The sequence below is a fragment of the Phycodurus eques genome, chromosome 7 (assembly GCF_024500275.1).
Source record: "Phycodurus eques isolate BA_2022a chromosome 7, UOR_Pequ_1.1, whole genome shotgun sequence".
In the NCBI taxonomy this organism is placed as follows: domain Eukaryota; kingdom Metazoa; phylum Chordata; class Actinopteri; order Syngnathiformes; family Syngnathidae; genus Phycodurus; species Phycodurus eques.
Window position 1 is genome coordinate 7916953 of NC_084531.1, and position 138619 is coordinate 8055571.

The window sequence follows — 138619 nt, forward strand, 5'->3', positions numbered from 1 at the left end:
ACGTAGCAATGCTTTAGGTTTATGGATCTGTATTTTATTTTTACTTTTTTGTAAATTTTTTATCATGATAATACTGATCACCATATTAATTATAGTAACAGTAACTGTGTGTGTGTAATCGTAATTGTGAAACACAGATTCATGTCTAACTGTACGAAAGGAATAGAACTGCCCTTTCAGTTTAAAATGAGGTACTGTGAATCAAATCTACATACCAGATAATCCTGTTGACATTTACCGACTAGCTGTAGAAGTGCTATCGATATACAGTACAGTAGGTCCTCTTAACGTTTTTACGTAGACCAGTCTCAATCATGTGTGTCCAATCCTGGTCGTGGAAATCTAGGTTTCTCTATAGAAAAATCTCCACATTGCCCAGATGTCCAGCAGTACAGTTCAAATTACATTTAATGTTGAATGTTTTCAGAACCAAATTAGGTGAAGTACCATCACTGAATTTGGGTCTGATAATTGCATTGTGTGCTGCCTGCCCAGCTGTCCAGCAATTTGCACACAGGATTTGTTCACCATCACTTGACTCTAGCCATGTCAAAAGCAATTGCTGCAAAGCATTAATTAGGCAAGACTAGACTCATAAAAGTCACAGTCACGTTCTTTGCTCAGAGATTCACTAAATGAGAATCCATCAGCATATGAGCCAGTTGTATTAACAGTATTAGCTGTTAGAATGACATATTAATATAATCCAGATATGTGGGTGTATTTAATGGTTGAACACACACAACCTATTAAATACTTTTAATCCTGTAATCCCCAAAACAACCTTGCGTCTTCAGAAATTCAGCATCTGATTACTCAACAATACTAATCAGAAATAGCGTTCATTATTTGAATGTTCAACAATGAACTTGTGGAATCATCTTTTAGTAGTCTGTAGCGATAAATGTGACTGACCACATTTACTGGCCATAAACCCAAAGGCCACAAGATTAGGTACAACTGCACAATCAACAAATGTGTCTTTCACATGCAAAACCTGTAGTGAATCTTGAAAAATGTTGAGAGTGCACCATATTTTGTGAGTGATTAGGGTACACAGACTGAGACCGCAATACATATATTGTAGGTTGTCCCTATGATAATAATAATAATAATAATAATAATAATAATAGGCGGCACGGTGTTTGACTGGTTAGAGCGTCTGCCTCACAGTTCTGAGGACCGGGGTTCAATTCTGTCCTCGCCTGTGTGGTGTTTGCATGTTCTCCCCGTGCCTGCATGGGTTTTCTCCGGGCACTCCGGTTTCCTCCCACATCCCAAAAACCTGCATGGTAGGTTAATTGAAGTCTCTAAATTGCCCCTAGGTGTGAATGCGAGTGCGAATGGTTGTTTGTTTCTATGTCAACCAGTTCAGGGTGTAGCCCGCCTCCCTCCCGAAGATAGCTGGGATAGGCTCCAGCATACCCGCGACCCTAGTGAGGATAATCAGTAGAAAATGGATAATAATTGTAAAAAAAATCTATATGTATTGATTATTTTCTTTTGACAATGGCAATTAATATTTGAGACAAATAAAATATTTACATTTGTATCAAAACAATGTGTATCTAAAAGAAAATGAAGAAAAAAACGCTCCAAACACAACGAGGTCATTCGTCAGATGAACCAAGCGTAACAATGTGGCGCTAATAAGCACCATAAAAGCCACTCGACAAAGACTTGAAGGCATTCTCAGCAGACACAATCATTAACATTCATCAGAAGCTCGATGTTCTGTTTCTACTTCAGAGTGACTGAGCTCATCTAAAGTAACGACCGATTTTCCTCCTACGTTGCCAAAGTGACAAGTGTCATTGTGTAAAAAAAAAAAAAAAAAAAAAAAAACATTGAATATTTTACATTCAAATCACAAAGGTGCTCACCGTCCAAACAATGAGCTTTGACACTGGTGAAGAAGAATCAAGCAGAGACTGTGAAAATATGTCAACAACAATGCGAAAACACATCTAAAAACAAAAGAATAAATAAAAAACTTGTGGGACTTCGGCCAAATTTGAACAACAGGGGAGTGAAAGGTTTTTTATCACACAAGAGACAAACGTGTTTAAAAAAAATAAACAATAGAAGTGCCCTTTCGTCAGTGAAATGTCAAGTAAAATGTTATTTTTTTCGAAATCAACAATTGAGCTATCTGCTGTTAAAAGGAAAATAAATGTTCTTGATTTTATCAAAATATTGCTGGAATTAAAAAAAAAAGAGATTGACTAAGGAACTTGAAAAAGATAGCAATACAGTTTAATAATACAGACAATATATGTATGAAACACATTTACAGTAAGTATACTATTGGTTCCACAATCAGTGCTTATCACATTAAATAGACCACCCCCTGATGTAAGGTTTAGGTCACAGCTGCCCTAAATTAACACTCTTGGTGATGACCAAAATCTTTTTTTCTTATGTTGGTGTAGTGGTTAATTTACTGTATGAAACATCATACCATGATTATCATGACCAAATGATCATGATTATTAGAACTATAATATTATCAAAATAAATGTATATTAACAAAAACAAAATCACAGCACTTTTTGACATTCAAAATAATAAAGAGCAACCAATCTATCTGAATTGAAAAATGTTGTTTATGGAATCTTTTAATAAAGGTGTACCATACCCAACTGAACCAACTGTACAGTTTGTTGGTAACAAGGCTTGCAATTTAAAGTTAGACTGTGACAAAGACAGCAACCTATTAATTTATGCAACACATAACCATGCCTTGCGGTGCCTGTGCTGTAAAGAGAGTCATAAAGACAGTGATGTGTCTCGGCAAGGCACTTCACCAATAGCAATAAGAAAATGTAATGTGACAATTGATAGTGCTGCTGTAATGTATTAAATGCAACCAACCGTGAAAGTTGTACCGGGTATGCAAATTGGAGTTGCAGAAAAGAAATGTTTTCTCATAAAGTACTACCCCACACCTTTATAGTTAACAGAATCGAATAAAAATCGCTTAAAGTAATTGATGGGCTACAGCATCCGCAAGGAATGGTGAGACAAAAAAAATAGAGAATGTGATTGTAAATTATGTCTGAAGTGACTTTCTGAACCAAAGCACACTGTCTCACATTCCATGTCTTCTTCGCGGATCAACAATCAGGCTAGAAAAAAAAATCACAAAAGGCATAGATGATGAGAACAGTCTCCTTTACAGCTGTATTCTATTTGATATACTTACTGAGTGATGTTCATGAATGCCTTCAAAATGCTTGATATTCATTTTAAAGAATAATTTGGATCATTTTCAATTCTAAATGTTGAGTGTTCAAAATGACTGCAATAGTTTTCCAGTTACATTTTATATCGAACAATATAGAATCTTTTTAGGGACAGACTTTTAGCCTAACCAAAGACAAACTACGATGATAATGATGACATCGTGTGGTCCCATGATGCCAATCTGTGATTAGCAGTAAGGAAACTAAAACAACCAATGTAACCTATGATCCCAGCTACTTCCAAAATCTTGTATCAGACACCACAGGAGGATCTATACCTAAAGATAATCGAGCCGATTTTGAACCTTATTCCCCCTTCTGACCAAATTCGGCAAAGCCTGATTATCTGATGCCCCTTAAGATCATCTTGAAAGATTCTTCTGTCGTATGGATTGGGTTACTTGTTATTTTTACCCACCTTTGTGTTGGATCGCCCAAATAAACAATTCTTGCTCTGACATACAAAACTAAAGTTTGAAGTGAATTATCATTAAAAAATTGCGAAACTCAGAACATTTATGAGGAACCTGAAGGCAAACACCCAAACATGCCAGTCTAGGGCAGGGGGTGGGTAATTCATTTGCTATAGAGGCCATATCAGAAACTGGAAAGGTCTTTATTTAAAGCTGCAACTTGAATTGTTTTGATACTTCACTTGCTACTTGTGTTGTGCAGACATGTTACAGTCATTCATTTTCCGTACCGCTTCTCCTCACTAGGGTCGCGTGCGTGCTGGAGCCTATCCCAGCGAACTCTGTGGGAGAGGCGGTGTACAACCTGAACTGGTCCCCAGCCAATTGCAAGGCACAAATAAACAAACAACCATTCACACTCACATTCACACCTACGGGCAATTTAGAGTCTTCAATTAACCTCCCATGCATGTTTTTGGGATGCGAGACATACTTTGGCCAGATCTGGACTAGGGCAAATGGAGTGCTCTCTCTTTATGAAGGACTCCAAACACAGACTGCTGGTAAACATGTCATGGGGGGCTATTGAAATTATACATTACATGTGTTCAATGAATGTATTGATGATTGTTTTTCTATCACCTCCGCACTCCCGTTGAGTCACCATTTTCTTTAAGTCTAAACTCTGACCACTATCCATCAGTGTGTGTTGCCTGTGTCCCTGCATTATTTTAACGAATGCATCCGTATGAGTAATTGCTGACATTTAATTACACAAACAGACAAAGACCTTTAAAACAATCTGCCACTAAGCATATGATTCATGTTCTGCAGAATGACTTGGACTTAACTATTTTCCACATATTCATTATATCAGCAAAATCGTTTTTCATTTTGTATTTTCTTGGGTGTCTATTTTGTGTTTGTCAACTGGATTACACACAAGTACAAAAATAATTTCCACAAAATGTTGTGATGAGGGTGCATGGATGTTTGGGCGAACTGATAACATTTTTTGGTGCAGATGTGAATCGTTCCAATTCATTGCAAGATGCGGGTCATTCTCAATGTTTTTGTTCAGATTTTCCCTTTCTTATGATCAACTATAATGGGAATTGTATGATTTACTATATTAGTATATTGATTATTTTGTTGATTAGATTTATTCATTCCTTTTATGTTGTCCCAACCTGAAGGTTCGCAATTTATGGACAAGTTTGTCATTTTTTAAACAGCCCCAGATTTTACACTAAGTACATTTGTGAGGAAATTAAAATAGCATCATTATTTCAGTATGTATACTTTTTGTAGACATTTTTTGTTTGTTTGGTTGGTTGGTTGGTTGGCAGTGGTGTGCTGTGAAAATGTTTTTATGTTAAATAAATGACCTGACTCAGACTAGGTTGAGAAACACTTCAAACGTGACATCACAAAAGATGACTTTAGACTTTAAATGTTTTTTGAGATCATGAAAGTATGATCAAATTCGAACTTTTATGGCATTCAGCTTTGACATTGCCTCTACCTAATATGCATAATTGTGGTTACATTGTCTTTAGTTATTAGGAGTATACAAGTATTACATATTGTAGATGCATTGTAGGTTTCCTCCCACATCCCAAAAACATGCGTGGTAGATTAATTGACAACTCTAAATTGCCCGTAGGTGTGCATGTGAGTGTGAATGGTTGTTTGTTTCTATGTGCCCTGCGATTGGCTGGCGATCGGTTCAGGGTGTACCCCGCCTCCTGCCCGAAGATAGCTGGAATAGGCTCCAGCACGCCCGCGAGCCTAGTGAGGAGAAGCAGTACAGAAAATGGATGGATGGCTATTACATGCAGGCATATGCAACATATTGGTACCCATGAAGATATGTATTGAAGTTATGATCTCTCTCTCTCTCTCTCTCTCTCTCTCTCTCTCTCTCTGTATTCTCTTTCCTCACACAAAAAGGGTTCCTGGCAGCATAAAACCAAGTATACAGATAGTGCAGTAGGTCGCGACTCGGTGTGCTAACCTACACTGTGGACATCAGAAGTAAAAGTGCGCATGAATCTGCAGGTCTAGTCGAATAGCCCGTCACACCGGGGCGTGCAAAAACACACACGCACGCACACACTACTGTACGCGTGCAACTTTGTTTGCAGCCGCCCGGCAGCTCCACATGAGCTCATGAAGCAGAATAAAGTCCGCGCTTTCACCGCCGGGACTTTACGGCGGCTGTTTCCATGAGCCGAAAGTCACTTATCTTTATCAACTCGAACCGCAAGCAACGCAAAACAAAACAACAACAAAAATCACCGCATTATTATTTTTTTTCTCCTCTTAAAAACTGTAGCACACAATTTCCCCGCGGGATAGCCAAAGAAATTATATGCAAATGCAGTAATAATTTAAAAAGCAAAAGGTTTTCTTGCCTTGAAATCCGAAGAGGAAAACGACCCCGGGAATCCATACGGTGTGTATCCACAAGTGAGCCATGATGTCCACTGGTCCGGTCCGAAAGCCTTGCGCTCAGCCTGAAGATGTTCCGTCTTCAGAGGGTAATTTCCAGCAGAGAGAGAGAGAGAGAGAGAGAGAGAGAGAGAGACAGAGAGAGAGAAAAGCGCTGCAACCGATGCCGACAGCAGCAGAGACGGAAAGCCCAACTGGCCGCAGACTGTCACTTCTTCCTCTGGTGCCTTCACACGCGCTGAGATATTTGCGACCTCTACCGGAACACGGCTCTCTGGATTTCGTGCTGGTGCGCGTGCTCGTGCTCGTGCTCGTGCTCGTGCTCGTGCTCGTGCTGGTGCCGACTGGTCACTATAATGACGCTCATCAAGCAATCATATCAACAGATCGCAGATATATGTGTAAAGTCTTGGCCAAAGGTCTTTTGAAGATGTACTAACCACATGCGTCCACTGCACTGGTCTAATATAATACAGTTATGAATAAATCATGACTTGCTCTCATGTTATTCATTTTAAGGCGCTATAGAAAATAACCAATTCTGTGGCAACATTCTGGCTTGGCTGTGTGGGGGATATTTTTTAGTTGGTCTCTTTTGGTAGGTGGAGTTTGCTGGTAATTATGGATGCACTTGGCCAGTCCCCAAGAGTAGTCGACACATTTCCCATTCATTCTCCATCTATTGCCCACACGGCATCCACCTTGACAATATTAGTCCATTAGTTTATTCTGAGTAGTCTACGTACTCAAGTCCTATACATTTTATCTATTCATTTTTTTGGGGGGGTGATGTTGCCAATTTAGTAGTTATACTGCATCTAGTGACTTTTATGAGCCCTTTTATGAAATTTTTCAACAAAAAAAAAGCACCTTCCACTCAGGGGAATGACAATCTGAAGTTCCAGGGTCTGCTGAGAATATTGTTACAGCAGATTATTGATTTGATTCATTACAGGTATATGCATTTGCTTTTTCCTGTAGGTCAAGTGTATGGATTCAATCATGAGACGCTTGCGGCAAAACTTCCTTAAAAAGCTATTATTTCAAATGTAATGTTACATTAAATATGTAATGTCAGTCTTTGGTGTTAAACATGAGACAATATTATTGCTTTCTCTGCTAGTCTGTAAATCATTTACATGAAGACTGAAACAGATGCAAAGAAATAAAAAGTTGGAATGATAGCTATTGGGAGGTAAATTCCTTAATATGCAATACTTTTCACTGATGATTGTTCGTAATGAGGAATTCTATTGTGGGCAGATGGCAAATTTAATCCATTTGTAGAAGAATGTTTCCTCATTAGCGCGTGCCACTAATAATTTTGCAAGAAACAATGAGGCACATGTAAATATTGGAGGAAATTGACATGATGAAAGGAATAAAGAAAAGCTGTCAATCTATATATATATATATATATATATATATATATATATATATATATTTTAGCGGATGCGCAATTGTGTTCAGACAAAGTCCTCCCCATTGCTTACCTTCATTAAAGAGAAACATTGTCATTCGTTTAACAGACTGGAGCACATTTCAGTCTTATACCGAACACCAATGTTCAAAGCTCCTGATTGCTACGTGTCTTGATTCATTATTAATTTTGATCTTACTGTGTTTCAGTCCACCAGCAGAAACGTGCATATCAGTGTGAAGCCTCAAAGAAGGTGAATATCAACATGGGTCAGTGAATATACTGTATGAATAGAAGAATAGTGAGACGGTCGAACGATTCTAAAATAATACTACAAGCTCCTGCTGGGATGGGTAATCACTAGTTCACAAAACAAAATAAGAAACTAATAACAAAAATACAGTACTGTTATCATATTTTTGTAATAATTACTGTTAGGTAAGCTTTCTACTAGCCTCAATTGTCCATAGTAGCCCCATTCTGTGTCCATAGCCTGTTGCTCCCCTTTTTCAAGACCATGGACAGGGGCAGTGAATTATTCCCTGATGCTCCCAGTGAGAGCATGTAAAGATATCAAGGGTCTGCGGTGGCTCAGTCTGTCAGGACTTCACTTTGGACCGAAGGGTAGAATCTTTGAATCCTGCTATAGAGAGATTCCTTCGAAGACCAGTCTCAGTTTCAATATACCAAATGTTTACCAAATGTGTTAGACCACCATCTAATGTAAGGTTAATGCCACAGGTGCCCTAAAGTAACAACACTGGTAAGTCCTCAAATATTTTATTTGTGGGTTTTTTGTCATGGTTCAGGCACCAGAATGTCTCTGAAATGACATTTTTAATGCTAAAATAGAGCCTACATAGGTATTAAGATTCTCCAGGAATTAAAAAATTTGGTGTTTTACAAAAGTTGGACAAATAGCAAAGCCTATTAATTGCATTTATTAAGATGTCAAATTGTAGTTTTTTTTTTATTTTTTAATTTTTTTTAATTTTTTTTTTACTTGTGGTCCTGAACATAAATACTCTTAGCAGTTTCAATAGTTGAATGCTGTGCACAGTTATTTCTGACTTGACTAATTTCTGCACAGTGGAGCCAGCCAAATTTATGCATGAAAAGGTGGATTCCTTTAAAATTCCTCATTCCTGCTCAAAATTGTAGAACAATGAGAATTCTGCCGTTAAGAGTCTAAATTAGAGCACTTCATGATGCTAGATGGTCGCTTCTCATTTTTATCACAACTAGTCAAATAAGTAATTGTAAAAGAACGAAAAAAATGTTTTGTTTTTCTGCCACACTTCTATATGGCGTGAAATCATTCAAGCATAATCTAATGTATGATGTGTGTTGTACGAGTGCACGCGACCACCAATGTAGACAGGGTTTAAATGTAATTTACCTTGAATGATAATCATTACATAATGAAATAAAAACATGGTTACCTAATTTGGATTTGTAAACATATTACCTCCTCCCATGGAATCTGTAAATGTTTACATTTACTCAACGAAAGATGAACGTCATTTGGAGTCACCCATGGAGGTCACAAATACCATTAAATACCAATAAATCAAACTTCTAGAGAGTGAGAGGGGAACTTGAGACCTCTCTAACTACTACTCCCTCTGCAAACAGCTGTGCCAGTCAAGCTCAGGAACGCAATTATGTTGATGCTTGTTTTGATTGAGAATATCGGGATCAAGTGCTGAGGTCACTTTCCTCCAATAATATCATACATGTCGTGATCTCACAACAAGACTCTTAGCCCCAGTAAAGCGAGCAAACTAAATTGTGTGATGAGCACTTCCTCAAAGAGGTACTCATAAATATATGTAACCTCTGTCTGTCTGTCTGTCTGTCTGTCCTGCAAGGACTTTGGCCATAAACCAGCACCATTTGTACACAGCCTTGAGATAACGTTGTTCAGATTTTGGTGCATATTACATTGATCGTTTAGTTCCTTCATCTTATGTTCCCTCAGAAAAATGGATCATAGATAAAAGTTTCAGAGGTAAGATGGTACTGTTACTCTGCTAAGGAGTCTTGCAGCTCTAGTGTTTGCCATTGCACTCTGTCCTGAATAAAGATTTCTCTGTCTATTTCTAGTGGCTCCATCCCAAAGGTTTCTGTCCCACCCGACCCACAGCTGATTAGCTTAGACTCCACTGAGAGAGTTTGATTTATGACTGTTTTTCTCATGCTTATGCTCTTAGCACAAACACAGTAACTATCACCTGTAAATACCTACGAATCATTCCCGAATTAATGTGTCTTGATGATAAAAAAATAAAAATAAATCCCTGAAGTGAGCCAAATGACATGATGTCCCAAGTACTACCGTCCCAGTGAAACACTTTGATGTCTTTTATTGGGTCTATTTACCACATCCAGTTCTTGAGGATTTATAACTTAACCCAGGTTACTTAGATCTTGGCACATCATTCATACCTATGGGCAATTTAGAATTTTCGATGAACCCTGAAAGCAATGTTTTGGGGATGTGCGAGGAATCTGGCATACCAGTGAGCAAGGGAGAACATACAAACTCCACAAAGAGATCTGTCAGAGACAATCAGAACCTGGATCCTCTGGTTGTAAGGCAGACCTCTATCTAACACACTGTGTTGCTGCCTTCAAATTAAAGATAATACTTTAGGATCGGGGTACTCAAATACCAAATAAAATATTTTTTTCAACGATTTAAAGGCCATTCCAGCCACATGTGACGATACTGTAATATTAAAAACAAAATGTCCTTTACATTCGAAATAACAAAAATACCAACTAAATTAAAATGTCCTTTCCATTTTGACGTAGATTAAAATAAATAGCTGAATAAAACAAAACATGACCCCTGTCATGAATCCAAAACAAACATATCTGGAGGGTGTTAAGAACATTTGTCTTTGTAAATATAAACACATAAAACATAACAAAGAAGGAAATACTCATTGGGGTTTCACACTTAGACTAAGGTCTGAGAGAAAAAAAATAACCAAATACTGATTGATAAGTGTACCTGTTCATTTACACAGTTAACATAACACTTCCTGTCTTCTTCTTTTCCTTTCGGCTTGTCCCTTTAGGGGTCGCCACAGCGCGTCATCCTTTTCCATGTAAGCCTATATCTTGCATCCTCCTCTCGAACACCAACTGCCCTCATGTCTTCCCTCATGACATCCATCAACCTTCTCTTTGGTCTTCCTCTAGCTCTCTTGCCTGGCAGCTCCATCCTCATCATCCTTCTACCAATATACTCACTATCTCTCCTCTGGACGTGTCCAAACCATCGAAGTCTGCTCTCTCTAACTTTGTCTTCAAAACATCGAACCTTGGCTGTCCCTCTGATGAGCTCATTTCAAATTTTATCTTCATTTCCACCACCTCCAGCTCTGCTTCCTGTTGTCTCTTCAGTGCCATTGTCTCTAATCTGTACATCATGGCTGGCCTCACCACTGTCTTATAAACTTTGCCCTTCATCCTAGCAGAGACTCTTCTGTCACATAACACACCTGACACCTTCCTCCACCCGTTCCAACCTGCTTAGACCTGTTTCTTCACTTCCTGACCACACTCACCATTGCTCTGGACAGTTGACCCAAAGTATTTAAAGTCCTCCACCCTTGCTATCTCTTCTCCCTGTAGCCTCACTCTTCCCGCACCACCCCTCTCATTCATGCACATATATTCTGTCTTACTTCGGCTAATTTTCATTCCTCTGCTTTCCAGTGCATGTCTCCATCTTTCTAACTGTTCCTTCACCTGCTCCCTGCTTTCACTGCAGATCACAATGTCATCTGCAAACATCATGGTCCACGGGGATTCCAGTCTAACCTCATCTGTAAGCCTATCACCACTGCAAACAGGAAGGGGCTCAGGGCTGATCCGTGACGCAGTCCCACCTCCACTTTAGATTCATCTGTCACACGTGCATCACATCTCACCGCTGTTCTGCTGCCCTCGTACTTGTCCTGTATTATTCTAACATACTTCTCTGCCACTCCAGACTTCCGCCTGCAGTACCACAGTTCCTCTCTGGGTACTCTGTCATAGGCTTTCTCTAGATCTACAAAGACACAATGTAGCACCTTCTGACCTTCTCTGTACTTTTCCATCAACATCCTCAAGGCAAATAATGCATCTGTGGTACTCTTTCTAGGCATGAAACCATACAGTTGCTCGCAAATACTCACTTCTGTCCTGAGTCTAGCCTCCACTACTCTTTCCCATAACTTCATTGTGTGGCTCATCAACTTTATTCCTCTATAGTTCCCACAGCTCTTCCCATCACCCTTGTTCTTAAAAATGGGCACCAGCACACTTTTCCTCCATTCCTCAGGCATCTTCTCACGCGCTAAAATTCTGTTGAACAAGCTGGTCAAAAACTCCACAGGCACCTCTCCTAGATGCTTCCACACCTCCACAGGAATGTCATCAGGACCAACTGCCTTTCCATTTTTCATCCTCTTTAATGCCTTTCTAACTTCCCCCTTACTAATCATTGCCACTTCCTGGTCCACCACACTTGCCTCTTCTACTCTCCCTTCTCTCTCATTTTCCTCATTCATCAACTCCTCGAAGTATTCCTTCAATCTAGCTAGCACACTGCTGGCACCAGTCAACATATTTCCATCTCTATCCTTAATCAGCCTAACCTGCTGCACATCCTTCCCATCTCTATCCCTCTGTCTGGCCAACCTGTATAGATCCTTTTCTCCTTCTTTAGTGTCCAACCTGCCATACATGTCATCATATGCCTCTTGTTTGGCCTTTGCCACCTCTACCTTTGCCCTGTGTCGCATCTCAATGTATTCCTTTCGCCTCTCCTTGGTCCTCTCAGTGTCCCACTTCTTCTTAGCTAACCTTTTTCCTTGTATGATTTCCTGTACTGTGTTCCACCACCAAGTCTCCTTCTCTCCTTTCCTCCCAGAAGATACACCAGATACTCTCCTGCCTGCCTCTCTGATCACCTTGGCTGCAGTGGCCCAGTCTTCTGGAAGCTCCTCCTGTCCACCGAGAGCCTGTCCCACCTATTCCCGAAAAGTTGCACAACACTCGTCCTGTCTCAGCTTCCACTACATGGTTCTCTTCTCTGCCTTTGTCTTCACATGGTCCTCTCCTCTGCCTCTCTCTTCCTAATCTTCCTCCCCACCACCAGAGTCATCGTACACACCACCATTCTATGCTGTTTAGCCACACTCTCCCCTACCACTACCTTACAGTCGGTAACCTCCTTCAGATTACATCGTCTGCACAAAATGTAATCCACCTGCGTGCTTCTACCTCCGCTCTTGTAGGTCACCCTATGTTCCTTCCTCTTCTGGAAAAAAGTGTTCACTACAGCCATTTGCATCCTTTTTGCAAAGTCTACCACCATCTGTCCCTCCAAGTTCCTTTCCTGGATGCCGTACTTACCCATCACTTCTTCATCATCCCTATTTCCTTCACCAACATGTCCATTACAATCTGCACCATCACGACTCTCTCTCTGTCTGGGATGCTCAGAACTACTTTGCTCCTTCCAGAATTTCTCTTTCACCTCTCGGTCACATCCTACCTGTGGGGCATAGCCACTAATCACATTATACATAACACCCTCAAATTTCAAGTTTCAACCTCATCACTCAATCTGATACTCTTTTCATCTCCAAGACATTCTTAGCCAACTCTTCTTTTAAAATAACCCCAACTCCATTTCTCTTCCCATCTACACCATGGAAAAATAATTTAAACCCTGCCCCTAAACTTCTAGCCTTACTGCCTTTCCACCTGGTCTCCTGGACACACAATATATCAACCTTTCTCCTAATCATCATGTCAATCAACTCCCGAGATTTTCCTGTCATAGTCCCAACATTCAAAGTCCCCACATTCAGTTCTAGGCTCTGTGCTTTCCTCTTCTCTTTCCACCTCTTCTTCTTCGACTTCGACCCACAGTAGCTGAATTTCCAACGGCGCCCTGCAGGTTGACAGCGCCGGTGGCGGACGTTGTTAACCCGAGCCACGACCAATCCGGTATGGAATTCTTTGGATGAACGCTCATATTTGTTTGGCAAAGTTTTAAACCGGATGCCCTTCCTGACGTAACCCTCTGCATTTATCCGGGCTTGGGACTGGCCTACAGTTTGCACTGGCTTGTGACCCCCATAGGGCTGCATTAAACATAACACTTCCTGTATTGTGCTCTTATTGTGAAAGATAAAGCGCAGCACTTCCAGTAGCGGACGTAGGCTTGGCAATTGATGCACGGTAACGTTTCACAAATCAGCATGACGTAAAATGCTCTAATAATACATTCTGGTACAAGAAATGCCTAATGTTAACAAGGCACTCAAATTATATGTGTGTTGCTATTCACTTTCATTGACACACACAGCCGAAGAAAATTTGAAATCCGGATGGAGTTGCATCCTCCATTTCCAACTACCGTAACATCAATGGCCATGCATAAGTCATGTAAACTGAACTGCACGAACAACAAATATACAAATAGGTCTGAATTGTTTTTGTGAAAATGCCCACTGATTAGTTGCGTGCAATAAGAACAGCCCATCTGGCCATTTTAAAAGTTGCTTATTTTGCATTTCTTCAGCAGTCTCACAGCTGTACCAATTAAAGTGTCTGCTGAATGTTGATGGGTTTTATTGTCAATACCAGAAAAAAAGTGTGACACATTATCACATAACATGGGTGAGACGGACTCGAAAGAGGCACGAGGGACTTTCACTCTCTTGTTGACAAATGTAGGCTGTGCTAATTAGAGTATAATTGCTCTCAGACGCTCTCACAACTGCACGAATTGTTTCACAAATTGTTTTACGACTGTCACCCACTTTCAGTCAGTTAGAGCACGCGGATCGGTACCGGGCCGTGCGGCATTTGTTACTGGGCCGGAGAGAAAGAATGACCAGCTTATATAATTTCTGTTGTATTGCAATTCAAATGTCAATGTGTTTTATTTGAGAAAATTGACCGAATCTTCTCCGCCGCACCAGCTACGCGTCTCAATTGACACGTCGAGACTCAAATGCTTCCGTTTCCGGTTCAAGCGGGCTGGCTAACAGCGGCAGAGCTCAAAGAACAAAATCATTTCATACTCTAATTCAATTCATTACGTTTACTGAAAAGATTTGTTCTTTCGAACGAAACGTTCGCGAACGAAACAACACTACATCAGGAGTCTTACTTAAAATACGAGTTTATTGCAACAGTTAACTCTCACGCACCAAGTGTGCTCTGCTAGTCTGTAAATCATTTACATGAAGACTGAAAAGGTTGCAGCTCGACACAGGCAGAACTACTTTTACGGAGTTAAAAGTCTACGCTCATTGAGGAGCTACGGAACTGCAGTTTGGTCTGGCTGCATACAACAACTCCCACTCCTGCATCGCGCCCACAGTGAACGTGCCACGAACGACGAAGGAGGAAGCAGAAGTGAGGCAAGCGTGTGTGTATGTATGTGTGTGTGTGTGTGTATATATATATATATATATATATATATACATACACACATACACATATATATATATATATATATACATACACACACACACACACACACACACACACACACACACACACACACACACACACACACACACACACACACACACACACACACACACACACACACACACACACACACACACACACACACACACACACACACACACACACGGCGGAACGGTGGGCGACTGGTTAGAGCGTTAGCCTCACAGTTCTGAGGACCCCGGTTCAATCCCCGGCCCCGCCTGTGTGGAGTTTGCATGTTCTCCTCGTGCCTGCATGGGTTTTCTCCGGACACTCCAGTTTCCTCTCAAACACATGCATGACTCGAAGACTCTAAATTGCCCGTAGGTGTGAGTGTGAATGGTTGTTTGTTTGTGTGTGCCCTGCGATTGGCTGGCAACCAGTTCAGGGTGTACCCCGCCTCCTGCCCGATGATAGCTGGGATAGGTTCCAGCACGCCCGCGACCCTCGTGAGGAGAAGCGGCTCAGAAAATGGATGGATATATATATGCCACCACAGCCGGTCCGTGAGAAAAATGTCGACTCCTAACCGGTTCGCCGTGCAAAGAAGGTTGGGGAACACTGACTTGTGAAGAAGAAGAAGAAGAAGATATAGTACTGTACTGAAAAAATATTACACATCTTAAATGACATTTGAAACATTTGTTTGTTTGTGCTGTATAGCTATTTAGTGTAATTGTAAAGTCTTACTGCAGTGGGCAGGAATGACCTTTAAGTAAAGTATCAACACCTCTGCCATGTGAAACATCCCTGGCTGCTGGCTGTTTCATTAAATAGCCATTAATGGTTCCTGTTAGTAAACATCACATACAGTAATCCCACTTGCTGTTCAACATTTACTTAGTATAATCAACATGAAGAAACATGTTTGGGTAAACCAGGGTACATTTCTCTGTGTCTGTAACTACAGTTTCCCACTGGTTATACAGCAATGAAGTCACAGATGGTGTAATGGTTCAGTCACCTATCGTGCAGGTAGCGTGGGTTTGGTTTCCACTCAGTCATTTTGTGAATGTGAGTGTAAATGGTTGTATGCTTCTTGCTGTGTCTATTGATTAACTGGTGACTTTTTGATAGAAGTCAGCTGGATATAGGCTCCACCTTCATGTAACCCTGTGAACAGATGGATGGGTTATACAGCATTTACATATTACCTTTGGGAGTTATAAAGTTTAGAACACAATGCCTCTACAAACCCCAGGCTTTGACGAGTCATCATGAGTGATTGATCCTGTTTATTTTGTCTAAATCCTGCAAGACTTTGAGCTTGCCAGGAACTCATCCTGCTTCTCTGAGCAGGGATTCCGTTTATACTGTTCAGATGAAAGCAGAGTGGTGCTACTGATTTCAACTCAATCCAGTGCAAAAAGTATAACCAAAATGATACCTAAAGGAAGAAGAAATTAGACATTTCATATATTCAAAACCACATGACTAAACCCTTTGGTGCTGGTAATCAGAAGTTGTACCTTTATTATGTGTTTGTAATTATCTACTTTCATTGTATATACAGTTTATTGAAATTGACATTTGAGTAGAAATGCACTGAAAGTTATCTTTAATATTATGCCCTTCTTAGGGATTTAAATACAAAAAAATAATAATAATTGTACTAACTGTCTAACTAACTACTAACTGTCACGATGCGAGTAAGATCGGACCCAAGAGCAGAGGCGGAGGGAGTAGATTTAGAATGGTTTATTGCAGGTTGACACAGGGTAAGGATATCCAAGGCGGAGTGGTGGACCGGCAGGACAAGGAGCGAGCAGGAAGCGGGAACGTAATTAGGTGGAGTGGCTTGGCGGCGCGGCTGGAGCAGGCAGCGAGGCGAGGAAGGCACGGGAGGAACGCTGGAGATGGGAAAGAACACAATCGAGCGAGTACAGTAGCGGGTTGTAGGATAGTAACTATCAAAAACCTGGAAGTATGAGAGTCGGCCGGTGAGTCACAGACAAGTGTTAATACTCAGGCGAAGGCTGCAGGACTTGACAGGCTTTAAATGCAGGGAGTAATCAGTGCTGCTTGAAGACAGGTGCGTGTTCACACTTACATTCACACCTACGGGCAATTTAGAGTCTTCAATTAACCTTCCATGCATGTTTTTTGTCCGTGGGAGGAAACCAGAGTGCCTGGAGAAAACCCACCCCGGCACAGAGAGAACAACAACAGACTCCACACAGGCGGGGCCGGGGATTGAACCCGGGTCCTCAGAACTGTGAGGCTGACGCTCTAACCAGTCATCCACCGTGCCGCCAAACATCATACAGTACAGTAAGTTCCTAAACGTAAACAAGCACACCATTCTCAGTACACTGCTGATTGTGGTCCATGAAAGCAACTGTGTGTGTGTGTGTGTATGCGCGTGCATGCGTGTGTGTGTGTGCCCCTTTGTGCGTGCGTGTACGTAAACGTGAAATTGAGTGAGCAGTTTTTACTAACGAAAATAACAAAAATAGTGTGGCGACAGTGAAATCGTGCATTTCTTTGCACTTTTATGGTACTGCACCGTCACTCTGCATTGTCGAATCAACAATCACTTCCCAATCGCTTTCTTCTATTCGTTGGAAAAAAGGGTGGTCTTGGTTAAATGCTACTGCACACTTCAACTGCTATTTGTTTGAGTCACCAGCTAAAAATTACTGTTTGGTTGGAGACATTGATGATACAAAAATACCGTAATTTCTCATGTATAATGTGCACCCATGTATAATACGCACCCCCAAAGTTGACCTACAAATTCTGGAAAACCCTTCTATTTATAATGCATTTTTTCAATGCCTGAGTTTGCTTCTACCCATATGATCAAAACATGAAGTATTATCTGTATTTTTTTTCCAAAGAATTATTCTGAAGTTGAGCACTTTATTTGAACACGTAATCCTTTTTTTAAATTTACTTGCTCTTATTTTGAAATTCACAGCCCTACTTTTACTTAGTAAATTAGAAAAGACACAGTGGTGCTCATATGTTTGATTACCCAGGCAAAATTTGTTAGATGGGTACAAGTCCTTAAAGAAAACATGTAGGACCAGGCAAAACACATTTAATTTTATTTTAATGGTTTTCAAATTAAACGGTCAAGCATTTCAGAAAAGCATTATCATTAAACAAAAAATAACCATATAGAAATTAATGATGGTTGTTGTTCAGTCATCAGTCATATTTAAAAAAACATTTCACCAATTCTGCCAGGGTATGTAAACTTATGAGCACAACTGTACATATATGCAGTCATACGTACCTCTGTCATATTGGAATGAAAGTGTAGGCTACACTTTCTTTATCACCACTAGGTGGCGGTGGCATTTTGGAATGAAAGTGTACAGCTTTTTCATAACCACTAGATGGCGACATACTTTTATAAAATTCATTCATTTATTCATTCATCTTCCGTACTGTTTATCCTCACAAGGGTTGCGGGGGGTTGCTGGAGCCAATGTGTAAGTTTTTTCCATTCGCCCCTATACCCATGTATAATGCGCACTACTGGCTTTTGACAATTTTTTTGGGGAAAAAATGCACATTATACACGAGAAATTATGGTAACTATTGTTGGAAGTAACTGTAGTCTAATTAGTTTCCTGGAAAAAGTAACAAGTTACTTTGCTCGTTACTTAAAATTGCTGATTTTTGAAGTAACGCGTTCATCACTGGATCTCTCACACTAATATGCTGCGGCACAGTGGTTGGGAATTTTAGTTCATGCAACCAAGCTGTTTTTTTTCTTTCCCTCCTGAAAAGCTATTTTCTCCCTACAGCCCCACTCTTCAAGCTAACTTACCTCATTTAGTCCTACACTTCCCTTTCCATCATTCTTAAATCACAAAGGACACCAGTCAAGCAACCCAGATAAACTGCAGTCAATAAGAGACAAAGCCTTGTCTGGTAGAGCGCCTGCTCCTTTCCTCCCATTACTTTGTCCTAGAGTGTTTGCAAAGATCTGTTGTGCTGTTACAGCCAGCAGAGCTAGATTTACTTCAGAACACTGGTCTTTTGAACAAGACACCAGCATCTTCTGTACTCCCTAACACGTTTACTTGACCAATGATTATTCTTCAGTCAAGTTGAATACATCCAAGTTTCAAAAAAAGAGAGAGGGCGTAACATTTAAAGTGGGAACAGAGGCTTGATGGAGGCTGTCGACTTCGTGTGCTTTTAAACTGTCATACAAGTGTAAATCTAAGTTGTACATTAAAACTAAATGATAAATTGCGTACTCACCATTACCATTCACTATTGTGTGTAAGTAGGAAATGGGGTGATGGTTTGAGATGTTGACTTATTCTTACTTTTAACATTTTGGGCTATATTCTCCTGTATGCTTAAGTCAGAAAAAGCACGGAGCACCACGTTTATTCCTCCGATTCTGCCGTCCACTTAAGTCTTCACGCATCTTCTGGTCATGTGGAGTAACCCCCTCTCATATCTGGCCTTTCTTGTATTTTTCCCAAGACTTAAGCGGGTTTCCTCTTGCGTGCTCTAGAAGCTGTAGTAAGTCTAGCACCCAAGGAAGGTGAAACATTATATTGAAACATCATATTTTGCTACGCTCACGTGCTCCGAGCTTCCGACGGCTGCTGCTGGCGGCTTACTTGACACGCTGGCGGGCACCTGGCCCATCGCCAACTGCTCAGCAGCTGTGATGTGTCCTGACCAAATTACACCTATCGACGGCGGAATGTAAACATATCATGCCATATTAATTAATTCATTTTCATGCACGTGCTACGAGCGCCATTTTCGTTTCAAACATGCTGCAAGGAGGCTTGACAGTTTGCCTGAAAGCGCCGCTTACAACAACTGCAGTCACCTTGATGGCGTGATGGTATGTTAGATATGGAATCATTTTGTTTCTATTTGTTCTATGTCATTGTCGTTTAAGTGACCCCCCCCCCCCCCCCCCCCCCAAACATGTCCACTTATGAGCACAGTATCATGATTCAATTACATATGTTGTACAATATGTAATATAGAGATTAGAGAACACAAAAACACAAGCCCACTAGCCTGTTAGACGAGTGGTGCTTGCGTCTCACAGGCAACCATTAACTTACATTTCCTCTATGAGGGTTAAGTCCACATTTAAAGTGTGACATAGTCTTCGAGTGGATTTTCACGTCTCAGAAAATATCCACATTCCGGGAATTCTACCCTCCTGTAGACTTCAATGAGTCACGCCTCTCAAGCCATTACGCACAAGCTGGCCGGGTACGAGGGGTGTGTCAGGTCATTATGGCAGAATCAGTGTAGCTTGAAAACGACGCATAAAATACTGACTCACGCACCAAGGAGGGAATATGGCCCATTGTGAGGAAGTAATGTAAATTTCCTGGTTTATGTTTTTTCTACAACATATTTGGTGGTTTCCAAATTGTACAACCTTTTAGGCATTTAATAATATTTGATTATGTTATATATATATCTCATCCAATCTACCAGTTGGTTGTAGTGTACCTTTCTGTCATATTGCAACATTCTTTCTCATCCCACTGACTCACCCAAGCTTGTTGACCTTGCATTTTTGCATAATATTTCATAGCTTTGCCTTTGCTGACTTTGTGTTTTGTTTTTTCTGGTGCTGTATAAACATCATTGGCGCCATGCTTGAGATATCTTTTTTTGCCTAAGATGGCCACCACCTCCCACAATTCAAACAAAAGCTGCGCTGCATTGTGGGAGGTGGTGGCCATTTAGGGCTAGCAGTAACCACAGTGAACGTAAACTACTGTATAAAATACTGTACCGGAAAAGGTGAAGATACTGCAGAGTGATTTGCTAGCGAATCCACTGTTATTTCCTCATTAGAAATTGTGTTTTCACTTATTTCAAAATTGCACAATATTTATTTTTAACCATACTATGATAAAAATAAGCCAGATATAATGTCGTTCTGTGGCTTTTAACAAATGAATAACATTTCCATTCATTTCAATGGGAAATATTATGTCAATTGCAAACGTTTCCGTTTGAGAATGGGGCCATGGAACAATTTGTAACCTGAAGCTCCGCTTTATGTAAGTTGACAAATATTTAGAAAGATTTAACCAGCTGTCCTGACTAAAATTCACAAGCAAAAAAACAATGGAAATACAGGATTTAGCTGTACTTTGCAAAGGATATGCACATTCTAAACTTCCATCCATCTATTTTCAACACCGCTTATCCTGGTTAGGGTCGCGGGGCGCTAGAGCTTTTCCCAGCTGACTTTGGGCGAAAGGCAGACTACACCCTGAACTGGTCGCCAGTCAGTCAACTTTTTTTGAAAAATAAGTCATTAACAAAAGCACAGATTTTCAATTTCCCTCATTCAGATTCTCTCTTTCACAGCTGCCTGTCTGTGAGGTCTCTCTGTTCCACTTTGTTTTTCCAAACAGAACAGTGATAATTAGATTCTGTCAAGTGATTTGTCTGCAGACTGACATGCGCACATATACACAGACACACATTGGGTTGGACATCTTTCACCTACTTTGCAGTTGCGTAAGTACTGAATAAACTGAAGCGGGGACTCAAACATTGATTAACTCCTCCTTTCTGCCTGGTTCGACCCCAATGGTTATCACCAACTCCTCATAAGAACGTGTCAGAGGTTACCAAATCTATCTGAAGCTGAAGCTTTAGCACCCCATGCTGAAATAAACAGACAGAACTCTACACAAGAATATCAACACACAACAGAAATATGTTTACCACACTTTTTGTTGCTCACTTCAATTAAATTTGATTAATGCATTTAATATTATTTACATGAAACATTATCGCTAAATATATGGTTATCAATCCCTCTATATTATGTGTGGCTACAGTCACAGGTGAGCTGGAGCCTGTCTCAGCAGATTTTGGGTGAGAGGGTGTACGCATCGTGCCAGCCAATTGCATTATATGCTTATACAGTATGTGTTAAAATTTTCATTAAAGGCCTTATAAATTTCATGTTCATCAGGCACAAATGAACTAAGTTCAGTTCACGTTGGCCCAAAATATGAACTAGTTTATGAACTTTCATTCATTGAAGTAGTTCAGGTCCAACACTGACTTAATTTGAGGGCCCCAAATCAAAAAGAGTGACTGTGAACAGTGAAGCACACGCAATCCCCTGTAAAGAGCATGGATTTTCCCTTGTGGTGGTAGGACTTGGTCAAACAGCTACCATATTACACTTGTCTGTTACTGTGCCAGCCTGTGTTGTTTGTGCAGCATGCAGCAGAGCCGGACACATGGCCCGTTATATAACAGTGAGGTGAAAATTCAGAATACCTCACTCATAGACACATTATCCCAAAAAAAAAAATCACACAACAAAAGACTTGGTTTTGTAATTTCACTTGATAAGAGAGCCGGGGTTCTATAGCGCCAACTATTTGTATTCAAGCAATTAAAAAGTCAATTTTCAAAAATATGTTTCCTTAAAACTGCCAATTTTAGAGTGCATAGAAGACACGTTTAGCCTCAAGTTTCAAGAATGTACACTGTTCTTTGAGCCATCAATTCATTGCTTGCATTATTAACTCCAAATAAATTAATAATATATTTATACACATGGCAATTAAAATATAGTGTGTTACTTGTTTTTGTTTTTTAACCTGTCCTATTCAGTTGCATGGCCAGCAGAATGGTTGATCTGTATGGTTTTTCTGGAACCATTTTAACATGGGTTTGAATAGGATCATTGAAAATACATAGTTAATTTGAGGTAAGTTTTTCATTTTTTTTTTATCGTAGCTATACACCCTAAAAGTGAGATAGGAAGGCTGTTCCAACATTTTAAATCATCACAATTTTTTTTCCCAGTAAAGTTATGTGATTTAGATTATTTAACTCTGTTTTGATGAGATATTAATGCCTAGATATTTTATATTCCCTGTTGGAATAGGAAAGTTTTGATTTTGGTCCGCAGGATTCTACAGTATGAGTTAGTCGTTAGGGAGTATTGTTGATTTTGACCAATTGGTAGCATATTCTGATAATTGCAAAAATGTCTTAATGAGGTTAAACACTGTTTGAAGTGATGACTTGGGTGTGTAAATGAAGGATATCAACATGGTTTCAGTAATAGTTTTATTGTGGCTGTGTTCACATGGCTTCTAATTAGGCCTTTATCTTTTATCTCCGTCACCGTTCAGAAAAATAGTGGTTTTAGTATAGATCAGAAATGTTTATAAAACTCAATGGAAAATCCATCATTGCCTGAAGCTCTACCTGTTGACATATCATTTAAGGCCTCAAGCAATTCTGCGAGGGTTAATGGGGGGGAAAAAAACCTCTAAAAACTCTTTACTTTCTGAAGTTAATTGAGGGATGTTTAGGTTATTGATAAAAGTTTTGTCATTTTTATTCGGCTTATTGTGGGACGAATATTAGCTGCTGTAGTAGTTGCAGAATAGATGATTAATATCCTGTGGTGATTGAGTAAGTTTGCCATTTGAATCTTGAATGGTCGTAATTCGTATTTTTTCTTTGTTAGATTGAAGTTGGTTTGGGAGAAATTTTCCCGATTTATTATTGTGCTCAAAATTAGTGTATCTTAGCAGTTGTAGAAACTCTGTTCTTTTTGATACTATGCAATCAAGTTGTTGTTTAGCTTTATAAAGTTGGTTCCTAAGTAGGTCCGTTGGATTTATTGCATATTCTTCTGTATGTTATATGGATTTAATCTCCAATTAATTCTCTAACTTTTTGTTACGATGTTTTTATTAAGCAGATTTGGTATTTGTACTTTACAAGTTCCAACTATAAATTAAACACCTGCTCAGTTTTATATTCAAGCAAAACAGAATCGCATGCAAATAAAAACAAATATTAAAAAAAATAAAAAATAAAAAATAAAACAAACAAAAACAACCCCTATCCAGCTGCTCGGCTGTCCTGGTAAGTCATTTACAATAAATACACCCGAAGTATATTTTACATATAACAGGTGAAGATAGTCAGAGAGTGGTTGCCATATTTGTTAAACTCAGAGAGTCTATCAGAGAGAATGAATCGTATTCTTTCCAGGTGGAGTGTGTTCGTAAGGTCCTTAAGCCAGAGTCTTTGAGATGAAGTGTCTCTTTTCTTGCAGTGTATCAGAAGTAATTTTTTTGCAGTCACAATACAGTAAGATATGAAACTTCATTGTCCATTATTCAGATTTACCATATCATCAAATACCCCCAGAATAATTGACAAAGGATCAGGTTTCAGCTGTTGATGAAGGATTTCAGACATTGTCTCAAAGGTTTCTGTCCAGTATCTGTGAACCTTCGGGTACAAAATAAACCTATGACTGAGTGTGTCCTCTGACAGAGGGTTGGTGAGACCTCATGGTAGATGCTTTGTAATATAGCTTTAGAAAAATTAAGACGATGTAGTACCCTAATTTGAAAATTAAGCAGTGCCTAGCATTGTGAGAGCATTTGTGAAGATTCTCCAACCCTTCTTCCCATTGTGTATTCATGATAGTCATGCCCAATTCCTCCTCCCATCTCGATTTTATTAGCACAGATTTAACTGGATCAATTAACATCAATTTGGCGTAAATACGAGTGATTACTTGCTCTGAGTTTGGGTTAAATTTAAGGCATTCAACAAGATGGGATGGAGCAAAAGACTCACAGTTATGTAGATGTCTTCTCACATTGTTCCTTATCTGTAAATATCTAAAAAAATAAATAAAATAAATAAATAAAAAATCACAGCCTGGAAGTTTGTATGTATCTTGGATCTGTCTAAATGAGGCAAAGACACCATCGAGATACAGATCACTATTCACTCCCGAAGCACCCCGCACAGTACTCCCCAATGGACACAGTCAAACGCCTTCTCCAAGTCCACAAAACACGAACTCCCATGCCCCCTCAAGGACCATGCCGAGGGTGTAGAGCTGGTCCACTGTTCCACGGCCCGGACGAAAACCACACTGCTCCTCCTAAATCCGAGATTCGACTTCCAGACGGACCCTCACCTGAATAGACCTTACCAGGGAGGCTGAGGAGTGTGATCCCCCTGTAGTTGGAACACACACTCCCTTTTTAAAAGGGGGACCACCACACCAGTCTGCCAATCCAGAGGTGTGAGGTGGGGCGGGGAGTGAGCATTTGGTAATTGGTGGGTAAGAGGATGCCTTAAAGAAGGGAAAAGGAAGTACCATAGAGAAAGATCAGTAAAAAGAAAACAAGGGCAATGTCCTATGTCAGTGAGTGGAGGGTGCAATAGGATGTGCGTGATCCCTTTTTCCCCCCCCCTAAACAAATTATTACATGGTTTTGTACACAATATACCAAATATTAGAGCAAACTTGGAAGGAATACTCATCTATTATAAGAGCCAAGGGGTGACTTTGGAATCGCGAAACAGTTGACTGTCTACGTATATTTTGTCCACAAGTTTTCCTTGTTGCTGGTAATTCTTCATTGGATGGTACAAGACTTTGCGGTGCATGCTTATTTCGTGTGGAAACTGGTCATTCATTCCCATCAGCTCCCGTTGTTTCGACTTTACAAAGACTTTATGCTGGAAGTGTTTGAATTTTGCGATGATTGGATGGGGATGATTCCCTGCTCGCGGTCCTCCCAGTCTGTGTACTCAGTGGAAGGTAATGTTGGGGAGTGTCTCCTTCGGGATTTTCAGCGCTGTCGACATTAAGTTTTTTTTTTACTTGAGCCTCTCTGTTATCAGGTGTATTCTCGGAAATCCCAGAAAAGATTAGTTTATCCCGCATGCTTCTTGACTGTAAGTCCAGCATTGCTTCTTTGATTTTGTTGTTTTCTTTCTTGAGAACTTCTACCTCCGTTGTCATCGCTTTCATTGCTGAATTAAGTTCATCATTGTCTTCCTTCAGCTCTTTGACTTGCTGGTGCATAAACTCCAAACTGGTTTTGGTTCTGGTTTTCCTTAATCTCCTGGTGTAATAAATTGAGAAGTGATAGCTTCTTGTCAGTGGAGGAGAGGACTTGAATATGGGCGTCGGGTGAGCTGGGTAGTAGATCTGTGCTCGTGGATGAGTTAGCCTTCCGTCTTTTCAGCGGGTTCCCATGGTCGTCATTGTGAGATCCGCTATCTTGCATGACGAAGCAATCGAAAGTTCCGTCGATGAAATCTTCGAGTGGCTCCACAATAGTTTCTTGGGGTTAGCAGAGATTGGGAAAAAGTAATAATAATAATCAGCCCCGCAAAAAGGTGGGAAAAAAGTGGATGAGGAGGAAATTAAGTCTCGGTTGCTAATCTGATTTTGCAGCATCGCGTCCAAATTTCGTCTGGGAAATCTCACAGTCTCTCCGGTGTCAGAGCATGTCGGACCTGTCCCTCCCTATATTATAATATAGTATGTTACAGAGGCGTGCAGTGGGCACCTTCAGAGACTTCTTTGCTGGCCTAACCCTTATCAAAAGCACTGACCTGCATTTACAACTTACATAAAAATTGTATTAATTTATTTCCAACAGTCTCTTATATTCATTTCATAGCCTGTATCTTGAATGAGGATCCTTCAGTCATTTAAGGGTTATTTTTATTTTTTTTGTCCAATCAGATTTCAGCTTCTGTGTGTGTTGACATATGAATGTAATCTTCCCAGGGCCATGAGACCCAAGATTGGTGGCCATTGCCCAATATACACAAAATTAATGTCAGGTTCTTTTTCTTACCAGTATGAACCAATCCCATTTCAGATTCAATAAGCAACGGTAGCTAGCCGGCTTCCGTTGATGTTAGAATTTTCCCGTCCTCTGATTGGTTTAGAGCTACTCGAGTATATTTTCCCTACATTATGTAATGCCCTACATAACCCAGCGGCTGAGCAAGATAACTTCATAAATTCATTTTCAAGGCGGGCCTTTCAAGACAAACTTTCACAATAAGTCTAATAATGCTTGTGGCTGGGTGGCATGTTTCATCCCAGTAAAGGATTTATTCGGCACTACAACAACGTAGCTGACTCGGACCTACCCAATGCAGCTAGCAAAAGAGGATGGAGTTTGTATAAAAAGACAGTTTTTAGGTTTTTGACATATTATTATATACAGTAAATAATGATACGGCTGTAGTGTAGAGATTTGGTGTCAGAACTACAGGAGCACTTTTGCCTGCTAAAACAGCACATTTGACTTGAGTAAGCCTGGGCTGCTCTCGGCTGAAGGACGGTCCTTTGTCACCTCCTCGCTTGGTGTTGTGTCGGTGTGCAGGTCCCAATAACTGAGACACTTCAGTGAAAGTGAGCTGTTTAATAAACACAGGTGCACATGTCATTTAGCCTGTGGCTCACACTACAGTACATGACAGACATTTAAGCACATACTTTCTGGTGAGCCGTTTCTCCTTACTCGGGTCGCGGGTGTGCTGGAGCCTATCCCAGTTATCGTGCAGGAGGTGGGGTACACTCTGAACTGGTTGCCAGCCAATCGCAGGGCACATACAAACAATCAACCATTCGCACTCACATTCACACCTACGGGCAATTTAGAGTTGTCAATTAACCTACCATGCATGTTTTTTGGATGTGGGAGGAAACCAGAGTGCCCATAGAAAAACCATGCAGGCACGGGGAGGACATGCCAACTCCACACAGGCGGGGCCGGGGATTGAACCCCAGTCCTCAGAACTGTGAGGCAGATGCTCTAACCAGTCGTCCACCGTGCCACCTCATTAAAACACAAGTTTAAAATACCATCTCAAAACAAAATGTGGTACTATGCCTGTGATTAATTCAAAAGTGTGATTAATCAGATTAAACAAATTGATCGCCCTAATCTTAAATCATATGTACATCTATAATATACAGTACATGATTGTGTGTGTACTGTGCATTTGTGTGTGCATTCGTCTATGGTGTAGTAAAGGTTTTAAGTAATCTGACGATGTGGCCAAACATTGCCTAGGAAAGGGTAGGACTAAAATGTATCATAACCATTTTATTTTATTTATTTTAACCATTTTTGAGAAATTTTTACCTCTCGTAACATACACATTAAATATTGAGTACCAAATTTTATTAAATACAGGAAGAAGATCAACTAGTGTGCCTTTTTTCTTTTCTTAGCCAAGAAAAGCCGAAAAAGCACCACTGAAAAATACATTTCTGGTGCATTATTCATGGGGACAGAAACACAATAGGATTTAAAGAGAGCTCATTATTACCATCACTGAGTTCAATCTAATGTGAAGTGCAATTCAGCTCATGCTCTGAAGGTAACCCTGCAGTGACACCCCCATAACGGGGCCGTTTTCCATCGTCATAGTCTAAAAGGATTATGAATGCAACTGCTTTCAATGAAAATCATATTATCTGTCACAAGAAGGAAGACACATCAGCTTCCTGATAACATTACTGATGTCTTGATACATACTCAAATCACTACTTTGTTAGATATCCAGACGACACTAAAACATATGGACTATTTTTATTATTTTAACAAAAAAAATAATCTTACAATTTATATTTGTTATAAAGCTGACAAATAAGGAAAACCATGTGCAGTTCTTTATATAACTTCAAAACTGAAATAAAGTTTTAGCTATACAAATGACCAGATGCTCAGAATATTTTCCCAGGTCACATCACACGTTTCTGTGTCCCAGTAAAGTTCACCATTTATGCCTATGGCCTTGACCATTTTATCATGGTGTAGATGGGAAGAGAAATGGAGTAGGGGTTATTTTAAAGGAAGAGTCAGCTAAGAAGCGGCACGGGGGCCGACTGGTTAGAGCGTCAGCCTCACAGTTCTGAGGACCCGGGTTCAATCCCCAGCCCTGCCGGTGTGGAGTTTGGATGTTCTCCCCATGCCTGCGTGGGTTTTCTCTGGGCACTCCGGTTTCCTCCCACATCCCAAAAACATGCATTAATTGGAGACTCTAAATTGCCCGTAGGTGTGAATGTGAATGTGACTGCGAATGGTTGTTTGTTTGTATGTGCCCTGCAATTGGCTGGCAACCAGTTCAGGGTGTACCCCGCCTACTGCCCGATGACAGCTGGGATAGGCTCCAGCACACCCGTGACCCTAGTGAGGAGAAGCGGCTCAGAAAATGGATGGATGGCGTTAGCTAAGAATGTCTTGGAGGGGAAAAGAGTATCAGATCGAGTGATGAGGCTGAAACTTTAAATTGAGGGTGTTATGTGTAATGTGATCAGCGGCTATGCGCCACAGGTAGGATGTGACCTAGAGGTGAAAGAGAAATTCTGGAAGGAGCTAGACGAAGTAGTTCTGAGCATCCCAGACAGAGAGAGAGTCGTGATTGGTGCAGATTGTAATGGACATGTTGGTGAAGGAAATAGGGGTGATGAAGAAGTAATGGGTAAGTACGGCATCCAGGAAAGGAACTTGGAGGGACAGATGGAAATGGCTGTAGTGAATGCTTTTTTCCCCAGAAGAGGCAGGAACAGACGGGTGATCAACAAGAGCGGAGGTAGAAGCACCAGGTGGATTACATTTTGTGCAGACGACGTAATCTGAAGGAGGTTACTGACTGTAAGGTAGTGGTAGGGGAGAGTGTAGCTAGACAGCATAGGATGGTGGTGTGTAAGATAACTCTGGTGGTGGAGAGGAAGATTAAGAAGACAAAGGCAGAGCAGAGAACCATGTGGTGGAAGCTGAGAAAGGAAGAGTGTTGTGCGGCTTTTCGGGAAGAGCTGATACAGGCTCTTGATGGACAGAAGGAGCTTCCAGAGAGAGACAGTTAAGCGAGTACTTGGTGTATCTTCTAGCAGGAAAGGAGGGAAGGAGACATGGTGGTGGGACTTCAAACTACAGGAACTCATACAAGGAAAGAGGTTAGCTAAGAAGAAATGGGACAATGCGAGGACCGAGGAGAGGTGAAAGGAATACATTGAGATGCGACGTAGGGCAAAGGTAGAGGTGGCAAATGCCAAACAAGAGGCATATGTTGACATTTATGGCAGGTTGGACACTAAAGAAGGAGAAAAGGATATATAAAGGTTGGCCAGACAGAGGGATAGAGATGGGAAGGATGTGCAGCAGGTTAGGGTGATTAAGGATAGAGATGGAAATGTGTTGACTGGTGCCAGCAGTGTGCTGGATAGATGGAAAGAATACTTTGAGGAGTTGTTGAATGAGAAAAATGGGAGAGAAGGAAGAGTAGAGGAGCCAAGTGTGGTGGACCAGGAAGTGGCAATGATTAGTAAGGCATTAAAGATGATGAAAAATGGAAAGGCAGTTGGTCCTGATGACATTCCTGTGGAGGTATGGAAACATCTAGGAGAGGTGGCTGTGGAGTTTTTGACCAGCTTTGTCAACAGAATTCTAGCAAGTGAAAAGATGCCTGAGGAATGGAGGAAAAGTGTGCTGGTGCCCATTTTTAAGAACAAGGGTGATATGCAGAGCTGTGGGAATTATAGAGGAATAAAGTTGATGAGTCACATGATGAAGTTATGGGAAAGAGTAGTGGAGGCTAGACTCAGGACTGAAGTGAGTATTTGCGAGCAACAATATGGTTTCATGCATAGAAAGAGTAACACAGATTATTTGCCCTGAGGTTGTTGATGGAAAATTACAGAGAAGGTAAGAAGGAGCTACATTGTGCCTTTGTGGATCTAGAGAACGCGTATGACAGAATACCCAGAGAGGAACTGTGGTACTGCGTGTGGAAGTCTAGAGCGGCAGAAGTATGTTAGGATAATACAGGACATGTACAAGGGCAGCAGAACAGTGGTGAGGTGTGCTGTCGGTGTGACAGATGAATTTAAAGTGGAGGTGGGACTGCATCATTGATCAGCCCTGAGCCCCTTCATGTTTGCAGTGGTGATGAATAGGCTGACAGATGAGGTTAGACTGGAATCCCCATGGACCATGATGTTTGCAGATGACATTGTGATCTGCAGTGAAAGCAGGGAGCAGGTGAATGAACAGTTAGAAAGATGGAGACATGCACTGGAAAGCAGAGGAATGAAAACTAGCCGAAGTAAGACAGAATATATGTGCATGAATGAGAGGGGTGGTGCGGGAAGAGTGAGGCTACAGGGAGAGGAGATAGCAAGGGTGGAGGACTTTAAATACTTGGGGTCAACTGTCCAGAGCAATGGTGAGTGTGGTCAGGAAGTGAAGAAACAGGTCCAAGCAGGTTAGAACGGATGGAGGAAGGTGTCAGGTGTGCTATGTGACAAAAGAGTCTCTGCTAGGATGAAGGGCAAAGTTTATAAGACAGTGGTGAGGCCAGCCATGATGTACGGATTAGAGAGTGGCACTGAAGAGACAACAGGAAGCAGAGCTGGAGGTGGCGGAAATGAAGATGTTGAGGTTCTCTCTAGCAGTAACCAGGTTGAATAGGATAAGAAATGTCCTCATCAGAGGGACAGCCAAGGTTAGATGTTTTGGTGACAAAGTTAGAGAGAGCAGACCTCTATGGTTTGGACACATCCAGAGGAGAGATAGTGAGTATATTGGTACAAGGGTGATGAGGATAGGACCTGCCAGGCAAGAGAGCTAGAGGAAGACCAAAGAGAAGGTTGATGGATACTGTGAAGGCAGACATGAGTGCAGCTGGAGTTAGAGAGGATGATGCAGGAGCTTATATGGAAAAGGATTACACGCTGTGGCGACCCCTAACGGGACAAGCTGAAAGAAGAAGATTTGTAACCGCCTTTCGAGGCCCTCAAGAACACTGTGCATCAATAAAACAACAGTAAAAACAGAATTCTGCAGAAGACGTCAAGAAAATAAAAATACAGGGAAGTGCAATTACAGTGAATTTGCTATCTTGAACAGATGGGGTTTGAGTTTGGATTTGAAGGTGGTGAAAGAGACTGGCTTGAGCAGTTTTGGTGGCCAGTTCTTGTGGTCATGAGTTCCAGAGCCTTCAGCCGCTCTGCTCCCCATGGTGTGGTGCTGGGAAGGGAGGTAGAACAATAAGGTGAATGGAGGAGGAGGAGGCTCTGTGGGCGTGGACTGGAGTGGCAATGTTGAGAAGGTCAAACAAGTACAGAGGCGCAAGGTTGTGAATGACCTTGAAGGGGTAATGGAGGAGCTCGAATTGAATTCTAAATTTGACTGGGAGCCAGTGATGTTGCTGAAGGATGGCGGTGATGGGATGGAAAGAGAGTTCTGGACCAGCTAGAGCTTATGTTAAATTGTACAGTTCTTTAACCTCAGTAAATGTTTTTTTTTTAACATGGCTTCTCTTGCCTACTTTTTACTGCTTCCTCTCACATAGCTGAGCCACATTTGTTTTGAGGGAGGAAGCAGCTGAGACCCTCAGTATGGCTTGAAGATGATTGTCACTAACTGGACCTGTACTTGGACCTATTGAAGTTCAAGGTGGAGAAGAGCTTTTTTCACAAGTATGTGGTCCCAAAAAGGCACATGGTCCGCTTGAACATTCGGGAAAGCTCAGGGAAGCTGGGGGCAATTCTCTCAAAAACTGCCCAAGCATGTCTGCTTTTCCACTCACCTCCCTGTACTTGGCTTTGAGGTCAGAGTTGCAGTGCAGGTCAATGAGCTCCATTTGAAGCACAGGACATCTCGCACATCAAAGGAGAAGGGGTCCGCAAAAATTTGAAATGTGGCTTTGTGCATCTTGAAGTCTGCAAATCTGTGATCAAATTCTTCAACATACTTCTTACCACTGAATGGTGTGCCTGCATCCATGAGTGCCTTGCAAGCTGGGAAATGGCAAAAGTTTGCCTGAAGAGGTGGGCTTTCCAAAACAAGTTTTGTGGAGAATGCTCTCACGTTGTCATCAGCAGCACTGACAAGTTGCCCCTGGCCTTGTCACTTCTTGTTCAGTACATTAAGCTCATGTGTGATATCAACAAGAAAAGCTGAGTCCATGAGCCATTTCGGATCACTAAGCACAGGAACAGCCACCCCACAGTTCTCCATAAAATCTTTCACTTCTGCTCTCAACTCATAAAATCTCTTCAAGGCCCTGCCCCTGCTGAGCCAACGTACCTCGGTGAAGTAGAGTACATCCCCGTATTCTGACTCCATTTCATCTAAAAAAGCACGGAAAGTTCGGTGCTTTAAACCCTTGGATCTGATTTGGTTGATGCATTTCACAACAACAGACATCACATTGTCAAACTTCAGGCATTTGCTGCAAAGCTAATAATGCAGTGCAGAGCAATGGACTCCTCAACACCCTCCTCCTGTGCCACCAGTCCATTTTTCCTACCTATCATTGATGGCGCTCCATCAGTTGTTATTCCAACAAACCTCTTCCATGGCAAACCGGCATTCTCAATGGCATCACAGAGCTGGTGAAATATCTCCTAAGCAGGGGTCTGGCCATGCATTGGAATTACTGTGAGCAACTCCTCTGTCACTTCAAAATTGTGATTGTGAGCTGGGCAGTGTCTGTGATGTCTGTGGTCTCATCAAGAGCGACTGAGTATCCCCTAAAATATTTGGCTTTCTCACACGGTTGATCATAAATGTTACATGACAGGTCAGAAATGTGCTCTGCCACGGTGTTGGCAGAATGACTGATGTTGCTAAATTGACCTTTTCTTGCTGACTCTACTTGGAGCCTCCAATAGGCAGTTTTTGACAAATTCACCTGTGAATGGCTTTCCTGCCTTAGAAATCATCTCACTGACCATGCAGCATGCTTCGACTGCTGCATTATTCTCTTTGGTTGCTTTCTTGAAGAACTCTTGTTGCCTCAGTAGACTTTAAGATTTGCAATCTGGTTGGCTCTCTCATCTCCCTGGTATTTTGCATAATCCTCAGCATGTCTAGTTGTGTAATGACGTTTCAAATTGTATTCGTTGTGAACTGCAACTTTCTCTGTGCAAATTAGACACGTCGGGGTGCCCCTGTGCTCAACAAAGAAATATTGCATCTCCCACTTTTCCTGAAATTGTCTGTGCATCATCATCAACCTCTCTCTTCACTGCAGGCTTTGAAAAAAAACCCCAAAAAAACAAAGGTTTGGGGCTGTGGAATATATTTTAATTCACTTGGCGTGTCGTGTTTATCCGATGCATGGAGAACGGTGCAGCCCTATAATGTCACACTGGGCAGCAACTTAAAATACTTTTTTGGGACATTTTGTGAACACAGGGCGCTGGGACGAATGTCCGCTTTTGCCTCGCCAGGCACAGAAGAAAAATCTCCATGGCAACGCTGCTGTAACTTTCACTCATTGAAAAATGTTTCTCTGCTTGCATCAAGCCCGATCGATGTCACGCCCCCGAGAGCCATATACCCCACCGTGATTGGTAGGTTCGTCAGCGCCGCACACAACACTATAAAAGTGCCATTCATATAAAACTCGAGGACCGCACTAACATTAAACTTTGAAATTAAGGTGGGGGCCACAAAATATCGTCTTACGGGCCGCAAATGGCCTGCCAGTTTGAGACCACTGCTTTACAGGTACTTTTTCTACCCTTTAAATAGCAGCTGCAATTCAGCATGTTCAGTGTGTGAAAAAAAAGACACTTCCTGAAACAATGAAAATATTCCTACAATCATTGTCTTCATGAATGTGAAATAAAAAACATTGTGAGAAAATCTCTCCACTGTGAACTGGCTAATTAAAGTTCTAATTGTGATTCAGTTAGGATCTTTTTTCCTATAATTTCCCACCAAAAAAAAAAAACAAAAAAAAACATATGCTTTCCAATGAGGAATATTTGCAAATTTGTGTTGGACTGAAAAAGCTGGGTATCACAGTTTATCTTCACTACTCATCTTTAATTCATGGCCAGGGTAAATTATTTCACCGTGTGTGATATATGTCTTGTTTTTGTGTGTTAATTTTCTACACAACTGACCATCAGCATGGGGAAATATGTCACAGACAGCTCAAATTGAACTCATACACATTTGTCTTATTTTAATTCAGGACCTTCAGCAACTAAAAGAATATTTTCAATCACTACAGTATGCATTTGTACCTAAAGACGCATTTTTCCATTTCTCAACCAATGAGTTGGGACAAAAACTGGCATATTCCAAATTAAATGGAAAGATGGATTTTCCCTCTGATAGATTTCAATTACAGTACATTTAAAAAGGAGCCCGAAATGTGAAAAGGCAAATCCAACACCGTGTGATTAATATCTGTTTTCATGACATGAGGTGCATTATCTTTTTACCATGGTGAATATAGAAACATAGTGCAATTATAAGGATTTGTATGGTTAAAATGTGAATTTTCTCCATTGGAAACGTTATGCTATTGTAAACATCTCAAACTACATTATGTTGTTTGGCCAAATATTGTGTTCTTGTTGATAATGAAAGGTTTATAGGGCTACAACAAATGTACTAAGAATCTAGTTTCATTGTGATATTGTAATGTCATTGAGTGGAGCAATTTTCTACTCCAGATATGATGCTATAGACCATGCAGCTACTTTTTTTTACCTGACAGTTAGATGAACAGATTTGCTGTTAGATATGTCCCATGATAACATTTGTCCACCTGAAGCGGAGACAATTTCAACTTTTTAACATAGCAAGATTATCATCTCATTCTTGACACTGTGTATCTTAAAAAATACCCTAACCCTGAAATAAAACGTTAACACATAACTCAAGTGGCTGCCAGAACTGCCCTAACATGTAATGCCGCTTCAGACTACGCCTCACCCGTTCATTTTGCTTTGAAGTCTCACAACACATTAAAGATGAGACAATTACAATTTATTTCTTCGTCAAAACAGGGTGTATCGATTAAAATCAGTTCCATGTGAAAATAGAAAACCGAGGCAGAGCCATTCTGATCATACATGCGTATGGCTCAAAGTTTAGTTTTTAAATTTATTTTATTGTTCTTTAATGTTTTTTCTTAGTCATATATGATACCAAACTACTACTGCATGTCCGCCTGTGCAGCTATGCCACGCTGCAGTGTTCCCCCTTAAAAAAGTAATAAATACATAAACAACCATTATTTTTTTGTTTTGCTTTAGGTGTGACCATTATGTGCATTTGTCCTCTTTCTGTTAGTGTTATGGATAGTTGTCATTTCTAAGCGCTAGAGAACTGCATCTTTTTGCACAATTGTCAAAAAAAGAAAAAAGAAAAAATGTACCGGCATTACCAGATAACTAGCAACCCTTTACTGCTCAGTGACTCTTTTTTTTTTGTCAATGTCTTTCTGTCTCCAAAGTGTTCTGTAAATTGACTGTCTGTTGTTGTACTAGAACGGCTCCAACTACCGGGAGACAAATTCCTTGTGTGTTTTTGGACATACTTGGCAAATAAAGATGATTCTGATTCATAATGCTAAGGTATCCATCCAGTACTTTGTGGACAGCTGTCTCAGGAAGTGACTGCTGCATGGGGCCACAATGCATCTGCCATGTACAAACCCCAATTCCAATGAAGTTGGGACGTTGTATAAAATGTAAATAAAAACAATAGTGATTTGCAAATGATTGTCAACCTATATTCAAATATACTACAAAGACAAGATATTTAATGATCGAACTGATCAACTTTACTTTTTTTCCCCCCCCCCCACCCATTTTGAATTTGATGCATGCAACACGCTCCAAAAAAAGCAAAGACCGGGTCATGTTTACCACTGTGTTACATCACCTTTCCTTTTAACAACACTCAATAAGCGTTTGGGAAATGAGGACACTAATTGTTGACGCTTTGCAGGTGCAATTTTTTCACATTCTTACTTGATGTCCAACTTCACAACAGTCTGGGGTCTCTGTTGTCATCTTTTTGACACAAGTCAAATACAAGTGCCTCTACCGTTATTGGTCAAATTTGTGAAAATGACTCTTAGCATAGCGGCTGCATAAACTGTTCACAGCTGTATTAATTGAAACACTAGCATGCCGTCCGCCACCAGAATTTTTCACATAAGTGATTTCAATTCAATTGGCAGAAAATTACAATGTTGCCACAGGTAATTAAGTTGTGTTACTGAAGGAAAAAAACAAGCATGCTGCAGAGGTTGGAACATTTATACTGCGTAGCATTTTCTCTGGTCAAGAAATGTTCTCTTCACTCTCTGCTGATTTAAGCCACAATCAGTGCTTCTTATGTATTTAATGTTCAGCATTATACGAGGTTCTGGCTCAGAAAAAAAGATATCCCAAGGTCAGCTGTTTTGAAAAAGCAGGCAAAGCATATACTGAATATATGGTAAACAATGATAAAAAATTGTTTTGTTGTCTCTTTTTTCTATTCCAGGATTTAAGTAACAATGTGTCGTAAATGAGACAACCACTATGACTCATGTATTCTGTATGTCTCATTTAAAAATAAATAACACTTCATCTATGTACTTGAAACATTTCTTAGAATAATACATACAGTCGCGCTTCCTGACAAGCTGATCAAAATATTTTTTTCTTCACCTTAAAAGGTGTGATAGTTTCGGCTACAGATAGCATTTGTTGTCCTCGCCGCAACTGTCTCAGCAGTGAATCGATCTCAAAGCAACATGTTCTACCGCTCCATTAACACACTTTCACAAATCCTATTTAGAACTGATGCACTTACAGTCTGAGGCACATCATTACTTACTGCTGACATTTAATTAGAAAGGAAGGCATGAAAGAAAAAAAAGTATGGAGAGTAACACTTACTGAGTAAGACTCATTAATTTTTTCAGCTTTAGAATCCCCCCTTTTTGATTATTATTGGCTTTTTTTCTGCTCGGTCACAATTTGTTGGCTGCTATGTCTTGGTTTATTGCCAAAGTGTCTGTGTTCTAACTCAATTTGTTAGATGATATTTCAGGACGTTATAGGAGATGTTGCAGTAAAGATTGATTGTCAAGGGGCAATGTTCGTATGGACACTTGGCATACTGTTTATATCTTTATGATATATCATAAATCCAATGCGGGCTGCCCGGTGGACCTCTGGTTGCTTGATTCCGTCTGGAGCGGGAGTCATGGGAAGAAAGACAAACTGACTGACCTACCTTGTACTCAGGTGTAGGAGAGCAATGTAGTTCAGCGAGCCGTTTGTTTCTTTTGGCGGACCGGGTTAAGGCCGCCCGGACGTCTTTCCACATGACCTGGACCCTTCTGAGGGGATCCTTAACTGCAGGAATCACCACTACCTGCTCCTGTTCCTTAAATAAAGGAGGTTGGAAACCGTAGAAGGCCATGAACGGGGACATACCGGTAGCGGAGCTGGTGTGGGAGTTGTGGGTTTACTCAATCCACGGGAGGAATGAGCTCCAGCAGGAGGGATTGCGTGCGGCAACAAAACGGAGGGCCGATTCCAGGGACTGATTCGCCTGCTCAGTCTGGACGTTGGTCTGTGGATGGTATCTTGAGGACAAGCTGGCTGCTGCGCCCACAGTTTTACAGAATTCCTTCCAGACCAGGGATGAGAACTGAGGACCTCTGTCATAGACGGGTGAGTAAATTCAAGAAAGGGCATTTGTTTTGCTGTTTCGGGAACCAGGACGGAAGGAGAGACTGAAATTAAACCTGCTCAAGAAGAGGGCCCAATAACAATGACATTTGCCCCTCTTCTAAATTTTTTTTATTTTGTTTTAACACATTTTAATTACGTGCAACCAATATACATGTTCAAATTAAGTAAATTCAAAAGGACTCTTTTTATCAGTCTCCAGCCGGTTGTTGGAGTGTAATTGCATCGGAGACCCTGGGGATGCCGAAGGAGACGACAGGGACGGTGGACGAATCCCCCGAACATGTAGTGCGTGGCTGCGACTGCACATAAGAGTCCTTTGAATTTACTTAATTTGAACATGTACATCGGTCGCACATGATGACGTGTTGAAATTACAATTTACCCCTCTTCTCCTAAAAAAAATTAATGATTTTCCTCCGCGCCGGTTCTTCTGCCTGTTTTGGCCACACTGTGGTGGTGGGCAGCTGTCCTCCGCTTCACATCCATCTTTATGTCTGACCACTTCTTTTTTAGTTCAGCATGCGTGCACTGTTCTGACTCAACAGCATTTACAGCCGCACACACGCTGTCCCAGTCACTCTTTCGTGAGTTGTTAACCCCAGAGAACAGCATGCCAAAGAGGACTTTCTTGCTCACCTCCACTTCATTGAGCAACTTCACATTCAGAAAAATATTTTTCTTCATTACCTTGCTCATTGTCCTTTTTTCCTGATCTTGCAGAGATCGGGATCTCAGGTGAAAGGATCATTTAAATATGATTTGCATATTTAAATGTCGGTGGGGACAGGGAGGAGTCAGCTACTCCAACATGTGCACTCATTTCCAAGTTGATTGGAATGTACGAAGGAAATGTGCTTGGATTCGTGCGTACGCACAGATTCTTACATCTGGATATTTTTGTGCGTACGACATTTTCTGTATTTGTGTGTACGTCATGTTTTAGTGGGAAATCTTTGCACATAGGCCCAGGAGCTTTAGTTAGTCCAAAAGGCATGAGCAAATGCTCATAATGTCCCATAGGTGTGTTGAATGCTATGTTCTATTCGTCCCCCTCCCTTATCCTAACTAAATGATACGCATTTCTTAAGTCCAGTTTGGTGAAGATGAGAGGAAGTTGGTACTTGTTTCTCACAGTCATTTTGTTGAGACCACGGTAATCAATTACAGGGTCGCAGGGTCGTGTCGTCCTTGTCTACAAAGAAAAATCTCACTCCCACAGGGGATGAAGATGGACGAATGATCCCGGTTGCCAGTGACTTTTCCACATACTCCTTCATAGCCTTGTGTTCTGGCCCTGAAAGAGAGAACAACCTCCGTCGCAGAGGTGTGGTCCCAGGCAGCAAGTCAATTGCACAGTCATAAGGTCTGTGGGGTGGAAGGGATTTTGCTTTGATCTTGGAAAAAACTTTAATGTCATGGTAACAGGTGGGTACTTGAGACAAGTCCAGATCCTCAGATGAAGTCCATGGAATTTCATGAAGAACATATTCTTTAATTCTTCAAATACAGACATTGGAATCTCTTGATCAGTAGAGCATAGTGTTACTTTCGGAAGAACATGGGCAAGGTCTTCGTTAATGAGATTTAGACTCACTGCTCCCATTCTTTTGTTACTGGCACCAGCAACTTTGAGTTGACATCTGCTCACAGAATGACCCAACTGCCCGCAAGAGAAGCACTGCCCTTCCTTCAGCCGATGATGTTCCTCGGGGGTAAGATGGGTCCTGCCCAGTTGCATGGGTTTGTTCGTGGGGGTGCTAGCTGATGGAATGAGGCTGGCAACAAGTGATTTGCCTTGGCTTGGCTGGTCAATGAGGCTCGTTCTCCAAGTGCACGGTGACACATTCTTCTGACCTCTGTCCAGCTTGCAAGCCAAAAGCCTTTTATCAATCTTTATGGCGAGAGCGATGAGAGTGTCCAAGTCAGCGGGCAGGTTTAGTGGGATCAAAGGATCTTTGACACTGGGAGATAGTCCTTTAGTCCTTGAAATAATGAGTCTAGTAGTGCCATGTTGTTCCACTTACTTTCAGCTGCTAGAATGCAAAACTCGATCGCATAATTTGACACCCTGCGCTTGCCTTGTTGTAAAGTGACAAGAGAGCGTGCCGCCTCACGATCTGGTGTTGAGTGGTGGAAAACCTGCTCCAATGTCTGGACAAAAATGCCCAAGAATGACAAGCGGCAGAATTGCGGCTCCATTCAGCAGTACCCCATGCCTCTGCATGACCAGTCAGGTGGGAAATGACTAAAGCGATCTTAGCCCGCTCGGTGGGGAAGGCAGTCACCTGCAGCTCAAAGTGCCATTCTCACTGGATGATAAATGTCTTAATGTCCGGTCGGGAGAACTGTGGGCAAACTGCTGCGGAGGCGACAGGTGGCGATGTGGTGACTGGTTCACATGGAAGAAGTGGTACCGTGGCCGCATCAGGCGCTGTGACTGCCGATTCCTTCTTCTGTACAGCATTCATTTAAACTTCAAACTCTGTGACCACCTGTCTCATCATCGTGGCCTGACGCTCAGACAATTCTTTTAGATGCAAGTGAAACGCAGCAAGCTGCTCATCCAGCTTCGCGCGGCATTGGCCCTGCACTTGAAGAGCATTACGCACCGGGTCTGAGTCTGCTTGGTCCATGTAATGGCCAGTTCGTGCTTTAATGAACGGAACAAAGGACCAGACCCAAATGCATGACTCCAATACACAAAGGACAGTTCCAAAAGAGTAGTTTAATAAACAGGCAAGGTTGGTACATGTGTGGGAAGTCAGCGAAGGCAACAGTATCCAAAAAGCGTGAGGCAAAAAGCAAACTCGGTAATCAGAAACTGGGTCGAGGCTTACTGTGAGTCAGGAACGTGGAACCAGGAATGCTGGAACATGACGACAAGGTACAACAAACTGGCAACCAAATTGAATGAGACACAAGGTTAAATGCTTGGGGTAATTAGGGTAAATGAGGCGCAGGTGGGGAAGATGCTCTCAGGAGCAGATGTGCACAAGGCAGGGGGACGCTAACAACCTCAACACACTCATGACACTGACCTGCTGGCTAGACATAATAACTAGGTGCATTATATTAGATGATGAGTCTGAAGCACATTTATTAGAACATGGTTGTTGTTGTTTTTTTGCTTGTTAGCCAATTTAATAGGAATTATAAATATAATTAATAACTATTTCTTCTTTGATTGTATTTTATAACTAGTTTTTGTTAGCTATTTGCTACTACTGCTTGCTACTAAATGTTTTTGTGGAACAAATTAAAATGAGTATAGTCACTGTGATTTCAACATGGCAAGCAGTGTCTTGAAGTAAATTAATATATTAAGATGAGCTAATATGTTTTTCATTAGCGCAACGTTTCAATTAATTTGGGATGTTAAGTAAAATGTAAAAAAAGACAGCATACAATGATTTGCTAATCATTTTCAACCTATATTCACTTGAATGCACCACAAGATAGACGAGATATCTAATGTTCAATGCAGACATACTCGAAGTTGACCATAATTGAATACACTCAAGACAGATTTGGAGGCACCAATAATGAGAGGTTGGTGGATTTGTGTTTAAGAGGAAAGGCAAACCTTTTTCAATTTCAGTCATACAGGGAGATAATGTATGTTCCTGTTTTTTAATCCTGTCACATTTCACTTAATTCCCTTATCCCTTCAGATTTCATACCCTGTCAGAAGAATCATTGGTTCATTCATTCTTCTCTTTGTCCAATCATCTTTCTGCCCAGGCACTCTGAGCTGATTAGCCTCAGGATTCTTTGTTTGAAATATAAATTCAGTATTATCTCTGTATAACATTGTAAAAAACCGAGAATTCTCCTTCTTTAAATGTATTTGTGCATCATGGCTCCTCTCCGACTGACAATCCATGATCAAAATCATTGTGGATTCAGTGCTGAAAACAAAATAAAACTTGCTTTTATACTGTTGTTTGCTTTCTCTTTGTCGTTATTCATGAATCATCCAGTTTAATCTGTATTTACACCTTCATAGTTTACATAATCTGGAATTAACATGTATTTGACTTTTTTTTTCTTCCAAGGATGCATCATGCCTTTAAGCACAAGCATTGTTTTATGAATCTTCCCTTTAAAAACGCATCTCCAGATCCAACACTGGAATAAAATCCTGAGTCGAATGAACCTTAGATGAACTACATATATCTACCCTAATTCCATAACAAAACAGTTGATGGCACTTTGCCTCCATCACTACACAGTTGCATGTTAGTGTGTGGAGTTTCTTTTGCAAGAGGGTCACAGGCCACATTGTCAACATAAAATAAATCACACTATGGTATCACAAGCTAAATGTCCAAATAGGTTGCTATGATGTCATCTCCTGTCTTACTCACAGCCGTTTCAGCATCTCTTACCATAAATCATTAATATATTGATATACTGTAATACCAATTTGTAGTCCAAAAATCCACCTCTAACCAAGCCTCCTTAAACTTCATACACTGATTCCACAGCCATATTTCTTCCGGATGCCTTCCTCCTGTCTCCACCACTCCGAAAGATGCACTGGACCTCTAAGAATGCGGACAGATATATCCATCCATTTTCTGAGCCGCTTATCCTCACAAGGGTCGCGGGAGTGCCGGAGCCTATCACAGCTATCATCGGGCAGGAGGCGGGGTACAACCTGAACTGGCTGCCAGCCAATCGCAGGGCACACATAAACAAACAACCATTCACACTCACATTCACACCTAGGGGCAATTTTAGAGACTTCAATTAACCTGCAATGCATGTTTTTGGGATGTGGGAGGAAACCAGAATGCCCGGAAAAAACCCACGCTGGTACGGGGAGAACATGCAAACTCCACACAGGCGGTGCCGGGGATTGAACCCCAGTCCTCAGAACTGTGAGGTAGATGCACTAACCAGTCACCACCATGTAGCCAGACCAGTTATATGTTCAAGTTATATATGTTACATGGTTTCAGAAGTATAGCAACGTTTGTATCAAATACATATATTTCATTTGATAAAGAGTTATGTCACCACATGAATATTCTTGTTTCCCTCAAGAGTTAGACAAATAACTAAAAATGCACGGTGATAGACACAGCATATTTGTTATGTATTTACTATATTTATACAGTATATTTATCATTAAAGTTGTTTGACAAAACAATATATAATATATATAAATATAACTGTGAATGTGGCTGTGTTGTGTGGATGAGAGTCAGCACACACCTGCTACCATTTAAAATGCCTCTGATTAAACCCAAATTAATTTCAGATGTTCTAGTAGGTCATTGCTAATTTTTTTTTGTTTCTTTCTAGCAGAGTCCTGAAGGTTTTGTGCTAACGCAAATTGCTATTTGGAGCGCTTCATCCAGAAATTCCCTCCAACTTGACTAAGGGCCCAATTCTAGCTGAAGAAAAGCAGCTCGAAAGCATAACGTTGCCACCACCATTCTTCACTGTGGGTATGGTGTAGTTTTGGTTATGTGCAGTGTTGTTGTCGTGCCTTTTAGAATTAAGGCCAAAAAGTTTAAACATGTTTTCATCGGACCGTAACACATTTTTTGATTTTGAAATGCCGCGCATGTCTCCAATCTCCTGTTAAAATATCCATAAATACAAACCCCAGTGACGACAGGAGCTGGATCTAAACTCGGATGGCTTTGGTGATTAGTTGTAGTTTCACTGTTCTACCAAAAGGTTTTGTGTGTACACATGGTCGGAGCTGTGTGTAAATTTACGCACGTCCCCACGCATCAGTCCAACTTCATAAATCCCATTCTTTCCATGGGAATGTTCGTACGCAAGCTTCATGCACACATTTGGACGTACACACGCCTTATACAACAAATGAGGGGCCAGGTGCTTAAAAAAAGGACATATGGACCCACTGTAGGATATGGGTCGATGTGACTTAGATTTTGATGTATGATAATGAACAGTCTACAGACATTACATCCTCAACCCACAAAACTTAAAAATAACATTCACCTTGTTCTTTATTTTACTTTCTAGTCATCGAAACCAACACACATAATTCAATAATAATGGCTTTACCACATTACTCATCTGAACAGAAAAAGCTCCAAAAGTAACAAAAGGCTGCATAGATTGTGATAGAGGATGTCCTTATTATGTCTTCAAGACTTCGAGCTTCTGCAAATTAACATTCAACTGTAGCTGCTCATGAGAAAAAGAAGAAAACTCTCAAGGTCCCTAAAGGCAAATATGAAATGGTTGAAGCAAAATGAGCGTATCATATATTGATGTGGTGGTGTGACTCCATTTGGGAGAAAAGATCATCTTGATCAAGATACCAATATATTCTTAAACAAAGTGATTTAAAGCAGCAGATGAGATCTCTGAAATAGATGTTGTTTTGTAGCTAGTGGTGAAGTGCAGAAACGCTATCTACGATCCAACATGACTGACTAGTTTCTACATACAGTACTGTATGTAGTACAACTGGTAGATAAGTATGGATATCTGTTTGCTTTAAGTATTGTATTGAGTAAACCCAAATTCGGAAAAGTTATGTCATATTTCAATAGGTTAAGTGAAAACTAACATGATCTGTCATTTTAATCTATATTTCAAGCATTTTTGGATCTCTGGTGAGTCTGGTGGATTGTTTTGACAAGAAAAATCAATTGCAATCATTATTTCACTTTCCCTGTAAAAGCCAACCATTACCGTCTAATTCTTTTTTTCGTTTTTGTAATCTTTCTCATTACAGTCTTTTTTCACTTTATGCCATTTTTGCATTTTCTAATCACCCTTTGTTTTACTTTCCCTGTCCGTCAGTCTTTGTAGTCTGTCTTCACATTCTCTTTTATCCGTTCTTCTCTTTATTTTCTGTCCAATCTTTCTTCCACTTCTTCTATCACTGTTCATCAGGTCTGGAACCACATTTCCACATCTCTATTTATTCACAATGACCATTTGGTCGCCAAATGCCACACCTTTGTCAAATAAATACGGTTGCTCAAAAATCAATTGCAATGCCCTCCTCATCTTTTATGCATGTATTTCTCCATTCATTCACACCCTACTTATTGTCCAACTGATAAGGAAAATAGATTCAGCTTCTTTGAAAAATGTTGTGGGGAGAGCAGATAAATCTATCTGTGATAAATGCAATTGAGTTTGAAAAGTATCTCAAAGGGGAAATATTGCTGTTGTATTTGACTCTTGATTGAGCACTGGTGAATAGAGCGAAACACCATTATGGTAAGTGGTCTTCTCAGGATATATATTAAAAATACATTTAATGTTGACTAAAATATTTATATAAACTAAAATAAACAACCAAATTATAAATTCCAAAGGCAGCGATGTGTGTAGAACGATAGGGTGGATTAAAGATCTACTGACGATGGGCGTTTTGACTAATATTATAGAAAAGATGGAAGATCAAATCTGGATTACGTTGTTTGTCACCGCCCCAAAGGTTGGCTCCTTGATGGAAAATGTGATAGAAATGACTAAGACTAAAGGCCCTACTCATAGATATGTAGAGATAAATTTGACACATCCATTATGTGCTGCGTGCCGATGGCAACACTGAGCTAGAAATGTCAAAGTCGGTACCACATTCCATGTGTGTATACGGCAAGTAAACCAAAAGACCAAGGATGTGATGCATATGGTTGCGTAAAACGCCACACAATTACGACAAGGGAACTGGGAGTCCCTTTCACATGTAAAAATATATTTCGTGTGTGTGTGTGTGTGTGTGTGTGTGTATGTGTGTGTGTATTGATAGCATACACTTTGGTGTTGACAAAAAAAATAACCCTCATGAAAATCAGGGGAGAAATTACTAAATTATGACTTAATTTCATTGTTCCATGCATTGGCTTCTATGGGAGTGATGACCTATACAACATGGCCGTCACCGAGGAATGTCGGTTCGCCAGACTGATACAGCGCACTGGCGTGTCTAGTGTTCACATACACTATATTGTCAAAAGTATTCGCTCACCTGCCTTGACTCACATATGATTTTAAGTTATATCCCATCCTAAATCCATATGGTATGCATATTCTTCCAGGAGAATATTTTGTGAGCTCACACACTGATGTGGATGAGAAGGCCTGGCTCACTGTCTACTCAAAATCAACCCAAAGGTGTTCTATTAGGTAGCGGGCCAGACTCTGTGCAGGCCATTTAAATTCATCCATACCAAATTCATTCATCCATGTCTTTATGGACCTTGCTTTATGCACTGGAGCACAGACATTCTCTTGGTATGCTGAAGCATTCAGAGTTCCTTTCACTGGAGTTCAGGGACTAATATTTTGGACATTTCCAACTTTGTGGGAACAGTTTGGAGATGCCTCTTCCTGTGCAATAGTGCACAAATCAAGGTTCATAAAGACATGGATGAAAGAGTTTAATGTGGATGAACTTGACTGGTGTGCACAATCCTGACCTCAACCCTAAAAAAATGAATTAGAGCGGCGACTGAGATCCAGGCCTTCTCATACAACAGCAGTGTGTAACCTCACAAATGCACTTCTGGAAAAATGGTCATAAATTCCCATAAACACCCTCCTAAATCTTGCGGAAAACCTTTCCAGCGGAGTTATTGAAGCTGTTACAGTATAACTGCAGAAGGTGGACTGATGTCATATTAAAAACTATGGATTAAGAATGGGATGTCACTTAAATTCATACCTGAGTCAACGCAGGTGAGTGACTACTTTTGGCTATATAGGGTACTGTATTAGGCTCCAGCACGCCCGTGACCCTAGTGAGGAGAAGCGGCTCAGAAAATGGATGGATGGATGGATGGGTACTCTATATGGCCCTACTGGTCAATGTTTAGTGAAAGCATTCTACCAGTCAAAAACCTTAACATATTTTTCTCACCGCATATGACCAATCACAATCACAAAAAGTCAAAAACCGTGACAGCAAAAAATGTCAGGAAAAGCCAACTAAAACATCTAAAATTTATTTATTTTATAATCGATAGTATTTAAATGACGCCATGTATGTGCTGACTCCTATTTAGAATGAGTATAAATGTGGTTGGATGATTCTAAATACAGCCCCTAACCCAGTTATTAGAGGGTGTACACACTCATTCAAGCACATTATCTCATTTAAACAATTTTTTTCTACTTCAATTTGAATCAATTAAATTTGACTTTATTTTAATTGAGTTGTACTAGATATAGGTCAACTTAATGGTGGATCTTTTTTTAAAAAGTATTTAGCTTGGTCTCATTTTTTTTATATCACAAAAACAGGGGTTTTAACAGGGGTGTTTTGACATTTCACACACACACACAAACGCACACGCACACATACTTAAACATGTTTTCACTCTCACAGTCACAGAACAGATCTCTATTTACATCCTAAGCAGGTGCTGTGTGATGTGTTTCATTGGTGAATTACCATATAAATAAGTGCCACTGCTTATCAAGCTTTATTTAAGATGGGAGAACAGTGATAGTGATGACAAAAAAAAAAAAACGATTGTAGGAGACTAAGAACAGTAGTCTCGTTGCAGAGGGTGAGGTTTTGTAATCCCCTTTGCTTTTGCACTCAGTTTATAAATCTCCATTCAGGGATGCATAGAAAATGACACCACACTTTTCAAACTATGCAGGAGGACCTTATTACAAAAACTCTGGATATGCAGGTTTGCATATGGTGCTTAAGTATGGCTACACATCTTTTAATTCTTAAAATAATCAATCAGGGACTAGAGCCCTAAGCAATCTGTGATTCTTAATTCCTGAAAAGATCGATTAAGAATTCATTGTGCCTAATTACATGCTTCCAACGTCACGGGGTGGGAAAAATACAGCTTTGTTGCAAAGCTGGAAAAAGTAATTCTTTAATTCTGCTTGTCTACAAATAGTTGGGTCTCCAGCAGGGACGGCCCGAGCCAATGTGGCGCACTCGGCGAGATTTTATTCGGCCCTGAATTGGTCGCCAGCCAATTGCATGGCACATACAAACAAACAACCATTCGCACTCACATTCACACCCACGGGCAATTTAGAGCATTCAATTAACCTACCCTGCATGTCTCAGGAATGTGGGAGGAAACTGGAGTACCCGTAGAAAACCCACCCAGGCACGGGGAGAACATGCAAACTCCACACAGGGGGGGCTGGGATTAGAAACCCTGTCCTCAGAACTGTGAGGCAGATGTGCTAACCAGTCGCCCACTGTGCCACCTTGAATTACTTTACTTTTAACATTATCCAATTTAAAAGTAAAGTAATATTACTAAAATTTAAAATATAAAAATGAAAAACTCAATTGATCCTTATATTCATGTTATCATATTTAACTGTCACATATTTTACTGGTTCATGTTGTACTGTTTATTTATTTATTTAATGAAACTATTACTTTAGGTGGATTCACGGTGGAGGACTGGATAGACCATCTGCCTCACAATTGTGAGGACCTGGGTTCAATCCCTGGCGCTGCCTGTGTGGGGTTTGCATGTTCTCCCTGTGCTTGCGTTGGTTTTCACCGGGCACTCCGGTTTCCTCCCACATCCCAAAAACATGCATGGTAGGTTAATTGGCAACTCTAAATTGCCCATAGGTATGAATGTGCGTGTGAATGGTTTTTTGTTTGTTTGTGCCCTGCGATTGGCTGGCAACCAGTTCTGGGTGTACCCCGCCTCCTGCCCGATGATAGCTGGGATAGGCTCGCCCACGACCCTAGTGAGGAGAAGCGGCTCAGAATATGGATGGATGGATGGATATTACTTTACGTAGTGTGTGAAAGAATGACCTCTTGGTCTTGGGCAATTCCACTACCAGAGCATGCCCAACAGGGCGTTAACTGTTAAAAGATAATAAGCGCTAACTACACATAAGCAACAATGGCGTGTGTCACTTCGACTTAATAAATAATAATTAAGACCTTTAATATTATGTTGTCACTTGTCATATTTTACTGTACTAAAGCTGCATGTTGCACATATAACTACAGAAGGAGAAAGCTACAAAGTGTTGGTTGTTCAGTGCTTTGGTCAAAGTAGCAAGTCTTTTCAAGTCAATTGGTTCAAGTCCAAGTGAAGTCACGAGTCATTGGTCTTCAAGTCCAAGTCCAGTTGAAAGTCTTGTAACATATTGTCAAGTCGAGTCTGAAGTCATCAAATTCATAACTTGAGTCTGACTGGAGTCCAAGTCATGTGACTCGAGTCCACACCTCTGGATGAGGTACAGTTTACAACACCTAGGAAATATTTTATTTACCTCTGCGTTTAATGATGTTGGCTCATTAGAATGAAAACACATGCAGGCACAAACACATGCACGCACGCACAGACACACACACACACACACACACACAAAAAGATGAAAGTCATCTGAAGTTGCGAGAGGAGAATGGAAACTCAACTGCTTCCCATTAACTGTCGAATTAAGGAGTTATCAATCCCCTCTTATCTAATCCTTAAGTGTCTTTCTAGATTCCACATTTTGATTAGGCAATCAGAAATCTGGAGCGTAAGAAAGTAACTTGGTGAAGAGGGAACAACATGTTGGCTCATCAAAATATTAGCAAAAGAGATTTTCTTTTTGGCGGCATGGTGGGCGACTGTTTAGCATATCTGCCTCACAGTTCTGAGGACCGGGGTTAAAATCCCGGCCCCGCCTGTGTGGTGTTTCCATGTTCTCCCCGTGTCTGTGTGGGTTTTCTCCGGGCAACCCGGTTTCCTACCGCATCCCAAAAACATGCATGGTAGGTCGATTGAAGACTCTAAATTGCCCATACGTGTGAATGTGTGCGCGAATGGTTGTTTGTTTATGTGTGCCCAGCACAAAAGATCCGTTCACCAAATTGTTCAGTTCATTCAGTTCATGACTCAGCCCTGAGGTTCACATTCACTCTGGAACATGCTCTCTTACCAAGGGATGTTAGGTTCACAGACCACAGTACACAGTCATTCATGAGAGAAGTGGTATACATTCAGTAAAATTACTGTACGGTGAATGTGTTTGTTTTATATTGCGTACAGGTAGTTTACCAAATATTGTAAACTATGAAAGGCCGAGGTTTTTAAAATGAACTGCTCAGCTTAATTAGCAACTAACTGTCTCTCTCAGGTAGCTCTTTTGTCATGCTGGATCCTGCTCAATCTTCTCCCATTCATCTGTTGCGGTCGGCGTTTTCCTCCAGCATTGGCTTCTTTCCGGTTTCGATCATGGCACTGCTGTGAACATCCGTGTGGCTCCTTGTGCTAGGCTTCCTTCCACAAAGGTTTTGGTAAAGGGCATCTTCCCCATCCCGACTGCGTTCACCCAGGCTTGTCTGCAAAAATTTCCCAAAAATGAGAATACAAATGAATGGAATGGCCACTTCAACCTGAGTACAACGCAGCAAGAGTTTTGAAAATTGGATGATGGGTTCTGGAGAAATTGAGCTTTTTGTGGGGGAAAAACAACCTTTTGAGGAACGCTTTTGTGTGATATCCTTCCATCCATTTTCTAAGCTGCTTCTCCTCACAAGGGTCGCGGGCGTGCTGGAGCCTATTCTAGCTATCATCGGGCAGGAGGCGGGGTACACCCTGAACTGGTTGCCAGCCAATCGCAGGGCACATACAAACAAACAACCATTAGCACTCACGTTCACACCTACGGGAAATTTAGAGTCTCCAATTCATGCATGTTTTTGGGATGTGGGAGGAAACCGGAGTGCCTGGAGAAAACCCACGCAGGCACGGGGAGAACATGCAAACTCCACACAGGCGGGGCCGGGGATTGAACCCCAGTCCTCAGAACTGTGAGGCAGACGCTCTAACCAGTCTCCCATCGTGCTACACTTTTGTGTGATATCGCCAATCAAAAGGAAAAAAAAAAAAGTCAAACTTAAATTAGAGTAAAACAGTATTAATTATTTCTAAACATATCAGCATAAATTCACACACTAATGTAATTGGCCATGCTACATTTGATTTTGAACTTATTTCTTATTAAGATGCTCATTTATAGGCCCTAATTAGCGTAAATTAACAAAAATGTTTTTTTCAAGGGATGGTCTGTATTTATTTGAGAATAAAAAATGTATAAACTAAGCTATACAAATTTGGATATTAATATATGAACTCATAATATACTTTTAAAAATATAAACATTTGAAAAAGTCAGGATTGGTTGTTAAAGCTACAGAAATAGAAGAGTGATTTATGTGATTTGATATTCCAAGATGGCGCATACCCGAGTGGTCGCCTCTGTTACATGCTCTCTAGTATTTTCTCTGTTTTTGTGTTTTTCATTCATCTTTGGAGACATTACACGACTCACTTACACAAAGGAAGACTTACATTAGGGAGTCTACCCCGGACTTTCTTTCACCAACTTTCGTAAATCCGTTCAGTTTTTTCTCTGAGTTTTTCACCGGTGGGGCGGACGTGGCGTACGGCGCATGGAGGCGAAGGCGACGAAGGGGGAAGCGCGCCGGTATCCAAGTGAAACTCCGTAAGAAAGGATGTCAAATGGCGCTCCCGTCGATCTACCTCACGAATCTAAGCTCCCTACCCAATAAAATGGACGAACTTCATCTTCTGGTAAACACCAGTAAGGACTTCGGACGTTCCGCCGCCCTGTGCTTCACGGAGACATGGCTTTGTGAACGCATCCCCGATGGCGCCGTAATGCTTCCGGGCTTCCTACTACACTGGGTAGACCGCGTCACAGAGTAATCAGGGAAAACAAAAGGTGGCGAGATATGCCTCTAGATCAACGAAAAATGGTGTACCGACGCCACAGAGCTCAGCACACACTGCAGCCCGGACTTGGAGTCGCTGTTTTTGAACTGTAAGTCATTCTACTCGTCACATGAGTTGGCATCTTTCATCCTGGCCGGTGTTTACATTTCTCCATAAGCTAACACGTACGCCGCACTGCTAACACTCGCTGAACAAGTAAACGAAATTGAAAAAAAGCACCCAGACTCACCACTCATTTCTGAGAGCTATTATTTTGCCGAGAGGCCTGAAATCAGGTCATTCGAATTTCTAGAGCTTTTCTACGTCACTCGTGAAGCTCTCCGCCTAGCTCTCCGCTCCCGAGCCAGCGCTGTCAAAATGAAAAACACGTGTGCTTTCACAAGTGGGTCTTCTACACAGAGGCAACCAATCAGAGGAAAATGGCGGTCTTAGCCAAATATGGACATAGCAGATACAAAACTTGGTCGAACAGAAGCAGCTGTCAGAGGGGCCTTTTCTGGACACTCTTATGACAAAACCAAGGTTTTTTTTTTAAAGGAAATGGAGATCTAAATAGCCAAAATATGGGACTTTTTAGCTGCTGCCCCTGTGACCCGACCTCGAATAAACCGAAGTAAATGAATGGCTGGATGGACCGATGGAACTATACAGTGTTCACCATTCATTTTTGATACAACTTGTTGTCATGGGTATATGTACGGTATATTTGTTTATTCCAAATTCCTTAATGATTTACGAATTATTAAAATAAGAGAGATAAAAATCATATATCTGGAGATCAACACAAAGAAAACCAGAGAAACTTGTAATTTACAGTAACTGTACTGATGAATGAAAACACAATAGGCAGCTACAAGGTAATATGCAAAAAATATGTAAATGTAGAATGCTTCCTGCCAAGGGGAAAGCTAAATCTGCATGCAGATCGAGCCAACAACTTTGACCTTCCTGAACAGTCTGAGTGTTTGAATGGTGCTTGGGTCTAACAGAGCAGTCAAGTGTTGTCTACTCTAAATCACAACAAGTGAAATCGCTGCACCCTTTTAACAGTGACAATCAGTGCAAGTTCTCTATTAACGACCACTACCCACAATCATCAGTGCCATAAAATGTAAAGTGAGGTATTTTGTTATTGATGATGGTAGTAATTTTAACATTACTTATTGTATAATCACAGATGGAGGTGTTCAACATGTCAGCTCTTAGTAACAAGCATATGGCATTTTTATTTTATTTATTTTTTTAATTTAAACAAAATTCAATCCAAATCTCACAAGTGATATCTAAACATAGCGCTACAAACAGCAATAAAAGAAGACTCCAGGCTTATAATAAATAAGTCTATATGGCAGTCAGACTATCTGTTCTTTTATGGTTATCCATTGATACTTATCCTATTATACAAACCATAGGAGGCAAATCATTACAACACTTTACATTGTAATTGCCCTAATAAAACATGATACCTTAATAACACTTTAATCACCTTTTGGGATTGTGAAGAGCCTTCGATATTGGCTCCCAAACAAATCAGTGCTTGAAGCCTATCATTTCTAAGGAGAGGCAAACACCTTTTAATTTTCCTGCATCAGTTGGGAAATCTACTCAGTAGTGAAACACTTCCCCACAAAGATATTGAAAAGAACACGGGACAAATACATTTATGCGTAGGCACTCTGAGGTATTCCCTATCCTGAGTAATTACCAGTCATTCCAGTATTTGAATTTAAACCACTGCCAAGAGTATGGATTTTTAAGAAACTCACTTTGTGAAAAGAAAATTAGAAACATTATGAATATTTTAGTAATGAATTAATTGGGCGGCACGGTGACCGACTGGTTAGAGCTTCAGCCTCACAGTTCTGAGGACCCGGGTTCAATCCCTGGCCCCGCCTGTGTGGAGTTTGCATGTTCTCCCCGTGCCTGTATGGGTTTTCTCCGGGCACTCCGGTTTCCTCCCACATCCCAAAAACATGCATTAATTGGAGACTCTAAATTGCCCGTAGGCATGACTGTGAGTGCGAATGGTTGTTTGTTTGTATGTGCACTGCGATTGGCTGGCAACCAGTTCAGGGTGTACCCCGCCTACTGCCCGATGACAGCTGGGATAGGCTCCAGCACGCCCGCGACCCTAGTGAGGAGAAGCGGCTCAGAAAATGGATGGATGAATTAATTGATGACATGTTGAAGTGTCATTGTCTTAAAATGATTTCAGTTAGTTACAGATTTTGCCATACTGTTCATTATCATTCCTCTATGGTAGAACGTTCTATTGTTTTTTCATCACTCGAGCTCTCGGTAGCTTCCAATTTGCCATGCTATGTTAATACTCAATACAGCCGACTTGGATCATATATTTCCAAATGTTTTTCCAAATATTTACAAGAAAATAGGGCAGAAAATAAAGAAGCATGATACTTGACTTGAATTGTATCTTTGAAAATAGTTTAACAGTATTTAACACATTTTTAATAAACATTTGAAATAAAAAAATTTCATTGTTAGATACAACAAATGAGTACCAATTACGATAGCAGGTAATATTATGTCATCATCATGTCCTGACCTACCCCTTTAAATTGCTGGACAGGCACGACACTCTTAGTATTCAGTGGATACTCCATGGCTCCGACACATGATTCCCACATCAGGCTAATCCCTTCTTCTTGCAGAAAGTCTTACGATTTTAAGAGAAAACCCATCCTAAGATTTATTTCCAAGTTTCCTTTGTTGTTTTGTCCAGACGATGATTTGTCCAGCTTTGTAACTGCAGATGGCAGAAACAAACATTGTCCAGCACATTCTGAACATTCTACTTTGCCCACTGAAGTATTTGAAGGAAGAAGGACGATGGCAAACCATGCTACTGTATTTCTTACTGTGTTACTAGCCATTGCCATGTCACAGAATCGCATGCTGATGATAGACATAAAAAAAAGAATATCTTAACAGTACCATGCCATCAAAATCCCTTTTCTGTCTATAGTTTTATGCATAATATAGGTCAGAATAGGTTTAAGGTTTAAGTTTGACATCTATCGAAGGAATGTAAAAGGAAATAAACGGCATCAGGCTTGCAAAATGGGTGGATTACAAATAGCCGTCGTTATGACATGGTTTTGTCAATTAATATTCATGTACTGTACCTGCCCACTGCTGGTGCTCTTTTCCCAACCCACCCACCTCTTAGATACTTAAATACTTACAGTATGGGACCATTCATTCATCCATTTTCCATACTGGTAATCGTCACTAATGTCGAGGGCATGCTGGCGCCTATATCAACTAAATCTGGATGAAAGGCAGAATACACCGGTCGCCAGCACCATCTTCTGATTTGGTCGAGTTTTCTTGGGAAGCGGTCCCCAATCTTATCGTATGTCCACCGCAGACCAGTTACACATTAAGGCATACAGTATATTGACAGACTCTCATAGTAAGACCGAGATGCAGAAGAAGCCTCCTGCCTTGTCGGCAGACCCTTGCGCGCTCACGAGTGGGGCCGTTTGAGGGGCAGTTTCTTGTGCAGCACACACTCGTGGCTGAGATCAACTAAACTGCAAAAGGAACTAATCAGTTTATGAAGTAATTCCATTCAGTGCAATTTAGCACTTGCTATTTTGGATCTTGGGAAATCAGGCCCATTGTGTCTAGTGTAGGGAATGATTTCCCAATAAAGAATTTATGATGACATAAAAAGATGCACATATTGAAGTTGAAAGAAAAAGAAGAAGAATGTTGGGGGTTCCCTAGTCAATCCAAACATTGACTTCTGTCACCAATGATTTTATCACATAGTCATCATGCTGAAATAACAGAAAAATTCTGCTTATAAAGGAAAAGAAGAGGTAATCTGCTGTTTGCCTTTACCTTTGTGGAATATTGTCAAAATGTGCACTCCCTTCCTCATCTACAGTCATGAAGGGCTAGGTAACGATGCAAAAAATAAGACTGCAAATCCAAGCAGACAGCTTCCTCTGCAGAAAGGCTCAACAGGGAGGTCAGATTTATGTTCATGCATTTGTAAACATGTTTGTGTGTACATACTGGGTGGATTACTGTCACTCTGAAAGCATGCACAGAGAACAGCAAGCTGAGGTTGACTCCCTGTCACTGAGAAACGCAAGACCAACATGCCAGTCCTGAAATCTCATTTATCACTCTTCTTGAAGACTGATGTTTCACACGTTTTATGTATCATGCACTCGTGTGTTCATTCTGCATATATATCACTTTCTCTCCAACACAAGTGCTTAATGGATGAGATACAGTAGAGACTGGTGGCTGCTAGTTTTTCACTTGCTTGTATGCTGTTAGAAAAAGTGTACTGTAGAGTCCAATAATTTTCCTAAATGTACAAGCTACACTGAAAAACCCTGTAATCACTGCCTTTAATGGTATCTACCAAAGTTATATACACTAAAAATGTACATTATGGTTGTGCATTGAGCACATTGTGCACTAATGCATTTTATATAATCCGATACAATTCAATTTGTTGATTATAGATTGCGGTCATTTAAAGTTTTTTGGGATTGGGCGTGCTGGTAAACATCACCAAAAATGATTCAACATTTCTGATGTGAGGAGATGTGCCAATATTGGGACCGATGCCATGGGTAGATTTGATGAGTGCTATATATCCATTGATGATAATTACTGAATTGTCCCAGTTTAGCTCGTACAATGGCAATTAATTTTTTTTCAAGGTCAAGTGATTGTTTAGATGGAGACTTGAACATTGTGGGCAAAGGAGTGAAATTTTAGACCATGACTTCACATTACTAACCAAGGGGGGACAGGCACAGGACGAAGAAGAGGTGGCCGAGAATTCAACCTTGTGGGGCACCTTAGGGGAAGATTTCGATGGGTGATTTACATAATTGACTGAGATAAATTGATGTTCCAGAAAGAGTAACGTGAGATGGACCTGAAATTGTGTGCAGTTGAGGATTTGGCAAGTTTGAGAGCTAGGGGGATGATGTGAATGGCATTGTACTGTATACTGTATATTGTCAATTTTAGTTTTGGATTAATGAGAGGGAAGTTGGTGCCTTAGTCTGTTGAGAATGACTGGGAGAGAGTGTGGTTTTGGTTGACCTGGGGGGGCTTCTAATGGTCAGTGAAGGAGGGGTAGGGGGGGAAGAGAGATGTTATAAATTAAGTGAAATGGTGCAGATGAGGTCCATGTGACCAACGTGACCAGCGTTATGGCTGTAAAAATTGACGTGTACATCTTGAATTGTTAAAATTAAAGCAGTTGCGCATTTAAACAGAGTCTGTGGTTGTTGTCTGTGGAGTTCCTGTGGATGTTACAATTGCTAAGGAGGATGGTTGAGGGTGAGAAAGGTAAATGGTGGGTCAAAACGTTTGGTGATGTTTTGGAGCAGTAGACAACTGCCACAATAAACTGTGTGTATCCAGATTAAATACAAAACATTCAAATGAAAAGACAGGTGGAATGATGATGTTGACGATGATGATGTTGATGTAATCCAAGAGTAGTGTGCATTTGCAAACTATAGTTTGGCCTTTTTATGTTTTGGAGTAATGGCTTCTTCCTGACAGTGTCCTTGCAGCTCATGTTGGTACAGTACTTATTAAACTGTGGATAAGGACACGATTATCAGCTTCAGCTAGCATCTTCACAGGGTCTTATGCTTTTGTTCTTGTGTTGATGTGCACATTTCGGACCAAAGCACGTTCATCTCTGGGACACAAAACCTGACTCCTTCCTCAGCGTTATGAGGGCTATACAGTCCCTTGGTGTTTATACATGTGTATAATTGTTTGAACAGATGAACACGGTACCTGCAGGCATCTGGATATTGCACCCAAGGATGAACCAGATTTGTGCAAGTACACAATTCTCTTCCCAATAACTTGGTTGATTTCTTTTGACTTCCCTTGATGTTCTACAAAGAGTGTTTCAGCTGTTCCTAGTTCAAATACATCCACAGGTGTGTCACTAACGAAGTCAAATGCTGGAGAAGCTTCCAAACAAATGACATTATCATCTGGGTTTTCCCAAATTGTTTAAAGGCATAGTAATCTTACTATATATCACCTTCTGACTTTGATAAAATTATTATATAATCTGATTATTCTGGCATTTAGCAAATATAAATCATTTTGGTAATCTTAATTGACCTAAAACAGAAAACGTCTAATATGATTGCATGACTGAGTGAGAAATAAAGTCAGTATTTTTATACAGTGTATGTAAACATCTGGTTTCAACTGGTTTCAGCTTTACTTTCGAACACCTATTGGCCTACTGACGTGTCAGCCGACAACTGTTGCTCGTCTCATATGAAAATTAATTGTTCATCTTTAGTATAGAGCTACACAGAACAGGTTTTGTCCTGACGGAGAAGTGGCCGACAAACATTCAAACAAAGTATTCTCCATTTTGTGATGTGGGTGTAGTTGTTAGTGGTGTAGAACTGGTAAAGTGTCGAATATTGTCACTCTCATGTTTGAAAATTAAAATGTAAACAAATTTTATTAATTAAATAACAAAACGCAAGAAACAATTCTCTCACCTCTTTTTTCTGAACTTACATTTTTAAATGCCTTGGTTTATTGGACTTTTTTTCGAAAACCACAAATTAAGCCGTATTTTCTGTGAAACGTAACCAAGAGTGGATTGGATAGAAGGGTTAATACAACTCGAGATTGACTCATCTTTAAAATTAATATTAATGTTAAAAACTCTTGCAAATAATAAATTGTCATTGGTTTATTATCATGTTTCATATGACGAAGAGCAACTTTCTAATATTAATCACTGAGGAATACAAACTATTTAAATTAATTCATGATAAGGACAAATCTGCGTATGTCACGCACTAAGGCAAGGAATTAATCACAAATCCAGATTTAAAATGTGATTCATATACATATTAAATAATTCAGGATTGCATATTTGAAACTTATTCTGAAATACAGTATACAGTATACATTACTTCAATGTTAACCAGTTCGAGAGTATGAATCAGCAGTAGCCAAATAAAGCTGTTGTTTGTGAAGATCATTCACAGTATGTGGTAGCCATATTACATTTGTTTTCTTTGTGTTATGCGGACCAACAAGAATGGGCATCATTGAATTCATGCTGACACAGAATCTTAAAATATTGCAAAATTGAGAGTAAAATAAGGACAAACTTAATTTGGTGATCTTAAAAAAATATAATATATTTCTCTCCCTCCATTTGCAACTGCACATATTTAAAGCTGACCATTCGTTGCTTTGGAAACTTGCGCTGGATGGATGGTTTCCTCAGAAAAAGTCACTGTCTGTGATGTATTTTAAAACACCTGCCTCGTATGAGGATCGAACTCACAACCTTCAGATAATGAGACTGACACAGTGCCTACTGTGCCAACGAGACAGACAGATACAGCCAGGTATGTTATATGTTGCCGACATATGTTGCGGAAACGCCCAAGTCCAATGTACGAACCAAAATCTGACTGAGACCAGAGGATTGTCCTGTTGTTCCCTGTCTCACTGTAATTTGAGGTCGGCTATGTTATATGAGTTGGAAAAAGTAATTCTCATTTGTTCTTGCAAAGAGTCAAACCTGAGGTATTTGCTCAACTATCTTGGGACAAACAAGAGAAGGTTACTTGGGGAAGAGAATTGCCCTTGAAACAGGACTCCGTCAGGAATGCTGACAACACGTTGCTTTGGTAACTTGCGCTGGATGTTTGGTTTCCTCAGAAAAAGTCACTGTCTGTGATGTATTTTAAAACAACTGCCTGGTATGAGAATCAGACTCACCACCTTAAGATTATGAGACTGACGCACTGCCTACTGTGCCAACGAGACTGAATGATGTATTCTGATATGCAATGAATTTCCCTAAATATGTGGTGGTAAACGGTAACCAGCAGATTTGACAGTACAGAAAATGATTTCTAGTTTATTGTCGGGACCAGGAAAGTTCAAGGAGTTGGTTGACCTAAGTTCACTCAGCAAGAGTCACTGTTTGAATTGTTTTCAAAGACGTACTTCGTGTGATGCTTGATTTCACAGCCTTCAGACAATGACACTTGTGCACCTGTTTCTGAGAAAAAAAATCATTCTCATCTGCTCTTGCAAAGCAACAAATACAAAGGACTCACAATGACGGCTTAGGTGGCAACCATAGAAGCCTACTGGGGGCAGAGAAATGCCCTTGTTACGGTCCTTGGTCACGATTGTTGACTCTTCGTTGCGTTTGCAACCTCTGCTTGATGAATGGTTTCCTCAGAAAAAGTCACTGTCTGCGGTCTATTTTAAAATAACTGCCTCGTATGAGGATCGAACTCACGACCTTCAGATTATGAGACTGACGCACTGCCTACTGTGCCAACGAGGCTGAACGATGCAGTCAGATATGTTATGAATTTCCCTACATAGGTGGTGGTAACCGGTAACCAGCAGAAATGATAGTACAGAAAAATATTTATCTTCTATTGTCAGGAACAGTCAAGTCCAAGGAGTTGGTGGACATAAATCCACTCACCAAGAGTCACTGTTTGACTTGTTTTTAAAACACGTACCTCGTGTGATGCTTGATTTAACAGCCTTCAGACAATGACACTTGTGCACCTGTTTCTGGGAAAAAAATCATTGTCATCTGCTCTTGCATCGCGACAAATACAAAGGACTCAGAATGAACCCTTCGGTGGCAACCAAAGGAGCCTACTGGGGGCAGAGAAATGCCCTTGTTTCAGTCCCTGGTCAGGATTGTTGACCATTCGTTGCTTTGGCAACTTGCGCTTGATGAATGGTTTCCTCAGAAAAAGTCACTGTCTGCGGTTTATTTTAAAACGACTGCCTCGTATGAGGCTTGAACTCACGACCTTCAGATTATGAGACTGACGCACTGCCTACTGTGCCAACGAGGCTGAATGATGCAGTCAGATATGTTATAAATTTCCCTACATAGGTGGTGGTAACCGGTAACCAGCAGAAATGATAGTACAGAAAAATATTTCAATTCTATTGTCGGGAACAGTCAAGTCCGAGGAGTTGGTTGACCTAAGTTCACTCAGCAAGAGTCACTGTTTGAATTGTTTTCAAAGACGTACTTCGTGTGATGCTTGATTTCACAGCCTTCAGACAATGACACTTGTGCACCTGTTTCTTAGAAAAAAAACATTCTCATCTGCTCTTGCATTGGGAAAAATACAAAGGACTCAGAATGACCCCTGAGGTAGCAACGATAGGAGCCTACTGGGGCCAGAGAAATGCCCTTGATTCGGTCCCTGGTCAGGATTGTTGACCATTCGTTGCTTTGGAAACTAGCGTTGGATGTATGGTTTCCTCAGAAAAAGTCACTGTCTGTGATGTATTTTAAAAGACCTGCCTCGTATGAGGATCGAACTCACGACCTTCAGATTATGAGACTGACGCACTGCCTACTGTGCCAACGAGGCTGAATGATACAGTCAGATATGTTATAAATTTCCCTATATATGTGGTGGTAACAACCATCAGAATTGATTGTAGAGAAAATTATTTCTAGTCTATTGTCGGGAACAGTCAAGTCCAAGGAGTTGGTTGACCTAAGTTCACTCAGCAAGAGTCACTGTTTGAATTGTTTTCAAAGACGTACTTCGTGTGATGCTTGATTTCACAGCCTTCAGACAATGACACTTGTGCACCTGTTTCTTCGAAAAAAATCATTCTCATCTGCTCTTGCATCGCGACAAATACAAAGGACTCAGAATGAACCCTTCGGTGGCAACCAAAGGAGCCTACTGGGGGCAGAGAAATGCCCTTGTTTCAGTCCCTGGTCAGGATTGTTGACCATTCGTTGCTTTGGCAACTTGCGCTTGATGAATGGTTTCCTCAGAAAAAGTCACTGTTTGCGGTTTATTTTAAAACGACTGCCTTGTATGAGGATTGAACTCACGACCTTCAGATTATGAGACTGATGCACTGCCTACTGTGCCAACGAGGCTGAATGATGTAGTCAGATATGTTATAAATGTCCCTACATAGGTGGTGGTAACCGGTAACCAGCAGAAATGATAGTACAGAAAAATATTTCAATTCTATTGTCGGGAACAGTCAAGTCCGAGGAGTTGGTTGACCTAAGTTCACTCAGCAAGAGTCACTGTTTGAATTGTTTTCAAAGACGTACTTCGTGTGATGCTTGATTTCACAGCCTTCAGACAATGACACTTGTGCACCTGTTTCTTAGAAAAAAAACATTCTCATCTGCTCTTGCATCGGGAAAAATACAAAGGACTCAGAATGCCCCTTGAGGTAGCAACTATAGGAGCCTAATGGGGCCAGAGAAATGCCCTTGATTCGGTCCCTGGTCAGGATTGTTGACCATTCGTTGCTTTGGAAACTAGCGTTGGATGTTAGGTTTCCTCAGAAAAAGTCACTGTCTGTAATGTATTTTAAAACACCTGCCTCGTATGAGGATCGAACTCACGACCTTCAGATTATGAGACTGACGCACTGCCTACTGTGCCAACGAGGCTGAATGATGCAGTCAGATATGTTATAAATTTCCCTACATAGGTGGTGGTAACCGGTAACCAGCAGAAACGAATGTACAGAAAAATATTTCAATTCTATTGTCGGGAACAGTCAAGTCCGAGGAGTTGGTTGACCTAAGTTCACTCAGCAAGAGTCACTGTTTGAATTGTTTTCAAAGACGTACTTCGTGTGATGCTTGATTTCACAGCCTTCAGACAATGACACTTGTGCACCTGTTTCTTAGAAAAAAAACATTCTCATCTGCTCTTGCATCGGGAAAAATACAAAGGATTCAGAATGACCCCTGAGGTAGCAACGATAGGCGCCTACTGGGGCCAGAGAAATGCCCTTGATTCGGTCCCTGGTCAGGATTGTTGACCATTCGTTGCTTTGGAAACTAGCGTTGGATGTGTGGTTTCCTCAGAAAAAGTCACTGTCTGTGATGTATTTTAAAACACCTGCCTCGTATGAGGGTTGAACTCACGACCTTCAGATTATGAGACTGACGCACTGCCGACTGTGCCAACGAGGCTGAGTGATCCAGTCAGATATGTTATAAATTTCCCTACATAGGTGCTGGTAACCGGGAACCAGCAGAATTGATCGTACAGAAAATTATTTCGAGTCTCTTGTCGGGAACAGTCAAGTCCAATGAGTTGGTTGACCTAAGTACACTCAGCAAGAGTTACTGTTTGAATTGTTTTTAAAAGACGTACCTCATGTGATGCTTGATTTAACAGCCTTCAGACAATGACACTTGTGCACCTGTTTCTGAGAAAAAAAATCATTCTCATCTGCTCTTGCAAAGCAACAAATACAAAGGACTCACAATGACGCCTTAGGTGGCAACCATAGAGGCCTACTGGGGGCAGAGAAATGCCCTTGTTACGGTCCTTGGTCACAATTGTTGACTCTTCGTTGCGTTTGCAACTTGTGCTTGATGAATGGTTTCCTCAGAAAAAGTCACTGTCTGCGGTCTATTTTAAAACAACTGCCTCGTATGAGGATCGAACTCACGACCTTCAGATTATGAGAATGACGCACTGCCTACTGTGCCAACGAGGCTGAATGATGCAGTCAGATATGTTATAAATTTCCCTACATAGGTGGTGGTAACCGGTAACAAGCAGAAATGATAGTACAGAAAAATATTTCTCTTCTATTGTCAGGAACAGTCAAGTCCAAGGAGTTGGTTGACCTAAATCCACTCACCAAGAGTCACTGTTTGACTTGTTTTTAAAACACGTACCTCGTGTGATGCTTGATTTAACAGCCTTCAGACAATGACACTTGTGCACCTGTTTCTGAGAAAAAAATCATTCTCATCTGCTCTTGCATCGCGACAAATACAAAGGACTCAGAACGAACCCTTCGGTGGCAACCAAAGGAGCCTACTGGGGGCAGAGTAATGCCCTTGTTTCAGTCCCTGGTCAGGATTGTTGACCATTCGTTGCTTTGGCAACTTGCGCTTGATGAATGGTTTCCTCAGAAAAAGTCACTGTCTGCGGTTTATTTTAAAACGACTGCCTCGTATGAGGATTGAACTCACGACCTTCAGATTATGAGACTGACGCACTGCCTACTGTGCCAACGAGGATGAATGATGCAGTCAGATATGTTATAAATTTCCCTACATAGGTGGTGGTAACCGGTAACCAGCAGAATTGATCGTACAGAAAATTATTTCGAGTCTCTTGTCGGGAACAGTCAAGTCCAATGAGTTGGTTGACCTAAGTTCACTCAGCAAGAGTCAATGTTTGAATTGTTTTTAAAAGACGTACCTCATGTGACACTTGTGCACCTGTTTCTTAGAAAAAAAACATTCTCATCTGCTCTTGCATAGGGAAAAATACAAAGGACTCAGAATGCCCCTTGAGGTAGCAACTATAGGAGCCTACTGGGGCCAGAGAAATGCCCTTGATTCGGTCCCTGGTCAGGATTGTTGACCATTCGTTGCTTTGGAAACTACCGTTGGATGTTAGGTTTCCTCAGAAAAAGTCACTGTCTGTGATGTATTTTAAAACACCTGCCTCGTATGAGGATTGAACTCACGACCTTCAGATTATGAGACTGACGCACTGCCTACTGTGCCAACGAGGCTGAATGATACAGTCAGATATGCAACGATAGGAGCCTACTGGGGCCAGAGAAATGCCCTTGATTCGGTCCCTGGTCAGGATTGTTGACCATTTCGTTGCTTTGGAAACTACCGTTGGATGTTAGGTTTCCTCAGAAAAAGTCACTGTCTGTGATGTATTTTAAAACACCTGCCTCCTATGAGGATTGAACTCACGACCTTCAGATTATGAGACTGACGCACTGCCTACTGTGCCAACGAGGCTGAATGATGCAGTCAGATATGTTATAAATTTCCCTACATAGGTGGTGGTAACCGGTAACCAGCAGAAACGATAGTACAGAAAAATATTTCAATTCTATTGTCGGGAACAGTCAAGTCCGAGGAGTTGGTTGACCTAAGTTCACTCAGCAAGAGTCACTGTTTGAATTGTTTTCAAATACGTACTTCGTGTGATGCTTGATTTCACAGCCTTCAGACAATGACACTTGTGCACCTGTTTCTTAGAAAAAAAACATTCTCATCTGCTCTTGCATCGGGAAAAATACAAAGGACTCAGAATGACCCCTGAGGTAGCAACGATAGGAGCCTACTGGGGCCAGAGAAATGCCCTTGATTCGGTCCCTGGTCAGGATTGTTGACCATTCGTTGCTTTGGAAACTAGCGTTGGATGTATGGTTTCCTCAGAAAAAGTCACTGTCTGTGATGTATTTTAAAACACCTGCCTCGTATGAGGATCGAACTCACGACCTTCAGATTATGAGACTGACGCACTGCCTACTGTGCCAACGAGGCTGAATGATACAGTCAGATATGTTATAAATTTCCCTATATATGTGGTGGTAACAACCATCAGAATTGATTGTAGAGAAAATTATTTCTAGTCTATTGTCGGGAACAGTCAAGTCCAAGGAGTTGGTTGACCTAAGTTCACTCAGCAAGAGTCACTGTTTGAATTGTTTTTTAAAGACGTACCTCGTGTGATACTTGATTTCACAGCCTTCAGACAATGACACTTGTGCACCTGTTTCTAAGAAAAAAATCATTCTCATCTGCTCGTGCATTGAGACAAATACAAAGGACTGAGAATGACACCTTAGGTAGCAACAATAGGAGCCGACTGGTGGCAGAGAAATGCCCTTGATTCGGTCCCTGGTCAGTAATGTTGACCATTCATTGCTTTGGCAACTTGCGCTGGATGTCGGGTTCCCCAGAAAAAGTCATTGTCTGTGAAGTATTTTAAAACACCTGCCTCGTATGAGGATCGAACTCACGACCTTCAGATTATGAGACTGACGCACTGCCTACTGTGCCGATGAGGCTGAGTGATGCAGTCATATATGTAATAAATTTCCCTACATAGGTGGTGGTAACCGGTAACCAGCAGAATTGATCGTCCAGAAGATTATTTCGAGTCTCTTGTCGGGAACAGTCAAGTCCAATGAGTTGGTTGACCTAAGTTCACTCAGCAAGAGACAATGTTTGAATTGTTTTTAAAAGACGTACCTCATGTGATGCTTGATTTCACAGCCTTCAGATTATGACACTTGTGCACCTGTTTCTGAGAAAAAAAATCATTCTCATCTGCTCTTGCAAAGCAACAAATACAATGGACTCACAATGACGCTTTAGGTGGCAACCATAGAAGCTTACTGGGGGTAGAGTAATGCCCTTGATACGGTTCTTGGTAACGATTGTTGACTATTCGTTGCTTTGGCAACTTGCGCTTGATGAATGGTTTCCTCAGAAAAAGTCACTGTCTGCGGTGTATTTTAAAACAACTGCCTCGTATGAGGATTGAACTCACGACCTTCAGATTATGAGACTGACGCACTGCCTACTGTGCCAACGAGGCTGAATGATGCAGTCAGATATGTTATAAAATTCCCTACATAGGTGGTGGTAACCGGGAACCAGCAGAAATGATAGTACAGAAAAATATTTCGATTCTATTGTCGGGAACACTCAAGTCCAAGGAGTTGGTTGACCTAAGTTCACTCACCAAGAGTCACTGTTTGAATTGTTTTTAAAAGACGTACCTCGTGTGATGCTTGATTTCACAGCCTTCAGACAATGACACTTGTGCACCTGTTTCTGAGAAAAAAAATCATTCTCATCTGCTCTTGCATCGGGAAAAATACAAAGGACTCAGAATGCCCCTTGAGGTAGCAACTATAGGAGCCTACTGGGGCCAGAGAAATGCCCTTGATTCGGTCCCTGGTCAGGATTGTTGACCATTCGTTGCTTTGGAAACTAGCGTTGGATGTTTGGTTTCCTCAGAAAAAGTCACTGTCTGTAATGTATTTTAAAACACCTGCCTCGTATGAGGATCGAACTCACGACCTTCAGATTATGAGACTGACGCACTGCCTACTGTGCCAACGAGGCTGAATGATGCAGTCAGATATGTTATAAATTTCCCTACATAGGTGGTGGTAACCGGTAACCAGCAGAAACGAATGTACAGAAAAATATTTCAATTCTATTGTCGGGAACAGTCAAGTCCGAGGAGTTGGTTGACCTAAGTTCACTCAGCAAGAGTCACTGTTTGAATTGTTTTCAAAGACGTACTTCGTGTGATGCTTGATTTCACAGCCTTCAGACAATGACACTTGTGCACCTGTTTCTTAGAAAAAAAACATTCTCATCTGCTCTTGCATCGGGAAAAATACAAAGGACTCAGAATGACCCCTGAGGTAGCAACGATAGGCGCCTACTGGGGCCAGAGAAATGCCCTTGATTCGGTCCCTGGTCAGGATTGTTGACCATTCGTTGCTTTGGAAACTAGCGTTGGATGTGTGGTTTCCTCAGAAAAAGTCACTGTCTGTGATGTATTTTAAAACACCTGCCTCGTATGAGGGTTGAACTCACGACCTTCAGATTATGAGACTGACGCACTGCCGACTGTGCCAACGAGGCTGAGTGATCCAGTCAGATATGTTATAAATTTCCCTACATAGGTGCTGGTAACCGGGAACCAGCAGAATTGATCGTACAGAAAATTATTTCGAGTCTCTTGTCGGGAACAGTCAAGTCCAATGAGTTGGTTGACCTAAGTACACTCAGCAAGAGTTACTGTTTGAATTGTTTTTAAAAGACGTACCTCATGTGATGCTTGATTTAACAGCCTTCAGACAATGACACTTGTGCACCTGTTTCTGAGAAAAAAAATCATTCTCATCTGCTCTTGCAAAGCAACAAATACAAAGGACTCACATTGACGCCTTAGGTGGCAACCATCGATGCCTACTGGGGTCAGAGAAATGCCCTTGATATGGTCCTTGGTCACGATTGTTGACTCTTCGTTGCGTTTGCAACTTGTGCTTGATGAATGGTTTCCTCAGAAAAAGTCACTGTCTGCGGTGTATTTTAAAACAACTGCCTCGTAAGAGGATCGAACTCACGACCTTCAGATTATGAGACTGACGCACTGCCTACTGTGCCAACGAGGCTGAGTGATCCAGTCAGATATGTTATAAATTTCCCTACATAGGTGGTGGTAACCGGGAACCAGCAGAATTGATCGTACAGAAAATTATTTCGAGTCTCTTGTCGGGAACAGTCAAGTCCAATGAGTTGGTTGACCTAAGTTCACTCAGCAAGAGTTACTGTTTGAATTGTTTTTAAAAGACGTACCTCATGTGATGCTTGATTTAACAGCCTTCAGACAATGACACTTGTGCACCTGTTTCTTCGAAAAAAATCATTGTCATCTGCTCTTGCATCGCGACAAATACAAAGGACTCAGAATGAACCCTTCGGTGGCAACCAAAGGAGCCTACTGGGGGTAGAGAAATGCCCTTGTTTCAGTCCCTGGTCAGGATTGTTGACCAATCGTTGCTTTGGCAACTTGCGCTTGATGAATGGTTTCCTCAGAAAAAGTCACTGTCTGCGGTTTATTTTAAAACGACTGCCTCGTATGAGGCTTGAACTCACGACCTTCAGATTATGAGACTGACGCACTGCCTACTGTGCCAACGAGGCTGAATAATGCAGTCAGATATGTTATAAATTTCCCTACATAGGTGGTGGTAACCGGTAACCAGCAGAAATGATAGTACAGAAAAATATTTCAATTCTATTGTCGGGAACAGTCAAGTCCGAGGAGTTGGTTGACCTAAGTTCACTCAGCAAGAGTCACTGTTTGAATTGTTTTCAAAGACGTACTTCGTGTGATGCTTGATTTCACATCCTGCAGACAATGACACTTGTGCACCTGTTTCTGAGAAAAAAAATCATTCTCATCTGCTCTTGCAAAGCAACAAATACAAAGGACTCACAATGACGCCTTAGGTGGCAACCATAGAGGCCTACTGGGGGCAGAGAAATGCCCTTGTTACGGTCCCTGGTCACGATTGTTGACTCTTCGTTGCGTTTGCAACTTGTGCTTGATGAATGGTTTCCTCAGAAAAAGTCACTGTCTGCGGTCTATTTTAAAACAACTGCCTCGTATGAGGATCGAACTCACGACCTTCGGATTATGAGACTGACGCACTGCCTACTGTGCCAACGAGGCTGAATGATGCAGTCAGATATGTTATAAATTTCCCTACATAGGTGGTGGTAACCGGTAACCAGCAGAAATGATAGTCCAGAAAAATATTTCTCTTCTATTGTCAGGAACAGTCAAGTCCAAGGAGTTGGTTGACCTAAATCCACTCACCAAGAGTCACTGTTTGACTTGTTTTTAAAACACGTACCTCGTGTGATGCTTGATTTAACAGCCTTCAGACAATGACACTTGTGCACCTGTTTCTTCGAAAAAAATCATTGTCATCTGCTCTTGCATCGCGACAAATACAAAGGACTCAGAATGAACCCTTCGGTGGCAACCAAAGGAGCCTACTGGGGGTAGAGAAATGCCCTTGTTTCAGTCCCTGGTCAGGATTGTTGACCAATCGTTGCTTTGGCAACTTGCGCTTGATGAATGGTTTCCTCAGAAAAAGTCACTGTCTGCGGTTTATTTTAAAACGACTGCCTCGTATGAGGCTTGAACTCACGACCTTCAGATTATGAGACTGACGCACTGCCTACTGTGCCAACGAGGCTGAATAATGCAGTCAGATATGTTATAAATTTCCCTACATAGGTGGTGGTAACCGGTAACCAGCAGAAATGATAGTACAGAAAAATATTTCAATTCTATTGTCGGGAACAGTCAAGTCCGAGGAGTTGGTTGACCTAAGTTCACTCAGCAAGAGTCACTGTTTGAATTGTTTTCAAAGACGTACTTCGTGTGATGCTTGATTTCACATCCTGCAGACAATGACACTTGTGCACCTGTTTCTGAGAAAAAAAATCATTCTCATCTGCTCTTGCAAAGCAACAAATACAAAGGACTCACAATGACGCCTTAGGTGGCAACCATAGAGGCCTACTGGGGGCAGAGAAATGCCCTTGTTACGGTCCCTGGTCACGATTGTTGACTCTTCGTTGCGTTTGCAACTTGTGCTTGATGAATGGTTTCCTCAGAAAAAGTCACTGTCTGCGGTCTATTTTAAAACAACTGCCTCGTATGAGGATCGAACTCACGACCTTCGGATTATGAGACTGACGCACTGCCTACTGTGCCAACGAGGCTGAATGATGCAGTCAGATATGTTATAAATTTCCCTACATAGGTGGTGGTAACCGGTAACCAGCAGAAATGATAGTCCAGAAAAATATTTCTCTTCTATTGTCAGGAACAGTCAAGTCCAAGGAGTTGGTTGACCTAAATCCACTCACCAAGAGTCACTGTTTGACTTGTTTTTAAAACACGTACCTCGTGTGATGCTTGATTTAACAGCCTTCAGACAATGACACTTGTGCACCTGTTTCTGGGAAAAACATCATTCTCATCTGCTCTTGCATCGCGACAAATACAAAGGACTCAGACTGATCCCTTCGGTGGCAACCAAATGAGCCTACTGGGGGCAGAGTAATGCCCTTGTTTCAGTCCCTGGTCAGGATTGTTGACCATTCGTTGCTTTGGCAACTTGCGCTTGATGAATGGTTTCCTCAGAAAAAGTCACTGTCTGCGGTTTATTTTAAAACGACTGCCTCGTATGAGGATTGAACTCACGACCTTCAGATTATGAGACTGACGCACTGCCTACTGTGCCAACGAGGCTGAATGATGCAGTCAGATATGTTATAAATTTCCCTACATAGGTGGTGGTAACCGGTAACCAGCAGAATTGATCGTACAGAAAATTATTTCGAGTCTCTTGTCGGGAACAGTCAAGTCCAAGGAGTTGGTTGACCTAAATCCACTCACCAAGAGTCACTGTTTGACTTGTTTTTAAAACACGTACCTCGTGTGATGCTTGATTTAACAGCCTTCAGACAATGACACTTGTGCACCTGTTTCTGGGAAAAAATCATTGTCATCTGCTCTTGCATCGCGACAAATACAAAGGACTCAGAATGAACCCTTCGGTGGCAACCAAAGGAGCCTACTGGGGGCAGAGAAATGCCCTTGTTTCAGTCCCTGGTCAGGATTGTTGACCATTCGTTGCTTTGGCAACTTGCGCTTGATGAATGGTTTCCTCAGAAAAAGTCACTGTCTGCGGTTTATTTTAAAACGACTGCCTCGTATGAGGCTTGAACTCACGACCTTCAGATTATGAGACTGACAACCTGCCTACTGTGCCAACGAGGCTGAATGATGCAGTCAGATATGTTATAAATTTCCCTACATAGGTGGTGGTAACCGGTAACCAGCAGAAATGATAGTACAGAAAAATATTTCAATTCTATTGTCGGGAACAGTCAAGTCCGAGGAGTTGGTTGACCTAAGTTCACTCAGCAAGAGTCACTGTTTGAATTGTTTTAAAAGACGTACTTCGTGTGATGCTTGATTTCACAGCCTTCAGACAATGACACTTGTGCACCTGTTTCTTAGAAAAAAAACATTCTCATCTGCTCTTGCATCGGGAAAAATACAAAGGACTCAGAATGCCCCTTGAGGTAGCAACTATAGGAGCCTACTGGGGCCAGAGAAATGCCCTTGATTCGGTCCCTGGTCAGGATTGTTGACCATTCGTTGCTTTGGAAACTAGCGTTGGATGTTAGGTTTCCTCAGAAAAAGTCACTGTCTGTAATGTATTTTAAAACACCTGCCTCGTATGAGGATCGAACTCACGACCTTCAGATTATGAGACTGACGCACTGCCTACTGTGCCAACGAGGCTGAATGATGCAGTCAGATATGTTATAAATTTCCCTACATAGGTGGTGGTAACCGGTAACCAGCAGAAACGAATGTACAGAAAAATATTTCAATTCTATTGTCGGGAACAGTCAAGTCCGAGGAGTTGGTTGACCTAAGTTTACTCAGCAAGAGTCACTGTTTGAATTGTTTTCAAAGACGTACTTCGTGTGATGCTTGATTTCACAGCCTTCAGACAATGACACTTGTGCACCTGTTTCTGAGAAAAAAAATCATTCTCATCTGCTCTTGCAAAGCAACAAATACAAAGGACTCACAATGACGCCTTAGGTGGCAACCATCGAAGCCTACTGGGGGCAGAGAAATGCCCTTGTTACGGTCCTTGGTCACGATTGTTGACTCTTCGTTGCGTTTGCAACCTCTGCTTGATGAATGGTTTCCTCAGAAAAAGTCACTGTCTGCGGTGTATTTTAAAACAACTACCTCGTATGAGGATCGAACTCACGACCTTCAGATTATGAGACTGACGCACTGCCTACTGTGCCAACGAGGCTGCATGATGCAGTCAGATATGTTATAAATTTCCCTACATAGGTGGTGGTAACCGGTAACCAGCAGAAATGATAGTACAGAAAAATATTTATCTTCTATTGTCAGGAACAGTCAAGTCCAAGGAGTTGGTTGACCTAAATCCACTCACCAAGAGTCACTGTTTGACTTGTTTTTAAAACACGTACCTCGTGTGATGCTTGATTTAACAGCCTTCAGACAATGACACTTGTGCACCTGTTTCTGGGAAAAACATCATTCTCATCTGCTCTTGCATCGCGACAAATACAAAGGACTCAGAATGAACCCTTCGGTGGCAACCAAAGGAGCCTACTGGGGGTAGAGAAATGCCCTTGTTTCAGTCCCTGGTCAGGATTGTTGACCATTCGTTGCTTTGGCAACTTGCGCTTGATGAATGGTTTCCTCAGAAAAAGTCACTGTCTGCGGTTTATTTTAAAACGACTGCCTCGTATGAGGCTTGAACTCATGACCTTCAGATTATGAGACTGACGCACTGCCTACTGTGCCAACGAGGCTGAATGATACAGTCAGATATGTTATAAATTTCCCTACATAGGTGGTGGTAACCGGTAACCAGCAGAAATGATAGTACAGAAAAATATTTCAATTCTATTGTCGGGAACAGTCAAGTCCAATGAGTTGGTTGACCTAAGTTCACTCAGCAAGAGTTACTGTTTGAATTGTTTTTAAAAGACGTACCTCATGTGATGCTTGATTTAACAGCCTTCAGACAATGACACTTGTGCACCTGTTTCTGAGAAAAAAAATCATTCTCATCTGCTCTTGCAAAGCAACAAATACAAAGGACTCACAATGACGCCTTAGGTGGCAACCATAGAAGCCTACTGGGGGCAGAGAAATGCCCTTGTTACGGTCCCTGGTCACGATTGTTGACTCTTCGTTGCGTTTGCAACTTGTGCTTGATGAATGGTTTCCTCAGAAAAAGTCACTGTCTGCGGTCTATTTTAAAACAACTGCCTCGTATGAGGATCGAACTCACGACCTTCAGATTATGAGACTGACGCACTGCCTACTGTGCCAACGAGGCTGAAGGATGCAGTCAGATATGTTATAAATTTCCCTACATAGTTGGTGGTAACCGGTAACCAGCAGAAATGATAGTACAGAAAAATATTTATCTTCTATTGTCAGGAACAGTCAAGTCCAAAGAGTTGGTTGACCTAAATCCACTCACCAAGAGTCACTGTTTGACTTGTTTTTAAAACACGTACCTCGTGTGATGCTTGATTTAACAGCCTTCAGACAATGACACTTGTGCACCTGTTTCTTCGAAAAAAATCATTGTCATCTGCTCTTGCATCGCGACAAATACAAAGGACTCAGAATGAACCCTTCGGTGGCAACCAAAGGAGCCTACTGGGGGCAGAGAAATGCCCTTGTTTCAGTCCCTGGTCAGGATTGTTGACCAATCGTTGCTTTGGCAACTTGCGCTTGATGAATGGTTTCCTCAGAAAAAGTCACTGTCTGCGGTTTATTTTAAAACGACTGCCTCGTATGAGGCTTGAACTCACGACCTTCAGATTATGAGACTGACGCACTGCCTACTGTGCCAATGAGGCTAAATAATGCAGTCAGATATGTTATAAATTTCCCTACATAGGTGGTGGTAACCGGTAACCAGCAGAAATGATAGTACAGAAAAATATTTCAATTCTATTGTCGGGAACAGTCAAGTCCAATGAGTTGGTTGACCTAAGTTCACTCAGCAAGAGTTACTGTTTGAATTGTTTTTAAAAGACGTACCTCATGTGATGCTTGATTTAACAGCCTTCAGACAATGACACTTGTGCACCTGTTTCTGAGAAAAAAAATCATTCTCATCTGCTCTTGCAAAGCAACAAATACAAAGGACTCACAATGACGCCTTAGGTGGCAACCATAGAAGCCTACTGGGGGCAGAGAAATGCCCTTGTTACGGTCCCTGGTCACGATTGTTGACTCTTCGTTGCGTTTGCAACTTGTGCTTGATGAATGGTTTCCTCAGAAAAAGTCACTGTCTGCGGTCTATTTTAAAACAACTGCCTCGTATGAGGATCGAACTCACGACCTTCAGATTATGAGACTGACGCACTGCCTACTGTGCCAACGAGGCTGAATGATGCAGTCAGATATGTTATAAATTTCCCTACATAGTTGGTGGTAACCGGTAACCAGCAGAAATGATAGTACAGAAAAATATTTATCTTCTATTGTCAGGAACAGTCAAGTCCAAAGAGTTGGTTGACCTAAATCCACTCACCAAGAGTCACTGTTTGACTTGTTTTTAAAACACGTACCTCGTGTGATGCTTGATTTAACAGCCTTCAGACAATGACACTTGTGCACCTGTTTCTTCGAAAAAAATCATTGTCATCTGCTCTTGCATCGCGACAAATACAAAGGACTCAGAATGAACCCTTCGGTGGCAACCAAAGGAGCCTACTGGGGGCAGAGAAATGCCCTTGTTTCAGTCCCTGGTCAGGATTGTTGACCAATCGTTGCTTTGGCAACTTGCGCTTGATGAATGGTTTCCTCAGAAAAAGTCACTGTCTGCGGTTTATTTTAAAACGACTGCCTCGTATGAGGCTTGAACTCACGACCTTCAGATTATGAGACTGACGCACTGCCTACTGTGCCAATGAGGCTAAATAATGCAGTCAGATATGTTATAAATTTCCCTACATAGGTGGTGGTAACCGGTAACCAGCAGAAATGATAGTACAGAAAAATATTTCAATTCTATTGTCGGGAACAGTCAAGTCCGAGGAGTTGGTTGACCTAAGTTCACTCAGCAAGAGTCACTGTTTGAATTGTTTTCAAAGACGTACTTCGTGTGATGCTTGATTTCACATCCTTCAGACAATGACACTTGTGCACCTGTTTCTTAGAAAAAAAACATTCTCATCTGCTCTTGCATCGCGACAAATACAAAGGACTCAGAATGAACCCTTCGGTGGCAACCAAAGGAGCCGACTGAGGGCAGAGTAATTCCCTTGTTTCAGTCCCTGGTCAGGATTGTTGACCATTCGTTGCTTGGGCAACTTGCGCTTCATGAATGGTTTCCTCAGAAAAAGTCACTGTCTGCGTTTTTTTTTAAAACGACTGCCTCGTATGAGGATTGAACTCACGACCTTCAGATTATGAGACTGACGCACTGCCTACTGTGCCAACGAGGCTGAATGATGCAGTCAGATATGTTATAAATTTCCCTACATAGGTGGTGGTAACCGGTAACCAGCAGAAATGATAGTACAGAAAAATATTTCAATTCTATTGTCGGGAACAGTCAAGTCCGAGGAGTTGGTTGACCTAAGTTCACTCAGCAAGAGTCACTGTTTGAATTGTTTTCAACGACGTACTTCGTGTGATGCTTGATTTCACAGCCTTCAGACAATGACACTTGTGCACCTGTTTCTTCGAAAAAAATCATTCTCATCTGCTCTTGCATCGCGACAAATACAAAGGACTCAGAATGCCCCTTGAGGTAGCAACTATAGGAGCCTACTGGGGCCAGAGAAATGCCCTTGATTCGGTCCCTGGTCAGGATTGTTGACCATTCGTTGCTTTGGAAACTAGCGTTGGATGTTAGGTTTCCTCAGAAAAAGTCACTGTCTGTAATGTATTTTAAAACACCTGCCTCGTATGAGGATCGAACTCACGACCTTCAGATTATGAGACTGACGCACTGCCTACTGTGCCAACGAGGCTGAATGATGCAGTCAGATATGTTATAAATTTCCCTACATAGGTGGTGGTAACCGGTAACCAGCAGAAACGATAGTACAGAAAAATATTTCAATTCTATTGTCGGGAACAGTCAAGTCCGAGGAGTTGGTTGACCTAAGTTCACTCAGCAAGTGTCACTGTTTGAATTGTTTTCAAAGACGTACTTCGTGTGATGCTTGATTTCACAGCCTTCAGACAATGACACTTGTGCACCTGTTTCTTAGAAAAAAAACATTCTCATCTGCTCTTGCATCGGGAAAAATACAAAGGACTCAGAATGCCCCTTGAGGTAGCAACTATAGGAGCCTACTGGGTCCAGAGAAATGCCCTTGATTCGGTCCCTGGTCAGGATTGTTGACCATTCGTTGCTTTGGAAACTAGCGTTGGATGTTACGTTTCCTCAGAAAAAGTCACTGTCTGTAATGTATTTTAAAACACCTGCCTCGTATGAGGATCGAACTCACGACCTTCAGATTATGAGACTGACGCACTGTCTACTGTGCCAACGAGGCTGAATGATGCAGTCAGATATGTTATAAATTTCCCTACATAGGTGGTGGTAACCGGTAACAAGCAGAATTGATCGTACAGAAAATTATTTCGAGTCTCTTGTCGGGAACAGTCAAGTCCAATGAGTTGGTTGACCTAAGTTCACTCAGCAAGAGTTACTGTTTGAATTGTTTTTAAAAGACGTACCTCATGTGATGCTTGATTTAACAGCCTTCAGACAATGACACTTGTGCACCTGTTTCTGAGAAAAAAAATCATTCTCATCTGCTCTTGCAAAGCAACAAATACAAAGGACTCAAAATGACGCCTTAGGTGGCAACCATAGAAGCCTACTGGGGGCAGAGAAATGCCCTTGTTACGGTCCCTGGTCACGATTGTTGACTCTTCGTTGCGTTTGCAACTTGTGCTTGATGAATGGTTTCCTCAGAAAAAGTCACTGTCTGCGGTCTATTTTAAAACAACTGCCTCGTATGAGGATCGAACTCACGACCTTCAGATTATGAGACTGACGCACTGCCTACTGTGCCAACGAGGCTGAATGATGCAGTCAGATATGTTATAAATTTCCATACATAGTTGGTGGTAACCGGTAACCAGCAGAAATGATAGTACAGAAAAATATTTATCTTCTATTGTCAGGAACAGTCAAGTCCAAAGAGTTGGTTGACCTAAATCCACTCACCAAGAGTCACTGTTTGACTTGTTTTTAAAACACGTACCTCGTGTGATGCTTGATTTAACAGCCTTCAGACAATGACACTTGTGCACCTGTTTCTTCGAAAAAAATCATTGTCATCTGCTCTTGCATCGCGACAAATACAAAGGACTCAGAATGAACCCTTCGGTGGCAACCAAAGGAGCCTACTGAGGGCAGAGTAATTCCCTTGTTTCAGTCCCTGGTCAGGATTGTTGACCATTCGTTGCTTGGGCAACTTGCGCTTCATGAATGGTTTCCTCAGAAAAAGTCACTGTCTGCGGTTTATTTTAAAACGACTGCCTCGTATGAGGATTGAACTCACGACCTTCAGATTATGAGACTGACGCACTGCCTACTGTGCCAACGAGGCTGAATGACGCAGTCAGATATGTTATAAATTTCCCTACATAGGTGGTGGTAACCGGTAACCAGCAGAAATGATAGTACAGAAAAATATTTCAATTCTATTGTCGGGAACAGTCAAGTCCGAGGAGTTGGTTGACCTAAGTTCACTCAGCAAGAGTCACTGTTTGAATTGTTTTCAAAGACGTACTTCGTGTGATGCTTGATTTCACAGCCTTCAGACAATGACACTTGTGCACCTGTTTCTTCGAAAAAAATCATTCTCATCTGCTCTTGCATCGCGACAAATACAAAGGACTCAGAATGCCCCTTGAGGTAGCAACTATAGGAGCCTACTGGGGCCAGAGAAATGCCCTTGATTCGGTCCCTGGTCAGGATTGTTGACCATTCGTTGCTTTGGAAACTAGCGTTGGATGTTAGGTTTCCTCAGAAAAAGTCACTGTCTGTAATGTATTTTAAAACACCTGCCTCGTATGAGGATCGAACTCACGACCTTCAGATTATGAGACTGACGCACTGCCTACTGTGCCAACGAGGCTGAATGATGCAGTCAGATATGTTATAAATTTCCCTACATAGGTGGTGGTAACCGGTAACCAGCAGAAACGATAGTACAGAAAAATATTTCAATTCTATTGTCGGGAACAGTCAAGTCCGAGGAGTTGGTTGACCTAAGTTCACTCAGCAAGTGTCACTGTTTGAATTGTTTTCAAAGACGTACTTCGTGTGATGCTTGATTTCACAGCCTTCAGACAATGACACTTGTGCACCTGTTTCTTAGAAAAAAAACATTCTCATCTGCTCTTGCATCGGGAAAAATACAAAGGACTCAGAATGCCCCTTGAGGTAGCAACTATAGGAGCCTACTGGGTCCAGAGAAATGCCCTTGATTCGGTCCCTGGTCAGGATTGTTGACCATTCGTTGCTTTGGAAACTAGCGTTGGATGTTACGTTTCCTCAGAAAAAGTCACTGTCTGTAATGTATTTTAAAACACCTGCCTCGTATGAGGATCGAACTCACGACCTTCAGATTATGAGACTGACGCACTGCCTACTGTGCCAACGAGGCTGAATGATGCAGTCAGATATGTTATAAATTTCCCTACATAGGTGGTGGTAACCGGTAACCAGCAGAATTGATCGTACAGAAAATTATTTCGAGTCTCTTGTCGGGAACAGTCAAGTCCAATGAGTTGGTTGACCTAAGTTCACTCAGCAAGAGTTACTGTTTGAATTGTTTTTAAAAGACGTACCTCATGTGATGCTTGATTTAACACCCTTCAGACAATGACACTTGTGCGCCTGTTTCTGAGAAAAAAAATCATTCTCATCTGCTCTTGCAAAGCAACAAATACAAAGGACTCAAACTGACGCCTTAGGTGGCAACCATAGAAGCCTACTGGGGGCAGAGAAATGCCCTTGTTACGGTCCCTGGTCACGATTGTTGACTCTTCGTTGCGTTTGCAACTTGTGCTTGATGAATGGTTTCCTCAGAAAAAGTCACTGTCTGCGGTCTATTTTAAAACAACTGCCTCGTATGAGGATCGAACTCACGACCTTCAGATTATGAGACTGACGCACTGCCTACTGTGCCAACGAGGCTGAATGATGCAGTCAGATATGTTATAAATTTCCCTACATAGTTGGTGGTAACCGGTAACCAGCAGAAATGATAGTACAGAAAAATATTTATCTTCTATTGTCAGGAACAGTCAAGTCCAAAGAGTTGGTTGACCTAAATCCACTCACCAAGAGTCACTGTTTGACTTGTTTTTAAAACACGTACCTCGTGTGATGCTTGATTTAACAGCCTTCAGACAATGACACTTGTGCACCTGTTTCTTCGAAAAAAATCATTGTCATCTGCTCTTGCATCGCGACAAATACAAAGGACTCAGAATGAACCCTTCGGTGGCAACCAAAGGAGCCTACTGAGGGCAGAGTAATTCCCTTGTTTCAGTCCCTGGTCAGGATTGTTGACCATTCGTTGCTTGGGCAACTTGCGCTTCATGAATGGTTTCCTCAGAAAAAGTCACTGTCTGCGGTTTATTTTTAAACGACTGCCTCGTATGAGGATTGAACTCACGACCTTCAGATTATGAGACTGACGCACTGCCTACTGTGCCAACGAGGCTGAATGATGCAGTCAGATATGTTATAAATTTCCCTACATAGGTGGTGGTAACCGGTAACCAGCAGAAATGATAGTACAGAAAAATATTTCAATTCTATTGTCGGGAACAGTCAAGTCCGAGGAGTTGGTTGACCTAAGTTCACTCAGCAAGAGTCACTGTTTGAATTGTTTTCAAAGACGTACTTCGTGTGATGCTTGATTTCACAGCCTTCAGACAATGACACTTGTGCACCTGTTTCTTCGAAAAAAATCATTCTCATCTGCTCTTGCATCGCGACAAATACAAAGGACTCAGAATGCCCCTTGAGGTAGCAACTATAGGAGCCTACTGGGGCCAGAGAAATGCCCTTGATTCGGTCCCTGGTCAGGATTGTTGACCATTCGTTGCTTTGGAAACTAGCGTTGGATGTTAGGTTTCCTCAGAAAAAGTCACTGTCTGTAATGTATTTTAAAACACCTGCCTCGTATGAGGATCGAACTCACGACCTTCAGATTATGAGACTGACGCACTGCCTACTGTGCCAACGAGGCTGAATGATGCAGTCAGATATGTTATGAATTTCCCTACATAGGTGGTGGTAACCGGTAACCAGCAGAAACGATAGTACAGAAAAATATTTCAATTCTATTGTCGGGAACAGTCAAGTCCGAGGAGTTGGTTGACCTAAGTTCACTCAGCAAGTGTCACTGTTTGAATTGTTTTCAAAGACGTACTTCGTGTGATGCTTGAATTCACAGCCTTCAGACAATGACACTTGTGCACCTGTTTCTTAGAAAAAAAACATTCTCATCTGCTCTTGCATCGGGAAAAATACAAAGGACTCAGAATGCCCCTTGAGGTAGCAACTATAGGAGCCTACTGGGGCCAGAGAAATGCCCTTGATTCGGTCCCTGGTCAGGATTGTTGACCATTCGTTGCTTTGGAAACTAGCGTTGGATGTTACGTTTCCTCAGAAAAAGTCACTGTCTGTAATGTATTTTAAAACACCTGCCTCGTATGAGGATCGAACTCACGACCTTCAGATTATGAGACTGACGCACTGCCTACTGTGCCAACGAGGCTGAATGATGCAGTCAGATATGTTATAAATTTCCCTACATAGGTGGTGGTAACCGGTAACCAGCAGAATTGATCGTACAGAAAATTATTTCGAGTCTCTTGTCGGGAACAGTCAAGTCCAATGAGTTGGTTGACCTAAGTTCACTCAGCAAGAGTTACTGTTTGAATTGTTTTTAAAAGACGTACCTCATGTGATGCTTGATTTAACAGCCTTCAGACAATGACACTTGTGCACCTGTTTCTGAGAAAAAAAATCATTCTCATCTGCTCTTGCAAAGCAACAAATACAAAGGACTCACAATGACGCCTTAGGTGGCAACCATAGAAGCCTACTGGGGGCAGAGAAATGCCCTTGTTACGGTCCCTGGTCACGATTGTTGACTCTTCGTTGCGTTTGCAACTTGTGCTTGATGAATGGTTTCCTCAGAAAAAGTCACTGTCTGCGGTCTATTTTAAAACAACTGCCTCGTATGAGGATCGAACTCACGACCTTCAGATTATGAGACTGACGCACTGCCTACTGTGCCAACGAGGCTGAATGATGCAGTCAGATATGTTATAAATTTCCCTACATAGTTGGTGGTAACCGGTAACCAGCAGAAATGATAGTCCAGAAAAATATTTCTCTTCTATTGTCAGGAACAGTCAAGTCCAAGGAGTTGGTTGACCTAAATCCACTCAGCAAGAGTTACTGTTTGAATTGTTTTTAAAAGACGTACCTCATGTGATGCTTGATTTAACACCCTTCAGACAATGACACTTGTGCACCTGTTTCTGAGAAAAAAAATCATTCTCATCTGCTCTTGCAAAGCAACAAATACAAAGGACTCAAAATGACGCCTTAGGTGGCAACCATAGAAGCCTACTGGGGGCAGAGAAATGCCCTTGTTACGGTCCCTGGTCACGATTGTTGACTCTTCGTTGCGTTTGCAACTTGTGCTTGATGAATGGTTTCCTCAGAAAAAGTCACTGTCTGCGGTCTATTTTAAAACAACTGCCTCGTATGAGGATCGAACTCACGACCTTCAGATTATGAGACTGACGCACTGCCTACTGTGCCAATGAGGCTGAATGATGCAGTCAGATATGTTATAAATTTCCCTACATAGTTGGTGGTAACCGGTAACCAGCAGAAATGATAGTACAGAAAAATATTTATCTTCTATTGTCAGGAACAGTCAAGTCCAAAGAGTTGGTTGACCTAAATCCACTCACCAAGAGTCACTGTTTGACTTGTTTTTAAAACACGTACCTCGTGTGATGCTTGATTTAACAGCCTTCAGACAATGACACTTGTGCACCTGTTTCTTCGAAAAAAATCATTGTCATCTGCTTTTGCATCGCGACAAATACAAAGGACTCAGAATGAACCCTTCGGTGGCAACCAAAGGAGCCTACTGGGGGCAGAGAAATGCCCTTGTTTCAGTCCCTGGTCAGGATTGTTGACCAATCGTTGCTTTGGCAACTTGCGCTTGATGAATGGTTTCCTCAGAAAAAGTCACTGTCTGCGGTTTATTTTAAAACGATTGTCTCGTATGAGGCTTGAACTCACGACCTTCAGATTATGAGACTGACGCACTGCCTACTGTGCCAATGAGGCTGAATAATGCAGTCAGATATGTTATAAATTTCCCTACATAGGTGGTGGTAACCGGTAACCAGCAGAAATGATAGTACAGAAAAATATTTCAATTCTATTGTCGGGAACAGTCAAGTCCGAGGAGTTGGTTGACCTAAGTTCACTCAGCAAGAGTCACTGTTTGAATTGTTTTCAAAGACGTACTTCGTGTGATGCTTGATTTCACATCCTTCAGACAATGACACTTGTGCACCTGTTTCTTAGAAAAAAAACATTCTCATCTGCTCTTGCATCGCGACAAATACAAAGGACTCAGAATGAACCCTTCGGTGGCAACCAAAGGAGCCTACTGAGGGCAGAGTAATTCCCTTGTTTCAGTCTCTGGTCAGGATTGTTGACCATTCGTTGCTTGGGCAACTTGCGCTTCATGAATGGTTTCCTCAGAAAAAGTCACTGTCTGCGGTTTATTTTAAAACGACTGCCTCGTATGAGGATTGAACTCACGACCTTCAGATTATGAGACTGACGCACTGCCTACTGTGCCAACGAGGCTGAATGATGCAGTCAGATATGTTATAAATTTCCCTACATAGGTGGTGGTAACCGGTAACCAGCAGAAATGATAGTACAGAAAAATATTTCAATTCTATTGTCGGGAACAGTCAAGTCCGAGGAGTTGGTTGACCTAAGTTCACTCAGCAAGAGTCACTGTTTGAATTGTTTTCAAAGACGTACTTCGTGTGATGCTTGATTTCACAGCCTTCAGACAATGACACTTGTGCACCTGTTTCTTCGAAAAAAATCATTCTCATCTGCTCTTGCATCGCGACAAATACAAAGGACTCAGAATGCCCCTTGAGGTAGCAACTATAGGAGCCTACTGGGGCCAGAGAAATGCCCTTGATTCGGTCCCTGGTCAGGATTGTTGACCATTCGTTGCTTTGGAAACTAGCGTTGGATGTTACGTTTCCTCAGAAAAAGTCACTGTCTGTAATGTATTTTAAAACACCTGCCTCGTATGAGGATCGAACTCACGACCTTCAGATTATGAGACTGACGCACTGCCTACTGTGCCAACGAGGCTGAATGATGCAGTCAGATATGTTATAAATTTCCCTACATAGGTGGTGGTAACCGGTAACCAGCAGAATTGATCGTACAGAAAATTATTTCGAGTCTCTTGTCGGGAACAGTCAAGTCCAATGAGTTGGTTGACCTAAGTTCACTCAGCAAGAGTTACTGTTTGAATTGTTTTTAAAAGACGTACCTCATGTGATGCTTGATTTAACAGCCTTCAGACAATGACACTTGTGCACCTGTTTCTGAGAAAAAAAATCATTCTCATCTGCTCTTGCAAAGCAACAAATACAAAGGACTCACAATGACGCCTTAGGTGGCAACCATAGAAGCCTACTGGGGGCAGAGAAATGCCCTTGTTACGGTCCCTGGTCACGATTGTTGACTCTTCGTTGCGTTTGCAACTTGTGCTTGATGAATGGTTTCCTCAGAAAAAGTCACTGTCTGCGGTCTATTTTAAAACAACTGCCTCGTATGAGGATCGAACTCACGACCTTCAGATTATGAGACTGACGCACTTCCTACTGTGCCAACGAGGCTGAATGATGCAGTCAGATATGTTATAAATTTCCCTACATAGTTGGTGGTAACCGGTAACCAGCAGAAATGATAGTCCAGAAAAATATTTCTCTTCTATTGTCAGGAACAGTCAAGTCCAAGGAGTTGGTTGACCTAAATCCACTCACCAAGAGTCACTGTTTGACTTGTTTTTAAAACACGTACCTCGTGTGATGCTTGATTTAACAGCCTTCAGACAATGACACTTGTGCACCTGTTTCTGAGAAAAAAATCATTCTCATCTGCTCTTGCATCGCGACAAATACAAAGGACTCAGAATGAACCCTTCGGTGGCAACCAAAGGAGCCTACTGGGGGCAGAGTAATGCCCTTGTTTCAGTCCCTGGTCAGGATTGTTGACCATTCGTTGCTTTGGCAACTTGCGCTTGATGAATGGTTTCCTCAGAAAAAGTCACTGTCTGCGGTTTATTTTAAAACGACTGCCTCGTATGAGGATTGAACTCACGACCTTCAGATTATGAGACTGACGCACTGCCTACTGTGCCAACGAGGCTGAATGATGCAGTCAGATATGTTATAAATTTCCCTACATAGGTGGTGGTAACTGGTAACCAGCAGAATTGATCGTACAGAAAATTATTTCGAGTCTCTTGTCGGGAACAGTCAAGTCCAATGAGTTGGTTGACCTAAGTTCACTCAGCAAGAGTTACTGTTTGAATTGTTTTTAAAAGACGTACCTCATGTGATGCTTGATTTAACAGCCTTCAGACAATGACACTTGTGCACCTGTTTCTGAGAAAAAAAATCATTCTCATCTGCTCTTGCAAAGCAACAAATACAAAGGACTCACAATGACGCCTTAAGTGGCAACCATAGAGGCCTACTGGGGGCAGAGAAATGCCCTTGTTACGGTCCCTGGTCACGATTGTTGACTCTTCGTTGCGTTTGCAACTTGTGCTTGATGAATGGTTTCCTCAGAAAAAGTCACTGTCTGCGGTCTATTTTAAAACAACTGCCTCGTATGAGGATCGAACTCACGACCTTCAGATTATGAGACTGACGCACTGCCTACTGTGCCAACGAGGCTGAATGATGCAGTCAGATATGTTATAAATTTCCCTACATAGGTGGTGGTAACCGGTAACCAGCAGAAATGATAGTCCAGAAAAATATTTCTCTTCTATTGTCAGGAACAGTCAAGTCCAAGGAGTTGGTTGACCTAAATCCACTCACCAAGAGTCACTGTTTGACTTGTTTTTAAAACACGTACCTCGTGTGATGCTTGATTTAACAGCCTTCAGACAATGACACTTGTGCACCTGTTTCTGGGAAAAACATCATTCTCATCTGCTCTTGCATCGCGACAAATACAAAGGACTCAGACTGATCCCTTCGGTGGCAACCAAATGAGCCTACTGGGGGAAGAGTAATGCCCTTGTTTCAGTCCCTGCTCAGGATTGTTGACCATTCGTTGCTTTGGCAACTTGCGCTTGATGAATGGTTTCCTCAGAAAAAGTCACTGTCTGCGGTTTATTTTAAAACGACTGCCTCGTATGAGGATTGAACTCACGACCTTCAGATTATGAGACTGACGCACTGCCTACTGTGCCAACGAGGCTGAATGATGCAGTCAGATATGTTATAAATTTCCCTACATAGGTGGTGGTAACAGGTAACCAGCAGAATTGATCGTACAGAAAATTATTTCGAGTCTCTTGTCGGGAACAGTCAAGTCCAATGAGTTGGTTGACCTAAGTTCACTCAGCAAGAGTTACTGTTTGAATTGTTTTTAAAAGACGTACCTCATGTGATGCTTGATTTAACAGCCTTCAGACAATGACACTTGTGCACCTGTTTCTGAGAAAAAAAATCATTCTCATCTGCTCTTGCAAAGCAACAAATACAAAGGACTCACAATGACGCCTTAGGTGGCAACCATAGAAGCCTACTGGGGGCAGAGAAATGCCCTTGTTACGGTCCCTGGTCACGATTGTTGACTCTTCGTTGCGTTTGCAACTTGTGCTTGATGAATGGTTTCCTCAGAAAAAGTCACTGTCTGCGGTCTATTTTAAAACAGCAGCCTCGTATGAGGATCGAACTCACGACCTTCAGATTATGAGACTGACGCACTGCCTACTGTGCCAACGAGGCTGAATGATGCAGTCAGATATGTTATAAATTTCCCTACATAGTTGGTGGTAACCGGTAACCAGCAGAAATGATAGTACAGAAAAATATTTATCTTCTATTGTCAGGAACAGTCAAGTCCAAGGAGTTGGTTGACCTAAATCCACTCACCAAGAGTCACTGTTTGACTTGTTTTTAAAACACGTACCTCGTGTGATGCTTGATTTAACAGCCTTCAGACAATGACACTTGTGCACCTGTTTCTGGGAAAAAAATCATTGTCATCTGCTCTTGCATGGCGACAAATACAAAGGACTCAGAATGAACCCTTCGGTGGCAACCAAAGGAGCCTACTGGGGGCAGAGAAATGCCCTTGTTTCAGTCCCTGGTCAGGATTGTTGACCATTCGTTGCTTTGGCAACTTGCGCTTGATGAATGGTTTCCTCAGAAAAAGTCACTGTCTGCGGTTTATTTTAAAACGACTGCCTCGTATGAGGCTTGAACTCACGACCTTCAGATTATGAGACTGACGCACTGCCTACTGTGCCAACGAGGCTGAATGATGCAGTCAGATATGTTATAAATTTCCCTACATAGGTGGTGGTAACCGGTAACCAGCAGAAATGATAGTACAGAAAAATATTTCAATTCTATTGTCGGGAACAGTCAAGTCCGAGGAGTTGGTTGACCTAAGTTCACTCAGCAAGAGTCACTGTTTGAATTGTTTTCAAAGACGTACTTCGTGTGATGCTTGATTTCACAGCCTTCAGACAATGACACTTGTGCACCTGTTTCTTAGAAAAAAAACATTCTCATCTGCTCTTGCATCGCGACAAATACAAAGGACTCAGAATGAACCCTTCGGTGGCAACCAAAGGAGCCTACTGAGGGCAGAGTAATTCCCTTGTTTCAGTCCCTGGTCAGGATTGTTGACCATTCGTTGCTTGGGCAACTTGCGCTTCATGAATGGTTTCCTCAGAAAAGGTCACTGTCTGTGATGTATTTTAAAACACCTGCCTCGTATGAGGATCGAACTCATGACCTTCAGATTATGAGACTGACGCACTGCCTACTGTGCCAACGAGGCAGAACGATATAGTAAGTTATGTTATAAATTTCCCTAGATAGGTGGTGGTAACCGGTAACCAGCAGAAATGATAGTACAGAAAAATATTTCTCTTCTATTGTCAGGAACAGTCAAGTCCAAGGAGTTGGTTGACCTAAATCCACTCACCAAGAGTCACTGTTTGACTTGTTTTTAAAACACGTACCTCGTGTGATGCTTGATTTCACAGCCTTCAGACAATGATACTTGAGCACCTGTTTCTGAGAAAAAAATCATTCTCATCTGCTCTTGCATAGGGAAAAATACAAAGGACTCAGAATGACCCCTGAGGTAGCAACTATAGGAGCCTACTGGGGCCAGAGAAATGCCCTTGATTCGGTCCCTGGTCAGGATTGTTGACCATTCGTTGCTTTGGAAACTAGCGTTGGATGTATGGTTTCCTCAGAAAAAGTCACTGTCTGTGATGTATTTTAAAACAACTGCCTCGTATGAGGGTTGAACTCACGACCTTCAGATTATGAGACTGACGCACTGCCTACTGTGCCAACGAGGCTGAGTGATCCAGTCAGATATGTTATAAATTTGCCTACATAGGTGGTGGTAACCGGGAACCAGCAGAATTGATCGTACAGAAAATTATTTCGAGTCTCTTGTCGGGAACAGTCAAGTCCAATGAGTTGGTTGACCTAAGTTCACTCAGCAAGAGTTACTGTTTGAATTGTTTTTAAAAGACGTACCTCATGTGATGCTTGATTTAACAGCCTTCAGACAAGGACACTTGTGCACCTGTTTCTGAGGAAAAAACATCATTCTCATCTGCTCTTGCAAAGCAACAAATACAAAGGACTCACAATGACGCCTTAGGTGGCAACCATAGAAGCCTACTGGGGGCAGAGAAATGCCCTTGTTACGGTCCTTGGTCACGATTGTTGACTCTTCGTTGCGTTTGCAACCTCTGCTTGATGAATGGTTTCCTCAGAAAAAGTCACTGTCTGCGGTGTATTTTAAAACAACTGCCTCGTATGAGGATCGAACTCACGACCTTCAGATTATGAGACTGACGCACTGCCTACTGTGCCAACGAGGCTGCATGATGCAGTCAGATATGTTATAAATTTCCCTACATAGGTGGTGGTAACCGGTAACCAGCAGAAATGATAGTACAGAAAAATATTTATCTTCTATTGTCAGGAACAGTCAAGTCCAAGGAGTTGGTTGACCTAAATCCACTCACCAAGAGTCACTGTTTGACTTGTTTTTAAAACACGTACCTCGTGTGATGCTTGATTTAACAGCCTTCAGACAATGACACTTGTGCACCTGTTTCTGAGAAAAAAAATCATTTTCATCTGCTCTTGCAAAGCAACAAATACAAAGGACTCACAATGACGCCTTAGGTGGCAACCATAGAAGCCTACTGGGGGCAGAGAAATGCCCTTGATTCGGTCCTTGGTCACGATTGTTGACTTTCGTTGCTTTTGCAACTTGTGCTTGATGAATGGTTTCCTCAGAAAAAGTCACTGTCTGCGGTGTATTTTAAAACAACTGCCTCGTATGAGGATCGAACTCACGACCTTCAGATTATGAGACTGACGCACTGCCTACTCTGCCAACGAGGCTGAGTGATCCAGTCAGATATGTTATAAATTTCCCTACATAGGTGGTGGTAACCGGGAACCAGCAGAATTGATCGTACAGAAAATTATTTCGAGTCTCTTGTCGGGAACAGTCAAGTCCAATGAGTTGGTTGACCTAAGTTCACTCGGCAAGAGTTACTGTTTGAATTGTTTTTAAAAGACGTACCTCATGTGATGCTTGATTTAACAGCCTTCAGACAATGACACTTGTGCACCTGTTTCTGAGAAAAAAAATCATTCTCATCTGCTCTTGCAAAGCAACAAATACAAAGGACTCACAATGACGCCTTAGGTGGCAACCATCGAAGCCTACTGGGGGCAGAGAAATGCCCTTGTTACGGTCCTTGGTCACGATTGTTGACTCTTCGTTGCGTTTGCAACCTCTGCTTGATGAATGGTTTCCTCAGAAAAAGTCACTGTCTGCGGTGTATTTTAAAACAACTGCCTCGTATGAGGATCGAACTCACGACCTTCAGATTATGAGACTGACGCACTGCCTACTGTGCCAACGAGGCTGCATGATGCAGTCAGATATGTTATAAATTTCCCTACATAGGTGGTGGTAACCGGTAACCAGCAGAAATGATAGTACAGAAAAATATTTATCTTCTATTGTCAGGAACAGTCAAGTCCAAGGAGTTGGTTGACCTAAATCCACTCACCAAGAGTCACTGTTTGACTTGTTTTTAAAACACGTACCTCGTGTGATGCTTGATTTAACAGCCTTCAGACAATGACACTTGTGCACCTGTTTCTGGGAAAAACATCATTCTCATCTGCTCTTGCATCGCGACAAATACAAAGGACTCAGAATGAACCCTTCGGTGGCAACCAAAGGAGCCTACTGGGGGTAGAGAAATGCCCTTGTTTCAGTCCCTGGTCAGGATTGTTGACCATTCGTTGCTTTGGCAACTTGCGCTTGATGAATGGTTTCCTCAGAAAAAGTCACTGTCTGCGGTTTATTTTAAAACGACTGCCTCGTATGAGGTTTGAACTCATGACCTTCAGATTATGAGACTGACGCACTGCCTACTGTGCCAACGAGGCTGAATGATGCAGTCAGATATGTTATAAATTTCCCTACATAGGTGGTGGTAACCGGTAACCAGCAGAAATGATAGTACAGAAAAATATTTCAATTCTATTGTCGGGAACAGTCAAGTCCGAGGAGTTGGTTGACCTAAGTTCACTCAGCAAGAGTCACTATTTGAATTGTTTTCAAAGACGTACTTCGTGTGATGCTTGATTTCACAGCCTTCAGACAATGACACTTGTGCACCTGTTTCTTAGAAAAAAAACATTCTCATCTGCTCTTGCATCGCGACAAATACAAAGGACTCAGAATGAACCCTTCGGTGGCAACCAAAGGAGCCTACTGAGGGCAGAGTAATTCCCTTGTTTCAGTCCCTGGTCAGGATTGTTGACCATTTGTTGCTTTGGCAACTTGCGCTTGATGAATGGTTTCCTCAGAAAAAGTCACTGTCTGCGGTTTATTTTAAAACGACTGCCTCGTATGAGGATCGAACTCACGACCTTCAGATTATGAGACTGACGCACTGCCTACTGTGCCAACGAGGCTGAATGATGCAGTCAGATATGTTATAAATTTCCCTACATAGGTGGTGGTAACCGGTAACCAGCAGAAATGATAGTACAGAAAAATATTTCAATTCTATTGTCGGGAACAGTCAAGTCCGAGGAGTTGGTTGACCTAAGTTCACTCAGCAAGAGTCACTGTTTGAATTGTTTTCAAAGACGTACTTCGTGTGATGCTTGATTTCACAGCCTTCAGACAATGACACTTGTGCACCTGTTTCTTCGAAAAAAATCATTCTCATCTGCTCTTGCATCGCGACAAATACAAAGGACTCAGAATGAACCCTTCAGTGGCAACCAAAGGAGCCTACTGGGGGCAGAGAAATGCCCTTGTTTCAGTCCCTGGTCCGGATTGTTGACCATTCGTTGCTTTGGCAACTTGCGCTTGATGAATGGTTTCCTCAGAAAAAGTCACTGTCTGCGGTTTATTTTAAAACGACTGCCTCGTATGAGGATTGAACTCACGACCTTCAGATTATGAGACTGACGCACTGCCTACTGTGCCAACGAGGCTGAGTGATGCAGTCAGATATGTTATAAATTTCCCTACATAGGTGGTGGTAACCGGTAACCAGCAGAATTGATCGTACAGAAAATTTTTTCGAGTCTCTTGTCGGGAACAGTCAAGTCCAATGAGTTGGTTGACCTAAGTTCACTCAGCAAGAGTTACTGTTTGAATTGTTTTTAAAAGACGTACCTCATGTGATGCTTGATTTAACAGCCTTCAGACAATGACACTTGTGCACCTGTTTCTGAGAAAAAAAATCATTCTCATCTGCTCTTGCATCGCGACAAATACAAAGGACTCACAATGACGCCTTAGGTGGCAACCATAGAGGCCTACTGGGGGCAGAGAAATGCCCTTGTTACGGTCCCTGGTCACGATTGTTGACTCTTCGTTGCGTTTGCAACTTGTGCTTGATGAATGGTTTCCTCAGAAAAAGTCACTATCTGCGGTCTATTTTAAAACAACTGCCTCGTATGAGGATCGAACTCACGACCTTCAGATTATGAGACTGACGCACTGCCTACTGTGCCAACGAGGCTGAATGATGCAGTCAGATATGTTATAAATTTCCCTACATAGGTGGTGGTAACCGGTAACCAGCAGAAATGATAGTACAGAAAAATATTTCTTTTCTATTGTCAGGAACAGTCAAGTCCAAGGAGTTGGTTGACCTAAATCCACTCACCAAGAGTCACTGTTTGACTTGTTTTTAAAACATGTACCTCGTGTGATGCTTGATTTAACAGCCTTCAGACAATGACACTTGTGCACCTGTTTCTTAGAAAAAAAACATTCTCATCTGCTCTTGCATCGGGAAAAATACAAAGGACTCAGAATGCCCCTTGAGGTAGCAACTATAGGAGCCTACTGGGGCCAGAGAAATGCCCTTGATTCGGTCCCTGGTCAGGATTGTTGACCATTCGTTGCTTTGGAAACTAGCGTTGGATGTTACGTTTCCTCAGAAAAAGTCACTGTCTGTAATGTATTTTAAAACACCTGCCTCGTATGAGGATCGAACTCACGACCTTCAGATTATGAGACTGACGCACTGCCTACTGTGCCAACGAGGCTGAATGATGCAGTCAGATATGTTATAAATTTCCCTACATAGGTGGTGGTAACCGGTAACCAGCAGAATTGATCGTACAGAAAATTATTTCGAGTCTCTTGTCGGGAACAGTCAAGTCCAATGAGTTGGTTGACCTAAGTTCACTCAGCAAGAGTTACTGTTTGAATTGTTTTTAAAAGACGTACCTCATGTGATGCTTGATTTAACAGCCTTCAGACAATGACACTTGTGCACCTGTTTCTGAGAAAAAAAATCATTCTCATCTGCTCTTGCAAAGCAACAAATACAAAGGACTCACAATGACGCCTTAGGTGGCAACCATAGAAGCCTACTGGGGGCAGAGAAATGCCCTTGTTACGGTCCCTGGTCACGATTGTTGACTCTTCGTTGCGTTTGCAACTTGTGCTTGATGAATGGTTTCCTCAGAAAAAGTCACTGTCTGCGGTCTATTTTAAAACAACTGCCTCGTATGAGGATCGAACTCACGACCTTCAGATTATGAGACTGACGCACTGCCTACTGTGCCAACGAGGCTGAATGATGCAGTCAGATATGTTATAAATTTCCCTACATAGTTGGTGGTAACCGGTAACCAGCAGAAATGATAGTCCAGAAAAATATTTCTCTTCTATTGTCAGGAACAGTCAAGTCCAAGGAGTTGGTTGACCTAAATCCACTCAGCAAGAGTTACTGTTTGAATTGTTTTTAAAAGACGTACCTCATGTGATGCTTGATTTAACACCCTTCAGACAATGACACTTGTGCACCTGTTTCTGAGAAAAAAAATCATTCTCATCTGCTCTTGCAAAGCAACAAATACAAAGGACTCAAAATGACGCCTTAGGTGGCAACCATAGAAGCCTACTGGGGGCAGAGAAATGCCCTTGTTACGGTCCCTGGTCACGATTGTTGACTCTTCGTTGCGTTTGCAACTTGTGCTTGATGAATGGTTTCCTCAGAAAAAGTCACTGTCTGCGGTCTATTTTAAAACAACTGCCTCGTATGAGGATCGAACTCACGACCTTCAGATTATGAGACTGACGCACTGCCTACTGTGCCAACGAGGCTGAATGATGCAGTCAGATATGTTATAAATTTCCCTACATAGTTGGTGGTAACCAGCAGAAATGATAGTACAGAAAAATATTTATCTTCTATTGTCAGGAACAGTCAAGTCCAAAGAGTTGGTTGACCTAAATCCACTCACCAAGAGTCACTGTTTGACTTGTTTTTAAAACACGTACCTCGTGTGATGCTTGATTTAACAGCCTTCAGACAATGACACTTGTGCACCTGTTTCTTCGAAAAAAATCATTGTCATCTGCTCTTGCATCGCGACAAATACAAAGGACTCAGAATGAACCCTTCGGTGGCAACCAAAGGAGCCTACTGGGGGCAGAGAAATGCCCTTGTTTCAGTCCCAGGTCAGGATTGTTGACCAATCGTTGCTTTGGCAACTTGCGCTTGATGAATGGTTTCCTGAGAAAAAGTCACTGTCTGCGGTTTATTTTAAAACGACTGCCTCGTATGAGGCTTGAACTCACGACCTTCAGATTATGAGACTGACGCACTGCCTACTGTGCCAATGAGGCTGAATAATGCAGTCAGATATGTTATAAATTTCCCTACATAGGTGGTGGTAACCGGTAACCAGCAGAAATGATAGTACAGAAAAATATTTCAATTCTATTGTCGGGAACAGTCAAGTCCGAGGAGTTGGTTGACCTAAGTTCACTCAGCAAGAGTCACTGTTTGAATTGTTTTCAAAGACGTACTTCGTGTGATGCTTGATTTCACATCCTTCAGACAATGACACTTGTGCACCTGTTTCTTAGAAAAAAAACATTCTCATCTGCTCTTGCATCGCGACAAATACAAAGGACTCAGAATGAACCCTTCGGTGGCAACCAAAGGAGCCTACTGAGGGCAGAGTAATTCCCTTGTTTCAGTCCCTGGTCAGGATTGTTGACCATTCGTTGCTTGGGCAACTTGCGCTTCATGAATGGTTTCCTCAGAAAAAGTCACTGTCTGCGGTTTATTTTAAAACAACTGCCTCGTATGAGGATTGAACTCACGACCTTCAGATTATGAGACTGACGCACTGCCTACTGTGCCAACGAGGCTGAATGATGCAGTCAGATATGTTATAAATTTCCCTACATAGGTGGTGGTAACCGGTAACCAGCAGAAATGATAGTACAGAAAAATATTTCAATTCTATTGTCGGGAACAGTCAAGTCCGAGGAGTTGGTTGACCTAAGTTCACTCAGCAAGAGTCACTGTTTGAATTGTTTTCAAAGACGTACTTCGTGTGATGCTTGATTTCACAGCCTTCAGACAATGACACTTGTGCACCTGTTTCTTCGAAAAAAATCATTCTCATCTGCTCTTGCATCGCGACAAATACAAAGGACTCAGAATGCCCCTTGAGGTAGCAACTATAGGAGCCTACTGGGGCCAGAGAAATGCCCTTGATTCGGTCCCTGGTCAGGATTGTTGACCATTCGTTGCTTTGGAAACTAGCGTTGGATGTTAGGTTTCCTCAGAAAAAGTCACTGTCTGTAATGTATTTTAAAACAACTGCCTCGTATGAGGATCGAACTCACGACCTTCAGATTATGAGACTGACGCACTGCCTACTGTGCCAACGAGGCTGAATGATGCAGTCAGATATGTTATAAATTTCCCTACATAGGTGGTGGTAACCGGTAACCAGCAGAAACGATAGTACAGAAAAATATTTCAATTCTATTGTCGGGAACAGTCAAGTCCGAGGAGTTGGTTGACCTAAGTTCACTCAGCAAGTGTCACTGTTTGAATTGTTTTCAAAGACGTACTTCGTGTGATGCTTGATTTCACAGCCTTCAGACAATGACACTTGTGCACCTGTTTCTTAGAAAAAAAACATTCTCATCTGCTCTTGCATCGGGAAAAATACAAAGGACTCAGAATGCCCCTTGAGGTAGCAACTATAGGAGCCTACTGGGGCCAGAGAAATGCCCTTGATTCGGTCCCTGGTCAGGATTGTTGACCATTCGTTGCTTTGGAAACTAGCGTTGGATGTTACGTTTCCTCAGAAAAAGTCACTGTCTGTAATGTATTTTAAAACACCTGCCTCGTATGAGGATCGAACTCACGACCTTCAGATTATGAGACTGACGCACTGCCTACTGTGCCAACGAGGCTGAATGATGCAGTCAGATATGTTATAAATTTCCCTACATAGGTGGTGGTAACCGGTAACCAGCAGAATTGATCGTACAGAAAATTATTTCGAGTCTCTTGTCGGGAACAGTCAAGTCCAATGAGTTGGTTGACCTAAGTTCACTCAGCAAGAGTTACTGTTTGAATTGTTTTTAAAAGACGTACCTCATGTGATGCTTGAGTTAACAGCCTTCAGACAATGACACTTGTGCACCTGTTTCTGAGAAAAAAAATCATTCTCATCTGCTCTTGCAAAGCAACAAATACAAAGGACTCACAATGACGCCTTAGGTGGCAACCATAGAAGCCTACTGGGGGCAGAGAAATGCCCTTGTTACGGTCCCTGGTCACGATTGTTGACTCTTCGTTGCGTTTGCAACTTGTGCTTGATGAATGGTTTCCTCAGAAAAAGTCACTGTCTGCGGTCTATTTTAAAACAACTGCCTCGTATGAGGATCGAACTCACGACCTTCAGATTATGAGACTGACGCACTGCCTACTGTGCCAACGAGGCTGAATGATGCAGTCAGATATGTTATAAATTTCCCTACATAGTTGGTGGTAACCGGTAACCAGCAGAAATGATAGTCCAGAAAAATATTTCTCTTCTATTGTCAGGAACAGTCAAGTCCAAGGAGTTGGTTGACCTAAATCCACTCACCAAGAGTCACTGTTTGACTTGTTTTTAAAACACGTACCTCGTGTGATGCTTGATTTAACAGCCTTCAGACAATGACACTTGTGCACCTGTTTCTGAGAAAAAAATCATTCTCATCTGCTCTTGCATCGCGACAAATACAAAGGACTCAGAATGAACCCTTCGGTGGCAACCAAAGGAGCCTACTGGGGGCAGAGTAATGCCCTTGTTTCAGTCCCTGGTCAGGATTGTTGACCATTCGTTGCTTTGGCAACTTGCGCTTGATGAATGGTTTCCTCAGAAAAAGTCACTGTCTGCGGTTTATTTTAAAACGACTGCCTCGTATGAGGATTGAACTCACGACCTTCAGATTATGAGACTGACGCACTGCCTACTGTGCCAACGAGGCTGAATGATGCAGTCAGATATGTTATAAATTTCCCTACATAGGTGGTGGTAACTGGTAACCAGCAGAATTGATCGTACAGAAAATTATTTCGAGTCTCTTGTCGGGAACAGTCAAGTCCAATGAGTTGGTTGACCTAAGTTCACTCAGCAAGAGTTACTGTTTGAATTGTTTTTAAAAGACGTACCTCATGTGATGCTTGATTTAACAGCCTTCAGACAATGACACTTGTGCACCTGTTTCTGAGAAAAAAAATCATTCTCATCTGCTCTTGCAAAGCAACAAATACAAAGGACTCACAATGACGCCTTAGGTGGCAACCATAGAGGCCTACTGGGGGCAGAGAAATGCCCTTGTTACGGTCCCTGGTCACGATTGTTGACTCTTCGTTGCGTTTGCAACTTGTGCTTGATGAATGGTTTCCTCAGAAAAAGTCACTGTCTGCGGTCTATTTTAAAACAACTGCCTCGTATGAGGATCGAACTCACGACCTTCAGATTATGAGACTGACGCACTGCCTACTGTGCCAACGAGGCTGAATGATGCAGTCAGATATGTTATAAATTTCCCTACATAGGTGGTGGTAACCGGTAACCAGCAGAAATGATAGTCCAGAAAAATATTTCTCTTCTATTGTCAGGAACAGTCAAGTCCAAGGAGTTGGTTGACCTAAATCCACTCACCAAGAGTCACTGTTTGACTTGTTTTTAAAACACGTACCTCGTGTGATGCTTGATTTAACAGCCTTCAGACAATGACACTTGTGCACCTGTTTCTGGGAAAAACATCATTCTCATCTGCTCTTGCATCGCGACAAATACAAAGGACTCAGACTGATCCCTTCGGTGGCAACCAAATGAGCCTACTGGGGGAAGAGTAATGCCCTTGTTTCAGTCCCTGCTCAGGATTGTTGACCATTCGTTGCTTTGGCAACTTGCGCTTGATGAATGGTTTCCTCAGAAAAAGTCACTGTCTGCGGTTTATTTTAAAACGACTGCCTCGTATGAGGATTGAACTCACAACCTTCAGATTATGAGACTGACGCACTGCCTACTGTGCCAACGAGGCTGAATGATGCAGTCAGATATGTTATAAATTTCCTTACATAGGTGGTGGTAACAGGTAACCAGCAGAATTGATCGTACAGAAAATTATTTCGAGTCTCTTGTCGGGAACAGTCAAGTCCAATGAGTTGGTTGACCTAAGTTCACTCAGCAAGAGTTACTGTTTGAATTGTTTTTAAAAGACGTACCTCATGTGATGCTTGATTTAACAGCCTTCAGACAATGACACTTGTGCACCTGTTTCTTAGAAAAAAAACATTCTCATCTGCTCTTGCATCGCGACAAATACAAAGGACTCAGAATGAACCCTTCGGTGGCAACCAAAGGAGCCTACTGAGGGCAGAGTAATTCCCTTGTTTCAGTCCCTGGTCAGGATTGTTGACCATTCGTTGCTTGGGCAACTTGCGCTTTATGAATGGTTTCCTCAGAAAAAGTCACTGTCTGTGATGTATTTTAAAACACCTGCCTCGTATGAGGATCGAACTCATGACCTTCAGATTATGAGACTGACGCACTGCCTACTGTGCCAACGAGGCAGAACGATATAGTAAGTTATGTTATAAATTTCCCTAGATAGGTGGTGGTAACCGGTAACCAGCAGAAATGATAGTACAGAAAAATATTTCTCTTCTATTGTCAGGAACAGTCAAGTCCAAGGAGTTGGTTGACCTAAATCCACTCACCAAGAGTCACTGTTTGACTTGTTTTTAAAACATGTACCTCGTGTGTTGCTTGATTTCACAGCCTTCAGACAATGATACTTGAGCACCTGTTTCTGAGAAAAAAATCATTCTCATCTGCTCTTGCATAGGGAAAAATACAAAGGACTCAGAATGACCCCTGAGGTAGCAACTATAGGAGCCTACTGGGGCCAGAGAAATGCCCTTGATTCGGTCCCTGGTCAGGATTGTTGACCATTCGTTGCTTTGGAAACTAGCGTTGGATGGATGGTTTCCTCAGAAAAAGTCACTGTCTGTGATGTATTTTAAAACAACTGCCTCGTATGAGGGTTGAACTCACGACCTTCAGATTATGAGACTGACGCACTGCCTACTGTGCCAACGAGGCTGAGTGATCCAGTCAGATATGTTATAAATTTGCCTACATAGGTGGTGGTAACCGGGAACCAGCAGAATTGATCGTACAGAAAATTATTTCGAGTCTCTTGTCGGGAACAGTCAAGTCCAATGAGTTGGTTGACCTAAGTTCACTCAGCAAGAGTTACTGTTTGAATTGTTTTTAAAAGACGTACCTCATGTGATGCTTGATTTAACAGCCTTCAGACAAGGACACTTGTGCACCTGTTTCTGAGGAAAAAACATCATTCTCATCTGCTCTTGCAAAGCAACAAATACAAAGGACTCACAATGACGCCTTAGGTGGCAACCATAGAAGCCTACTGGGGGCAGAGAAATGCCCTTGTTACGGTCCTTGGTCACGATTGTTGACTCTTCGTTGCGTTTGCAACCTCTGCTTGATGAATGGTTTCCTCAGAAAAAGTCACTGTCTGCGGTGTATTTTAAAACAACTGCCTCATATGAGGATCGAACTCACGACCTTCAGATTATGAGACTGACGCACTGCCTACTGTGCCAACGAGGCTGCATGATGCAGTCAGATATGTTATAAATTTCCCTACATAGGTGGTGGTAACCGGTAACCAGCAGAAATGATAGTACAGAAAAATATTTATCTTCTATTGTCAGGAACAGTCAAGTCCAAGGAGTTGGTTGACCTAAATCCACTCACCAAGAGTCACTGTTTGACTTGTTTTTAAAACACGTACCTCGTGTGATGCTTGATTTAACAGCCTTCAGACAATGACACTTGTGCACCTGTTTCTGAGAAAAAAAATCATTTTCATCTGCTCTTGCAAAGCAACAAATACAAAGGACTCACAATGACGCCTTAGGTGGCAACCATAGAAGCCTACTGGGGGTAGAGAAATGCCCTTGATTCGGTCCTTGGTCACGATTGTTGACTTTCGTTGCTTTTGCAACTTGTGCTTGATGAATGGTTTCCTCAGAAAAAGTCACTGTCTGCGGTGTATTTTAAAACAACTGCCTCGTATGAGGATCGAACTCACGACCTTCAGATTATGAGACTGACGCACTGCCTACTCTGCCAACGAGGCTGAGTGATCCAGTCAGATATGTTATAAATTTCCCTACATAGGTGGTGGTAACCGGGAACCAGCAGAATTGATCGTACAGAAAATTATTTCGAGTCTCTTGTCGGGAACAGTCAAGTCCAATGAGTTGGTTGACCTAAGTTCACTCGGCAAGAGTTACTGTTTGAATTGTTTTTAAAAGACGTACCTCATGTGATGCTTGATTTAACAGCCTTCAGACAATGACACTTGTGCACCTGTTTCTGAGAAAAAAAATCATTCTCATCTGCTCTTGCAAAGCAACAAATACAAAGGACTCACAATGACGCCTTAGGTGGCAACCATCGAAGCCTACTGGGGGCAGAGAAATGCCCTTGTTACGGTCCTTGGTCACGATTGTTGACTCTTCGTTGCGTTTCCAACCTCTGCTTGATGAATGGTTTCCTCAGAAAAAGTCACTGTCTGCGGTGTATTTTAAAACAACTGCCTCGTATGAGGATCGAACTCACGACCTTCAGATTATGAGACTGACGCACTGCCTACTGTGCCAACGAGGCTGCATGATGCAGTCAGATATGTTATAAATTTCCCTACATAGGTGGTGGTAACCGGTAACCAGCAGAAATGATAGTACAGAAAAATATTTATCTTCTATTGTCAGGAACAGTCAAGTCCAAGGAGTTGGTTGACCTAAATCCACTCACCAAGAGTCACTGTTTGACTTGTTTTTAAAACACGTACCTCGTGTGATGCTTGATTTAACAGCCTTCAGACAATGACACTTGTGCACCTGTTTCTGGGAAAAACATCATTCTCATCTGCTCTTGCATCGCGACAAATACAAAGGACTCAGAATGAACCCTTCGGTGGCAACCAAAGGAGCCTACTGGGGGTAGAGAAATGCCCTTGTTTCAGTCCCTGGTCAGGATTGTTGACCATTCGTTGCTTTGGCAACTTGCGCTTGATGAATGGTTTCCTCAGAAAAAGTCACTGTCTGCGGTTTATTTTAAAACGACTGCCTCGTATGAGGCTTGAACTCATGACCTTCAGATTATGAGACTGACGCACTGCCTACTGTGCCAACGAGGCTGAATGATGCAGTCAGATATGTTATAAATTTCCCTACATAGGTGGTGGTAACCGGTAACCAGCAGAAATGATAGTACAGAAAAATATTTCAATTCTATTGTCGGGAACAGTCAAGTCCGAGGAGTTGGTTGACCTAAGTTCACTCAGCAAGAGTCACTATTTGAATTGTTTTCAAAGACGTACTTCGTGTGATGCTTGATTTCACAGCCTTCAGACAATGACACTTGTGCACCTGTTTCTTAGAAAAAAAACATTCTCATCTGCTCTTGCATCGCGACAAATACAAAGGACTCAGAATGAACCCTTCGGTGGCAACCAAAGGAGCCTACTGGGGGCAGAGAAATGCCCTTGATTCGGTCCTTGGTCACGATTGTTGACTTTCGTTGCTTTGGCAACTTGCGCTTGATGAATGGTTTCCTCAGAAAAAGTCACTGTCTGCGGTTTATTTTAAAACGACTGCCTCGTATGAGGATCGAACTCACGACCTTCAGATTATGAGACTGACGCACTGCCTACTGTGCCAACGAGGCTGAATGATGCAGTCAGATATGTTATAAATTTCCCTACATAGGTGGTGGTAACCGGTAACCAGCAGAAATGATAGTACAGAAAAATATTTCAATTCTATTGTCGGGAACAGTCAAGTCCGAGGAGTTGGTTGACCTAAGTTCACTCAGCAAGAGTCACTGTTTGAATTGTTTTCAAAGACGTACTTCGTGTGATGCTTGATTTCACAGCCTTCAGACAATGACACTTGTGCACCTGTTTCTTCGAAAAAAATCATTCTCATCTGCTCTTGCATCGCGACAAATACAAAGGACTCAGAATGAACCCTTCAGTGGCAACCAAAGGAGCCTACTGGGGGCAGAGAAATGCCCTTGTTTCAGTCCCTGGTCCGGATTGTTGACCATTCGTTGCTTTGGCAACTTGCGCTTGATGAATGGTTTCCTCAGAAAAAGTCACTGTCTGCGGTTTATTTTAAAACGACTGCCTCGTATGAGGATTGAACTCACGACCTTCAGATTATGAGACTGACGCACTGCCTACTGTGCCAACGAGGCTGAGTGATGCAGTCAGATATGTTATAAATTTCCCTACATAGGTGGTGGTAACCGGTAACCAGCAGAAATGATAGTACAGAAAAATATTTCTCTTCTATTGTCGGGAACAGTCAAGTCCAAGGAGTTGGTTGACCTAAGTTCACTCAGCAAGAGTCACTGTTTGAATTGTTTTTGAAAGACGTACCTCGTGTGATGCTTGATTTCACAGCCTTCAGACAATGACACTTGTGCACCTGTTTCTAAGAAAAAAAATCATTCTCATCTGCTCTTGCAAAACAACAAATACAAAGGACTCACAATGACGCCTTCGGTGGCAACCATAGACGCGTAATGGGGGCAGAGAAATGCCCTCGATTCGGTCCCTGGTCAGGATTGTTGACCATTCGTTGCTTTGGAATCTAGCGTTGGATGTTAGGTTTCCTCAGAAAAAGTCACTGTCTGTGATGTATTTTAAAACACCTGCCTCGTATGAGGATCGAACTCACGACCTTCAGATTATGAGACTGACGCACTGCCTACTGTGCCAACGAGGCTGAGGGATCCAGTCAGATATGTTATAAATTTCCCTACATAGGTGGTCTAACCGGGAACCAGCAGAATTGATCGTACAGAAAATTATTTCGAGTCTCTTGTCGGGAACAGTCAAGTCCAATGAGTTGGTTGACCTAAGTTCACTCAGCAAGAGTTACTGTTTGAATTGTTTTTAAAAGACATACCTCATGTGATGCTTGATTTAACAGCCTTCAGACAATGACAATTGTGCACCTGTTTCTGAGAAACAAAATCATTCTCATCTGCTCTTGCAAAGCAACAAATACAATGGACTCACAATGACGCCTTAGGTGGCAACCATAGAAGCCAACTGGGGGCAGAGAAATGCCCTTGATTCGGTCCTTGGTCACGATTGTTGACTTTCGTTGCTTTTGCAACTTGTGCTTGATGAATGGTTTCCTCAGAAAAAGTCACTGTCTGCGGTGTATTTTAAAACAACTGCCTCGTATGAGGATCAAACTCACAACCTTCAGATTATGAGACTGACGCATTGCCTACTGTGCCAACGAGGCTGAATGATGCAGTCCGATATGTTATAAATTTCCCTACATAGGTGGTGGTAACCGGTAACCAGCAGAAATGATAGTACAGAAAAATATTTCAATTCTATTGTCGGGAACAGTCAAGTCCGAGGAGTTGGTTGACCTAAGTTCACTCAGCAAGAGTCACTGTTTGAATTGTTTTCAAAGACGTACTTCGTGTGATGCTTGATTTCACAGCCTTCAGACAATGACACTTGTGCACCTGTTTCTTAGAAAAAAAACATTCTCATCTGCTCTTGCATCGGGAAAAATACAAACGACTCAGAATGACCCTTGAGGTAGCAACTATAGGAGCCTACTGGGGCCAGAGAAATGCCCTTGATTCGGTCCCTGGTCAGGATTGTTGACCATTCGTTGCTTTGGAAACTTGCGCTGGATGTATGGTTTCCTCAGAAAAAGTCACTGTCTGTGATGTATTTTAAAACACCTGCCTCGTATGAGGATCGAACTCACGACTTTCAGATCATGAGACTAACGCACTGCCTACTGTGCCAACGAGGCTGAGTGATGCAGTCAGATATGTTATAAATTTCCCCACATAGGTGGTGGTAACCGGTAACCAGCAGAATTGATCGTCCAGAAAAATATTTATATTCGATTGTCGGGAACAGTCAAGTCCAATGAGTTGGTTGACCTAAGTTCACTCAGCAAGAGTCACTGTTTGAATTGTTTTTAAAGGACGTACCTCGTGTGATGCTTTGATTTCACAGCCTTCAGACAATGACACTTGTGCACCTGTTTCTTAGAAAAAAATCATTCCCATCTGGTCTTGCATTGCGACAAATACAAAGGACTCAGACTGACCCCTGAGGTAGCAACCATAGGAGCCTCCTGGGGGTAGAGAAATGCCCTTGATTCGGTCCCTGGTCAGGATTGTTGACCATTCGTTGCTTTGGAAACTTGCGCTGGGTGTCTGGTTTCCTCAGAAAAAGTCACTGTCTGTGATGTATTTTAAAATACCTGCGTCGTATGAGGATTGAACTCACGACCTTCAGATTATGAGACTGACGCACTGCCTACTGTGCCAACGAGGCTGAATGATACAGTCTGATATGTTATAAATTTCCCTATATATGTGGTGGTAACACCCAGCAGAATTGATAGTACAGAAAATTATTTCTAGTCTATTGTCGGGAACAGTCAAGTCCAAGGAGTTGGTTGGCCTAAGTTCACTCAGCAAGAGTCACTGTTTGAATTGTTTTTAAAAGACGTACCTCGTGTGATGCTTGATTTCACAGCCTTCAGACAATGACACTTGTGCACCTGTTTCTTAGAAAAAAATCATTCTCATCTGCTCTTGCATAGCGTCAAATACAAAGGACTCAGAATGACCCCTGAGGTAGCAACCAAAGGAGCCTACTGGGGTTAGAGAAATGCCCTTGTTTGGGTCCTTGGTCAGGATTGTTGACCATTCGTTGCTTTGGAAACTTGCGCTGGGTGTCTGGTTTCCTCAGAAAAAGTCACTGTCTGTGATGTATTTTAAAACACCGGCCTCGTATGAGGATCAAACTCACAACCTTCAGATTATGAGACTGACGCACTGCCTACTGTGCCAACGAGGCTGAGTGATCCAGTCAGATATGTTGTAAATTTCCCTACATAGGTGGTGGTAACCGGTAACCAGCAGAATTGATAGTACTGAAAATTATTTCTCTTCTATTGTCGGGAACAGTCAAGTCCAAGGAGTTGGGTGACCTAAATTCACTCAGCAAGAGTCACTGTTTGAATTGTTTTTCAAAGACGTACCTCATGTGATGCTTGATTTCACAGCCTTCAGACTATGACAATTGTGCACATGTTTCTTAGAATAAAAATCACTCATCTGCTCTTGCACAGCAACAAATACAAAGGACTCACAATGACGCTTTTGGTGGCAACCATAGAAGCCTACTGGGGGCAGAGAAATGCCCTTGATACGGTCCTTTGTCACAATCGTTGACCATTCGTTGCTTTGGCAACTTGCGCTTGATGAATGGTTTCCTCAGAAAAAGTCACTGTCTGCCATGTATTTTAAAACGCCTGCCTCGTATGAGGATAGAACTCAAGACCTTCAGTTTATGAGACTGACGCACTGCAAACTGTGCCAACGAGGCTGAGTGATGCAGTCAAACACCTTATAAATTTCCCTTCATAGGTGGTGGTAACCAGTAACCAGCAGAATTGATAGTACAGAAAATTATTTCTCGTCTGTTGTCGGGAACAGTCAAATCCAAGGAGTTGGTTGACCTAAGTTCACTCACCAAGAGTCACTGTTTGAATTGTTTTTCAAAGACGTACCTTGTGTGATGCTTGATTTCACAGCCTTCAGACTATGACACTTGTGCACCTGTTTCTTAAAAAAAAAATCATTCTCATCTGCTCTTGCAAAGCAACAAATGCATAGGACTCACAATGACGCCTTAGGTGGCAACCATAGAAGCCTACTGGGGGCAGAGAAATGCCCTTGATACAGTCCTTGGTCACGATTGTTGACCATTCGCTGCTTTGGCAACTTGCGCTTGATGGATGGTTTCCTCAGAAAAAGTCACTGTCTGCGGTGTATTTTAAAACACCTGCCTCATATGAGGATCGAACTCACAACCTTCAGATTATGAGACTGACGCACTGCCTACTGTGCCAACGAGGCTGAGTGATGCGTTGACCTAAATTCACTCAACAAGAGTCACTGTTTGAGTTGTTTTTAAAAGACGTACCTCATGTGCCCCCAGTAGGCTTCTGTCGTTTCTGCCTGAGGCATCATTGTGAATCCTTTGTATTTGACACTTTCCAAGAGCAGATGAGAATGATTTTTTCTAAGAATCAGGTGCACAAGTGTCATAGTCTGAAGGTTGTGAAATCAAGCATCACACGAGGTACGTCTTTTTTTGAAAAAAAAACTCAAATAGTGACTCTTTCTGAGTGAACTTTACATCCAGCACAAGTTGACAAAGCAATTAATGTCCTGTCCTGTGACAACAACAAGGACCATTCTCTGGTCCCAATAGAATTTAATGGTTCGTACAAAGATAGGTCAACCAACTCTTTAGACTTGACTGTTCCCGCCAATAAACTAGAAATAATTTTTTGTACTATTAATTCTGAATGCTGGGATGTTACCGCAACTTATGTAGCCAAATTTATCACATTCCTGACTGCACATTACAGCCTCGTTGGCACAGTTGGCAGTTTTTCATTCTCATCATCTGAATGTTGTGATTTCATAGATTATTTTCTTCATATAATGGCAGGTCGAAAAACTCCTTCAACTATACTGACAAGAAATAATTTTCTGTTCTCATTTCTGACTACCAGGATTTTACCGCAACGTGTCAGCAAATTTATCACATATTTTACCAATGAATGGTTAACAACCCTGACCAATGGCAATTCTCTGCTCTTCGTCAGCTTCTGTGGTTTGTAACATGACATGTTAACAAATGCCTCAAGTTTTGACTCTTTGCAAAAGCGGACGAGAATAATTTTGTCCAATACAGTATCACATACTTGAACTCAGCTTTCAGTGTGTGTGTGAACAATAAGGACAATCCTCTGGCCGCCACTCTATCAGATGTTTTTCATCCATCCATCCATTTTCTGAGTCACTTATCCTCACTCGGGTCGCGGGCGTGCTGGAGCCTATCCCAGCTGTCATCGGGCAGGAGGCGGGGTACACCCTGAACTGGTTACCAGCCAATCGCAGGGCACATACAAACAGACAACCATTCGCACTCACAGTCACACCTACGCGCAATTTAGAGTCTCCAATTTATGCATGTTTTTTGGGATGTGGGAGGAAACCGGAGTGCCCGGAGAAAACCCACGCAGGCACGGGGAGAACATGCAAACTCCACACAGTCGGGGCCGGGGATTGAATCAGGGTCCTCAGAACTGTGAGGCTAACGCTCTCACCAGTCGGCCACCGTGCCGCCTCTTTTTTGGCAACATTTAAAAAAAAAAACAAAAAAAAAAAAACTACTATCCATAGTGCCTCTGACTCCCACAAATGTATCACTTGCAGCATGGGTACAAATCCCCAACAGTATTACGTTAATGACCGTTGGAACCTGTTCCCCCTACCGGCCGCGAATAGCTCTCCTTGACTATTTCAAGTTAATGTGTTCCACTGACACTGGTAAGAAGGTTTTATTAATGACTACTTATGTAACACCCATTGTGAAACAAAGAAGCAACAAATCACGATTGCCAGAGAATCAATGAAATACCTCAAGGTTGTCACATATTCATCTATCAATCCATTTTCTGAGCCGCTTCTCCTCACTCGGTTCGCGGGCGTGCTGGAGCCTATCCCACCTATCATCGGGCAGGAGGCGGGGTACACCATGAACTGGTTGCCAGCCAAGCGCAGGGCACATACAAACAAACAACCATTCACACTCACATTCACACCTACGGGCAATTTAGAATCTTCAATTAACCTACCATGCATGTTTTTGGGATGTGGAAGGAAACCGGAGTGCCCGGAGAAAACCCACGCAGATGTCTCCATCCACTTGTGTCTTGTCCAGATGTTCTTCGTTGTCTCATTAGTTAGTGTGTATTTAGTTCTTTCTTTCCTTTCACTCATTTTCTGTTCATTGTCGTTTGAGCTGTCACCTTTTGTTGGTCAGGTCATCTGTCATCTGTGATGGTGGTGAGTTTGTCCCCCTTGTTTTTTGTGCTCTTTCTCACTTTTTATTTTTTTTTATTTTTTGTCCTCTTCAGCTGTTAAGTCAAGCAGAAAGGAAGATCTGTATCCCTTTTATACCAGAATAGTTTTAGTCTGTCACAGTGGAATTTTAAAGCTGCCGCTGTGGTTTTCGTAGTATTATAATGGATATTTATTGCAAATTAGAGTCGATCAGTCGAACAGAACAAGGTTTCTAGAGGGGAGTGAGAAAAGAACACAACAAAAGACAAAGCACTAACTCTAAACAAGATGAGGAACGTAAATCATTATATATCTAGAAAAATGGCAGATTAGATATGAGTGTTGTATGGGGCAGTCGTGCCAGGACAACATAGGACACGACAAGGACAGGAAAGGAAGCATGCAGGACAAGGGTAGTGAACATAAACAACTGTACAACTGAAGTGTGGTTGGAGTGGCTGTGTAAATTATAAACATCTATCGGACCAGAGTGTGAGTAAGGGCATACCCAAGCAATTCGCATATTCGTGAGTTATTTGTCTCAGTAAGTGAGTGGCCCCACACCCAGTGAAAAGGTCCCAGGACACATGCAGGTGAATTGTTACCGTTTCACATGCATAATGACTGCCAGACGTGTCCTGTAATTGCTGTACCTGGACCACGGAGGCTGAGGACCCCAACCCAATCCATCGATAGGCGGGGTCGGGCCCAGGAGGCAACCTTTGAGCAGCCTGGCGGACAGGACACGTCCCACACCGAGGGACCCAGGGCAGTCCCCCGGCCCTACCGAGACGCCACGACCCGGAGGAGGCCACAGGGAGCTAATGGCACCTCCCCAGCCAACCCCCCCAACCACCCCCAGCTTTCGATACTGTAGATTACAATGACAACCACTTGCCCCCCCACCCCCTACCACCCCGCCCCCTGCTTTTGATATGGTAGATCATAATATACTGCTGAACAGGTTGGAAACGTGGGTAGGACTAAATGGAACAGTCCTTAAATGGTCCAGGTCCCACCTGGAGGAAATTAGTTATTTTGTAACCATTGGAAGTGTTCAATCTCATCGAATGGCAATGACCTATGGGGTCCCTCAAGGGTCAGTTCTGGGACCCCTCCTGTTCAGCCTGCATATGCTACCCTTGGGTCAAATTCTTCAGAACTTTAATTTTGACTATCATAGCTATGCAGATGACACACAGTTATATCTAGCATTCTTCAGATGACTACAGTTCAATTGATGTGTTGTGTCATTGTCTAAAACAGATAAATATCAACAACTTTTCTTCAATTAAACCACAACAAAACCGAGATAATTGTTTATGGAAATTAAGAAAAGAGAATTGCTGTTAGTAAATACCTGGAGTCACTCTTTTTAAAAACCAAAGACCAAGTCCGAAACCTTGGTGTTCTGATAGATTCCGACCTGACTTTCAACAGTCATATCAAATCAATTATTAAAACTGCCTTCTACCATCTGAAGAACATATCCAGAGTGAAGGCTTGCATGTGTCAAGCAGACCAGGAGAAGCTCATCCATGCTTTTATCGCAAGTAGACTTGACGATTGTAATGGTCTTCTGACTGGACTCCCCAAAAAGAGCATTAAACAGATGCAACTCATTCAGAATGCTGCAGCTCGGGTTCTGACCAGAACAAAGATGTCAGAGCATATTACTCCAATTCTAAAGGCTTTCCACTGGCTTCCAGTAAGCTTTAGAATAGATTTTAAAGTTCTGCTACTTGTCTATCAATCACTAAACGGTTTAGGTCCTGAATACATGAATGAAATGCTAATGGCATATAAACCCAGTAGGGCTCTGAGATTGACAGACTTGGGTCAGTCCAAAGCAAACATGGTGAAACAGCATTTAGCTATCTATTATGCTGCACACAAATGGAATAACTTGCCAACAGAAGTGATGTCAGCCCCAAGTGTGAATGTTTTTAAGTCCAGGTTAAAAACTCTTCTTTTCAGAGCATTTCCACTTTTAAATGATATTTCTTGCACTGTACGCTGTTTTAATTGTATTTTAATTTTTATTTTTTTTCTCTTTGTTTTAAATGTTAATCAGCATTTTTTTTCTTTGTTTTAAAATGCTTTTAATCATGTAAAGCACATTGAATTACTTTTTGTATGAAATGCGCTATATAAATAAATTTGCTTTGCTTTGCTTCACTCCACCACATGGAACCCCTCTGTGAAAGTACCATTGGGTCCAGTACCCCATACACCCGAGTAAAAATCATAACTTCTTGCCTGGCACTTTTACTGCACAAAGGGACAGAGGGCCCCCTCCAATCTGACCCGACGAGCATTTATCAAGAGTCACAAATACCTTTTGCATCAATTAAGCCGATTTTTCTAAAAATGGAATTGTATTTTTTTCATTGTATCTATTTAGTAATAATTTCTCTTATAATTGGTTGATTGATTGAATTATTTAATAAATACATTGAAATATACATTGTATTGAACAATATTTTGTTTATTTTAAATAAATAATTGTGCTTTTAAATTAATTTAGCTTAATTTAAAAAAATGACATTTTAAAACTAGACGACATTTTATTTGCAAAATAAATCATTTTAAGTTTTCATGCATCATTACTTTTTTACTTTACTTGTTTATTTTTTATTTATTTTAGTTAATTGATTTATTGTAAATAAAATTCAACAATATTTTTAAAGAACAATATTTTATTATTAGAGTAAGTACTTTTTTGATACATGAACTATTTCTTTTGACCTCATCTACAAATGACCTGGCCCATCTGTTCATTTTAAAAATCCAATGTAGCCCTTGAGCACAAAAGGTTTGCTTCCCCCCATGCAGTCTAATTGGATATCATTTTGACTTCCAAATGAGACATGGATGGGACACGTCATGCATATCCCATCACTGCTCCTGCACAAAATGTCTTTTTGTTGGCTGAGTACAAATCAAAACTTATTTTTTTGTTTTAATATACTGTCTATTCACATACATCTATAGACAGTGTTGCATTTTGGTCTACAAATCAATGACACAAATGTCCATCCATTTTCTGAACCACTAGGGTCACAGGCGTGCTGGAGCCTATCCCAGCTGTCATCGGGCAGGAGGCGGGGTACACCCTGAACTGGTTGCCAGCCAATCGCAGGGCAGTCATGCCTACGGGCAATTTAGAGTCTCCAATTAATGCATGTTTTTGGGATGTGGGAGGAAACCGGAGTGCCCGGAGAAAACCCACACAGGTACGGGGAGAACATGCAAACTCCACACAGGTGGGGACGGGGACAGGGATTGAACCCTGCACCTCAGAACTGTGAGGCTGACGCTCTAACCAGTCGGCCACCGTGCCACCATGACACAAATGTGTACCGGTAAAAATAAAAATGAATATTTACTTTACTATTGTAGCGTATATGGGGGTTAATTTTTTTTTTATTCATTTGGAAAAAGATACGGAGGAAGGTAAATGCCTGTTTTCACTTCCAGGTTAGTCCGATTTATGCTTTAACGTGAAAATCAAACTCATTTGTCTCGTAAAGGGGTACCACGTCACTTTTTAGATGTATAAAACTTCAGGACAAAGTGACGACAAACCTTTTTTCAGTCTCGTAATTTGAAGGTTGCTCCATGAATTAAATAAGAGTTCTCGATAACCAGAGGTCTTTTGTCGAACCCAAACAAACACAAATGATACAGGTAGTGAAGTTTTCTAGAAAATGTTATGAGATCTAACATGGGAATCTACAAGGGAACATTGCAGGAAAGAAAACACAAAGGACAGACAAACATTGGCAAAGGAGACTGACTTGTGATATGAGGGTGGAATGCACGTGTAGTGACAATGCATAGAGCTGGGGTTCCTGTTCTCATTAATTTAAACCCAAATATGCACTAATCTGTATTTCTGGTAGACCGCAAGTTGGACTTATGTGCGTGGAACACAATTTAGGCAGGCTGGTCGAGCTGTTTGGCCAGTGCGGTCCGCATGGGGGAACAAGTGGATTTGGCTGGAAAGGAGGAAGGAAAAAAAGAAGAACAGAAAAAAAAGGTTGTACCCTGCTGCTTGACCAAAGTCAGCTGTGATAGAGTCCTGTGCACCTGTAACCCCTGTGAGGAGAAGCGGTTCAGAGAATGAATGGATGGATAAACTTCAATGGCTGTTTCAGAAAAGTAGCAAGTCTTTTTTTAGGCAGGAGACGGGACTTGTTGATAGGGTCAGAGGTGTACGGTACCAAACCAGCTGTGAATTAGATAGGTGTGCAAACACATGTTGGTGTGTGCTTTTTTTTTTCCACACAATGTCGGAGTTTAGTATAGCTAGTCAGGCCATTTGATTTCTTTGCAACTTTTGGGTAGTAAAAGTGAGGTTCTCACAAATCCTAACTGCTATCAAAGAAAGATCGTTTAGAGAGAAAGATTTGGCATCACACAATAGTCAGGGGCAATGTGTGTGTGTGTTTGTGAAAACATTGAGGGCAAGGGTCCAAAGGTCTTCCGAAAGAATTACTAGTTTGAAATATATGATATAAATAATAAATGCAACCTCCAAGCACCTCGGTGTCCTTGAGTTCAGTCTGATATTTACTAGACAATACATTTTAGACTGAACATGGAAATAGAGAATACATTATTTATTGCTTCCTTGACCACCCAGGCCATCTTGACCATAGTGAGCTCCAACCAATTCTGTTTTGTCCAGGTCACTTTGTTCACAGGTCACATGTATGGTTCACATCATTATCTACATACTACAAGTAAATTGACTCATAACAGCAATTGCTCTAATTGCTACATTTCAATGCAAATGTAAGGGTGGAATCAGCAGATGTATACAATATATACTTATAGACTTGACTCTATCCATGCTGTCATGTGTTTACAACAAATCAACTGGAAAACAAAAAAATCTGAACATGCGGAAGCAGAGGAGTTGAATGCAAATTCAACAACAAAACAAAAACACACTGTTGTTCACTGCTTTGAAAAATCAATACATAAATCAATGTGGGTAATCACAAACTTTTCTCTGTATGAGGCTGGATATCAGTTCTTGCCACCCCAATGAGGAATCTCAATTACATTTTCAAAGTGTTGACAGAAAGATGTAAAACGATGTAATTTACATTTATATCAGAGTGCAGGTGTTTCATCACTCTACTGTCGAAATAATAAAAAAGACAGACTGGATACAAACATTTTTTTTTTTTTTTTTAATTGTGATTCCTGATTTGACTACAGAAGTAGTCTCGTGAATGTGTAATTGCATTGGTTGAGTCATTGTGTATAATTTAACTCCCCAGTAACATGAACAGGCACCTGTTAAATTTTTCATTTTTGGACATCTGGCCCATTCAGTACTGTACACACTAACCAACTAGAACAATATGTACACCTATGCAATGATGTCTTGCATCCAACATCAGTTGTTTAGATTTTTTTTTTGTCCCATGATTGGCTGCGAAGCTATTCAGCATGTACCACGTCGCTTGCCTTAAATCAGCCAGGATAGGCTACAGGGGCCTCATTTATCACAGAGTGCATATAACAGGTTTTAAATGTGTTTAACTGAAATTTAGAATGTGCACATGCACAAGAAAATCCGTATTTATCAAATGTGCGGAGACCTGTCGCCCAAACACCAGTACACAATGTGTCTTAATAAATCCCACCTGTTCTATAATGCCAAGCTCGTGCACATGGAGCCTCATTTTCATTGAGAAATGTAACGCAGCTGTAGTTTCACTTTATGGGTTATAGGAACAAACCAAGAAATACTGTTTGGAACAATTAATACATGCGTCACCAACAATGGGGAAAAATGACATGGGATGGGAATGTATGCTAATTTTTTCCCAATACATTTTTCTTGCATTGTACCTAAGTACATTGTCCAGATGTACCAAAGTGCTCCAGCTCTTGCATTTGTAAAATTTGAGTGATTAACATTTAGGGCGCAATTTAGACTAATCTACCAAGGGACACATTATTATCCTAAGTTCAAAACTGAATCATAATTATGATAACAACCATAAGGGCAAAATGAATCTGCACCGATAATTAAACCTGCTGACAGCACAAAATGTTCTCTCCCTAGAAAACCTTCCTTTGAGAGATTAAAAGTATAGTTATACAGTTTAGTGTGTCATCTTCTTGAAACTGCTTCTGCTTTCTTTCTGAATATATTTGGAGGGAATAATGCATTAAAATGTACAACTGTTATTGTGCTGTTTGTAAATGTTACCTTGCTTTTACACTTCTGATGGAAATACAATTGTGCTTTGTTTTCTTTGTTGTTCAATAACATCTTACAGTAATGTGCTGCCCTGTACTGTAAGCAGTAGGACAGATACAGCTGCAAATTAAGTGCAAAATACATGTAAATATAATATTTCGCAGCAGGGCTGTGCATTGGCCAAGGGAGACTGCATTCAGTTTGGATTAGGATCTGACAAAGGTGGAGAGGTACAGGAATTTACTGTTGCCAGTAAAAGTGACTATAGATAGCATCAATTGAAGCATTTATCCAGGGACATAGCACCATATTATGGTCCACCATACGGAAATTTCATGGCGGGCTCCTCCGAAAAAGGGGGTGGGACAATCATTTACTTCCAGAAATAATTATGTCTCGACGGGAAGGGGTACCGGGCTGTCAGAGAGTCAGGAGCAGTTCTGTTCAATGTCCCTGCATCCACCTGTCAGTCTATTCAGCTATACATTTTCTACCCTTTATCCACAGCGTCGGTGCAGTAGTCTCACAAGGGAAGACCAGAATACCCTGTTTCCGGCCCACTAGCATCTAGGGGGGCTCAGAAAGAGATTACCGAGTTCCTCCAGGATAACTGAGTCATCTCTGAGTCCCTACCGGATGACTGAGCTCCTCACCCACTCTCAACGGGTGCGACCAGCCACCCTACAAAGGAAGTTAATTTCAGCCGTCTGTATTTGCAATCTTGTCCTTTTGGTCACTGCCCAAATCTTGTGACCGTAAAAGAGGGACAGAACATACAGTCGATCTATCACTACATTAAGAGCGTTTCCATTTGGTACAGTTGGCTCCCTCAACGCCCACACTACTGGTCATGTGTTCCATGCTAGGGTTCAAAAACACATTTTATCTCTTACAGCCGCTGTTCAACCAATAGCAAGACATTCCTTGTCCTCCCACCAGATTCCTAATGGAACTCTCTCTTTGTTAATCATCCTCCATGAACCGGGAAAGACTGCAAACAAATACAAATACAGAATTTCCCTTTTTGTCAATTCTACTGAGTAACATTCTAAATTTTAGTTTTACTGATAGGACAGTGGCTCAAGTACTGTAAGTCTAAGTCTGTCAATGACAGAAATATTTTGTAAAAGACTACCAATGGTTTTATATGTCCAACAATTTTCACAGATATGATTTTATTAATAGTTCAGCACCCTCTTTTTATTTTATCTCTGTCTTTTACTGCTGTCTTGGCTCCTTTACTTTTTCACACATCGCCTATCTGTCACCAAATTAGAGAAGTCCCTTTTCCCCCCTCATTTCGTCATCACTCACATCGTGTTCCTGAAAAGGAGCAGATAGGCATATCTTTTTCTGTTGTATTTAAATGCCTTCTGCGTATTTACTTTCCAAATTATATCACAAAAAAAGTTATATGTTGTAATGAACGAGTGATGGCCTGTAATACATTTGGCATTAAAATAAGAAAAACTTAGAGGAAATGGTATGCAGTGATTCAAATTATGTTTTGAGGAAATATTCAGCCTTACAGCACAATACAAAAAGTCAGATAACAGACAAGATAAATTCTGTTGTATCTATATGACATCAACCATAGCAGCCCTAATCATGGAAACAGCAACATGGTATCATCAATTTGTATTAAAGTTGAATGATGACAACGAGACTTTCTTGAACAGCACTGCAGTGCTTTGGTCTACCATTGTTGCATGACTGTTCTGAATACTTAACACATACAGTATGTGTCTGTACTTTTCACGTGACAGTTTTCAGCTTTTACAGGAAAACTCCCTTTGTCCAGCCCTTGAGTGTGTGTGTGTGTGTGTGTGTGTGTGTGTGTGTTGGGGGAGGGGGGGTCATCCGTTTCTGGTGCCCCACCATGGAAGATGACACCCGGTCCTTTGTCTCTGCATGCACTGTATGTGCTCAAAATAAGACATCCTCTAAACCAGGGGTGTCAAACTCATTTTTGTCATGAGCCACATTGTAGTCATGACTTCCTTCTGAGGGCCGTTATGACTGTGAACCCATATTAATGAATTATTGCCTCATATATTTATATGTACACAACAAATTGATGGATAAGTACTTTTGAAATCAGAAGCCTATATAAATGTTTTCAACTCTTATATTTCTTTTAAAAGGGTGATTGGTAACAGAAAAATGAAGTGAACACAATTTACAATTTTGATATTTTCGCAAGAAACATGAAGTCGAGGCACATTTGCTTTCGCGGGCCACATAAAATGATGTGACAGGTCAGATCTGGCCCCCGGGTCTTGAGTTTGACACCTGCGCTCTAAACCAAGCTCTGGTCTACTTCGTCCGCTTCCCATTCCCAGATGCCCTTGGTCACACATCGCCCTGGACTTTGTCTCTGGGATTCCCCCATCAAATGGAAACACAGCCATTCTCACTGTGGTGGACAGGTTTTCCAAAGCAGCACACTTCCTAGCACTTCCCAAGCTTCCATCTGCCAAAGAGACTGCCGACCTGTTGGTCCAGCATGTTTTCCGCCTGCATGGCATCCCTTCTGACACAGTCTCTGACAGTTCACCTCGCAGGTTTGGAGAGCGGGGGGGGTATTGTCAGCCCCAAAAATCCTGATCGTGTAAAGCCTATTACTATTACTATAACTACTGTTATGAATGGCTTCACAACCTCGTTTTTCTATAAAGACAGGTTAGTATTGCCACACAGCAACACAGTGCACCATTTATACAATTTACTGTATATTATGAATACAGAACCAGTGGGTCATGATCAACCGGTGCTGGTCTTTGTTCATAATAACAGTTCCTGACTGTTTAGACTTTTGTCCCAAGGTTGAAACACATCCTATCCACAACCCACAACTGTTTCCTACTGTAAAGGATATACAGTACATTGCATATAACATACTGTATAACCATAGAGAATTATGACTAGGAACCATTTAAACAAATAAACAGGCTGATTCTCAGAGCCTTTCCTGAATTAAATAAAAACATCTCCAGTGGAAGAGTGGACTGTTAATTGTTTACATAAGTTCCAGTGTTCATGCATGCCAATGTGTCCAATCAGGATACCCCAAATCAATCAACCAATCAATCAATCAACCAATCAATCAATCAATCAATCAAACTTTATTTGTCAGTGCTTTTCAAATACAAATATGCGACACAAAGCACACTATACTGTAGTTATGCTCAAAACATTCTGCTGAAGTTCAAACTAAGGGTTTTTTCTGTAATGGTATAACTGGCCAATTACATAAATTACGTGCCCCCTGGTTAGGCTTAAGTTTGTGGAAAACACGGTTTAACAAGTATAGGTAGAGTAACTTTATCTTTTTCATTGCCAAAAATGTATTAGTACATTGTTTTTTGTTTTTTTTAATCTGAAGGTTCAGTGCCAAGAATGTATTTTTATTTATTTATTTATGTATTTATTGTTTTTTTTGTTTGTTTGTTTTTTTACACTTTTTTTGCAGGAAGGGCTTTCGGAGACTCTCAGGGTGCTGTATTGTAATTATCATTCATGCAGGAAGTGTTAATGAGTGAAAAATGCCAGGAGGAGCGATGCACCATTTTAGAATCAAGAGCAAACCAGTTTTATTTGTTGAAAGAAATGTTAATGGGAATATAAACCCAGTAGGGCTCTGAGATCTACAGACTCAGGTCAATAGTGGAGCACAGAGCACCATGTAGCTATTATGCTGCACACAAATGGAATAAGTTGCCAACAGAAGTGACGTCAGTGTGTGAATGTTTATATGTCCAGGTTAAAAACATTTCCACTTTTAACTGATATTGCTTACACTATACGCTGTTTTAATTGTACTTTTCTTTCTTTTTGTTTTAAATGTTTAAAAGCTGTTTATTTTTATTTTTTTGAAGTTTGAATCATGCAAAGCACATTGAGTTACCTTGTGTATAAAATGCGCTATATAATTAAATTTACTTTGCTTTACTTTGTATATCACAAAAAGTTGCCATTTGAACAGGTGTAAACTACTTATCCACTGTAGCTTCCCTTCACCATCTTTATTTAATAGTGGTTTTACTGACTGTGCTCATTGTGCCAACATAATTAAATACATAAGTTAAATATATTGCTCTGTTTTTTTTTTTTTTTTTTTTTTAATAATAGCATGAATAATTTTGGCGATGGGTTCCTTTTTTTTGGGCGGAAGCACTGCCCCCAAAAATGTCCATGCATGTGCCTGGTCTCTTACCTCCATCCAATATTGAACTTGACTTGCCAGCCACGACAGTCCTCTCCTGTTGTGTCGGGTTAGGGTAACCCTAACCCTACTTTAGCAGAACCTCTTTCAGGTCCTCTGAAAATCGTGAGCGATATTTTAATAAAATCTTGCATATTGTGTTTGTGTATTTATTTCTATTGTTTTCTGTATGACAATGATGTTGGATTGGTTGTTTTGATGTTATCATTTTCTTGTACAGTAATTGCCTCATATGTGGCCTCATGGCCAAGTCATCATTCTAAATGCGAACTGGTTCGCAATTTACCTACCTGGTTAAATAAGGGGAAATACATTTAAATCAAAATAACCATAACTTGGAGGCATCAGTGTAAACATTTATATGCAGATATATCTTCATACATACTGTAACATGTATTTAATTTAATTCACATAAGAAGACAAAAAAATTATATTAAATGAATGGCGAAGCAAGACAGACACTTACACAAGCCTTCCAAAAGCCTCCACTCTGCCAAGCTGCATGTTAAAACCTGGATGGCTGTGAGCTGCATAATACTCAGTGACATCTTGACAGTTTAATACAGTTAAAGGGGTTCTACTCTGGAGCTTTAGATACTGTAGACTGTCAATGTTTGGAAGTCTCACAGGGCTTTACAGGACATAGAGGAGGAAAAAGAAAGCTATAGACAAATAATACAATGGCATGTGTTATGAATGTAGTGCAGAAACATTTACAAAATCTCCAGAGAAAAGTTAAATAACTCAGCATCTCTCCAAAAATATACTTATTAAAAAATAAAATGAATGTAAAATATAACTTTGTTTCCCCTTGTCATTGTGTCTAAACAGTTGAGTGCAAAACAAAACAAAACAAAAAAAAACCTACCCTGATTCACCAAATAAAATAGTTTCTTACGTGATAAAGGGCTACAGTATGGAGTTAAGAATATTTTCAGTCGACTTCCAAGGTAAGCTTTGAGTGGACTTTTTAAATCATTAACTGAAGGAATTGCGTATGGTATTCTAATCTTCACAATATGTAACATGAATGACTGTATATAGCCAGTATGTTGAAAGACTCAATGGGAGCCACATAATCACCCAAGGGAAGCCGTGAAAACCTTGCAAGTAGTTTGTTGTGCTTTGGAGCCATGCTTCAATTATACCTGGAACATCAAAACAACTGGACTTTAAGCACATTACATTTTGACAAGATACATTACATATGTATTGTATCAAACATTTTCAGGTATTTATCAATCTGTCTCCTTTACCTATATCTGATGGTACTGACAATTGATAATGATGGATAATGAACAGGAAAGTAAATAAAGCATGTCATTGTACAGAATCATCTGCATAAGGTTCATAATAGGGAAAACTCTGGTTTACTACCACATACATGCTGTCCCTACAGTATATGCCTACCTGCAATTTCACATTAACTCTCTTGCACCTGGCCTCTTCTCCACTGTAAATGCTATTATCACGTAGTTCACAGCCCAGCTCATATCTGAGCTTGCTGCATATTGTGAAGCACCATCAGATCTGACGAGAGGAAGCCAAGTGTAAATGCATTTCACACAGCAGTGGCTACACAAAAGTGTGCAAGCCCCTTTGCTTTGCTTTTGCAGCCCTTTGCAAAGAAGCTGGCTTTTCTAGACTGCAATGAAAGACTTATTACCGAACATGATAAGCTAAGATAAACAAACAGTGTGTCTGTCCAATGACAACCATGTAGGTCTTTTTAAACTAAAACTCAAAATAACAACCAATATTTTAATAAAAACAAAATACATGGCTTTTATTTGACAAAATTAGTAAAAGAAATTAAATGTTTTGGGCTTTGTTTGCATGATATTTGTCAGCGATGATACTTTCGATGAAGAACATTTATATATGAATTTAAAGTACTTCTGTTTCATGACTCAATGACTTTACGATTACCTTTACATTTTACTATACTTTTACTATATTTACTATTAACCTAACATTTTAAGTAAGAAGTAAGTGATAATCAGGGAAATTAATGAAGCGTTAATTGCAACATAATTTTGATCTCAAAACACTGCACAGGTGGGAGAAATTCCGAGTTATTGTTTTTGTTAAATACCCTGTTTTGTTTTTGAATACATTAAATATGTTTGAAGATGCTGAAAATGTGCCAAGACTGAGACCAATTTAGTACTGAATTGTTCAGATACAGCATTTAACGCTTTTTCACCATCTCTGCAGTACAGATTTTTGGGGCGGGTCTAAAACAGAGCCCAGGTACACACTTGGGCTTCTGGCATGAATCGGCCCTCCCCCACTATTTAAGTAACAAGCATTATTGGCTATTCGGCACAATTGGCCTTCCCTTATTGATAATAATTTGGCCCATTTCGGCCACTATGCGTGGAGTGAGCCATCAAGCTTTGCCTACGACCCAAGAAAAATGCATCTTACCTGAAGTGTTATGTTTTGTGTTACCTGGGGTACAGTGTCTCCGCCGTGTGCCCCCACTCGGTGTAGCGAACTGGACGGCTTCACCGTCGCACACTAACGCCATTGGGGTCCGTAAAACTTGCTACAGCCACGGCCCTCACGGGTCCTTACAATGGAGACAGAGACAACTGTTTTTTTTTTGTGTGTGTGTGTGCGCTAGCTCACGAGCTAACTTGCTGACAAGCTAACGAGGCAGCGAGCTCACAAGTACGGCATCGGCTCGTCTGGCTCATTTGATTTTGTGTCGTGTGTGCATCCACAGAACAACGACACATTACAGAATGTTAACTGTTTAAAAGACACAGCGACAGTCAGCTTGTGGCTGTGTGAGCCACACAGAGCTTCAGACGTGTTATTAGGATTCCCACATAGGTTCCAGACAGGGCACGCCCTGCTTCAATATTATTGGCTCCAGGACACGCGCCACTGGTTCATCGTCCCTGTATCGATTACCGGGGTCTGAACGAAATAACTGTGAAAAACAGGTACCCTATTCCTCTCATCTCCACCGCCTTTGAGTTCCTGGAGGGAGCCAAGGTTTTCACCAAACTAGACTTAAGAAATGCGTATCATCTAGTCAGGATAAGGGAGGGGGATGAATGGAAAACAGCATTCAACACACCAACGGGACATTATGAGTATTTGGTAATGCCTTTTGGACTCACTAACGCTCCAGCTGTTTTCCAAAACTTTGTCAATGATGTCTCGCGTGACATGTTGAATGTGTATGTTTTTGTCTATTTGGACGATATTTTGATATTCTCCCCGGATGAGGAGAATCACATTATTCATGTCCGCTCTGTGTTGCAGCGGTTACTGCAGAATTAACTTTGTCAAGGCTGAGAAATGTGAGTTCCACAAGATGTCCGTTTCTTTTCTGGGTTTCGTGCTGGCTCAAGGTGAAGTCAAAATGGACCCTTGAAAAGTGGATGTCGTGACTAATTGGCCCACTCCCATATTTTCAGTCGACTTCCAAGGTAAGGTTTGAGTGGACTTTTTAAATAATTAACTGAAGGAATTGCGTATGGTATTCTAATCTTCACAATATGTAACACAAATGACTGTATATAGCCAGTATGTTGAGAGACTCAATGGGAGCCACATAATCACCCAAGGGAAGCCGTGAAAACCTTGCAAGTAGTTTGTTGTGCTTTGGAACCATGCTTCAATTATACCTGGACTCACATCAAAACAACTGGACTTTAAGCACATTACATTTTGACAAGATACATTACATATGTATTGTATCAAACATTTTCAGCTATTTATCAATCTGTCTCCTTTACCTATATCTGATGGTACTGACAATTGAGATGGATAATGAACAGGAAAGTAAATAAAGCATGTCATTGTACAGAATCATCTGCAGAAGGTTCAAAATAGGGAAACCTCTGGTTTACTACCACATACATGCTGTCCCTACAGTATATGCCTATCTGCAATTTCACATTAACTCTCTTGCACCTGGCCTCTTCTCCACTGTAAATGCTATTATCACGTGGCTCACAGCCCAGCTCATATCTGAGCTTGCTGCATATTGTGAAGCACCATCAGATCTGAAGAGAGGAAGCCAAGTGTAAATGCATTTCACACAGCAGTGGCTACACAAGAGTGTGCAAGCCCCTTTGCTTTGCTTTTGCAGCCCTTTGCAAAAAAGCTGGCTTTTCTAGACTGCAATGAAAGACTTATTACCGATATGATAAGCTAAGATAAACAAACAGTGTGTCTGTCCAATGACAACCATGTAGGTCTTTTTAAACTAAAAATCAAAATAACAACCAATATTTTAATTTAAAAAAAATACATGGCTTTTATTTGACAAAATTAGTAAAAGAAATTAAATGTTTTGGGCTTTGTTTGCATGATATTTGTCAGCGATGACACTTTCGATGAAGAACAGTTAAATATAAATTTAAAGTAGTTGTGTTTCATGACTCAATGACTTTACGATTACCTTTACATTTTACTATACTTTTACTAAGACTGAGACCAATTTAGTACTGAATTGTTCAGATACAGCATTTAACGCTTTTTCACCATCTCTGCTGTACAGAGTTTTGGGGCGGGTCTAGAACAGAGCCCAGGTACACACTTGGGCTTCTGGCATGAATCGGCCCTCCCCCTCTATTTAAGTAACGAGCATTATTGGCTATTCGGCACAATTGGCCCTCCCTTATTGATAATAATTTGGCCCATTTCGGCCACTATGCGTGTAGTGAGCCATCAAGCTTTGCCTACAACCCAAGAAAAATGCATCTTACCTGAAGTGTGATGTTTTGTGTTATTTGGGGTACAGTGTCTCCGCCGTGTGCCCCCACTTGGAGCAACGCTGAAGCGGACTGGACGGCTTCGCCGTCGCACACTAACGCCATTGGGGTCCGTAAAACTTGCTACAGCCACGCCCCTCACGGGTCCTTAAAATGGAGACACAGACAACAGTTTTTTTGTGTGTGTGTGTGATAGAGGTAGTGAATTTTATAGAAAATGTAATGGGATCTAACAAGGGAATCTACAAGGGAAACAATACAGGAAAACAAAACAAAAACAAAGGACAGACGAACATTGGCAAAGGAGACTGACTTGTGATGTGAGGAAGGAATGAGCGTGTATTGACAATGCAGTGCATATAGTTGGGGGTTCCTGTTCTCGTTAATTTAAACCCAAATATGCACTAATCTGTACTTTTAGTAAGCCGCAAGTTGGACTTAAGTGTGTTGACCAGTTTAGGCAGGCGTGTCAACCTTCCAGTGGGGTTGGCAAGAGCGCTCATGAGGGATGGTTTGAAGAAAAAGGAAGGAAAGAGAAAAAGACACACTTCAGGTCCAGGATGGCCGGAGCGCTGGCAGTGGCAATGCTTGCCACAAGGTCAGGGAAAAACTCGCACCGCAATTACTTCCCAACGGAGCCTCGTCCGTACACTGTCCAACACCCAAAAGGGTAGCTTCGGGGAGTTGGCAAGTGCTTCCTGCGGTCCACGCTTGGCAGTGCGGCAGGAAAGTTCGGTGTTTCCCAACCTCCGCCACCTCGTGGTGAGAGGTGGGGCTCCATGGTTGGGCCAGATCTTCAGCAGGGTGAACAAGGAGACAGTGAGAGAGAGAGAGCAGAGAGCGATAGCGCAGGACAAAGGAGCTTCGCCCTTTCATCCGCTTCAGAGAGTGAGGCTGGCCCCTTTTGACCAAATGGAAGAAAAACTGCGCCTCTAGATTCGTATTTCATTTTAGTATAATTTGTGGTTTATTACCAATCATCCATTTTCTTTACTGCTTATCCTCATTCGGGTCATGCCCTGATGGAACCTATCCCAGCTATCGTCGGGCGGGAGGCGGGGTACACCCTGAACCGGTCGCCAGCCAATCACAGGGCACATGGAAACAAGCAACCATTCACACTCACATTCACACCTATGAGCAATTTAGAGTCTTCAATCAACCTACCACGCATGTTTTTGGGATGTGGGAGGAAACTGGAGTGCCCGGAGAAAACCCACCCAGGCACGGGGAGAAGATGCAAACTCCACACATGCGGGCCGGGATTTGAACCCCTGTGAGGCAGATGTGCTAACCATACTACGACCGTGCCTGCTGGTTTAAAACCCGTGGTAATAAAATATTAATTATTGGATTTAAGTTAACGAAACCATTTTCCAACTTTGCATTGTCACGCTCCCATCCTCTTTAATCCCTGTAACTGAATGTTTCAGTTGTATGTGTGAAAGCACTGTAATATTTGCAATGTGTTGTGTGGTGTGAAATATTTCATCTGGTTCAGTTGACAAACAGATTTGACATCAGACATTCAAATTTGTAGAAATACAATCAATAGTGGAGCTATTCCAATGTAAAGTTCTTAAAAAAAAAAAGTTAAAGTAAAGTTCTGTGCATGTTCTCCCCGTGCCTGCGTGGGTTTTCTCTGGGCACTCCGGTTTCCTCCCACATCCCAAAAATATGCTTGGTAGGTTAATTGGCAACTCTAAATTGCCCCTTATTGTGAATGTGAGTGTGAATGGGTGTTTGTTTGTATGTGCCCTGTTCAGGGTGTACCCCGCCTCCTGCCCGATGATAGCTGGGATAGGCTCCAGAACGCCCGCGACCCTAGTGAGGAGAAGCGGCTCAAAAAATGATGGAAGGATATTTTGACAAATATTGTCAATTGGTAGAAAAACCTGAATTGGTATTGGGAGATTCAGGTCACGAAGGGGGAAAAGGTGGCAATTCACAAAGTTACTGTTACACTATACGGGACTAAGGTATGTAGGGGAGGAGAAACAGAAAAAGGCAAGAGAGAAAATAAGTAAGTGATTAGATAAAAATGAGGAAGAAGGACAAATCAGAAAGACTGAGCCTTTGCTTCATGAGTTACACGGTCTAAAAGACAGACTAGTTGTAGAAATAAAACTTCTAAAAAAAAACAAACAAAAAAAACATCCATCTTTAAGAAATCCGCAGTGAACTCTAAACTCACTGAAAAAGAACAAGCTCTGTGTACAGTGATGAATGTACTTGCATTGGTGGGGATGATTGAACCAAAAGATGATGCCATGATTATGGCATGAAAAAAAGGAAAAAGAGAAAGAAAGGAGGATTAAATTGAAAAAATAAGAAAAAAATAAGAAATACATTTTTTTAAAAAACACCATATGCGCAGGCACCACAAACTTCCTCACTATACCTAGAACTAACAGTACTTCACTTTATGAAAAGATGGAGACAAATGCAAAAAAACATGCTAAAACTGCAACTAGGTGCTGCCAGAGAAAATGTGTCAGAACAGAAAAAAGAAAAGAAAAACCAGGCACAATCTGTCATGGCACCTCAGCTACTGTCGCAGGACCCGACGTGGGCCACTTTGCTACTACAGCAGCAGACTAGAGGGGGAGTCAGAGGATATTTCAGGGGTCACTCCCGTGGCGCGAACTCCATAAGATGCTTCGCATGTGGAAAAACTGGACATGTTGCACAGGTCTGTCGAGGCCCTGCTAAAGCACATAGTAACTACAGTTGTTACGCCTATGGACAAGAGGGACACACTGCCAACTGTTGTCCCAACCTGCTGCCCAGAGGACGTGGTGAAACAACAGGACGAGGCAGGGGAAATGTGCCAAAGAGACATTTTACAGAAATGTAATGCTGCCATTGTCTGTGCAGTACACGGACTTGACATTGTGTTTCCAGATGGAACCATGCTGCCGGTCAAAGGAGACCTGCGTACACATGTGCTGGCATGTGTCCAACAAAAAACAGGCATTTGCGGAGTGGAAGCCGTGGGTTGTGTCCTTGGGACCATTCCCGCCACCCCCTGACCCTCCACATTGTACCTTGTTCTATGATAGAGAACACGATTTGATTGATCAACAAGAATTTTTGAAAAACTATCAGACACTCATGGTATTTTACCAACTGATAGAATAGTGGTGGGAGGAAAGGGTGTTGCGGCAGTGGTTGACCTGACATCGGATTTATTGCCTTGGTTCAAAATGCCATTTTCTGCGCCTCACATTTCATTGGCACTTAAACGAGAAGGATTAAGAAATCTGTCGGCTAAACTCAATTGGACGCATGATGAGAAAGAATTCTTCATACAAATTAAACAAAAATTAAGTCAAGCCATTGCTTTGGTAATTCCTAACTATAAACTACCGTTTCATTTGGACATCTCTCACAAAACTCATACTGCCGATGCAGTATTGTACCAACTGGTAAGGGGGGAAAGAAAGGTACTACTACACACGAGTGTTTTGTTAGAACCAATAGTAGCACGTGCATCTGACTGCGAGAGGTATGCAGCAGCAGCTGCGGCTCTTATAGAAAAATGCGCACGTGGTGCTTATGCAGCCGCTCTGATACACACCACACACTCCACAACTGCTTTCATCAACTCACGACTATTTACCTTTTAAACAAGCGTAAAATGAAAATATTATCAGTTACAACAACCGCATATTCAGTTTACACCTGTCAATACTAACATAACCGATGGTGTAACTGAAGGAATGCATTGGTGTGAGGAGAAGGCTAGAAAAGACAAAGCATGTCGTTCAGATTTATTGTCAGAACCGTTGAAGGGAGGGAGAAAGTTGTTTACGGATGGTTGTTGTTATAGGAAAAACAATGGGGAACTAGTGGCTGGATGGGTTGTAATTGAACTAGTAGTAAACGAAAGGAGTCGTTGAACGTATGAATGCAACTTTAAAACAAAAATTGGCTAAATGCTGTGCACAGTCAAATATGTCATGGTTGAGAGCTCTCCCAATTGTGCTCATGTCCATCAGAGCATCTGTAAATAGTACACACAAACTCAGCCCTCTCAAAATATACCATGGTTTTTCTTTTTCTTTTTCTATTCCTGGTCCAGGTTCTGGCTCATCTTTTGAGTCACTTTCTTCCTTGTCGCGACTGTCTTACTTTGATCAATTAAGGGGTGTTCTGTCCAGCTTTGCAGGCATCCAATCGGATGGCGATAAACCACCTGCATCTGTTTGGCTTCGAGTGATAAAGAGGAAGTGGTCTGAACCAAGGTGGATGGGACCATTCACCGTGACTGCGAGGACTTCACACGCCTACCAACTTGAAGGAAAAGGGACTACCTGGTTCCTCAGGTCACAATGTCGTGTTGCCAAACCACTTTGATTGTTTCATTAGTGTTGCATTTATTGCCTCAAGTTGCATTCGGCAAACCGGGGGAATTTAGTAGACCAACAATTCATATAGCAGGAGAAAGGGTACCAAGCAAATGTGGGATACCATTCCAAATTACAATTAATCACAAGAAAGGAACAAACAATGCTTATGTTTTCGACTTATGCGAAGTGATTAACTGTGGAGGCTATAACAGCTCGTATAGAGGAACAGACATCTACTTATGTTTCGACCAGACGATACAGACTCGATGCGCGCAAAATTTGCCATCTAGTCACACATGGTGTCAGACATGGGGACAAACCACCCATTTTACCGGCAGGTGGACCCCACAAAAAATGGTGGACAAAGGCATTAAGGGCCAGAAAAACCATAATGCAATAATGGATAGAATAAAATTCCAAAGAAATTATGATTCAACACAAAACCCTATTATGCTAAGTATCAATGGTCAGGTAATTGGACAAACACAACATTCACATTTAGTGATAGGAGCGGATGTTTCTGGAAGAGATCCACATCAATGTATTTGAGGAAGAACAAACCGCTAACAACCAATCAAGTTCCGAGGCTGTCGCAATCCCCCCTGTCGTACAGATACTTAACAACCCACCTAGCATAGTGGAAATTTTCAACACAGACAAAATTACATCAGGTCAAATTTTAGCTTTAGCCACAGGATACACACAACGAAACCTGTGGATAGCCTACTTACAAGAAACGGCCAACTTGGCAATTTTGGGGATTGTATAATGTGTGCAGCCACACGACCCACTGAATGTTCAGCTACAGGACCAATTATGGATATTGATTCACTAAATTGCATGATTGAAATATACAAAATAAACCATAATGTTAGCTCTCGATGCGCTAAGTATGAGAATATGTGGCCAAAGTTACCTAAAAGTACAGTACCACTCATGGCCCATTATGCAGAAGGAAATTACACTTGTTTAAAGCATGACAGAATTAACCAGAACAAAACTGAATATGTGGGGGTATTTCCATTTTGTCATAATATAATAGATGTCACTACATGGGGAAATATTACAGTATTGAGCAAAAGGTCTTTAGGTGATTTGGCATATATGTGTGAAATTAATGTAGTAAGAGCTGTATTACCTGACAAATGGAAAGGGACATGTATGTATATGTGGCGTCAACCACTGTAATTTTCACCAAGGATCGAATAACGAGACCAAAAACAGAAACTAATGTGAGGTCAAAGATTTCAATCAGCGATAATTGATCAGAGGACAGAACCACATACATAGATGGCATTGGAGTGCCCAGAGGAGTTCCAAATGAATACAAACTGATTGATCAAATTGCAGCAGGATTTGAAAATATGCCCATCATCTCTGCATTGTTCCCAGTAACACCAAACAAGAATGTGGATAGGATCAACTTTGTTTATTACCATTTGCAAAGAGCAGTAAACTTAACCAGTGATGCCATTGAAGGTTTAGCTGAACAATTGGCCCCCACTTCCCTAATGGCAATTCAAAACCGCATGGCCCTTGACATGATCCTTGCCAAAAAGAATGGTGTTTGTGCAATGTTTGGTCCACAATGTTGTACCTTTATTCCCAACAACACAGCCCTGGATGTAAAAGTAACGAGAGCCCTACATGGGTTACAAAATTTGGCTGCTGAAATGGCAGATTCAACAGGTGTTTCCAACCCCCTGGAAGATTGAGCTACGGCGTGGTTTGGAAAATGGAAACACCTTATGGTCACGGGAGTGGTGGAAAAGAATATGAACCAGCCGGAACCACAGATGTTGATGACCTCCGAAGGAGCTCCTACTCCTGAAGTTCTGCTCACACAAGACGACGTCGTGTCCAGATGGATGAATTATTGATTAAGAATATACAGTGTCTTTTCTCTTAGCATGTTACGGGACTTGTCTTTTTCCCTCCTCAAATCAATATATGGGGAGGTTTTTGGCCTGTCTCAAGAGTAGTACTGCCTTATGAAGAATGCTTAGCTCATGACTACGTTGTTTATATATCCTCTTAATAGCCTTCCACATAGAGTAGTACTGCTTAGGGTATGTTACATAGTTCCACTATGTAAACAGGGGAATTGTTGGATTGTTCTATTTGTACTCATGAAGCTATGTTCCTTTCTTTAACAATTAAGTTCCATTTCCAAAACATCCAAGGCCAGAGGGGTGCCCACATCTTAGGATGACTCCCTTTTCTTCTTTATTGCACCCAAGGTAGATTACTGAAGAATGATGTTCTTAGGATGACTCCCTTTTCTGAAAACATCCAAGGCCAGAGGTACCTTCTGCTAAACATATATCAAAACCTCCTGCTGAACAGTCATAACGAAACCTTCTGACGTGTATAAAAGGAGTTAGCTCAAATAAACAAGGTGTGTCATTCACTGAACCTGCACTCTGGTGGGCAGTTGATTGAATGCACCCTGAGACTCAGCATGTTGGTGTCTTGTTTTTCCTCTCTCTTTGGACAAAGAAAACGAACACGCAAGGATGATTGAAGGTTCCATGATCTATTGAACATTGATATTATATTACGTCCTTAACAGGGGTCATGGTGCCATCGGGCGAGAGCATATCCGTTACAATATTATACTTCTTTTTGAAAAAGTCCAACGGTATAACAAAGCTTTTTTCGTTTAGGATTTTTCAAGATTTTGGGGTGCCCGGCACCCTGTATCCCACTAGAATCAGCCGAATCCCTTTCCCACATTCAGAACCAAAACACCAGCAATCTGTTGTAAGATGACCATTTTAAAACCAGTTACTTGAGTTAATGTGACATGTTCACAAATCAGACCTTGAGTGGAGAAAACCATTTTTGCTTTTCATTCAGTACAGTTTTATGAAGAGAAATGTTGTTACTATTTGTAAATAGTTTATTTGCATCTTTGCATATCTAGAAAAGCTATATAGCATATAAAACCATTATGTTAGTGTTATTGGAACCAATTCTTTCGACACCCACACTTTTGTTGCTGCCAACCTCCACCATTTCTTAAACTTGCAGACAGTGTCAAATGTCATTTTTAGTGTATTCCACGGGCTGCTGAAAAATCGATGGCAGACCACAAATGGCCCCTGGCCAGTAGTTTGAACACCTCTGTTTTACAGGGTCTTTAAGGTATAAAATGAATTACCAGAGGAGATTATGTTTAAAGAAATAAGTCTAAAATGCACTCCTTAGTGTCATTTTATTGACTGCCATGTCAGGTCTGTCGCATATTTCGCTAAGCGTTAGAAGCTATTTTCACATTCAGTTGGTCATTGGCTGTCAGTCAATGTTCTGATCTGTTCTGTTCTGACATCATAACATTCTGTTTGAATGAATTGAATGATTCAGTCCATGCAAACAGTCAATTAGTCAACTACTTGTCACCATTGTTTAGATACTGTCTGTGGAAATTGTTCAACCAGAACAAAGCCCTGATTTATCAAAGCGCCCCCTGCTAATCATAGTGCAACCTCTTGAGGTTAGTAGCAGTCAGTTTCACTTTTTTGTTCGCTGGCCTGCTTCTTATATTTTCAAACTAAGAATGCATTTTCCCCACATGAAAATTTAATTAATTCCGTCAATGGTAAACTGTCGCCATCATTAAACTTTTATTCAATGTACATACAAAGTTTTACATAACATGTCAATATACTTCAGTGTCATACAAAGGATGAAATAAATTAACTGGGTCAACTGACAAAGCATTTGACTTAGGAGGTTCCTCTGTATACAGCTCTGCCTGGCTAGTTTTTGGAATGCTTGACTATTTCTTTCAGGAGCTTCACAGCCAACATTGTTGAACATAAGTTCATTCTCCGTGGTAATGTTAAATCTAAAATAAATCCTGATGAGATGAACATCCATCCATCAATCCATTTCCTGTGCCACTTATTCTCACTAGGGTCGCGGGCGTGCTGGAGCCTATACCAGCTATCTCCGGGCGAGAGGCGGGGTACACCCTAAACCGGTTGCCAGCCAATCACAGGGCATGAGAGGAACATAACAAAGCATAAATCAATCAAGTCAAAGAAGTGGAGCCCACAAGAGATGCTTATTTGACATTCCTACCTTGATAAATAATGTAGCTTGCCTTAAACGAAGACTAACAATGCATAACTATTATTAAAAAAGACTGAAGACCTTGAAGAGGTCCAAAAATAATAATAATAATAAAGGAAAAAAAAAAAACAAGCATCAATTGTTTATTCTCCAATTCTGGTCCATGAACAAGAATTTTATTTGTATTCTTTTGTTTTTTAATTCTAGAAACTCTCATTGAAAAATTAATTCACAAACGTGCTTTGCTGTGTTCCTTTATAGTTGTGTGCTTTACATCCAGTATGATACTGGATTTACCAAGCTGGGAGAGGGATGTAGGAGTATACAGTAAAATGGAAGAGTGTGATCAAAGAACATCTTGTGAGAGCACAGACAACTGCTGAAGTATATTGAAGCACCTGTACATCTGCCTCTTTTATTGTACTAGAGTTAGCGAGCTGTGCCTCGGGATGAAGGAAGTGTAGCACCGCTCCGCTCCAAATGTATTGGAACAGTTACACAACTCCCTTTTTTTGCATCAGACTGAAAACATTGAAATCATTTTTCATTGGTAAGACCCCACTCTATTATCACTCTGTGCTCACCATGCATACCACCACACACGCTCCCAGGTCCTTTTTTTTGTCCTGTTTGGCTGTTAGGTCAAGCAGAATGGAAGATCTGTTTGCCAGATCTTTTATGCCAGAACAGTTTTTACTGTGTCACAGTGCCGTTCTTAAGCTTCCGCTGTGGTTTCTTAGTATTATAATTTAGGTTTATTGAGAATCAGAGTCGATCAGTCGAACAGAACAAAGTTTCTAGAGGGGAGAGAGAAACAAAGACAAAAGATAAAGCACTAATTGTAAACAGGATGAGAGAAGTAAGTCATTACATTATCTACAACGATGAAACATTAAATATGAGTATTGCATGGGGCTGTAGTGCTACATCCTGTGAGGGAAGGACAGGACAAGATAGAACAGGACAAGGATAGGAGAAGAAGCATGCAGGGCAAGGGTCGTGAACCCGGCTGTTCAACTGAAGTGTGGTGGGATTAACTATGTAAATTATAAAAGTCTACAGGACGAGAGCACAAGTGAGGGGATCCACAAGCGATTTGCATATTCATGAGTTATTTGTCGCAGTAAGTGCGTGACCCCACACCCAGTGAAAGAGTCCCAGGGATGTGTGCCTGCGGACAGATGCAAGTAAATTGACACCGTTTTACATGCACAAAGGCTGACAGAAGTGTAAATTGCTGTGCCCGCACCGCGGAGGCTGAGGACCCCACCCAATCAATCAAGGGGCGGGATTGGGCCCAGGGGTCCACCCGAGAGCAGCCAGGTGGACGGGACACGTCCCACACCGAGGGACCCAGGGCGATCCGACAACTGGCTACCCAGTGAGGGCCGCAGGGATCCAATGCCACCCCCCAGCAAACAACCCCACCCCACCCACCGCCCCCAGACGCCCCGCCACCCCACCCACACCCCTAGGAGAGCCAGACCCCCTATCCGCCCTCTCCACGCCCCGTCCAGTCCGAGGGCAGGAGAGTGTCCCTTGGTTGTTGGAAAGGAGGTCGGATAGGGGCACCTGACAAGGGAACGATAAGGTGGGGGGGACCCAGGCTTCCCATGCTCCCAGTTCTAGCAGTTTTATTAGCATCTTTGTTCCCAAAGTCTGCACTATTTTTGGTCGATCTTTTCAAATTTCTGCCCCTGGAACACTAAATGCAATTCACCTCAATCATCATCTCAATATCATTGTTTAAAACCTGAGGGATACTGTGCATGATCACTGCATCTGTTTTTCGTGAACCTTTTATTGACCATGTGGTATGATGTAATGTAATGTTTTTCTTCTGCAACTATGACACACTGCGCAGTTTGTTGTTTATGTATTTGCTTTTATTTTGCTTTTTTTTCTTCTGCTGTCTACTTCCAAGTCGCTCAGCAATGTTCAAAATGACAGCTGTTAACATGGAGTTGGACTTTACTGGAGCCTTTAAATTCAGACCTCAATTATCCATCCATTCTTTCATCTTCTTGGACTTATCTGTGGTCGTGTTCCAGGGGCAGCAGCCATGACTTATTTCTCCCCGTCCACTTCATCCAGCCCGTCTGGGGGGATCCCAATGTGTTCCCTGGCAAGCCGGGACAGAGTCTCTTCAGTGTGTCTTGGGTCATCTACAGGCCTTCTCCCAGTGGGACGTGCTCGGAGCACCTTACCAAGGAGGTATCCAAGAGGAATCCTAACCAGATGACAGACCGTTGGCTGCGCCTAGAAATTCTGTCCATAAAGGTTATGAACAGAATCAGTGACAAAGGGCAGCCTTGTCGCAATCCAAAGCTCACTGGAAATCACTCCAATTTCCTGTAATGTAACCACAATAAAGACCAATCTCTGACACCAGTCATACAGGAACCAAATAGCCCATATACGGGGGGTCTGGTACACCATACTCCCAGGACTCAGTACAGGACATAGTCAAATGGCTTCTCCAAGTCCATAAACCACATACAGACTCGTTGGGCGAACTCCCTTGAAACCTCCAGGACCTGCTGAGGTTATAGAGCTGGTCCACTGTTCTATGGCCAGGATGGAAACCGCACTGCTCCTCCTGAATATAAGATCCAACTTCACGATGGACCCTTTCTCCAAACCCCCTGAATAGACCCTTCCAGACAGTGTAATACATCTGTTGTTGGAACAGACCCTCCTTAAAAAGGGTTTCTCAGTAATACCACTTCTATTCTGTCTCGAAGGCATCAAAACCTGGATGGCCTTGAACTTTTCAACTTTTAATGAAAAAAAAAACCCAGAAAGAGTGTTTTGACGACTGGTTAGAGCGTCTGCCTCACAGTTCTGAGGACTGGGGTTCAATCCCCGGCCCCGCCTGTGTGGAGTTTGCATGTTCTCCCCGTGCCTGCGTGAGTTTTCTCCGTGCACTCCGGTTTCCTCCCACATCCCAAAAACATGGGATTACAATCTAGTAATGCTTTATATCATTTTCTTCCTAGCTCTTATTTTGTTCAGGTTTTTGCTGCATTGTCCATCTGTGTGATTTAGTGCTGAGTGTTATCTATGCAACCGGTCCATCAACTGGAACATCCTTAAAGAGATTACGTCTGAGGTACACTCTTTTATCTACAGTGTGAGGTCCATCCAACAGACTGCTCTCGCTATTTTATAAGTGAAGCCTCATTAAAGTAATTATTTTCCCGTCAGTTTGTTAGCTGTAACAATACAGCAATGTTGCTTGTATGACAGCCAGGAGCCATGAGATAGATCAGCACAATCCACTCCCAGTGTTAGGAACACACTGATACATAGCTAGAGGTGATTCAGCTGGCTGGCATAAAGATTATCACTCTCGAGCCATGCAGCTTGCACTGAGAGCCTCTAGCCATGGTCAAGGACAAGGAGCAGCCTGTCACAGCAGGATGGGAACAAGTTGGCAACAGTGGGGGAGAAAGAATATTTTTCCTAAAGGTAAACAGCAATAGTAACATGAGCAGTGATGGACAACTTTGCACAGTGTCTGGGATTGATCTTGCCCTTAAAGGGGCTGCCCACTCAAACTCATAAACACAGTTTTGAAATTACCTACCTTAATTAATTTTGCCTGACTATCCCACCAAATTTAGAGATTGAAATTGTCCGAAATAAAAACTGTGGACTCCTTGGAGTTACACAATCCAACATAGTTGAATGATCTGCCTTAAACTTCTAACTTTTATACAGTATGTCCAGTACCTTCTCAAGTTGAAGAGATGGGGTGGTGACCTCCAACCCAGCTGTTTCTGTTTTCCAAAGGAAGTAGCCTACATTGCTCAGTGACACGCAAGTAAAAATGCTGAGTGTACAGTATATCTTTTTCCAATTTCTAATGTTGGTGTTTATCACTGTGATTTCATGTCACTTATAATCATTTACTAGAGCAAGGAAGAAATTTGTCATATAATATTAACTTCCTTGTAAAATACATTCATGCTGAGACTTAATGAGTATACACAACATATTCTGCAACTGCCAAAAGGGAAACTACTGTTTCCATGATGTGTCCATTTACTCTCTTATGACATATATGATATATGTTAAAATTGTCTCCATGACCTGAGAGTAAAATATTATTAAAATTATCTTTTGAAAAAGAATCCCTCTCTGGCTCCATCCACTGCCTCTAATTTAATTTTAATTACTATTTTAAAGCTTGGAAAGGCTGGACAAGACTAGCCAATGAGATGTTGTGACAAATGGTCACTTCAATCATTTGCACATGTCCACCAGCCACATGGAGGCGCACAGGGACATTTGCAGCTCTAACAAATGGAGACTACAAGTAATATACGTGTTTCTTGGCTGGATTATTTCACTCCGGTTAGCAACAAAAGTAAAAAAAATAATAATAATTGACACCTCTCTCGTACTCTCTCTAGAGAATCATGTTTGAGCTGAAATGTCAACATGGTTGAGCTTGGAAAAGTAACTTGTACGTCACCGTTGTTGGCCTTGAGGGTCGCGGAGCTATGTGGGTGGAAGCAGAGAAGAAGAAAAAAATCAAATGAACCAGCTGGGGGGATTGGGCGTCTGGCTCGCTGTGCCTGATTACACACCGTCTTCGAATGCAAGTGCGCCAACAACCCGCTGAAGAAGAGTGATGAGCAGCTGTTAGACCTGTCACGATAACCATTTATTACAGACGATTATAAGACAAAATTCCCCCATACCAAATTATCTCATCCATCTCTTTATGGACTTTGCTTTGTGCTGTGGTGCACAGACATGTTGTAACAGGAAGGGGTAATCCCCAAACTGTTGGACTCTCCAAAATCTCTTGGTATGCTTCCGCATTCAGAGCTCCTTTCACTGGAGCTCAGGGTCTAATATTTTGGACATTTCCAACTTTGTGGAAACAGTTTGGAGATGGCCTTCCTGTTCCAACATGACTCTACATCAGTACATCAGTGCACAAATCCATCATTTTCTGAGCCGCTTATCCTTACAAGGGTCGCGGGAGTGCCGGGGCATATCCCAGCTATCAACAGGCAGGAGGCGGGGTAAACCCTGAACTGGTTGCCAGCCAATTGCAGGGCACATATAAACAAACAACCATTCACACCTACGGGTAATTTAGAGTCTTTGATTAACCTACCTGCATGTTTTTTTTTGGGATGTGGGAGGAAACTGGAGTGCCCGGAGAAAACCCACACAGGCACAGGAAGAACATGCAAACTCCACACAGGCGGGGCCGGGGATTGAACCTCGGTCCTCAGAACTGTGAGGCAGACATTCTAACCAGGCAACCACCTTACCGCCAGTGCACAAATCAAGTTTCATAAAGACACGGATGAGAGAGTTTGATGTGGATGAACTTCCTCAACCCTACAGAACACTATTGGATGAATAGAGCAGGGACTGACTTCTCATCCATCATCAGTGTGTAACCTCACAAATGCGCTTCTAGAAAAATAATCATAAATTCCCATTTACAGATTCTAAACCCTGTAGAAAGCCTTTCCAGAAGAGTTTAAGATGTTAGAATTACAGAGGGTGGGCCGATGTCATATTCAACCCTATGGATTAATAATGGGCTGTCACTTAAATTCATATCTGAGGCAAGGCAAGTGAGCAAATACTTTTGGCAATATAGTGTACTTTCCCAAAAACTATCACGATAAACGATAATATCGTTGTTTCTTTATGCCTCTGATATCAATAAAAAATAAGGCCCGCCCTCAAGCTGCAAGACTGTGGTTGGTCCCCTGAAGGTGAGCCCTTCATGTGTCAATCCAATATACAGTATATTTCCAAAAGTATTCGCTCACCTGCCTTGACTCACATATGATTTTAAGTGATTTCCCATTCGAAATCCATATGTTTTAATATGATGTTGGTCTACCCTTTGCAGCTTTAACAGCTTCAACTGTTGTTTGAAGGCTTTCAACAAGGTTCAGGAGTGAGTTTATGGGAATTTTTGCCCATTCTTCTAGGAGCATACAGCGGCTGTAATAAGTATTTAACACGTCACCATTTTTCTCACTAAATGTACTTCCAAAGGTGCTATTAACCTGAAAAGTCAGTGCAAATGAATATAAGATGGTTCAGTCCTAAATGATGGCCTACAAAAAGGTCTCATTGCCAAGGTGTGAGTCTAGACACATCTCATGATGGCTAAGAGCAGAAAGCTGTCTCAAGACCATCGCAAAGTAATTGTTGCAAAACATAACGATGCCATTGGTTACAGGCGCAGATCTAAGCTTCTGAACGTTCCAGTGAGCACGGTTGGGGCCATAATATGTATGAGGAAAGCCACTCATCCATCCATCCATCCATTTTCTGAGCCGTTTATCCTCACAAGGGTCGCGTGCGTCCTGGTGTATATCCGAGCTATCTTCGCGGTAGGAGGTGGGGTACACCCTGCACTGGTTGCCAACCAATCAGAGGGCACAACATAAAAAAATAACCATTCGCACTCATATTCACACCTAAGTGCAATTTAGAGTCTTCAATTAACCTACCATGCATGATTTTGGGATGTGGGAGGAAACCGCAGTACCCGGAGAAACCCCACGCAGGCACGGGGAGAACATCCAAACACCACACAGGCGGGGCCGGAATTTGAACCCCGGTCCTCAGAACTGTGAGGCAGATGCTCTAACCAGTCGTCCATCATGCCGTGGATTGTCGATCGGGTGCTCCTCGCAATATTTCTGACAGAGGAGTACAAAGGGCTAACTGATAGGGTGGGGCCGATATGTCTGTTTTTGCTGCAGTCACATTTGCAGATTTGGTTCACATCTGTAAATTGCATCCATATTTGACATTATTCTTCATTTTTGTCACTACAGCAGGCATGTTATCCTTTTGAACAGGTTATTGAAGACTCGAGCACAAGACTGACAAACACTCCTCTATGGCATTTGACTATGATAAAAAGGTTGATAGTTCTGCCATCTTTTTTCATTTTTGCTTTTCATCCAAAGCAGAATAATACAGCAGCTGCATTGCTCGGGGATTCTAAATAATTTCACAATATCCATAATTTGTACTTTGATTACTGTATGTTTAAATATGTAAAAATATATTCTACAATAATTGGTCTTAACAAAAAGGAAATTGCTTTGAAAAATGCTATATTCAGTCTTGATCCACCACCGGCTGATGTTCTCTCTCGAGCTCCCTCTGTACTTAGCTGGAAGTGAGAGTGGGAAAGAGGTCTGTTGTATTGCTATGTTCTGGCTAAATATCGTCGGGCTTGCCTCAATACAAGGCTTAGGCTCTCGAATCAGTCCTCTTGCGAGGGGTTGGACTCTCTTCCACTTCTCCCAATGAGATGCGCCGAGCAGGTGTGGCCATGCTAATTGCCCCATGGCTCTATAGATTGAGGTTCACCCCAGTGGATATGCTGGTAGCTACCTCCTGCCTTCTGGTGGAAGGATGTGTCCTGACTCTTGTTTGTGGCCATACACCAGAATACCAGAATAACAGCTTAGAGTATCCACCCTTTTTAGAGTCATTGGAGAGGGTGCTGGAGAGTGCTGCCGCTGGTGACTTCTTCATTCTGCTGCGAGAACCAAACATATTGAGAGGTGTCTGTTAAGAAAGTCCCATGTCAGGAGTTTCATATCCCACCTTTGGCAGAACTTTGACCATGTCCCGGAGGAAGAAGGGGACATTGAGTCTGAGTGGGCCATCTTCCGGGCCTCTATTTTTGAGGCT

The 138619-nt window shown here is 41.7% G+C and overlaps 1 protein-coding gene and 80 non-coding genes across 81 annotated transcripts in view; all 81 read right to left on the reverse strand.

Annotated features, from left to right (window-relative positions):
• lsamp (limbic system associated membrane protein) overlaps positions 1–6142 on the reverse strand; it is a 311500-nt gene extending 305358 nt beyond the window's left edge. Inside the window, exon 1 of the mRNA XM_061681099.1 lies at positions 6076–6142. Within this exon, the coding sequence (XP_061537083.1) occupies positions 6076–6139 (64 nt within the window). The 5' untranslated portion in view covers positions 6140–6142. The remainder of the gene's footprint in view (positions 1–6075) is intronic.
• Positions 6143–60350: 54208 nt separating this feature from the next.
• trnam-cau (transfer RNA methionine (anticodon CAU)) lies at positions 60351–60423 on the reverse strand. The gene has a single exon. It is a non-coding gene; the product is annotated as a tRNA-Met (tRNA).
• A 459-nt stretch (positions 60424–60882) lies between these two features.
• trnam-cau (transfer RNA methionine (anticodon CAU)) lies at positions 60883–60955 on the reverse strand. The gene has a single exon. It is a non-coding gene; the product is annotated as a tRNA-Met (tRNA).
• Positions 60956–61413: 458 nt separating this feature from the next.
• Positions 61414–61486, reverse strand: trnam-cau (transfer RNA methionine (anticodon CAU)). Its single transcript has one exon. It is a non-coding gene; the product is annotated as a tRNA-Met (tRNA).
• A 454-nt stretch (positions 61487–61940) lies between these two features.
• trnam-cau (transfer RNA methionine (anticodon CAU)) lies at positions 61941–62013 on the reverse strand. The gene has a single exon. It is a non-coding gene; the product is annotated as a tRNA-Met (tRNA).
• A 458-nt stretch (positions 62014–62471) lies between these two features.
• trnam-cau (transfer RNA methionine (anticodon CAU)) lies at positions 62472–62544 on the reverse strand. Its single transcript has one exon. It is a non-coding gene; the product is annotated as a tRNA-Met (tRNA).
• A 458-nt stretch (positions 62545–63002) lies between these two features.
• On the reverse strand, positions 63003–63075 carry trnam-cau (transfer RNA methionine (anticodon CAU)). Its single transcript has one exon. It is a non-coding gene; the product is annotated as a tRNA-Met (tRNA).
• A 460-nt stretch (positions 63076–63535) lies between these two features.
• trnam-cau (transfer RNA methionine (anticodon CAU)) lies at positions 63536–63608 on the reverse strand. The gene has a single exon. It is a non-coding gene; the product is annotated as a tRNA-Met (tRNA).
• A 459-nt stretch (positions 63609–64067) lies between these two features.
• Positions 64068–64140, reverse strand: trnam-cau (transfer RNA methionine (anticodon CAU)). The gene has a single exon. It is a non-coding gene; the product is annotated as a tRNA-Met (tRNA).
• Positions 64141–64570: 430 nt separating this feature from the next.
• On the reverse strand, positions 64571–64643 carry trnam-cau (transfer RNA methionine (anticodon CAU)). The gene has a single exon. It is a non-coding gene; the product is annotated as a tRNA-Met (tRNA).
• A 168-nt stretch (positions 64644–64811) lies between these two features.
• On the reverse strand, positions 64812–64884 carry trnam-cau (transfer RNA methionine (anticodon CAU)). Its single transcript has one exon. It is a non-coding gene; the product is annotated as a tRNA-Met (tRNA).
• A 458-nt stretch (positions 64885–65342) lies between these two features.
• Positions 65343–65415, reverse strand: trnam-cau (transfer RNA methionine (anticodon CAU)). The gene has a single exon. It is a non-coding gene; the product is annotated as a tRNA-Met (tRNA).
• A 987-nt stretch (positions 65416–66402) lies between these two features.
• trnam-cau (transfer RNA methionine (anticodon CAU)) lies at positions 66403–66475 on the reverse strand. The gene has a single exon. It is a non-coding gene; the product is annotated as a tRNA-Met (tRNA).
• Positions 66476–66935: 460 nt separating this feature from the next.
• trnam-cau (transfer RNA methionine (anticodon CAU)) lies at positions 66936–67008 on the reverse strand. The gene has a single exon. It is a non-coding gene; the product is annotated as a tRNA-Met (tRNA).
• Positions 67009–67466: 458 nt separating this feature from the next.
• trnam-cau (transfer RNA methionine (anticodon CAU)) lies at positions 67467–67539 on the reverse strand. Its single transcript has one exon. It is a non-coding gene; the product is annotated as a tRNA-Met (tRNA).
• Positions 67540–67999: 460 nt separating this feature from the next.
• trnam-cau (transfer RNA methionine (anticodon CAU)) lies at positions 68000–68072 on the reverse strand. Its single transcript has one exon. It is a non-coding gene; the product is annotated as a tRNA-Met (tRNA).
• A 459-nt stretch (positions 68073–68531) lies between these two features.
• Positions 68532–68604, reverse strand: trnam-cau (transfer RNA methionine (anticodon CAU)). The gene has a single exon. It is a non-coding gene; the product is annotated as a tRNA-Met (tRNA).
• A 459-nt stretch (positions 68605–69063) lies between these two features.
• Positions 69064–69136, reverse strand: trnam-cau (transfer RNA methionine (anticodon CAU)). Its single transcript has one exon. It is a non-coding gene; the product is annotated as a tRNA-Met (tRNA).
• Positions 69137–69595: 459 nt separating this feature from the next.
• On the reverse strand, positions 69596–69668 carry trnam-cau (transfer RNA methionine (anticodon CAU)). Its single transcript has one exon. It is a non-coding gene; the product is annotated as a tRNA-Met (tRNA).
• Positions 69669–70127: 459 nt separating this feature from the next.
• trnam-cau (transfer RNA methionine (anticodon CAU)) lies at positions 70128–70200 on the reverse strand. The gene has a single exon. It is a non-coding gene; the product is annotated as a tRNA-Met (tRNA).
• Positions 70201–70659: 459 nt separating this feature from the next.
• On the reverse strand, positions 70660–70732 carry trnam-cau (transfer RNA methionine (anticodon CAU)). Its single transcript has one exon. It is a non-coding gene; the product is annotated as a tRNA-Met (tRNA).
• A 989-nt stretch (positions 70733–71721) lies between these two features.
• trnam-cau (transfer RNA methionine (anticodon CAU)) lies at positions 71722–71794 on the reverse strand. The gene has a single exon. It is a non-coding gene; the product is annotated as a tRNA-Met (tRNA).
• A 459-nt stretch (positions 71795–72253) lies between these two features.
• Positions 72254–72326, reverse strand: trnam-cau (transfer RNA methionine (anticodon CAU)). The gene has a single exon. It is a non-coding gene; the product is annotated as a tRNA-Met (tRNA).
• A 459-nt stretch (positions 72327–72785) lies between these two features.
• Positions 72786–72858, reverse strand: trnam-cau (transfer RNA methionine (anticodon CAU)). The gene has a single exon. It is a non-coding gene; the product is annotated as a tRNA-Met (tRNA).
• Positions 72859–73318: 460 nt separating this feature from the next.
• Positions 73319–73391, reverse strand: trnam-cau (transfer RNA methionine (anticodon CAU)). The gene has a single exon. It is a non-coding gene; the product is annotated as a tRNA-Met (tRNA).
• A 459-nt stretch (positions 73392–73850) lies between these two features.
• On the reverse strand, positions 73851–73923 carry trnam-cau (transfer RNA methionine (anticodon CAU)). Its single transcript has one exon. It is a non-coding gene; the product is annotated as a tRNA-Met (tRNA).
• Positions 73924–74383: 460 nt separating this feature from the next.
• Positions 74384–74456, reverse strand: trnam-cau (transfer RNA methionine (anticodon CAU)). The gene has a single exon. It is a non-coding gene; the product is annotated as a tRNA-Met (tRNA).
• A 459-nt stretch (positions 74457–74915) lies between these two features.
• trnam-cau (transfer RNA methionine (anticodon CAU)) lies at positions 74916–74988 on the reverse strand. Its single transcript has one exon. It is a non-coding gene; the product is annotated as a tRNA-Met (tRNA).
• Positions 74989–75446: 458 nt separating this feature from the next.
• Positions 75447–75519, reverse strand: trnam-cau (transfer RNA methionine (anticodon CAU)). The gene has a single exon. It is a non-coding gene; the product is annotated as a tRNA-Met (tRNA).
• A 458-nt stretch (positions 75520–75977) lies between these two features.
• Positions 75978–76050, reverse strand: trnam-cau (transfer RNA methionine (anticodon CAU)). The gene has a single exon. It is a non-coding gene; the product is annotated as a tRNA-Met (tRNA).
• A 458-nt stretch (positions 76051–76508) lies between these two features.
• Positions 76509–76581, reverse strand: trnam-cau (transfer RNA methionine (anticodon CAU)). Its single transcript has one exon. It is a non-coding gene; the product is annotated as a tRNA-Met (tRNA).
• Positions 76582–77041: 460 nt separating this feature from the next.
• Positions 77042–77114, reverse strand: trnam-cau (transfer RNA methionine (anticodon CAU)). The gene has a single exon. It is a non-coding gene; the product is annotated as a tRNA-Met (tRNA).
• Positions 77115–77573: 459 nt separating this feature from the next.
• trnam-cau (transfer RNA methionine (anticodon CAU)) lies at positions 77574–77646 on the reverse strand. Its single transcript has one exon. It is a non-coding gene; the product is annotated as a tRNA-Met (tRNA).
• A 458-nt stretch (positions 77647–78104) lies between these two features.
• On the reverse strand, positions 78105–78177 carry trnam-cau (transfer RNA methionine (anticodon CAU)). Its single transcript has one exon. It is a non-coding gene; the product is annotated as a tRNA-Met (tRNA).
• A 458-nt stretch (positions 78178–78635) lies between these two features.
• On the reverse strand, positions 78636–78708 carry trnam-cau (transfer RNA methionine (anticodon CAU)). The gene has a single exon. It is a non-coding gene; the product is annotated as a tRNA-Met (tRNA).
• A 460-nt stretch (positions 78709–79168) lies between these two features.
• Positions 79169–79241, reverse strand: trnam-cau (transfer RNA methionine (anticodon CAU)). Its single transcript has one exon. It is a non-coding gene; the product is annotated as a tRNA-Met (tRNA).
• Positions 79242–79700: 459 nt separating this feature from the next.
• On the reverse strand, positions 79701–79773 carry trnam-cau (transfer RNA methionine (anticodon CAU)). Its single transcript has one exon. It is a non-coding gene; the product is annotated as a tRNA-Met (tRNA).
• Positions 79774–80231: 458 nt separating this feature from the next.
• trnam-cau (transfer RNA methionine (anticodon CAU)) lies at positions 80232–80304 on the reverse strand. The gene has a single exon. It is a non-coding gene; the product is annotated as a tRNA-Met (tRNA).
• A 458-nt stretch (positions 80305–80762) lies between these two features.
• On the reverse strand, positions 80763–80835 carry trnam-cau (transfer RNA methionine (anticodon CAU)). Its single transcript has one exon. It is a non-coding gene; the product is annotated as a tRNA-Met (tRNA).
• Positions 80836–81295: 460 nt separating this feature from the next.
• Positions 81296–81368, reverse strand: trnam-cau (transfer RNA methionine (anticodon CAU)). The gene has a single exon. It is a non-coding gene; the product is annotated as a tRNA-Met (tRNA).
• A 460-nt stretch (positions 81369–81828) lies between these two features.
• On the reverse strand, positions 81829–81901 carry trnam-cau (transfer RNA methionine (anticodon CAU)). The gene has a single exon. It is a non-coding gene; the product is annotated as a tRNA-Met (tRNA).
• Positions 81902–82891: 990 nt separating this feature from the next.
• trnam-cau (transfer RNA methionine (anticodon CAU)) lies at positions 82892–82964 on the reverse strand. The gene has a single exon. It is a non-coding gene; the product is annotated as a tRNA-Met (tRNA).
• A 458-nt stretch (positions 82965–83422) lies between these two features.
• On the reverse strand, positions 83423–83495 carry trnam-cau (transfer RNA methionine (anticodon CAU)). Its single transcript has one exon. It is a non-coding gene; the product is annotated as a tRNA-Met (tRNA).
• Positions 83496–83955: 460 nt separating this feature from the next.
• On the reverse strand, positions 83956–84028 carry trnam-cau (transfer RNA methionine (anticodon CAU)). The gene has a single exon. It is a non-coding gene; the product is annotated as a tRNA-Met (tRNA).
• Positions 84029–84487: 459 nt separating this feature from the next.
• trnam-cau (transfer RNA methionine (anticodon CAU)) lies at positions 84488–84560 on the reverse strand. The gene has a single exon. It is a non-coding gene; the product is annotated as a tRNA-Met (tRNA).
• A 460-nt stretch (positions 84561–85020) lies between these two features.
• On the reverse strand, positions 85021–85093 carry trnam-cau (transfer RNA methionine (anticodon CAU)). Its single transcript has one exon. It is a non-coding gene; the product is annotated as a tRNA-Met (tRNA).
• Positions 85094–85552: 459 nt separating this feature from the next.
• trnam-cau (transfer RNA methionine (anticodon CAU)) lies at positions 85553–85625 on the reverse strand. Its single transcript has one exon. It is a non-coding gene; the product is annotated as a tRNA-Met (tRNA).
• A 460-nt stretch (positions 85626–86085) lies between these two features.
• trnam-cau (transfer RNA methionine (anticodon CAU)) lies at positions 86086–86158 on the reverse strand. Its single transcript has one exon. It is a non-coding gene; the product is annotated as a tRNA-Met (tRNA).
• Positions 86159–86617: 459 nt separating this feature from the next.
• On the reverse strand, positions 86618–86690 carry trnam-cau (transfer RNA methionine (anticodon CAU)). Its single transcript has one exon. It is a non-coding gene; the product is annotated as a tRNA-Met (tRNA).
• Positions 86691–87148: 458 nt separating this feature from the next.
• On the reverse strand, positions 87149–87221 carry trnam-cau (transfer RNA methionine (anticodon CAU)). Its single transcript has one exon. It is a non-coding gene; the product is annotated as a tRNA-Met (tRNA).
• A 459-nt stretch (positions 87222–87680) lies between these two features.
• On the reverse strand, positions 87681–87753 carry trnam-cau (transfer RNA methionine (anticodon CAU)). The gene has a single exon. It is a non-coding gene; the product is annotated as a tRNA-Met (tRNA).
• A 461-nt stretch (positions 87754–88214) lies between these two features.
• trnam-cau (transfer RNA methionine (anticodon CAU)) lies at positions 88215–88287 on the reverse strand. Its single transcript has one exon. It is a non-coding gene; the product is annotated as a tRNA-Met (tRNA).
• A 459-nt stretch (positions 88288–88746) lies between these two features.
• Positions 88747–88819, reverse strand: trnam-cau (transfer RNA methionine (anticodon CAU)). Its single transcript has one exon. It is a non-coding gene; the product is annotated as a tRNA-Met (tRNA).
• Positions 88820–89279: 460 nt separating this feature from the next.
• Positions 89280–89352, reverse strand: trnam-cau (transfer RNA methionine (anticodon CAU)). Its single transcript has one exon. It is a non-coding gene; the product is annotated as a tRNA-Met (tRNA).
• A 459-nt stretch (positions 89353–89811) lies between these two features.
• On the reverse strand, positions 89812–89884 carry trnam-cau (transfer RNA methionine (anticodon CAU)). Its single transcript has one exon. It is a non-coding gene; the product is annotated as a tRNA-Met (tRNA).
• A 458-nt stretch (positions 89885–90342) lies between these two features.
• On the reverse strand, positions 90343–90415 carry trnam-cau (transfer RNA methionine (anticodon CAU)). The gene has a single exon. It is a non-coding gene; the product is annotated as a tRNA-Met (tRNA).
• A 458-nt stretch (positions 90416–90873) lies between these two features.
• Positions 90874–90946, reverse strand: trnam-cau (transfer RNA methionine (anticodon CAU)). Its single transcript has one exon. It is a non-coding gene; the product is annotated as a tRNA-Met (tRNA).
• A 460-nt stretch (positions 90947–91406) lies between these two features.
• trnam-cau (transfer RNA methionine (anticodon CAU)) lies at positions 91407–91479 on the reverse strand. The gene has a single exon. It is a non-coding gene; the product is annotated as a tRNA-Met (tRNA).
• Positions 91480–91938: 459 nt separating this feature from the next.
• Positions 91939–92011, reverse strand: trnam-cau (transfer RNA methionine (anticodon CAU)). The gene has a single exon. It is a non-coding gene; the product is annotated as a tRNA-Met (tRNA).
• Positions 92012–92471: 460 nt separating this feature from the next.
• trnam-cau (transfer RNA methionine (anticodon CAU)) lies at positions 92472–92544 on the reverse strand. The gene has a single exon. It is a non-coding gene; the product is annotated as a tRNA-Met (tRNA).
• A 460-nt stretch (positions 92545–93004) lies between these two features.
• trnam-cau (transfer RNA methionine (anticodon CAU)) lies at positions 93005–93077 on the reverse strand. The gene has a single exon. It is a non-coding gene; the product is annotated as a tRNA-Met (tRNA).
• Positions 93078–93529: 452 nt separating this feature from the next.
• trnam-cau (transfer RNA methionine (anticodon CAU)) lies at positions 93530–93602 on the reverse strand. The gene has a single exon. It is a non-coding gene; the product is annotated as a tRNA-Met (tRNA).
• Positions 93603–94060: 458 nt separating this feature from the next.
• trnam-cau (transfer RNA methionine (anticodon CAU)) lies at positions 94061–94133 on the reverse strand. Its single transcript has one exon. It is a non-coding gene; the product is annotated as a tRNA-Met (tRNA).
• Positions 94134–94591: 458 nt separating this feature from the next.
• On the reverse strand, positions 94592–94664 carry trnam-cau (transfer RNA methionine (anticodon CAU)). Its single transcript has one exon. It is a non-coding gene; the product is annotated as a tRNA-Met (tRNA).
• A 458-nt stretch (positions 94665–95122) lies between these two features.
• Positions 95123–95195, reverse strand: trnam-cau (transfer RNA methionine (anticodon CAU)). Its single transcript has one exon. It is a non-coding gene; the product is annotated as a tRNA-Met (tRNA).
• A 460-nt stretch (positions 95196–95655) lies between these two features.
• On the reverse strand, positions 95656–95728 carry trnam-cau (transfer RNA methionine (anticodon CAU)). Its single transcript has one exon. It is a non-coding gene; the product is annotated as a tRNA-Met (tRNA).
• A 459-nt stretch (positions 95729–96187) lies between these two features.
• On the reverse strand, positions 96188–96260 carry trnam-cau (transfer RNA methionine (anticodon CAU)). The gene has a single exon. It is a non-coding gene; the product is annotated as a tRNA-Met (tRNA).
• A 460-nt stretch (positions 96261–96720) lies between these two features.
• On the reverse strand, positions 96721–96793 carry trnam-cau (transfer RNA methionine (anticodon CAU)). Its single transcript has one exon. It is a non-coding gene; the product is annotated as a tRNA-Met (tRNA).
• A 459-nt stretch (positions 96794–97252) lies between these two features.
• trnam-cau (transfer RNA methionine (anticodon CAU)) lies at positions 97253–97325 on the reverse strand. The gene has a single exon. It is a non-coding gene; the product is annotated as a tRNA-Met (tRNA).
• A 459-nt stretch (positions 97326–97784) lies between these two features.
• On the reverse strand, positions 97785–97857 carry trnam-cau (transfer RNA methionine (anticodon CAU)). Its single transcript has one exon. It is a non-coding gene; the product is annotated as a tRNA-Met (tRNA).
• Positions 97858–98316: 459 nt separating this feature from the next.
• On the reverse strand, positions 98317–98389 carry trnam-cau (transfer RNA methionine (anticodon CAU)). The gene has a single exon. It is a non-coding gene; the product is annotated as a tRNA-Met (tRNA).
• Positions 98390–98850: 461 nt separating this feature from the next.
• Positions 98851–98923, reverse strand: trnam-cau (transfer RNA methionine (anticodon CAU)). Its single transcript has one exon. It is a non-coding gene; the product is annotated as a tRNA-Met (tRNA).
• A 459-nt stretch (positions 98924–99382) lies between these two features.
• On the reverse strand, positions 99383–99455 carry trnam-cau (transfer RNA methionine (anticodon CAU)). Its single transcript has one exon. It is a non-coding gene; the product is annotated as a tRNA-Met (tRNA).
• A 460-nt stretch (positions 99456–99915) lies between these two features.
• On the reverse strand, positions 99916–99988 carry trnam-cau (transfer RNA methionine (anticodon CAU)). The gene has a single exon. It is a non-coding gene; the product is annotated as a tRNA-Met (tRNA).
• A 459-nt stretch (positions 99989–100447) lies between these two features.
• Positions 100448–100520, reverse strand: trnam-cau (transfer RNA methionine (anticodon CAU)). Its single transcript has one exon. It is a non-coding gene; the product is annotated as a tRNA-Met (tRNA).
• Positions 100521–100977: 457 nt separating this feature from the next.
• trnam-cau (transfer RNA methionine (anticodon CAU)) lies at positions 100978–101050 on the reverse strand. Its single transcript has one exon. It is a non-coding gene; the product is annotated as a tRNA-Met (tRNA).
• A 458-nt stretch (positions 101051–101508) lies between these two features.
• trnam-cau (transfer RNA methionine (anticodon CAU)) lies at positions 101509–101581 on the reverse strand. Its single transcript has one exon. It is a non-coding gene; the product is annotated as a tRNA-Met (tRNA).
• A 460-nt stretch (positions 101582–102041) lies between these two features.
• trnam-cau (transfer RNA methionine (anticodon CAU)) lies at positions 102042–102114 on the reverse strand. Its single transcript has one exon. It is a non-coding gene; the product is annotated as a tRNA-Met (tRNA).
• A 989-nt stretch (positions 102115–103103) lies between these two features.
• On the reverse strand, positions 103104–103176 carry trnam-cau (transfer RNA methionine (anticodon CAU)). Its single transcript has one exon. It is a non-coding gene; the product is annotated as a tRNA-Met (tRNA).
• Positions 103177–103636: 460 nt separating this feature from the next.
• trnam-cau (transfer RNA methionine (anticodon CAU)) lies at positions 103637–103709 on the reverse strand. The gene has a single exon. It is a non-coding gene; the product is annotated as a tRNA-Met (tRNA).
• A 1519-nt stretch (positions 103710–105228) lies between these two features.
• On the reverse strand, positions 105229–105301 carry trnam-cau (transfer RNA methionine (anticodon CAU)). The gene has a single exon. It is a non-coding gene; the product is annotated as a tRNA-Met (tRNA).
• Between the last annotated feature and the right edge of the window lie 33318 nt (positions 105302–138619).